This window comes from Triticum urartu, chromosome 2 (assembly GCF_003073215.2).
Source record: "Triticum urartu cultivar G1812 chromosome 2, Tu2.1, whole genome shotgun sequence".
NCBI classification, from domain to species: Eukaryota; Viridiplantae; Streptophyta; class Magnoliopsida; order Poales; family Poaceae; genus Triticum; species Triticum urartu.
This window is the reverse complement of record NC_053023.1, coordinates 680,062,582-680,206,760: the sequence shown is the minus strand read 5'-3', so window position 1 is coordinate 680,206,760 and position 144,179 is coordinate 680,062,582.

Sequence of the window (144,179 nt, the reverse complement as noted above, 5' to 3'; positions counted from 1 at the left end):
TCCGACTGGGGGTGCGCAGAGCCTGCACGTCTGGCCACAGGGCGGCGATCGCTTGGGCGCCGACACGTTGAAGCCGGCGCAGCATCTGGTGGGCCGGCCACAGGCGAGCCCCAATGCTCAGAATATGCCCGTCAAGGGTCCGAGAGGCATCAGTGGCGATCTCCGCGCCATCCGCCCTCCACTCCTCGTGATCGGCCTCGATAGCTTGAAAGGCAGCCTGCGAGTGGCCGGGGAAGAAGTCTGCCAAGACGGAAAGAATGAAGAACAAGTCAAAAAACCAGGAGTCGGCTCGACATATAGTCGGCGGCTCGAAGAAGGAAAGCAAAGAAGCTCACCATCGACGAGGTCCTTGATATCGTGGAAGCCGGAGACCAGCATTGCCTCCTTGTCGGTCCAGGAGGAGCGCTCGCACGCGAATTCGGCCAGGAGGGCGGCTTCTGCCTCTTCCGCCTCCTTCTGCGTCTTCGTAAGCAGGTCCTTCTGCTCTGCCAATTGTGCGGCCAGCAGATCGCGCTCTGCGGCGAGCTTGCTGCACTCCTCCCCCTTAGCACGCAATGCGGAGTTGGCTTCGCTCAGCTGCTGTTGAAGAGTGGCGCTGGCCTCTGAAGAGAAAGAAGAAAGAAGGCGTTAAGTCATCAACGAAGAAGGTCGCCGGGGAGATCCGGCCCGACTACTCAGCAGTCGGCCTGAATCTCGGGGACTACAGCCCGCGGGTGCACCAGCGCGCCCCCGCAAAGAAGAAAAAGGACTCACTCTGGCTCTCCGACAAGTCGGCAGTCCGCTTGCCCAGCTCTTCAACGTTGCGGTTGAAGGCGGTGACATGGAGGTTGTGATAGTCCTGCAACAAGTATTTCAGAACAAAGGTTAGTACCCGGAACTTACCAATTGGAGTTCCAGTCCGCCTGCTCAGCAGCCGGCCCAGAACTCGGGGACAACACCCAGTGAGTGCGCTGGCGCGCCCCCACAGAGAGGAACAAGAAAACAGGGACAAAAGGAGAAAGCATACCCAGATGGCTGCCCGCGACGCCAGGCGCACCTTGGTGTAGTTTTGGATGGCGTCGCTCTCGGCTCGCAGCTTCGTCTGGACATCCAGAAGCGCCTGGTTCAGCAGGCCCGTGCCGCCTCCTCGCACCCACCCAATGGGCGCGGCACTCGTCGCCTCGGCGTCTGGAATCATCGAGCTGGCGGTGCCGGTCTCCAAGGGGCGTGGCGCCGAAGTCGCCTTCTCAAGACGGCGGCACGTTGGCGAGCCGACTTGAAGGAGTAGCCTTGCCATGGCCTCGTCTTCAGTCGGCGGCAAGGGCGGATCCGCCGGCTGTTTGCCCTGCGCGCTTCTAGACGGCGGCGGGGGCGGCTGTGGCGGCGCGACCGCGTCCGGCATGGGGGCGTCGCCGCCGCCCCTCTCCACGATCGGGAACTCGCCGCCGGCTTCCCCTGACTGCCCCGTGAACTCCGGGGGCGGCGGCGCGGAGTTTAGAGGGGTGACGAACACCGCCGACCACCGGGGCGCGACTTCCTTGGCCGGCCGCTTTGCCGCAGCGGCGGCCTCGGCCGCCTCCAGCTTCTTCAGGGCGGAGGCCTCCGCCTTCTCGGCCTCTGCTTTCTCCCGGCGGGCGGCCTCGTCCTCCTCGCGCTTCTCCCGCGCGTTTCGCTCCGTCGCCTCCCGAAGGTCGGCGGCGGGGTCAATCCGCCGAGTGGTGGCAGACGTCTCCACCGACCCCATAATGGAGGCGGCGGCAACCCTCTCAAGAGTGAGGGGAGCCCTGAGGCGAGAAAAGCATATGAAAAACTCAGACAAGATCAACAAAGAGAAAATAAAGATAAGGGATGGAGGCGCTTACGCAGAGACCAGCGGCGGCTTCTTCACTTCCTTGCGGAAGCGGTTGGCTTTCGTGGCCGCCTCTTCCCGCTTGGTCGCGGCGGCCGCTCCCTTGAACTTCTTCGACCGGCCACCAAGCGTACTCGGCCCGGCCCGACGCTTCTTCGCACCGCCTTGAGCGTCCAAGCCGGCGGAGGAACTCGCGCTTGGCTGGCCAGCCTTTGGCTGGGTACGCGGGGCGACTTCTCCCTCGGCCTCGTCGTCAGGCCAGTCAGCGAAAGTGGCCGAGGGCCTAGAGCCGCCTGCTTCTCCTCCTCCTCCCTCGGCGTCGGCTTCCATGGCCGCCGCCCCCAAGTCAGGATCGTCGACGTCGCTCTCCGCCCGATCGGCGACAAACTGACGAGCCGGCCCCGCGGTGCCGGCCGAGGGAGGGACGAGAGGGTTCTGATTCAAAACAAAAAAGCGGTCAGACTTGACAAGTCGGACTCGGCAACAAAAGAAATAGAAGAAGAAGGAAGACGACTTACAATAGGCGGGGGTTGGCGCGCGAATACGGCTCCTTGCCGAACCGCCAGTCCACCGAGAGACCACAGTTCACGATGTAGTTCACCATGTTTGCCACCTCCGCATGAGGCATGTCCTTGGAGCACATCCGACTCGGGTCCCGATGACCACTCATCTGGCAGATCAGGTGAGGTCGGCCTTGGAGTGGGAGGACTCGGCGCGCCACGAAGGCGGCCAGCAAGTCGGCCTCGGTCAGGCCCTCCGACTGCGTCAGCACCCGGAGTCGCGCGACGGCGGCAGCACCAGCGGGAGATAGCATCTTGGCTCGGTGTGACCAGCTGGGGAGCCTTCCAGCTGGCGCGCCGGCTTCGTAAGCCGGTAGGTTGACCTAGTCGCCTTCTGGGGCGACGTTCTTCACATAAAAATATGACCGCTGCCACATCTTCACCGACTTAATCAGTGCGATGGTGGGAAACGGATTGTCGGCCACTGATCTCCACATCGCGATGAATGCACCACAATAGGCCGGCATGCCGGTGACGTGTGTGCCGAGCTTGTACTGGAAGAACTCACCCCAGAGCTCGATGGTGGGGGGGGAGGGAGAACGCCGAGAAAGCCTTCGCACAGGGTGGCGAAGGCAGCTAGCAGCACCACCGTGTTCGGAGTAAGGTGGTGCGGCTGGAGCCCGTGGAACTCCAAGAAGGAGCGGAAGAAGCCGCTCGCCGGCAGCCCCAGGCCGCGCATAAGGTGCGAGCGGAATATGACCCGCTCGCCCTCCACCGGCGCCGGCGATATTTCTCCCTTCGGCGCGAGGCGGACCCGCACTAAGTCCCTGCCGGGCAGCCGCCGTGTCTGGCGGAGGATCTCGATGTCGTCGTCGTCAACCTCGGAGCCATCCCACACTCCAGAGCGAACAGCAGGAGGCGCGGCTGCGGCGGAGGAGCTCATCACTGCGGGCGCGGTGTGGTTCGGAGCAGCAGCGGCGGGAGGAAGAAGAAGCGAGAAGGAGCGAAAGGAAGTGGGGAGAATGGGCGCACGTGCTTCGCCGCCCCCCTCCCCCCACCTACTTGTAGGCTCGTGGGCTGAGAAGTCGAGGGGGCGGTCATGGGATTAACTGTGCCCGGGACCCCACGACCCCCACGATTTACCACACGAAGTTACCACGTGCAATAACTGCGCGGGAACCCCAACCGTCTGCGCGGCCACAACGGATCCGTTCGCATGCCGAGGCGCGGTAGTGGCGGGCCCCGCCTGTAGGCCTGTCCTGTCACGCGCGTGGGTGAGCAGACTAGCTCCGCCATGTGGCGCCTCGAGACGGGTCAATCACGAGCGGCAACCCGGAACCTTATCAAGCACGCCGCCTGAACTCCACCGCAACGTTCAAACTTTTTTAGGGGCAAGTCGGCCTTGAGCAAGTCCGACTCCAACTAGTCGGCTTGACAGAAGACGGATAGCGAAGCCCAGATCCAACCGCCGGAGAGAAGAAACTGTTGAGGCTCCACGACATGTCGCCCTCGGAGCCTCACCAGCTTCGGGGACTACTGTCGGAGTAATGGGCCACGGGTAGGCTAACCCCGGCCCAGAACCTTTCAAGACATTGAGGCAGACTGTGCCCCTCGAGACTCCAGGATGAAGAGCCGCCTTCTAAGGAGTCGATGGAGAGGCGGACGAGTTCCAGGAGCGGCTTCAGGATAAAGCCGACTCCTGACTGGCGACTTCCAGAGAAGCCGGCCTTGGGGAGTCGGCCCGCGACGCCAACAACCCCCATGCCCTCATAAAGAGGGACGGGACGGGGAGTGGCCATAGTAAGGTCCACTCCCACCCCCTTTTCAAGGGCAGGCGTGGCTACAGTATGCCATACCCGCGGAGATCTCCGCGCGGTGCGGCACTATTGCCATGCCGGCCCTGACGTCATCCCCAGGGGGCGGAGCCCTATGCCCACGATGGTGCGCTGGTACGACCCAGGGATGATGGGTCCCACCACTCGGCGGGCGTATGAAAGACGGCGAAAGCACCACCAGTCGGCCCGGATGGGAGTCGGCCACCAGAAGTCGGCCGGCACCTCCCACGGGCCCCACGCGCCATTAATCAGACACGACAAGTAGTGGCCACAGTGATCGCCCGCCAGACGGCGGAGCTGTCGCCACGACCTCATGACCGAGCCTGCATCATTAGAGGCACGGCTACAGTAATCTGCAGCCGGCAAGACCCGCACGCGGCGGACCCGGCCAGTCGGCTCCGTACCGAGCCAGTCGGCGGGGCCCACCAGTCGGCGGGCCCCAGGAGTCGGCGGATAAGACGGCGGCCAGAGAGACTGGCGGCTGGGCCCGCGCCCAGCCGGATTACCATTGTACCCCAGGGGGTAGGCCTATATAAACCCCCAGGGCATCCATGCAAAGGGTTGGAATCCATTAGCACTAGACCAGATCATATAGGAAGGAGAGAGCTAGCCTTGCCTTCTCCTACCTCCAGGAAACAGCTCGAGGAGCAACCGTGTAAACGCTTTGCCATAGTGATCATGCGGAGACCCCGTAGAGCAGCAGTAGGGGTATTATCTCCCCGAAGAGCCCTGAAGCTGGGTAAGATTCGCCGGCGTGCATGTCTTCGCCTTATCCCGTTTCCAGGCACCGGCGACGTTCTACTCGCCCCCACCATGATAAGCCATCCTTTGGCATATGTCGCACCCAACCCCCGACAGTAAAGGAAGTGTGCGATGGTGATCTTATCAAACATGGAATCACTTCCAACACACATCGTCACCTTGCCCTCAACTAGTCTCTATTCATTTTGTAACTCTTGTTTCAAGTTACTAATCATAGCAACTGAACCAGTATCGAATACCCAGGGGCTACTATGAATACTAGTAAAGTAAACATCAATAACATGTATATCATATATACTTTTGTTCACTTTGCCATCCTTCTTATCCCCCAAGTATTCGGGGCAGTTCCGCTTCTAGTGACCATTTCCTTTGCGGTAGAAGCACTCAGTTTCAGGCTTGGGTCTAGCTTTGGGCTTCTTCATGGGCATGGCAACTTACTTGCCATTCTTCTTGAAGCTACCTTTATTTCCCTTGCCCTTTTACTTGAAACTAGTGGTCTTGTCCACCATCAACATTTGATGCTTTTCTTGATTTCTACCTTCGTTGATTTCAACATCACGAAGAGCTCATGAATCGTTTTCGTCATCCCTTGCATATTATAGTTCACCACGAAGTTCCAGTAACTTGGTGATAGTGACTAGAGAACTCTGTCAATCACTATTTTATCTGGAAGATTAACTCCCACTTGATTCAAGCAATTGTAGTACTCAGACAATCTAAGCACATGCTCATTGGTTGAGTTATTCTCCTCCATCTCGTAGGCAAAGTACTTGTCAGAGGTCTCATACCTCTCGACTCGGGAATGAGTCTGAAATACCAATTTCAGCTCTTGGAACATCTCATATGCTCCGTGACATTTCAAAACATTTTCAAAGTCCCAGTTCTAAGCCGTAAAGCATGGTGCACTAAACTAGCAAGTAGTCATCATACCGAGCTTGCTAAACATTCATAACGTCTATATCTTCTCCTGCAATAGGTCCGTCACCTAGCGGTGCATCAAGCACATAATTCTTCTATGCAACAATGAGGATAATCTCAGATCACGGACCTAGTCCGCATCATTACTACTATCATCTTTCAACATAGTTTTTCTCTAGGAACATGTCAAAAATAAATGGGGATCTACATCGTGAGCTATTGATCTACAACATAGTTATGCAAATACTATCAGGACTAAGTTCATGATAAATTAAAGTTTAATTACTCATATTACTTAAGAACTCCCACTCAGATAGACATCCCTCTAGTCATCTAAATGATCACGTGATCCATATCAACTAAACCATGTCCGATCATCACGTGAGATGGAGTAGCTTTCAATGGTGAACATCACTATGTTGATCATATCTACTATATGATTCACGTTCGATCTTTCGTTCTCAGTGTTCCGAGGCCACATCTGCATATGCTAGGCTCGTCAAGTTTAACCTGAGTATTCTGCATGTGCAAAACTGGCTTGCACCCGTTGTATGTGAACGTAGAGCTTATCACACCCGATCATCACGTGGTGTCTTAGCACGAAGAACTGTCACAACGGTGCATATTCAAGGAGAACACTTATACCTTGAAATTTTAGTAAGGGATCATCTCATAATTCTACCATCATACTAAGCAAAATAAGAAGCATAAAAGATAAATGTCACATGTAATCAAAATATGTGACATGATATGGACATCATCATCTTGTGCCTTTGATCTCCATCTCCAAAGTACCGTCATGATCGCCATCGTCACTGGCATGACACCATGATCTGCATCTTCTTGATCTTTATCAACGTGTCGTAACATGGTTGTCTCGCCAACTATTGGTTTTGCAACTATTGCTATCGCATAGCGATAAAGTAAAGCAATTATATGGCGCTTGCATCTTATGCAATAAAGAGACAACCATAAGGCTCCTGCTAGTTGTCGATAATTTTAACAAAACATGATCATCTCATACAACAATTTATATCTCATCACGTCTTGATCATACCACATCACAACATGCCCTGCAAAAACTAGTTAGATGTCCTCTACTTTGTTGTTGCAAGTTTTTTGTGGTTGCTACGGGCTTCTAGCAAGAATCGTTCTTACCTATGCATCAAAACCACAATGATTTTTCGTCAAGTGTGTTGTTTTAACCTTCAACAAGGACCAGGCGTAGTCAAACTTGATTCAACTAAAGTTGGAGAAACAGACACCCACTAGCCACCTGTGTGTGAAGCATGACAGTAGAACCAGTCTCATGAACGCGGTCATGTAATGTCGGTCTGGGCTGCTTCATCCAACAATACCGCCGAATCAAAGTATGACATGCTGGTAAGGAGTATGACTATTATCGCGCACAACTCTTTGTGTTCTACTCGTGCATATAACATCTACGCATAGATCTGGCTCGGATGCCACTGTTGGGGAACGCAGTATTTCAAAAAAAGTCCAACGATCATGCAAGATCTATCTAGGAGAATCATAGCAACGGGCGAGGAGAGTGTGTCCATGTACCCTCGTAGACCGAAAGCGGAAGCATTTAGTAACGCGGTTAGTCGAACGTCTTCGCGATCCAACCGATCAAGTACCGAACGCACGACACCTCCGCGATCTGCACACATTCAGCTCGGTGACGTCCCTCAAACTCTAGATCTAGCTGAGGCCGAGGGAGAGTTTCGTCAGCACGATGACATGGTGATTGTGATGATGAAGTTACCGCTCGCCTAAGCACTACGACAATATGACCGAGGTGGAAAACTATGGAGGGGGGCACCGCACACGGCTAAGAAATCAACTTGTGTGTCTATGGGGTGCCCCCTCCCCCGTATATAAAGGAGGGGAGGACGAGGAGGAGGGCCGGCCACAAGGGACGTGCCATAAGGGGGGATTCCTACTCCTAGTAGGAGTAGGCTTCCCCCTTTCCTAGTCCAAGTAGGAGAGAAAGGAAGGAGAGGAAGAAGAGAAAGAGAGGGGGGCCGACCCCCTAGTCCAATTCGGTTTGGGCTAGGGGGGGGGGCACGTGCACCACCTTGGCCTGCCTCCTCTCATCCACTACTAGGCCCATGAAGGCCCAATACTTCCCCCTACGAATTCCTGTAACTCTCTGGTACTCCAAAAAATACCCGAACCACTCAGAACCTTTCCGATGTCCAAATGTAGCCTTCCAATATATCGATCTTTACGTCTCGACCATTTCGAGACTCCTCGTCATGTCCATGAGCTCATCCGGGACTCCGAACAAACTTCGGTCATCAAATCACATAACTCATAATACAAATCGTCATCGAACGTTCAGCCTGCGGACCCTACGGGTTGAGAACTATGTAGACATGACCGAGACACATCACCGGTCAATAACCAATAGCGTAACCTGGATGCTCATATTGGCTCCTACATATTCTACGAAGATCTTTATCGGTCAATCCGCATAACAACATATGTTATTCCCTTTGTCATCGGTATGTTACTTGCCCGAGATTCGATCGTCGGTATCATCATACCTAGTTCAATCTCGTTACCGACAAGTCTCTTTATTCGTTCCGCAATGCATAATCCTGTGACTAACTCATTAGTCACATTTCTTGCAAGGCTTATAGTGATGTGCATTACCGAGAGGGCCCAGAGATACCTCTCCGACAATCAGAGTGACAAATCCTAATCACGATCTATGCCAACTCAACAAACACCATCGGAGACACCTGTAGAATGATATGTCTGCAACGTATCTATAATTTTTGATTGTTCCATGCTATTATATTATCTATTTTGGATGTTTAATGGGCATTGTTATACACTTTTATATTATTTTTGGGACTAACCTATTAACCCAAGGCTGAGTGCAAATTGCTGTTTCTTTTGCCTATTTTAGTGTTTCATAGAAAAGGAATATCAAACTAAATCCAAACGGAATGAAACCTTCAGGGGAGTTATTTTTGGAAGAAACATGACCCAGGGGACTTGGAGTAGACGTCAAGAAAGAAACAAGGTGGCCACGAGGCAGGGAGGCGCACCCCCACCCTCGTGGGCCCCTCGCAGCTCCACCGACCTACTTCTTCCTCATATATATATATATCCATATACCCTGAAAACATCCAGGAGAAACACGAAACCCTATTTCCACCGCCGCAACCTTTTGTACCAAAGAGATCCCATCTTGGAGCCTTTTCCGGAGCTCCGCCGGAGGGGGAATCGATCACGGAGGGATTCTACATCAACACCATAGCCTCTCCGATGATGTGTGGGTAGTTTACCACAGACCTTCGGGTCCATAGTTATTAGCTAGATGGCTTCTTCTCTCTCTTTGGATCTCAATGCAATGTTCTCCTCGATCTTCTTGGAGATCTATTCGATGTAACTCTTTTTGCGGTGTGTTTGTCGAGATCCGATGAATTATGGGTTTGTCATCAAGTTTATCTATGAACAATATTTGATTCTTCTCTGAAATCTTTTATGTATGATTGGTTATCTTTGCAAGTCTCTTAGAATTATCAGTTTGGTTTGGCCTACTAGATTGATCTTTCTTGCAATGGGAGAGGTGCTTAACTTTGGGTTCAATCTTGCGGTGTCCTTTCCCAGTGACAGCAGGGGAAGCAAGGCACATATTGTATTGTTGCCATCGAGGATAAAAAGATGGGGTTTATATCATATTGCTTGAGTTTATCCCTGTACATCATGTCATCTTGCCTAATGCATTACTCTGTTCTTATGAACTTAATACTCTAGATGCATGCTGGATAGCGGTCGATGTGTGGAGTAATAGTAGTAGATGTAGAATCATTTCGGTCTACTTGTCACAGAAGTGATGCCTATATACATGATCATTCCTAGATATTCTCATAATTATGTACTTTTCTATCAATTGTTCGACAGTAATTTGTTCACCCACCGTAATACTTATGCTATCCTGAGAGAAGCCACTAGTGAAACCTATGGTCCCCGGATCTATATTTTATCATATAGATTTCCAATCTATTTTATTTTGCAATCTTTATTTTCCTATCTATATCATAAAAATACCAAAAATATTTATCTTATTATCTCTATCAGATCTCACTCTCGTAAGTGACCGTGAAGGGATTGATAACCCCTTTATCGCGTTGGTTGTGAGGTTCTTATTTGTTTGTGTAGGTACGAGGGACTTGCGTGTAGTTTCCTACTGGATTGATACCTTGGTTCTCAAAAACTGAGGGAAATACTTACGCTACTTTGCTGCATCACCCTTTCCTCTTCAAGGGAAACCAACGCAGTGCTCAAGAGGTAGCAAGAAGGATTTATGGTGCCGTTGCCGGGGAGATCTACGAACAAGTCAAGACATACCAAGTACCCATCACAAACTCTTATCCCTCGCATTACATTATTTGCCATTTGCCTCTTGTTTTCCTCTCCCCCACTTCACCCTTGCCGTTTTATTCGCCCTCTTTTCCGCTTGCCTCTTTTCCGTTCGCCTCTTTTTCACCCGCATCTTGTGTGCTTGTGTGTTGGATTGTTTGTCACGATGGCTCAAGATAATACTAAATTGTGTGATTTTTCCAATACCAACAATAATGATTTTATTGGCACTCCGATTGCTCCTCTTACCGATGCTGAATCTTGTGAAATTAATACTGCTTTGCTGAATCTTGTCATGAAAGATCCGTTTTCTGGCCTTCCTAGTGAAGATGCCGCTACCCATCTAAACAGCTTTGTTGATTTGTGTGATATGCAAAAGAAGAAAGATGTGGATAATGATATTGTTAAATTGAAGCTATTTCCATTTTTGCTTAGAGATCGTGCTAAAACTTGGTTTTCGTCTTTGCCTAAAAATAGTATTGATTCTTGGAACAAGTGCAAAGATGCTTTTATCTCTAAGTATTTTCCTCCTGCTAAGATCATCTCTCTTAGAAACGATATTATGAACTTTAAGCAACTAGATCATGAGCATATTGCACAATCTTGGGAGAGGATGAAGCTAATGATACGTAATTTCCCTACACATGGTTTGAATTTGTGGACGATCATACAAAATTTTTATGCTAGATTGAATTTTGCTTCTAGAAATCTTTTAGATTTGGCCGCGGGAGGCACTTTTGTGGAAATCACTTTAGGATAAGCTACCAAAATCCTAAATAATATTATGGTTAATTATTCTCAATGGCACACCGAAAGATCTACTAGTAAAAAAGTTCATGATATAGAAGAAATTAATGTTTTGAGTGGAAAGATGGATGAACTTATGAAATTGTTTGCTAATAAGAGTGTTTCTTTTGATCCTAATGATATTCCTTTGTCTACCTTGATTGATAATAATAATGAATCTATGGATGTGAATTTTGTTGGTAGGAACAATTTTGGTAACAACGCGTATAGAGGAAACTTTAATCCTAGGCCGTATCCTAGTAATTCCTCTAATAATTGTAGTAATTCCTACAACAATTCTTATGGTAATAATAATAAGATGCCATCTGATTTTGAATTTAGTATTAAATAATTTATTAGTTCGCAAAAGAGTGTCAATGCTTTGATTGAAGAAAAATTGTCTAAGATTGATAAGTTGGCTAGGAACGTGGATAGAATTTCTCTTGATGTTGATTCTTTCAAACTTAGATATATTCCACCTAAGCATGATATCAATGAGTCTCTCAAAGCCATGAGAATTTCCATTGATGAGTGCAAAGAAAGAACCTCTAGGATGTGTGCTAAAAAGGATTTCTTTATAAAAGCGTGTTATTCCAGTTTTGATGATAATAAGGATGAAGATCTAAAAGTGATTGATGTGTCTCTCATTAAATCTTTGTTTTTCAGTATGAATCTTGATAATGATGGGACTGGAGATGAGTCAACTTTAGTTAAAAGGCGTCCCAATGATTCGGAGTTTTTAGATCTTGATGCAAAAATTGGTAAAAGTGGGATTGAAGAGGTCAAAACTTTACATAGCAATGAACCCACTATTTTGGATTTTAAGGGATTTAATTATGATAATTGCTCTTTGATAGATTGTATTTCCTTGTTGCAATCCGTGCTAAATTCTCCGCATGCTTATAGCCAAAATAAAGCTTTTACCAAACATATCGTTGATGCTTTAATGCAATCTTATGAAGAAAAACTTGAATTAGAAGTTTCTATCCCTATAAAACTTCATGATGAGTGGGAACCTACTATTAAAATTAAAGATCATGAATGCTATGCTTTATGTGATTTGGGTGCTAGCGTTTCCACAATTCCAAAAACTTTGTGTGATGTGTTAGGTTTCCGTGAATTTGATGATTGTTCTTTAAATTTACATCTTGCGGATTCCACTATTAAGAAACCTATGGGAAGGATTAATGATGTTCTTATTGTTGCAAATAGGAATTATGTGCCTATATATTTCATTGTTCTTGACATTGATTGCAATCCTACATGTCCCGTTATTCTTGGTAGACCTTTCCTTAGAACGATTGGTGCAATTATTGATATGAAAGAAGGGAATATTAGATTCCTATTTCCGTTAAGGAAAGGCATGTAACACTTTCCTAGAAATAAAATTAAATTACCTTATGATTCTATTATGAGAGCCACCTATGAATTGCATACCAAAGATGACAATACCTAGATCTATTCTTGCTTTTATGCCTAGCTAGGGGCGTTAAACGATAGCGCTTGTTGGGAGCAAACCCAATTTTATTTTTGTTTCTTGCTTTTTGGTTCTGTTTAGTAATAAATAATTCATCTAGCCTCTGTTTAGATGTTGTTTTATGCTTTTAATTAGTGTTTGTGCCAAGTAGAACCTTTGGGAAGACTTGGGGGAAGTTTTAGTGATCTTGCTGTAAAAAACGGAAACTTTTGCGCTCACGAGATTTGCTGCCATTTTTTTACTGGAGAGTACGATTAGGTTGATTATTTTTGCAGATAATTAATAGGCAAATTCCTCACGCCCACCATTTTATTTCAGAATTTTTGGGATTACAGAAGTATTCTAAACCTACAGATTACTACAGACTGTTCTGTTTTTGACATATTCTGTTTTTCGTGTGTTGTTTGCTTATTTTGATGAATTTATGGCTAGTATCGGAGTGTATGAACCATAGAGAAGTTGGAATACAGTAGGTTTAACACCAATATAAATAAATAATGAGTTCATTGCAGTACCTTAAGTGGTGGTTTGTTTTCTTATACTAACAGAGCTCATGCGATTTTCTGTTGAGTTTTGTGTTGTGAAGTTTTAAAGTTTTGGGTAAAGATTTGATGGATTATGGAATAAGGAGTGGCAAGAGCCTAAGCTTGGGGATGCCCAAGGCACCCCAAGGTAAATTCAAGGACAACCAAAAGCCTAAGCTTTGGATGCCCCGGAAGGCATCCCCTCTTTCGTCTTCTTCCATCGGTAACTTTACTTGAGGCTATATTTTTATTCACCACATGATATGTGTTTTGCTTGGAGCGTCTTGTATGATTTGAGTGTTTCATTTTTAGTTTACCACAATCATACTTGCTGTACACACCTTTTGGGATAGACACACATGAATTGGAATTTTTTAGAATACTCTATGTGCTTCACTTATATCTTTTGAGCTAGATAATTTTGCTCTAGTGCTTCACTTATATTTTTTAGAACACGGTGGTGGTTTTATTTTATAGAAATTATTGATCTCTCATGCTTCACTTATATTATTTTGAGAGTCCTTTAGAACAGCATGGTAATTTTCTTTGGTTATAAAATTAGTCCTAATTGATAGGCATCCAGGATGGGTATAATAAAAACTATCATAAAAAGTGCATTGAATACTATGAGAAGTTCGATACTTGATGATTGTTTTGAGATATGAAGATGGTGATATTAGAGTCATGCTAGTTGAGTAGTTGTGAATTTTATAAATACTTGTGTTAAAGTTTGTGATTCCCGTAGCATGCACGTACGGTGAATTGTTATGTGATGAAGTCGGAGCATGATTTATTTATTGACTGTCTTCGTTATGAGTGGCGGTCGGGGACAAGCGATGGTATTTTCCTACCAATCTATCCCCCTAGGAGCATGCGCATAGTACTTTCTTTCGATAACTAATATATTTTTGCAATAAGTATGTGAGTTCTTTATGACTAATGTCGAGTCCATGGATTATACGCACTCTCACCCTTCCACCATTGCTAGCCTCTCTAGTATCGCGCAACTTTCGCCGATACCATAAACCCACCATATACTTTGCTCAAAACAGCCACCATACCTACCTATTATGGCATTTCCATAGCCATTCCAAGATATATTGCCATGCAACTTACCACCATTCCGTTTATTATGACACGCTTCATCATTGTCATATTGCTTTGCATGATCATGTAGTTGACATCGTATTTGTGGCAAATCCACGTTCATAATTATTTCATACATGTCACTCTTGATTCATTGCACATCCCGGTACACCGCCGGAGGCATTCACAGAGTCATATTTTGTTTTAGTATCGAGTTATAATTTTTGAGTTGTAAATAAATAAAAGTGTGATGATCATCATTATTAGAGCATTGTCCCAAGTGAGGAAAGGATGATGGAGACTATGATTCCCCCACAAGTCGGGATGAGACTCCGGATGAAAAATAAAAAAATAAAAAAGAGGCAAAAAAAGAAGAGAGAAGGCCCAAATAAAAAAGGGAAAAAAGAAATGAGAGAAAAAGAGAGAAGGGACAATGCTACTATCCTTTCACCACACTTGTGCTTCAAAGTAGCACCATGACCTTCATGATAGAGAGTGTCGGTGTCAAAACCGGCGGATCTCGGGAAGGGGGTCCCGAACTGTGCGTCTAGGATCGATGGTAACAGGAGACAGGGGACACGAGGTTTACCCAGGTTTGGGCCCTCTCTATGGAGGTAATACCCTACTTCCTGCTTGATTGATCTTGATGAATATGAGTATTACAAGAGTTGATCTACCACGAGATCGTAATGGCTAAACCCTAGAAGTCTAGCCTATGAATATGGTAATGAGTATATGTGTTGTCCTTTCCGGACTATCCCCTTCGGTTTATATAGACACCGAGGGGATCTAGGGTTTACATGGAGTCGGTTACATAAGAAGGAATCTTCGGTCATCAAGCTTGCCTTCCATGCCAAGTAGAGTCCAGTCCGGACATAGTGCAGTCTTTGGTCTTCATGTCTTCACAGCCCATCAGTCTGACCCATAGATAACAGGCCGGACGTCCGAGGACCCCTTAGTCCAGGACTCCCTCAGTAGCTCCTGAACCTGGCTTCAATGACGAGGAGTCCGGCGCGCAGATTTGTCTTCGGCATTGCAAGGCGGGTTCCCTCCTTCCAAACTCCAAAATAGTCTTCGGACAAAATAAATGCATCCGGACCTGTTACGCACACCATACACAACCGCGGAGAGAATATAATATTTGCACGAATCCAATCTGTGGACAGCGTCTCTCCAACACGGCATCGTGTCTGTCCGGTTATAATTTCGAACCATTTTTCTTCTGCCAGCCCACGTTTCGAGATGCGGTTGGTATTGGCACGTCTTGTCGAAACAGAGATCATGTCCCCTTATCGCGGGATTCTCATCAATGCGGGCATGGGTAACTCAACCGTGCCGTTCATACAGCCCTAGGGAACAGGGGAATCCTAAGGCGAGTGAGGAGGCGTTTAATATCTGCTGCCTTTATAAGGGGATAAGGATTCCCCCTTCCACTCCTCACGCCTTCTCTCTATCTTCGCCCTTCCGATCTCAAGCTCCAGCACCCAAGTTCCCATCTCCTTTCCACTCAAGAAACCATGTCCGGGTCTGGCGGTCAGGGCAAGTGGATGGTCTCCTCCGTCAAGGAGGAGGACATTACTGAGCTCCGGGCAATCGGATATTTGGCAAAGGAGATCGCCCACCGTCTGCCAGCCGAGGGACAAGTCGTCCCCATGCCGGAGCCCACAGAGAGAGTAGTCTTCATCCCCCATTTCCTCCGCGGGCTAGGGCTTCCACTCCGCCCTTTCGTCCGTGGGCTGACGTACTATTACAGGATAGATTTCCATGATCTGTCCCTGAATTCCTTCCTCAACATCTCGCCGTTTATCATCGTGTGCGAGGCCTTCCTCCGCATCCATCCCCACTTTGGGCTGTGGCTCAAAGTCTTCAACGTGAAGCCGAAGGTGGTGGATGGTCAGCACGCGGAGTGCGGAGGGGCCATGCTGAGCAAGCTGTCCAATGTCTCCTGGCCCAAAGGCACCTTTATAGAGACTGTAAAGAGGCAAAAGAAGTGGTTCTATATCACAGAACCTCGCGGCACCACCTGGGCCACAGCTGCCGAATTCCGCTCTAGTGCTCCCACACGGCTCACCTCCTGGGTCGAGAAGAGTCCAGGCTAGTGTTCTCCTAATGAGTTGATAGCGCTGCAGACGCGCATTCAAAGCATGGTGACCAAGGACGTTAAGCTCGTCGACGTTATCAAGGTGATGCTGATCTGCCAGATTCTTCCATGCCAGCGCCGAAGCCGCCCTTTATGGGAGTTCAATTCAAAGAAGCAACAGACCCTGAGAAGGCTCTTTGACACCTCTCATGAAGGGGCCTGGAAGTTGCTCTTTAAGGGCAACGAGAATCCACCGGCCACGGACTCAGACCGTGGTCACAATTGTAAACACCCCACCAACGAGGTATGTTCCTTTTGACGTATTCCCAACTTGAATGTTTCGAGGATGATGTCTGAGATTTGGTATTGCTCCTTCAGGACTGGGTGGAGAAGGCGTAGTGGATCCAGTGTCTGGCGCTGCTGCCCGAGGAACCGGTCATCCCATGTCTGGTGAGGATGCTGGTGTCGGTGCCGTATACGACGCTGGAGAAGAAGGCCCAGGGGGCCAAGAGTGGCCCTCGTCGCAAGGGCGCTTCGGACGCGACGTCCGAAGATGACAAGGCCCATTCCTCGTCCCCGAGGACAATGACGAGGAAGAGGAGGAGGAGAAAAACAACCCTCCTCCCGAGGAGAAGAAGAAGAAGAGGGTGGCCCCAGCACATTCGGAGGCGAAAGCGCCCAAAAGGGGGAAGGGCGCCCCAGCGGTCAACACCGTGTCGCACGTTGACAGTAGTCTGGAACGACGCCCCCGCACTAGGCCTCAGGCCGCATCGTAAGCGACATGGCTCATTTACGCGCATACCCAACCCTTTCTTTTTATTATGCTAACATGGTTAATCCATACTTTTGTAATCCGGCCCGTGACCTTATCCAGTGTTCCTCATCTGGAGGTTCGCTGGCTCCGTCGGAGATGACGAGCATGTCGCCACCGGCTGCTTGCTCCCCCGGGGCCATGGACGACACCGAAGTGTTGTCCTAGAGGGCCGCTCCGAAGGGAGGAGCTCAGGACATTGTCCAGGGTCGCCACAAGGCGGGACCTCCGCTGCCGGTCAGATGGGGGAGCAGATCCCCAAGGAGACCGACGAAGAGGGCCGTATTCAGTTCGGCCCTTAGCCGGATACGATTCCGGAGATCCATATGGCTCCAGAATCAGGCGAGCACCCTCCTTGGAAGGAGGGGGGTGTGCCAATTCCACCAGTGACCCCTGTCCACCCAGGGGCGCTGGATGACCTGATGGAGGCGTTACGAGGCGCCTCCGTTGTGGACGAGCACCACGTCCTTATGGGTGCGGTGATCGAGAAGGTACAGTCCGCCAAGAGTGGACTAGACGAAGCCTGCAGCAATCTGTTGACGGTTTTCGAGGTAAGTGACATAGAAAGAGGAAAACCCCATGTATTCAGTAGCCCCTGAGACACTGTTCGGAGTTCGGCAAGAAGAACCGGACAGAGGATCAACCTCTTATTGTAGGAGACTAACAAAGTATGTATGAATAAGAAAGCGTCGCTGTTGGCCGCGACCTCGCATACTGTCGAGGTCTCCGAGCTGAAGCGGAAGCTGGAGTGGACCGAGAACAAGCTCGGCGAGATTAAGGTTCGGCTCCAAGAGAAGCAAGGTGAGGAACGACTTGCTGTATGTTCGGGAAAGGATAAGCGCTATGTAGTGACAGCGATATCATTATATGTGCAGATGCCGCGACCGAGGTCGGGCCCTGAAGAAGGCCCTGGGCGAGGCCGAGTAGAAGGCTATCCAACAGCAGGCCGCCCGTAAGAAGCTCAAGGCCTGGGTCAAAGAAGTCCAGCAGGAGCTCCAGGATGCGGTGAAGAAATGCGAGACCTTGGAGCATGATGCGTCGGTTCAAGGGACCGAACTTGCCAAGGCTCATCAAAGCACGGAGACTGCCCGAAATGAGGCCCAGGCCGCCGTCCAGGAGATCCAAGAGGCCAAGAAGATCACTGCAGGTAAGGCATTTAAGATGCAAAGCAAGTATGCGGAGAAGCAGTACCTTTTACTAACTCGAGTTCGGAGTTCCCCAGGGGCCTTCACGGATTTTCCATGGAGTGTATCCGATGTCACGGAGTTCTATCGAGCCGAGGGAGGAGGTTCCACGGAGAGGCTATTTTGGTCGGAGTATGCGGCGTCGGAGCATCCTGTGTCCTTCACCGATCAACTGAAACAGCTGGTGGAGCTGCATAGGGTGTCCGAACTAGCCATTAAGGATTTGATAATCCGGCTATGGCCAGTCGAAGCTATGCCCAGCAGCTACTTCGGACTAGTGAGGCGGGTGGTGAATGCCTGTCCTTGGCTGGACGTCGTGAAGTGCTCGGCCTGTATTGAAGGTGCGCGCATGGCCTTCGCCTGTTGCAAGATGTGGTGGGCGAAGATGGACGCTGTCGAGGTGACCAAGGGGCCATCGGAGGGCTAGGAGCACCGTACACCAGAACGGTATTTTGCGGATGTCCTGGAGGGGTCTCGCCTTGTGGCAACACAATGTTCACAGGACATTGTGTTTGAATAAATGTATTCATGTTTGCCTTTGCCTTGTATTATGAGAAACAAAGCCTGTTTTGTTAATGCAATTTTGTTATGCTTTGATTGTTTCCTCTTGTGCGGCCGTGTTATATGTAATCTGAAGGTTGGCCCGTCGTCGGCTTCTGCCCTCACGTAGATAGTACGGAGGTGTTCGGGATGGAATCTAAACAATCTTGATCCAATTACATGGTCCTTGAAGGAGTTGTTCAGCGCAACGAACAAGGCAAACGGACCATACAGCTTAAACGCCTCACTTAGCCATAGGAGTTTTATAATAAAGCATGGGTGCAGCCCATGGTTTGGGCCAGAGTGATGTCATCATCTGATCGGGAAGTGCCGATCTTTCGCATAATGCGGATAAAATCTCCAACGATTTGTAACCCTTGAGTAGCTGACCGGCTCTCGCAGTATCATGACAGTCAATTTTTGGATTTCTCTACTGAGGTGCTCGTCGAGTCCAAGCCAGGCCACAATCGCAGTAGTTCTCCCTTTACTACCCTAGCCGATGGAGCGGAACGTAGGGTAGCAAGCACAGGAGCCGGGCAACCCAACTATTGACCAAAGACATGATTCAGAGCCAATGCATATAATGCTAGATTCGGGGTGCCGAACTTATATATAAGAGATGTTCGGACTGTGCTGTCGTATTGTGGGCGATAGGTAGCCCCTGGCGAATATGAAACGTAAAATAGTGTCGATGCAGCAGATAGGCAGATCGAAATAAAACAAAGTAAGAAGCGAAAAACACAGAGACTGGGCCACTAACCATTTTTATTATAACTGGATGGATACGTCAAGGCGTATCTTGTACAGATGGTGCTGGAAGTATCCGGCCATTTAACATGCCGGAATCAGTATGGCGCAGCGTGCGGGTCCTGAGAAATAAGTGTGAATACCGTCAAGAAGAACGTGTAAAGGTTACCCTACACATCTGTGTTGCTTGCCTCCGTAGCGTTCCAGTCCTTCTAGACGACTTGATATCAGGCCTGCGAAAAAAGGTGCGTGTAATGAGAAAATAAGTAAAAGTGTGTGTGTCCGGGATCGGTTTTGCCGAATTGTAGCCCCCGGGTTGTCTCGTGCCTCCGTCGATGTCCATGGAATTTTGAGTGCGTAATTTTGTATCCGTGGTACGAATGCCACTACCTCATTGGGGCTGGGACGGAGGCCGAATTGCTAGTCGAGCTCTTGACGAGCCGCGCTGTCCTGTTGCAGTGTAGTCCGGACCCTCTTGATGGTGTCCAGGGGCTCGGCAGCTGGATTACAATGCTGCTTGAGAAGGCCGTTCTGTACTTCTGCTGCCAGGGCGGCGGTTTGCTCCTCTGTTCAGAGGGAGCGTTCCGTATTGCCATTCACTGTTATGACGCCGCGTGGACCGGGCATCTTGAGCTTGAGATAAGCATAGTGTGGGACTGCGTTAAATCTAGCAAACATGGTTCGTCCGAGCAGTGTGTGGTAGCCGCTGCAAAAGGGGACGATATCGAAGATTAACTCTTCGCTTCGAAAGTTGTCCGGAGAACCAAAGTCCACCTCCAGCGTGATTGAGCTCGTACAGCGGGCCTCTACACCTGGTATGACTCCTTTAAAGGTAGTCTTTGTTGGCTTGATTCGTGAGGGATTAATGCCCATGTTCCGTATTGTATCCTGGTACAGCAGATTGAGGCTGCTTCCACCATCCATCAGGACTCGTGTGAGGTGGAATCCGTCGATGATTGGGTCAAGGACCAGTGCGGTGGAACCGCCATGGCGGATACTAGTCGGATGATCTTGTCGATCAAAGGTGATCGGAAATGACGACCATGGATTGAACTTGGGGGGCAACTGGCTCTACTACGTAGACGTCCCTGAGTGCTCGTTTGCGCTCCTTTCTGGGGATGTGCGTGGCGTATATCATGTTCACTATTTTGACTTGGGGGGGGGGGATTTCTTCTGTCCCCCGGTGTTCGGCTGCCGGGGCTCTTCATCATCGTCCTCACTTTGTGATCCCTTTTCTTTGTTTTCGGCATTTAACTTGCCAGCCTGCTTAAAGACCCAACAATCCCTGTTGGTGTGATTGGCTTGCTTATCCGGGGTGCCGTGAATTTGGCACGGACGGTCGAGTATGCGGTCCAGGCTGGAAGGTCCTTCGTTATTTCTTTTGTAGGGCTTCTTCCGTTGGCCGGACTTGGAGCCACTGAATCCGGCGTTGACTGTGGTGTCCTCGGTGTTGTCGCCATTGCTTCGGCATTTGTGTCTATTGCGCCAGAGCTTGCCGGTGTTGTTCTTGGCCTCGGTGGGGCCTGCCTCGCTGGCTGTGTTTTTGCTACGAGCCAGCCAGCTGTCGTCGCCTGCGCAAAAGCGGGTCATGAGTGCCGTAAGGGCTGCCATTGACTTCGGTTTTCTTGTTTGAGGTGGCATGCTAGCCATTCGTCATGGATGCTGTGTTTGAAGGCTGCTAGGGCCTCGGCATCCAGACAATCAACGATCTGGTTCTTCTTGGTTAGGAACCTAGTCCAGAATTTTCTGGCTGATTCTCCAGGTTGTTGAACTATGTGGCTTAGGTCATCAGCGTCTCGTGGCCGGACATAAGTTCCTTGGAAGTTGTTGAGGAAAGCCTCTTCCAAGTCTTCCCAGCTGCCGATGGAGTTATCAGGCAGGCTATTTAACCAGTGCCGAGCTGGTCCTTTGAGCTTTAATGGGAGGTATTTGATAGCGTGGAGGTCGTTTCCTCGGGCCATGTGGATGTGGAGGATGAAATCCTCAATCCATACTGCAGGATCGGTTGTGCCATCGTATGATTCGATATTAACGGGCTTGAACCCCTCGGGGAATTCATGATCCAATACTTCATCTGTGAAGCAGAGCGGGTGTGCGGCGCCTCTGTATCGGGCTACATCATGGCGGACCTCCTAGGGAGTCCGTCTGCGGTATTCGGCCCGAGCGTGGTTAGGTTTGTCACGTACGAATAGGTGGCCATCATCGTGTCTCGAAGCACGTCCTCGCGATCCATAGATCAATCTTGTGTGTCCTGCTCTACTGTCCAGTGTCTATCGGAGGTCTTACATATGACTCCGGACTTTTTTGTCTTTATTATGGCGGGGTGGTGTGGTGGTCTGCTGTTCGGCCTAAGTTGCTGCTTTATCCCGACCTCGGGGTGGCCGTTCGGCCGCCCTGTCCTGACCACGTGGTGGTCGGTCCACATTACGCGAGGGAGATATGTGCTCCGGCACCTCCTCATCAAATTGAGGTATCAGTCTGCGTTTTGGGTAGCTCTTAGCTGGGCGGTAGAGGCTGTATTCCTCGGCTGTCAGGACATTAGTCCATCTGTCGACGAGCAGGTCTTGTTCGACTTGAAGTTGTTATTGTTTCTTTTTCAGGCTCCTTGCAGTGGCCATGAGCTAAAGCTTAAAGCGCTCCTGTTCGAGAGGATCCCCAAGCACGATGAAGTCTTCGTTGCCAAGGCTTGTCTCCTCCTCGGAGGGTGGACGGTAAGTATCATCCTCCGGGTCATCTTCTATGGCCTGTTCATCAGGGTTGTCTTGCCTGCTGTTGTGTTCCTGTTTGGATGTAGCACCGACAGGGTCTTCATTGTTATCGACGTCGCTTGGGGGTACTATTTTCTCCAGTGCCAGTGTTGTGTCCTTGGAGCGGCGGGGCTTGGGGCGGCGTTTGGGCCGCCGGCACTTGGACTGTGTCTCACAAGCTTTATTCACATCTGGCTCTTCTTTGCAGTCGCCAGATCCTTTAGGTGTATCAACCATGTACATGTCGTATGAAGAGGTAGCCGTCCAACGTCCAGTGAATGGCGGGTCTTGGCCCTGCTCCTTGTCAGCATCGTCGTCCATACCGTCGATGTCTTCGGAGCTATAGTCAAGCATGTCGGTTAAATCATCGACAGTGGCTATGAGGTGGGTGGCGGGTGGGGAGCAAAATTCCTCATCATCCGTCTCTAGCTCGAACCAGACATAGTTCGGCTGTGGGTCCTTCTCCAAGGACAAATTCTTAAAAGATTTTAGCACGTCACCCAAAGGCGAGTGCTGGAAGACGTCCGCAGCGCTGAACTCGAAGATCGATAACCGATCTAACTCGGTGTCCGTGGGCGTACACAATCCGGAACTTACAGCCAGAGTCGAGTCCGGAGTTCCATTAAAGTGAATGCTGCAGGGCGTCGAGTCCATGCGCGGCTCCAACTCCGTGGACTCTGAGGCCTTGGATGGCTCGATCTGCTTTGGCTCTAAGGTCATTGCAGCCGTAGGAACCATCTCCTGGGTGTGATCCGATGACAGATTTAGGTCACATTCATCGGGATGAGGGAAGCGATCTCCATAGGCTCAAATCCCTTGAAGATCAAGTCTCCACGGATATCCGCGACGTAGTTCAAGCTTCCGAATCCGACCTGATGGCCGGGGGCGTAGCTGCCGATCTGCTCTAGATGGACAAGCATGTTGGCCCACAGTACGAAGCCGCCGAATACGAAGATCTGTCCGGGGAGGAAGATTCCTTTTTGGATAGCTTCATTATTGACGATTGAAGGTGCCATCTAGCCTATTGTCGACTGCACAGTGGAACTCTCAATGAAAGCACCAATGTCGGTGTCAAAACTGGCCGATCTCGGGTAGGGGGTCCCGAACTGTGCGTCTAGGATCGATGGTAACAGGAGATAGGGGACACGATGTTTACCCAGGTTCGGGCCCTCTCTATTGAGGTAATACCCTACTTCATGCTTGATTGATCTTGATGAATATGAGTATTACAAGAGTTGATCTACCACGAGATCGTAATGGCTAAACCCTAGAAGTCTAGCCTGTGAATATGGTAATGAGTATATGTGTTGTCCTTTCCGGACTATCCACTTTAGTTTATATAAACACCGAGGGGATCTAGGGTTTACATGGAGTCAGTTACATAAGAAGGAATCTTCGGTCGTCAAGATTGCCTTCCACGCCAAGTAGAGTCCAATCCGGACACGGTGCAGTCTTCGGTCTTCATGTCTTCACAGCCCATCAGTCCGGCCCATAGATCACAGGCCGGACGTCCGAGGACCCCTTAGTCCAGGACTCCCTCAGAGAGTCTCCTATTTTGTCACCTTCACATACTAGTGGGAATTTTACATTATAGAACTTGGCTTGTATATTCCAATGATGGGCTTCCTCAAATTGCCCTAGGTCTTCGTGAGCAAGCAAGTTGGATGCACACCCACTTAGGGCCAGTTCTTTTGGGCGATTCTACCAGAATCGCCCCCCTCCCCAGCTTCTCCCAGAATCACCACTCCATATGTTTTTTACAATCCTAGCTAATTAGACCTTAACTAGATAGGATTGTAAAAAAAATATGGAGTGACGATTCTGGGAGAAGCTGGGGAGGGGGGCGATTCTGGAAGAATCGCCGAAAAGAACTGGCCCTTAGTTTCTTTTTGAGCTTTCATACACTTATAGCTCTAGTGCATCCGTTGCATGGCAATCCCTACTCACTCACATTGATATCTATTGATGGGCATCTCCATAGCCCGTTGATACGTGTAGTTTATGTGAGACTATCTTCTCCCTTTTATCTTCTCCACAACCACCATTCTATTCCACATATAGTGCTATGTCCATGGCTCATGCTCATATATTGCGTGAAGATTGAAAAAATTTGAGAACATCAAAAGTATGAAACAATTGCTTGGCTTGTCATCGGGGTTGTGATTGATTTAAATACTTTGTGTGGTCAAGATGGAGCATAGCCAGACTATATGATTTTGTAGGGATAACTTTCTTTGGCCATGTTATTTCGAGAAGACATGATTTCTTTGTTAGTATGCTTAAAGTATTATTATGTTTATGTCAATATTAAACTTTTTTGTTGAATCTTTCGGATCTGAACATTCATGCCACAATAAATAAAATTACATTGAGAATTATGCTAGGTAGCATTCCACATCAAAAATTCTGTTTTTATCATTTACCTACTTGAGGACGAGCAGGAATTAAGCTTGGGGATGCTTGATACGTCTCCAATGTATCTATAATTTTTGATTGTTCCATGCTATTATATTATCAGGTTTGGATGTTTAATGGGCTTTATTATACACTTTTACATTATTTTGGGGCAAACCTACTAACCCAAGGCCCAGTGCACATTGTTATTTTTTTGCCTATTTCATTGTTTCACAGAAAAGGAATATCAAACAGAATCCAAATGGAATGAAACCTTCGGGAGAGTTATTTTTGGAACAAACGTGATCCAGGGGACTTGGAGTAGATTTCAAGAAAGAAACAAGGTGGCCACGAGGCAGGGAGGCGTGTCTGCCCCCCTGGGCGCGCCCCCCACCCTCGTGGGCCCCTCGCAGCTCCACTGACCTAATTCTTCCTCCTATATATATATCCATATACCCCGAAAACATCCAGGAGCACCATGAAACCAAATTTCCACCGCTGCAACCTTATGTGCCCAGGAGATCCCATCATGGGGCCTTTTTCGGAGCTCCGCCGGAGGGGGAATCGATCACGGAGGGATTCTACATCAACACCATAGCCTCTCCGATGATGTGTGAGTTGTTTACCACAGACCTTCGGGTCCATAGTTATTAGCTAGATGGCTTCTTCTCTATCTTTGGATCTCAGTACAATGTTCTCCTCGATCTTCTTGGATATCTATTCGATGTAACTCTTTTTGCGGTGTGTTTGTCGAGATCCGATGAATTGTGGGTTTATGATCAAGTTTATCTATGAACAATATTTGATTCTTCTCTGAAATCTTTTATGTATGATTGGTTATCTTTGCAAGTCTCTTCGAATTATCAGTTTGGTTTGGCCTAGTAGATTGATCTTTCTTACAATGGGAGAAGTGCTTAGCTTTGGGTTCAATCTTGTGGTGTCCTTTCCCAGTGACAGCAGGGGCAGCAAGGCACGTATTGTATTGTTGCCATCGAGGATAAAAAGATGGGGTTTATATCATATTGCTTGAGTTTATCCCTCTACATCATGTCATCTTGCCAAATGCATTACACTGTTCTTATGAACTTAATACTCTAGATGCATGTTGGATAGCGGTCTATGTGTGGAGTAATAGTTGTAGATGCAGAATCATTTCGGTCTACTTGTCATGGACGTGATGCCTATATACATGATCATGCCTAGATATTCTCATAATTATGCACTTTTCTATCAATTGCTCGAGAGTAATTTGTTCACCACCGTAATACTTATGCTATCTTGAGAGAAGCCACTAGTGAAACCTATGGCCCTGGGGTCTATCTTTTATCATATAAATTTCCAATCTATTTTATTTTGCAATCTTCATTTTCCTATCTATATCATAAAAATACCAAAAATATTTATCTTATTATCTCTATCAGGTCTCACTCTCGTAAGTGACCGTGAAGGGATTGACGACCCCTTTATCGCGTCGGTTGCGAGGTTCTTATTTGTTTGTGTAGGTACGAGGGACTTGTGTGTAGTCTCCTACTAGTTTGATACCTTGGTTCTCAAAAACTGAGGGAAATACTTACACTACTTTGCTGCATCACCCTTTCCTCTTCAAGGGAAAACCAACATAGTGCTCAAGAGGTAGCATAGAGCATCTTTATAATCACCCAGTTGCGTTGTGACGTTTGATAGCACACTAGGTGTTCCTCCGGTATTCAGGAGTTGCATAATCTCATAGTCATAGGAACATGTATAAGTCATGAAGAAAGCAATAGCAATAAACTAAACGATCATAGTACTAAGCTAACGGATGGGTCTTGTCCATCACATCATTCTCTAATGATGTGATCCCGTTCATCAAATGACAACACATGTCTATGTCTAGGAAACTTAACCATCTTTGGTAAACGAGCTAGTCAAGTAGAGGCATACTAGGGACACTTTGTTTGTCTATGTATTCACACATGTACTAAGTTTCCGGTTCATACAATTCTAGCATGAATAATAAACATTTATCATGATATAAGGAAATATAAATAACAAATTTATTATTGCCTCTAGGGCATATTTCCTTCAATGTATTGTTGCTATTAAGGATAACAAGATGGGGTCTATTTCTACATAAATAGATCTTGTCTACATCATGTAATCGTTCTTATTGCATTACTCCGTTTCTCCATGAACTTAATACACTAGATGCATGCTGGATAGCGGTCGATGTGTGGAGTAATAGTAGTAGATGCAAGCAGGAGTCGGTCTACTAATCTTGGACGTGATGCCTGTATAATGATCATTGCCGGGATATCGTCATGATTATTTAAAGTTCTATCAATTACCCAACAGTAATGTGTTTACCCACCGTGTGCTAATTTCTCGAGAGAAGCCACTAGTGAAATCTATGGCCCCCGGTCTCTTCTCTATTATATTTGCCTTCACGATCTATTTTTATTTGCTTTTATTTTCAGATCTATTAATCCAAAAACCCAAAAATACCTTGCTGCAATTTTTATTTATTTATTTATTATATCTCGCATTCTCGTGAGATCTATTTATCCAATCTACTACAATTTTACCTATCTTTTTACCCGTGAGGGATTGACAACCCCTCTCTTACGTCAAGTTGCAAGTATTTGTTATTTGTGTGCGGGAGCTATTTACGTGGTGTTCCATGGTTCTCCTACTGGTTCGATAACCTTGGTCTCATCACTGAGGGAAATACCGACGTAGTTCAAGCCGCATCAAAAGGAATTTCTGGCGCCGTTGCCGGGGAGACATCATCAACACCTACCAGGTTCCTAATCACAAATCTCATCTCCTTGCAATTTACATTATTTGCCATTTGCCTCTCGTTTTCCTCTCCCCCACTTCACAAAAATTTGCCGTTTTATTTGCGCTCGTTTTCGTTCGCCGTTTTCTCGCCAGATCTGTTTTTTAGTGCAATCTTGTTGCGTAGTCACAATGACTCAAGAGAACACCAAGTTGTGTGTTTTCTCCAATACCAACAACAATGATATATTAGCACTCCAATTGCTCCTCCCACCACTAGTGCAGAGTCTTGTGATATTAATATCGCTTTGCTGAATCTTGTTATGAAAGATCAATTTTCTGGTACTCCTAATGAGGATGTTGCGTCCCATCTTAACACATTCGTGGAATTATGCGATATGCAAAAGAAATATATGTGGAAAATGATGTTGTGAAGTTGAAATTATTCCCTTTTTCCTTGTGAGATCGTGCAAAAATTTGGTTTTCTTCTTTGCCTCGCAATAGTATCGATTCTTGGGATAAGTGCAAAGATGCTTTTATTACTAAATATTTTATGCCTACAAAATTTATTTCCCTTAGAACCTAGATCATGAATTTCAAGCAAGTTGAACATGAGCATGTTGCGCAATCTTGGGAAAGGATAAATTAATGCTAAGGAATTGCCCAACTCATGGGTTAAATCTTTGGATGATCATACAAAAAATTTATGCGGGGTTGAATTTTGGTTCTCGTAAACTTTTGGACTCCGCCGCGGGTGGTACTTTTATGGAAATAACTTTGGGTGAAGCCACCAAATTGCTTGATAATATTATAGCAAATTACTCACAATGGCATACCAAAAGAGCTCCTACTAGTAAAAAGGTTAATTTGGTTGAAGAAATTTCTTCTTTGAGTGAAAAAGTTGATGCTCTTATGAAATTGGTTGCTAATAAAAGTGCTCTTATTGATTTTAATGATGTGCCTTTCTCTACTTTGATTGAGAAAAATAGTGATGTCATAGATGTGAATTTTATCTCGCAAAACAATTTTAATAACAATGCTTATAGAGGTAATTTTAATCCTAGGCCTTTTCGTAGTAATTCCTATAATAATTATGGTAATTCCTATGGTAATCCTTCTTATAATAATAATAATAGGAACACCTCTGATCTTGAGAATAATATTAAAGAATTTGTCAATACTCAAAAAGTTTTCAATGCTACAATAGAACAAAAGTTGAATAAGAGCGATGATATGTCTAGAAGTATTGATAGAATTTCTCATGATGTAGAAAATCTCAAGATGAAAACTTTTGTGCCTAAGGTTGAGGAATCAATTAAAGCTCTTTATGTTTCTATGGATGATAGTAAGACAAGAACCACTATACTTAGAGCTAGAAGAGTATTTTTAGAAAAAACGTTTTCTAGTGATTGCTTTCATAAAAGTGATGAAGATCTTAAAATGATTGGTGTTTCTTCTATTGATTCTTTGTTTAGTAAAATTAAGATTGGTAATAAAGGGACTAAAGAAGGGTCAACTTTATCTATAAGGCGTCCCGATAATTCAGAGGGTGAAAATCTTGTTGAGAAAATTGATAAAAGTGGGTTTGAAGAGTGTTGAGGCATATCTCTCTCGAGGTAGTTTTGGTGATTGATGACAACATGTTTGCGGACTAATCATGTGCTTTGAGTAGTTCACAGATTCATCCTTGGCACGAGACGTTTTCTTCGCTTCGGAGTGTCATTCAAGACGGTGTAGCTCTTTCGTTTCTCTTTTGGTGGACTAGTTGCGTAGAGGGCACCGTACTATCAAGAGGGGGTCCGCTGGGGTATTGCATGGGTGGTATCAACACGTACACGTCAGCTTCTCACCCTCCGAGCTCTTCCACTTCTTTGGAGAGATCTCTTCTCTTTTCTGTGGCCTGTCTGGGTTCCAGCGGTAGTACTGTGCAACCCAGCGGTAGTACCGTTGAGGAGTCACAAGCGGCAGTGCCGCTCCAAAGCGGTAGTACCGCCCGTGACTCCGCAGTAGTACTACCGCTGGCCTGCCTGGCACCACCGCCTCGTCCTTACCCTCGATGGAGAGATCTTCTCTCTCTCTTCTGTGTCCCAGCGGTAGTACCGCACTACCAGCGGTAGTACCGCCGAAGGGTCACAAGCGGCAGTACCGCTCCGCAGCGGTAGTACCGCCCGTGACCCCGCTGTTGTACTACCGCTGGGCTGTCTGGCTCCTGCCGCCTCGACTCGAGGGCTCTTTTTCTCGTGTCGGGTTTTGTGGCACTAGTTGCGGTAGTAGAGGCGGTAGTACCGTTTCGGAGCGGTAGTACCGCCCTTACCACCGCGGTAGTACCGCGCTGGGTCTAGATCCCTGCTGCTCTTCCCTGCGCGGCAGTACCGCTCGCTGGAGCGGCAGTACCACTGGCTCAGCGGTAGTACTGCCCCCTTTAGCGATACTACCGCCCTGTGCGGGGCTGGTTGGTGGGGCAACGGTTGGATTGTTGCCCCCACTATAAAAGGGGTTCGCCTTCTTCTCCTTTGACTTACCTCTTCCCCCTCAAGCTCCATTAAATGCTCCAAGCTCCATTTTCGCCCGATCTATCACTCTAGCCAATCAAACTTGTTGATTTGCTCGGGAGTGGCTGAGAAGGCCCTGATCTACACTTCCACCAAGGGATTTTTCGATTCCCCCACTCATCCCTAGCGGATCTTGTTACTCTTGGGTGTTTGAGCACCCTAGACGGTTGAGGTCACCATGGAGCCATAGTCCATTGTGGTGAAGCTTCGTGGTTTTGTTGGGAGCCTCCGATTAAGTTGTGGAGATTGCCCCAACCTTGTTTGTAGAGGTTCGGTTGCCGCCTTCAAGGGCACCAATAGTGGAATCACGGCATCTCGCATTTCTTGAGGGCGTGAGGAGAATACGGTGGCCCTAGTGGCTTCTTGGGGAGCATTGTGCCTCCACACCGCTCTAACGGACACGTACTTCCCCTCAAAAGGAAGGAACTTCGGTAACACATCCTCGTCTTCACCGGATCCACTCTTGGTTATCTCTTATCTTCACTTGTGCAAGCTCTTTGGTGTTACTTCTCTTGCTTGCTTGTATGCTTGTTGTTATTGCATCATATAGGTTGCTCACCTAGTTGCACATCTAGACAACCTACTTTGATGCAAAGTTTAATTTGGTATAGAAAAGTTAAAAATTGGTAGTTTCCTATTCCCCCCCCCCCTCTAGTCAACCATATCGATCCTTTCAATTGGTATCAGAGCCTCGTCTCTTTATTAAGGACTTTACCGTCCAAAGAGTATGGTTGATACCGTAGATGGTGTGGAGGAACACTCCGGTGTGAATCCGACCTCGTCTACGGGCGATGGGGGAACCTCGGTCTCTCGTGAGGAGTTCAATGTGGCCTTGGAGACATTGAAAACCTCCATGACGACCGAGGTTGAAAGCATGTTTACTAAATTTCTTGAGGGGCTTAAACTATCCACCGCACAGTTGAAAGTGGGTGACCCCACCGACAAGGTGACGGATGCTATCCCCGACAAGGGGGAAGCTAGTAGTGAAAAGGCTCCTTCTTCTGGTGGTAAAAAAGGCACCGACATCTTTGCTCATGTGGAACCACCGCTTGTTTATGGTGGACCGGTTCCTTCTACTCATTTGAATCATGCCGGTCCTCCCCTTAAGATTGTGTTGTCTCCCTCTACCGGGGAAGCGCAAGCATTCAACGCTCCAATTATGAAGTGGTCCAAGATGAGGCCGATGAGTTTGCAATGAAAGAAGATGAAGACCTCGTGAGCTTTATCGGAGGGTAACTAAACTCGCGGTCTCACTCCAAGATCACGGGAGCAAGGACACGGATGACAATTGGATCAAGCACAAATTCCTCAAGGCAATGATGCCCTACCACAAGGCCATGTCCTCCGTCATTCGTCAAAGACCGGACTTCCACACTTTGACCTCAAGCGAAGTGTTGGATGAGTTTGTGGCCATGAACATTTTGGACAAGACCGCCGACAATGCGGTGCTTCATTCTCAAAGGGCAAAGAAGCCCAACCTTGCATTGAAGGCCAAGCTCTCCGTTGAAGAAGAAGAAGAGGAAGAAGAGGAGAGCAACCCCGATGATACGAAGTATGCTTATCATGAACACATGGAACTCGCTTCAAGGCAATTTTGGAGCAAGAAAAACTCGAGGCCAAACTTTAACAAGAACAACTCAAGTGGCACGAAGAGCAAGCAACATGTAAGGACTTGCTACAATTTTGGCAACATGAGTCATTTTGTTGCGGAGTGCCCGTATGAGAAGAGGGAAGACAATGGTGGCAAGCTCATCCGGAAGGACAAGGCCAAGTCGTTCCCCAACAAAAGCAACTTCACCAAGAAGACTCCTCCCAAGGCATTGGTGGTACAAGAAGAGTACAATGAGGATGACGACGATGATGAAGGTGATGAGTCGGTTGCCATGGCCTCCATTGCCATTGCGACGACCCCACGGGTGTCCCTCTTTGACTCACCCAATGAGAGCATCACCGCCAAATGCCTCATGGCTAAAGCCACCAACAAGGTAACCCCCAACATCAAAACTACCATCATTAATCATCCTTCTCCGATGGATAGCATTAATGAACTTGAGGGAGCGAATGTGGAGACTAATGAGTTTGAGGCCTTTATGGGCAAACTTAAGGGAAAATCCAAGAAGCACTTTGTTGCTCTCTTGGAACAACTTGGTGAAGCCAATGACATGATCGAGGCTCACGAAGACACCATCACTAAGATGGAAGAGCATAGTCGTGACTATGCCGATGAGATTTTGGATCTTTCCAATGCTCTTGAGGAAGAGCGTGGTCTTTGTTTGGCTCTTGAGGAGTCACACAACGTTGATCATGCTAAGTTAAAGAAAGATTATGATCATGTCCTCATTGTTTCTCATGTGCTAAACTCCGAGAAGGCCGAACTTGAGGTTGATCTTGCTAGACTCAAAGAGGAGTTTGATCTACTTGACAAGGCTCACAAGGTCTTGAAGGGTGCTCATGCTAGCCTCAAAGAGTCTCATGATCAACTTCAAGTAAAGCTAACCAAGGAAAAAGCCACTTTTCCTCGTATGATGTTAATTGATAATGCAAATGCTACTAACCCGTGTTGTGAGCATGTGCATCTCGTTGAGGAGAACGCTAAACTAAAGGGGCAAATTGAGAGAGGTCTTGCGACTTGCATACAAGGTAAGAAGAACCTCAACGACCTCTTGATCAACCAAAAGGGAGTTGTGGCCAAGGAAGGGGTTGGGTACGTGCCCGACTCCAAGAACAAGAAGAAGAATGACAAGACCAAACGACCTCCTCATCTCATGCAAACCTTTCTGAAGGAGGGAGAGAGTGCCTCCGAGGAGAATAAGAAGAACAATGAGAAGGTTGGCATTGTCAAAAAGGGAAATTCCACTCCTCGCATCAAAGCCGGCGACTTTAATCCTTCATATGTGTTATGCCGTGCTAGTCATGGGCATGTCTATGCCAAATTCGTTGGCTCTCCTCATGAATACATTGAATGGTCTATTTGGGTTCCAAAGACCCTTGTTACTAACATCAAAGGACCCATTACAAAATGGGTACCTAAAACCAAGCATTAATCTCTTGTAGGTGTTTGCTTTCGGTGGGGGATCATGGTTGCTCGATAGCGGAGCTACAAATCATATGACCGGAAGCAAGGACTTGGTGGTGGATGTGCACAAGATTTCATCTATGCCCACCAATGTCGAGTGGGGTGACGCCTCATCCTCTAAGGTATTGGGACTTGGCAAGGTGGTCATCTCTCATGATCTCACGATCGAGAAGGTCGTGCTTGTTGAGTCCCTTGCATACAATTTACTTTCCGTTTGTCAACTTGCTATCATGGGCTTTGCCACTTTCTTTGATGTCGATACCGTGGCCCTCTTGTGGAGCAAGACTCTTAAAGTAGCCTTTGTTGGGCATGTCGAGAATGGTCTATATGTGATTAACTTTTCGGAGCGACCCACTAAGACCGCGACATGCCTAATGGCTAAAGTTGATGTGGGATGGCTTTGGCATCGCCGTCTAGCCCATGTCAATATGAGATCTTTGCAAAGTCTTCTCAAGGGGGACCATGTTTGTGGACTAACGAATGTTAGTTTTGCTAAAGATCGTGCTTGTAGTGCTTGTATCAAAGGAAAGCTACATGAGAAGGGTCACCCTCCCACGACTATCATTTATTCAAAGAGGCCTTTGGAGCTCCTTCACATGGATCTCTTTGGGCCTCCATCCTTCGATAGTCTTGGAGGTAGGAAGTATTGCTTGGTGATTGTGGATGACGACTCAAGATACACGTGGGTGTATTTCTTCAAGAGGAAGAGCGAGACCCAACAAACCGTCATTGACTTTGCAAATGATGCACAACGTCAACACAATGCAAAGATCTTGACAGTAAGAAGTGACAACGGCACTGAGTTCAAGAACTACACCTTGGATGAGTTTCTTAGTGATGAGAGGATCAAGCATCAATATTCTACACCTTACACCCCTCAACAAAACAGTGTTGCGGAGAGGAAGAATCAGACGTTGATGGATGCGGCAAGGACCATGATGGCGAAGTTCAAGTCTCCGTACAACTTTTGGGCCGAAGCCATCAACACCGCGTGTCAACTTGTGATGTAGGTGATGAAATACCTCCCAAAGCCATAAGAAGAATGGGTGTTGGCTTTATCCTACCCATTGAGGAACCCGTTGTGGCCGAAGGAGAAGGACAAAGCTCCACTCAAGTGGAGCCATCGCCAACCCAAGGCCCACATGCTTCCGAAGAACAACATGAAGGCCCTCATCCTCAAGAACATGACCAAGGGCAAGATCACGCTCAAGACAGTGTTGACACATCAAGTGATGCCCAAGGTCAAGTTCTCTCCTCCAAGCAAGTTCAAGAACAAGAACAAGCCCAAGACGACGCTCAAGATGATCAAGTGACCACTGTTGGAAATATGCCCTAGAGGCAATAATAAAAGGATTGTTATTATATTTCCTTGTTCATGATAATTGTCATTTATTCATGCTATAATTTTGTTATCCGGAAATCGTAATACATGTGTGAATACTTAGACACCAACATGTCCCTAGTAAGCCTCTAGTTGACTAGCTCGTTGATCAACAGATAGTCATGGTTTCCTGACTATGGACATTGGATGTCATTGATAACGAGATCACATCATTAGGAGAATGATGTGATGGACAAGACCCAATCCTAAACAAAGCATAAGATCGTATAGTTCATTTGCTAGAGTTTTCCAATGTCAAGTATCTTTTCCTTAGACCATGAGATCGTGTAACTCCCGGATACCGTAGGAGTGCTTTGGGTGTACCAAACGTCACAACATAACTGGGTGACTATAAAGGTATACTACGGGTATCTCCGAAAGTGTCTGTTGGGTTGACACGGATCAAGACTGGGATTTGTCACTCCGTATGACGGAGAGGTATCTCTTGGGCCCACTCGGTAATGCATCATCACAATGAGCTCAAAGTGACCAAGTGTCTGGTCACGAGATCATGCATTACGGTACAAGTAAAGTGACTTGCCGGTAACGAGATTGAACGAGGTATTGGGATACCGACGATCGAATCTCGGGCAAGTAACGTACCGATTGACAAAGGGAATTGTATACAGGGTTGCTTGAATCCTCGACATCGTGGTTCATCCGATGAGATCATCGAGGAGCATGTGGGAGCCAACATGGGTATCCAGACCCCGCTGTTGGTTATTGACCGGAGAGCCATCTCGGTCATGTCTACATGTCTCCCGAACCCATAGGGTCTACACACTTAAGGTTCGATGACGCTAGGGTTGTAGGGATATGTATATGCAGTAACCCAAAAGTTGTTCGGAGTCCCGGATGAGATCCTGGACGTCACGAGGAGTTCCAGAATGGTTCGGAGGTAAAGAATTATATATAGGAAGTGCTATTTCGGCCATCGGGACAAGTTTCGGGGTCACCGGTATTATACCGGGACCACCGGAAGGGTCCCGGGGGTCCACCGAGTGGGGCCACCTATCCCGGAGGGCCCCATGGGCTGAAGTGGGAAGGGATCCAGCCCAAAGTGGGCTGGGGCACCACTTTCCCCTAGGGCCCATGCGCCTAGGGTGGGGAAACCCTAAAAGGGGGCGCCCCCTTGCTTGGGGGGCAAGTCCCCCACCCCTTGGCCGCCGCCCCCCTAGGAGATTGCATCTCCTAGGGCCGCCCCCCCCTAGGCCCCCTATATATAGTGGGGGCGAGGGAGGGCCTCAGACCTACGCTTTTTGGTGCCTCCCTCTCCCTCTGCAACACCTCCTCCTCCTCCTCCTCCATAGAGCTTGGCGAAGCCCTGCCGGAGTACTTCAGCTCCACCATCACCACGCCGTCGTGCTGCTGCTGGAGCCATCTTCCTCAACCTCTCCTTTCCCCTTGCTGGATCAAGAAGGAGGAGACGTCACGCTGACCGTACGTGTGTTGAACGCGGAGGTGCCGTCCGTTCGGCGCTAGGATCTCCGGTGATTTGGATCACGTCGAGTACGACTTCCTCATCCCCGTTCTTTGAACGCTTCCGCACGTGATCTACAAAGGTATGTAGATGCAATCCGATCACTCGTTGCTAGATGAACTCCTAGATGGATCTTGGTGAAACCGTAGGAAATTTTTTATTTTCTGCAACTTTCTCCAACAGTGGCGTCATGAGCTAGGTCTTTGCGTAGTTCTCTATGCACGAGTAGAACACAATTTGTTGTGGGCGTTGATGTTGTCAACTTTCTTGCCGCTACTAGTCTTATCTTGCTTCAACGGTATTGTGGGATGAAGCGGCCCGGACCAACCTTACACGTATGCTTACGTGAGACCGGTTCCACCGACTGACATGCACTAGTTGCATAAGGTGGCTGGCGGGTGTCTGTCTCTCCCACTTTAGTTGGAGCGGATTCGATGAAAAGGGTCCTTATGAAGGGTAAACAGAAGTTGAAAAATCACGTTGTGGCTTTCACGTAGGTAAGAAAACGTTCTTGCTAGAACCCTTTTGCAGCCACGTAAAACTTGCAACAACAATTAGAGGACGTCTAACTTGTTTTTGCAGCAAGTGTTTTGTGATGTGATATGGCCAAAGTTGTGATGAATGATGAATGATATATATGTGATGTATGAGATGTTCATGCTATTGTAATAGGAATCACGACTTGCATGTCGATGAGTATGACAACCGGGAGGAGCCATAGGAGTTGTCTTTATTTTTTGCATGACCTGCGTGTCATTGAGAAACGCACAGTAAATTACTTTACTTTATTGCTAAACGTGTTAGCCATAGTAGTAGAAGTAATAGTTGGCGAGCAACTTCATGGAGACACGATGATGGAGATCATGATGATGGAGATCATGGTGTCAAGCCGGTGACAAGATGATCATGGAGCCCCAAGATGGAGATCAAAGGAGCTATGTGATATTGGCCATATCATGTCACTATTATTATTTGACTGCATGTGATGTTTATCATGTTTTTGCATCTTGTTTACTTAGAACGACGGTAGTAAATAAGATGATCCCTCATAATAATTTCAAGAAAGTGTTCCCCCTAACTGTGCGCCGTTGCGACAGTTCGTTGTTTCGAAGCACCACGTGATGATCGAGTGTGATAGATTCCAACGTTCACATACAACGGGTGTAAGACAGATTTACACATGCAAACACTTAGGTTGACTTAACGAGCCTAGCATGTACAGACATGGCCTCGGAACACAGAAGACCGAAAGGTCGAGCATGAGTCGTATAGAAGATACGATCAACATGAAGATGTTCACCGATGTTGACTAGTCCGTCTCACGTGATGATCGGACACGGCCTAGTTAACTCGGATCATGTTATACTTAGATGACTGGAGGGATGTCTATCTAAGTGGGAGTACATTGAATAATTTGATTAGATGAACTTAATTATCATGAACTTAGTCTAAAATATTTACAATATGTCTTGTAGATCAAATGGCCAACGTAGTCCTCAACTTCAACGCGTTCCTAGAGAAAGCCAAGCTGAAAGACGATGGCAGCAACTACACGGACTGGGTCCGGAACCTGAGGATCATCCTCATAGCTGCCAAGAAATATTATGTCCTAGAAGCACCGCTAGGTGACGCACCCGTCCCACAGAACCAAGACGTTATGAACGCTTGGCAGACACGTGCTGATGATTACTCCCTCGTTCAGTGCGGCATGCTTTACAGCTTAGAACCGGGGCTCCAAAAGCCTTTTGAGAGACACGAAATGCCGGGTGGTAGGTGCGACATATGCCAACGGGTGGCTTATCATTGTGGGAGCCAGTAAGACATCGCCGGTGCCTGGAAACGGGATAAGGCGAAGACATGCACGCCGGCGGATCTTACCCAGCTTCGGGGCTCTCTGTGGAGATAACACCCCTACTGCTGCTCTGCGGGGTCTCCGCATGATCACTAGATGAACAAGTAGCTACACAATGCTCCTTGAGCTGTTTGGTGGGAGGAGGAAGAAGGGCACGGCTAGCCTGCTTCCTCTCCCTGTGTGGTGTCTAAGACTAGCAGGGGGTCGAACCCTTTGCATGGGTGCCCCGGGGGGTTTATATAGGCCCACCCCCAGGGGTACAATGGTAATCCGACTGGGCGCGGGGCCCAGCCGTCTGTGACTGCGCTCGCCGGCTCCTGCGCCGGCTGCTGGGGCCCGCCGACTGGTGGGTCCCGCCGGCTGCCGGCCCCTTGGTCGACAGGCAGGCCCCACTGTCCAGGGCCTGGTCGGCGGCTGGTTACTGTGGCTCCATCTTGGTGACGTGGGCCTCGTCGTGGTAGGCACGGCTACAGTGCCGCCGCCCGTCGGGCGATCGCTGTAGCCTCACCGCGTCTTGTCTCCTTAATGGGGCGTCTCCTTCAAAGGAGGCGGCAAGCCGGCTGCGGGGAGCCGGCACTGTCTTGGGCCGACTGGTTGGAGGCGTGGCCGCCTTCGGGCATCTCTCTGCCCGAAGGGGCCCACCATCTGTGGGCCGCGCTGGCGGCCCGTCGTGGGTGACATCAGGGTCAACATGGCAACAGTGCCGCGCCGGACGGGTCATGGCTACTCCGTATGGCGCACTGTGCCAGGCGTGCTCCGGGATACGGGGGTGGCAGGCTTCACTGTAGCCACGCCCCGTCGCACTGCCGTTAGGTGGGTGCAAACTTTGAGGGTACGGTCTCGACCGCTTTATGGGAGCCGGCTTCTTGGAGTCGGCCTTCCCCTGGCCGGCTTCCCGAAGTCGGCCCTCCCGTGGCTTCCTTCATGAGGGCTAAAGTCGGACCGCCTTCCGAAAGCCGGCCTGGGTGGCAGCCAGCAAGGGGAAGGCGGCTCCATGTCTTGGATTCTTGAGAGCCGGACGGGCTCGTGATTTTTTCAGAAGGGCCAGGGGAAGCCGGCTAGGCTACCCATGGCTATTTACTCCGACAGTAGTCCCTGAAGCTGATCGAGCTTCGAGGCGGACAAAGGGACGAGAAGCTTGGTCAGCTTCCTATCCTGAAGAGCCGGCTTTGCTGACGTATGCCGATTTCGGGGAGCCCTGCGTCTTGCAGGCGGGAAAGTGGTCGACCCGCATGCTAACCGCGGGCCCTCCCGCGGGCCACGTGGCAGCGAGACCCTGCCGTCGCACGCGTGCGATGGGACGCCGCTGCAGGCCCGGGCCCGCCACTCCTAGGCCTCGGCCCGAACACTGATCTTCTGCGGCACAGGTGGACCGCTCGCCTTCCTGTGGCGATTTTATTTCGCCATTAGGGCACAACAAACGCACGACGTGGGGGAGTGGGCACGATCGATCCCCACGTTTCCCCACGCCGCGCCTCCTCGGCTCCGCCACGCGAGCCTATAAGTAGGGGGAGGAGGGGGAGCGACAGAGGTTCGCACGCTTCCTCTCGCTCCGCCCCCTCTCGTCCTCGTTTCTTCTTCTCGTTGCCGCCGCAGCCTCCCGTCTCAGCGCCGCCGCGCCTCCACATCGTCTCGCTCCGATGGCGTTGTCAAGCTCGTGGGACAGCTCCAACGTCCATGAGGACCACGTTGAATTCCTCCGCCAGACTCGGCGCCTGCCCGACGCCAACCTCGTGCGGGTCCGCCTGGTGCCGAAGACGGAGATTTCGCCGGCGCCGGAGGAGGGCGAGTGGGTCGTCTTCCGCTCGCACTTCCTGCGCGGCTTCGGCCTTCCGGCGAGTGGATTTCTGCGCTCCTTCCTCGAGTTTTACAACCTTCAGCCGCATCACCTCACGCCCAATGTGGTGATGCTGATGTCGGCCTTCGTCTCCCTCTGCGAAGGTTTCTTGGGGCTGGTCCCCACGCTGGAGCTCTGGGGGGAGTTCTTCCAGAGCAAGCTCGGCACCGTCGTCACAGGCGTGCCCGCCCCCTGCGGGGCCTTCATCGCCATGAGGAGGGCGAGCGAGAACAACCCATTCCCGCCCATCCCCCTGATCCAGTCGGTGAAGATCTGGCAGAAATCATATTTCTACGTGAAGAACGTCGCCGAGCAAGGAGACCACGTCAACCTACTGGCTTACGTAGCCGACCCACCGGCTGGGAGGCAGCCCTCATGGAGTTTCCGGTCCCGGTCACTGTCTCAGGCCGGGAACGCCGCCGTCTCCCGGCTTCGGGTGATGATCCAGTCGGAAAACCTGAACGGGGCCGACTTGGTGGCCGCCTTCGTGGAGCGCCGGATATCTCCTCTCCAAAGCCGGCCCCACATGATGTGCCAGATGAGCGGCCGCTTCGACCCAAGCCGGCTGAGCACCAGGGAGATGCCTCACGCTGAGGTATCGTATATGGTAAACTATATCTCCAACTGCAAGCTCACCGAGGACTGGCGATACGGCAAGGCGCCGTATTCTCGCGCCAACCCTCCGCCCGTGGTAAGCTTTCTTTTCTTCCTTCTTTTCGTTGGTAGCCGGCTTTATGATGGCCGGCTTCTGATCAGTCGGTTCTTCTTAGCAGAACCCCCTTCTCCCGCCGACGACCGGGTCAGCGGGGATAGAACACCAGTATGCCCCCGACCGCACGGCGGACAACGTCGACGATCCGGACTTGGGGGCGGCCGCCATGGAAGACGCCGTTGTGGGGGACGACGCCGAGCCCGGGGGCTCAAGGCTCACCACGAGCTTCGAGGACTGGCCGGACGATGCTGAAGCCGAAGTGGCCCCGCGTCGCCAGCCGGCGGCCGACCATCAGGGCGCGGGCTCGTCCATCGCGCCGGCTGCCGGTGGTGGCGCACAGAAGCGCCGGGCCGCTTCAGGCCTCTTCGGCAGTCGGCCGAAGAAGTCCAAAGCCTCCACCGCGGCGACCAAGCGAGACGAGGCGGTCGCGAAAGCGGCCCGCTTCCGCAAGGCAGTGAAGCAGCCTCAGGCGGTCTCAGCGTAAGTCGTCAATTGCCTTGTCGCATGCTCTTCATCATTCTCTTCTTGTTCGAGCATTCTTCTTAATTTCTTCCGCTTGCTGGACAGGGCGCCGCTTTCCCTTGAGCGTGGTCCGAGCGGCTCCGTAGTTGGGCCGGCTAGAGGTTCTTCAAGCTCCCGCCGCGTGGACCCCCGCGCCGACCTCAAGGAGGCCACAGAGCGGAATGCCCATGAAGCGCGGGAGGAGCGCGAGGCGGCGGAGAAAGCGGCCGCCCAGGCGGCGAGGGAGCAGGCCGACGCGGCAGCCAAGGCCCAGACGGAGGCGGCGACCGCGGAGCCGGAGGTGGAGGGTTCGCGCAACAAGCCTCCGCTGCTCGCCATTCCCCTCCGAGCTGTGGCCCCCGACACCCCATTGCCCTTGGCGGAGGAGATCGTCCTAGACCCGCTGCTGATGGAAAGGGGGGAGGACCCCGTGGCCTTTGCGAGGAAAATGCCGCCAGCAGCGCCAGCCGGAGCGGGCCAAGGCGGCCAATCGTCAGCGGCGCCAGAGGGGCCGTCCGGGGGTGAGCCGGAGGATAGAGCCGGCCTTGAGATGCAGCCGGTGACGGGCCGCCGCGCAGGGGGAGGCGCCGCTCTGCCGGAGTTGCGCCGAGTCGCGGGCGCAGGCCAGCCGGCGGAAGATCTGGAGGCGGCCAGCACTGCCACGTCCGAGTGGACTCCCAGCGGGGGGACTGGCGAGCTGAATGTGGCGGCTCAAGGGGTCCAGAGCCGGCTGCAAGCTCAGGCCGCCCTGCTGCAACAGTTCACCCAGGACTTCTTGTCGACGCGAGCCACCATCCGGGTGAGTCCTTCGTTCTTGGCTGCTTTGCTCTCTTAATTTCTTCCATGGGGACGCGTCAGCTCACCCACTGGGTGTAGTCCCCGAGATTCGGGCCGACTGCTACGCAGTCGGGTCGGATCTTTCTTGATGGATACCTTATTTTTGCCTCTTGTCTGAATTTCCAGGAATATCACAACCTCCGTGCCGCCGCCTTCAACTCCCAGGCTCGGGAGTTGAGTCGGAGGACCGACGACCTGGCCGACAACCGAAGTAAGTACTCGATCTTGTCTGTCTCCTGTGGGGGTGCGTCAGCGCACCCACTGGGTGTAGTCCCCAAGATTCGGGCCGACTGCTGAGCAGTCGGGTCGGATCTTTCTTGACGACTCTTTCCTTATTGGTTTTTCTTTTTCTTTGTCTTCAGGGGCCAACGCCGACTTAAGGAAGGAGCTCGGCGAAGCGAAGGCCGCCCTTCATACCAAGGACGCCGAGTACGCTGCCTTGGTCCAGGAGCGTGATCGCCTGGCCAAGAAGCTGGCCAACCAGGAGAAGAGCCACAGGGCGGCCCTGCAGGCGGCGCAGGATAGCGAAGCCGCCCTGAAGGCAGAGTATGAGACCGAGGCGGCGAGCTGGGCTGAGACCCGACGAGCCTTGGATGAAGGCTTCGGCCGGATCGAGGATTTGATCGACAGAAAGCCGCCTTCCTCGCCCCTCTCCTGCCCCTTTCCGCCTAGGTTTTTGGCTTAACTTGAGCTGCTGCTTGTTTTTTGGTGCAGACTACTTCCCCGGCTACTCCGCCTTCGCCGCCCAAAGCATTGAGGCCCATCGCGAGGCGCGCCGTCAGGCGGGGGCCAACATCGCGCCGGATGCGAACCGGACGCTTGAGGAGCAGCTCTTGACTATCCAGGCGCGGTTGCAGCCGGCTCATCGGATGCTTCGCCGGCTCCAACGTGCCGAGGCGCAAGTGTTGGCCGCCCTCTGGCCCGGCGAGACAATCCCCCGCACCCCAAGCCGAACTGCCGACTAGCTAGAGGTCGCAGTCGGTCGCTTTGAGGCTTGGAAGGTGTCGGCAGCCCGCCTCGGAGCCGGGCGGGCGTTGGAGTTCGTTCGGGCTTGGTACCCAGGGCTGAGCCTGGACCAGCTGCGCACTTGGCGGATGGAGGCCGACGCGGAGCTGGAGGAGGTGAGGCCGACTATCGCCCAGCGGGCTTCGACGATCGCCGAGTGCACCGACATCAGCGCTTTCGCACCCAAAATCGATGATGATGGTGTTGCTCAGCCGGAGGAGTGGTTCGGGCTGAACCCGGCGGTGGGCGAGGACTCGGCGGAGGAGATTGCCTCCAGCGACAAGGGCGAGGATGACGAAGAGGAGGATGGCGAAGACGTCGAGCCGGCTGGTGGAACAACCGGACGACCTCAGGCCGACTGTGCCTCCAGCAACAAGGCGCGTGCAAGCGCGCCCTCTACGGGAGGCGGTGACCAAGCCAAAGTTCGCCAGCCGGCCGCTCCTTCAGCCGGCACGACCGTCTCTGCCAACCAGTCCGGCTCGTCGGTCGCTCCGCCAGCTTGACCTGCCGTCTTTATCTTTCCTGCTTGTTGTCTTTTGAACAATCTTCATTAAGTTTTCGCAGTTCCACCCACTGGGGGTGTATCCAAACTATGTTGAATGCTGGCCTCTCGGAGGTCTTTTATGTAAATATTATTATGTGCATGTTTGGTTTCCATTCGCGTATGCTTTTTATCCTTAGGCTTTTTCCTTTGCCGCCTTCCCTCTTTGGGGGGGCAAGTACTTGAGCTTTCTTGGATTGAAGTGAAGTGAATGGAAACCGGCCGGCCGGCTACTATGGTAGCCATTCGGCGGTGGGAGAAAAACCGGCTTTTGTTATATTAGTCCGTTAGTCCCTAGCCGTTTTTCGTGTGGGCGCCCGTTCCTGCCTTTAACTCTTGCCGGCCGGACAGCCGGTTCTTCGAACTGTAACTTTTGGTGAGAGAAGGCTTGGGAGCCAGCACACTACTTGTCTGACTGTGGGTAGGACTTCTAATATAACTCCAGTCGGCGAGTCCCCGAGCCGACTAGTTGAACCCGGTGCCGGACGGAACAAGTAAATGAAATGACAAGGTCATAAGCATGATACTTTTCATTCATAAATAAGGGATGGCAGTCCCCGAGCCCTCCTCGGGGGGCCTATTGTTTCGAACTTAGTACAAAAGTTAGCGTGATACATACTGCTTTTCAACTGTAAAATCTTCGAAGGAGGTTGGCGTTCCATGGTCGTTCCGACTCCTTGCCGGAGTCGTCTCTCTTGCGTGCCTTCGGCTTCTGTGCATCGATCAGGTAGTAGGAGTCGTTGCCTAGAGCTCTGCTGATGACGAAGGGACCTTCCCAAGGGGCCGAGAGCTTGTGCTGGCCGGCTGTTCACTGGATCAGCCGGAGCACAAGATCGCCCTCTTGGAAAGATCTTGGCTTGACTTTCCGGCTGTGGTAGCGGCGCTGGCCCTGCTGATAGATGGCGGACCGGCTGAGGGCTAACAGCCGGCCCTCTTCCAGCAGGTCGACGCCGTCTTCTCGTGCCTCCTTGGCCTCCGCCTCTGTGTACATGGCTACTCGAGGTGAGTCGAACTCGATGTCGGTTGGGATGACCGCCTCGGCACCATACACGAGGAAGAAAGGAGTGAAGCCGGTTGACTTGTTTGGAGTAGTGCGCAGACTCCAGAGGACAGCCGGCAGCTCATCAAGCCAACAGCCGGCTGAACGCTCCAGTGCTACGACCAGTCGGGGCTTGATGCCGGAGAGGATGAGGCCGTTGGCTCACTCGACCTGGCCGTTTGACTGCGGGTGGGCGACGGATGCTAAGTCCAGTCGGATACCTTGGGCTGCGCAGAAACGTGCCAAGGCTCCTTTGGCAAAATTCGTGCCATTGTCGGTGATGATGCTGTGTGGCACGCCGTACCGAGTTGTTATGTCTGCAATGAACTTCACAGCAGTCGGCCCATTCAGCTTCTTGATCGGCTTTGCCTCAATCCACTTGGTGAATTTGTCCACGGCGACGCGCAAATGCGTCATGCCACCGCGCGCCGTCTTGAATGGGCCCACCATGTCCAGTCCCCAAACGGCGAAGGGCCAAGTGAGGGGAATGGTCTTGAGTGCCGAAGCCGGCATGTGTTGCTTGGAGCTGAAAAGTTGGCACCCCTTGCAATGTTTAACTAATTCTTTGGCGTCATCCAAAGCAGTCGGCCAGAAGAAACCATGGCGGAAGGCTTTGGCGACAAGTGATCTTGAGGCCGCATGGTGGCCGCATTCTCCTTGGTGAATGTCTCTGAGGATTGCAATGCCCTTCTCTTGCTCGACGCACCATTGGAGGATTCCAGTGACACTGCACTTGACTAGTTCTCTGTTGACGATTGCGTACGCTCCGGCTCGACGTTGGACTTGTCTTGCTTCCGTTTCGCCAGCCGGCAGATCTTGGTTTACTAGGAAATTGAGGATAGACTGAGCCCATGACGGAGCCGCGACTTCTTCTACCGCCAACGTGGCTACCACCACCAGGGTGGGCGGGCTGGGTGGTGAGATGCTGGAGTCGGTCGCCGGCTGTTGCGCTGGTGCAGTCCCCAGGCCGGCTACCGAAGTCCCCGAGCCGGGTGTGGCAGTCCCCGAGCCGGTTGCCGAAGTCCCCGGGCCGGCTGCGGGAGTCTCGGGGTCGCCTGCTAGGTTCTTCGAGCCGGACCCGGCCGCATCGGGGTCAGGCGGCACGAAGATGGAGTCGGACTCTGGAGACGGCTTGATGGATGGCTTGAGGAGGCGTTGTAGAGCGACGCCGGTTGGAATTGCTTGCCGAGTGGAGCCTATTCGAGCGAGGGCATCGGCTGGCTCGTTGTCGGCTCGCGGTACGTGGAGGAACTCGCATCCTTCAAAGTATCCGCTGAGTTGTTGAACCAGGAAGCGGTAGCTCGCCATGTTTGCGTCCCTGGCATCCCAGTCGCCGGATGATTGCTGGACCACCAAGTCCGAGTCGCCATAGCATAGGATCCGGCGAATGCCGAGTTCTTTGGCAAGCCGGAGCCCGTGTATGAGCGCCTCGTACTCGGCCACGTTGTTAGAGGCGGCAAAGTGAATCTGCAGCGTGTATCTGAGCTTGTCGCCTTTAGGAGAGGTAAGGACGATGCCAGCTCCCAAGCCGGTGCGCATCTTGGACCCGTCAAAGTGCATGCGCCAATGGGTGCAGTCGGGAGCCGGTGGCAGGTACTGGGTCTCGGCCCAGTCGACCAGGAAGTCGGCCAGTGCTTGGGACTTGATGGCGGTGCGGGGCTGGTAGAAGATCGTGTAGGGGGCCAGCTCGATGGCCCATTTCGCCACCCGGCCGGATGTGTCCCGGCTGCCTATGATCTCGGCCAGCGGGGCGGTGCATACGACCGTGATGGGATGCTCTTGAAAGTAGGGCTTCAGCTTCTTGGCGGTGAAGTACACGCCGTAACACATCTTCTGGTAGTGCGGGTAGTTCTGCTTTGAGGCGGACAGCACCTCGCTCAAATAATACACTGGCCTCTGGACCGGCTGGGCTCAGCCTTCTTCTGGGCGCTGGACTACGATGACGGTGCTGACCACCCGGCTGGTTGCGGCGATGTAGAGGAGCATGGGCTCTTTCTCAGTCGGCGCCGCTAGAACGGGCGGCGTGGCCAGCATCTTCTTCAGCTCGTGAAAAGCTTGGTCGGCCTGGTCGTTCCACTCGAAGTGAGTGCTCTTCTTCATGAGGCGGTAGAGGGGGAGAGCTTTCTCTCCGAGCCGGCTGATGAAGCGGTTCAAGGAGGCCAAGCACCCGGTGAACTTCTGAATGTCTCGAAGCTTGGTGGGGATCGCCATTCTCTCGATGGCCTTGATCTTCACCGGGTTGCATCCGATGCCGCGTTCGGAGACCAGGAAGCCTAGGAGCTGGCCGGCTGGCGCTCCGAACACGCATTTCTCGGGGTTGAGCTTGATTTGGAACCGGCGTAAGTTCTCAAACGTTTCCTTGAGGTCTCCCAGCAAGGTGCCGCGCTTCTCCGTCTTCACCACGATGTCATCCACGTAAACGTGAGCGTTTCGGCCGAGTTGCTTGAGGAGGCACTTCTGCATGCAACGCTGAAAAGTGGCACCGGCATTTCTCAAGCCGAATGTCATAGTGAGGTAGCAGAAGGCTCCAAATGGCGTGATGAAGGCGGTCTTCAGGCGGTCGTCCGGATCCAGCTTTATCTGGTGATACCCGGAGTAAGCATCCAAGAAACTCAACAGCTCGCATCCGGCTGTGGAGTCTATCACTTGGTCGATCCTTGGCAGGGCAAAGGGATCTTTGGGGCAAGCCTTGTTGAGGCTCGTGTAGTCTATACACATGCGCCACTTGTTATTCTTCTTTAGCACAAGGACCGGGTTAGCGAGCCACTCTGGAAAGAAAACTTCCATAATGAAGCCGGCCGCCAGAAGCCGGGCTATCTCCTCCCCTACGATCCTGCGTTTCTCCTCCGACAGTCGGCGAAGGGGTTGTTTGACTGGCTTTGCGTCTTCTCGGACGTGTAGTCTGTGCTCGGCGAATTTCCTCGGAACACCCGGCATGTCCTTGGGGGACCATGCAAAGATGTCCCGATTCTCACAGAGGAAATCAACGAGCTCGCCTTCCTATTTGCTGTTCAGACTTGCCCCGATGACGGCAAACCTCTCTGGATGCTCAGGGTCAAGAGGTATCTTCGTCTCCTTGGCCGGCTGGAAAGATCCTTGAGCATCGTGCTCCTTGGGGTCGGGGGACACGGCCGACTGCTTGCCGTCTATGGCCATGACTTGGTCCAACATCTTCTTTTCCTCGGCAATCACAAGGGACTCGGCCAGCTGGCTGCTGGCTGCCGCGCACTCAGAGGACTTCTTGTAATCGCCGGCTACGGTGATGACGCCTTTGGTGCTTGGTATCTTCATCTTGAGGTATGCATAGTGGGGAACTGCCATGAATTTGGCCAAGGCAGGTCGGCCAAGCAATGCATGGTAAGGGCTCTCCAGGTCCACCACTTCAAACCAGATCGCTTCCCGGCGGAAATGCTCCTTGTCCCCAAAAAGTACATCGATCTTGATCTTGCCAATGGGGGCGCAGGATAAGCCGGGTACGATGCCATGAAACACTGTCCGAGTAGGCATGAGCTGCTTCGTCTTGACGTTTAGCTTCTCTAGGGTGTCACGGTACAGGATGTTGATGCTGCTCACGCCGTCTATCAACACACGGGAGAAGCGGGCGTCGCGTCTGTCCGTTGCAAGGGTGGCTTCCAGGACCAAAGCATAAGAGCCGGGAGACGGCATTACCTCTGGATGGTCGGCCCGGCTCCAGCTGATGGGCTTTTCTGACCAATGCATGTGTCCAACGGGGTTGGCAGCGACCACGCTGACTTCCTGGTGCTCTCGGCGTTTGCTGCACCGGTCTTCGGGCTGGCTGGTAAAGACGATGTAGGTTGCTTGCTCGTTGGGGAATTCGTCGTGCACGGCTCCGACCGCGGGCCGAGCGGCCGGAGGCGGCGGGGCCGGAGGCGGCGGGCCGGCAGGAGGAGGCGGCACGAGCCCCTCGCCTTTAGAGATTCGGGTGAGCCAATGTCACTTCCGGGTTGTGTGGTTGGACGGCTTCGTGCCGCTGTGGAACTTGCACGGGGCGTCGAGAGTTTGCTTGTAGGAGAAAGCCGGCTGCCAAGTCGGCCGGCCGCCCTTGGGTTTCTTGGGCGCGGGCCGTCCTTCAGGCGGCACGTCTTCAACTGTGGCCACCTGCCGACTGGCGGGAGGCGGCGCGGGGCCCTTGCGCTTGTGGTCGTTCGAGTGTGGGCGTCGGCCGGAATCCCCAGCCGGCGTCTTGGGCGCCGGGTTGAGTACTTTTCCTGACGCGTCTACCCGAAGCTCGGTCTTCATCGAGGAGTTGGCGGTGGCGTACTTGTCCGCTATGTCCAGCAGCTTGTCGAGGGTAGCCGGCTCGTCGCAGAGGAGCTTGTGCTTGAGGAGGGTGCCTTCTCGGCATCCGGCTGTAAAGTACTCGATGGCTTGCACCTCGTGCACCCCCTCGCAAGAATTGCGGAGCTCGGCCCAATGCGTGAGGTAGTCGCGAGTGGACTCGGCGGGGCCTTGTACGCACAAGGAGAGCTGTCTGGGCTTGGGAGCCCGCTTGTAGGTGCTGGTGAAGTTGCGGATGAAAGCTTCGGTGAAATCTAGCCAGCTGTTGATGCTGAGAGGCTTGAGGCTATTGAGCCAGGTTCGCGCCATGCCTTGCAGCATGAGGGGCACGTACTTCACGGCAACGCGCTGGTTGCCGTTGGCTATGCTAACTGCCGTGGAGTAGTCGATCAGCCAATCTTCCGGCTTCACGGAGCCGTTGTACTTGGGCGTGTCTCTTGGGAGCGAGAACCCTTTGGGGAAAGGCTCGTCGCGGATGCGGGGGCCGAAACAAGGCGGGCCGACATCGTCTTCTTCTTCAAACGCCAGAGATCGCGCCAGGCGGTCGATCCGATGGCGGGCGTCGTTCTCGCTGACTCCTTTGCGGCGACCTAGTCGGCCGCTGAGAGTCGGGTGCGCCACTGGCGGCGGGGTGGGATATCTCTCTCCAGGGGTCGAGGCGGAGGCGGGTTGCCCCGCCATTCCATGGCTCGGGGATGGCCGTTCGCATCTCGCTCGATGGAGATTTGGGTCCGGCTGCGGCTGGCAGCCGGCTCTTTCTCGCGCCACGCGCGGGTGTTGCTCGTAACCGGCGTCCGGGACGTCGCGCCGTGATCTCGGCGCGGGGGAGGGCTTCCCGCGCGGGCGTCTGCTTCGTGCCACTGCGCGGCTGCATCGATCAGTTGCTGGATGCGCCGGGTCATGTGGGGGAGGTCTTCGGCCTCCAAGCCGTCCAACTCGTCTACGGCCGCCTGGGCGGCACGCAAGTTCTCGAGCGGAGTGGCATAGACCGGGCGGTCGACTCCCAGCGTGTCGGCGATGACGGCGCCGCGTTGCTTGACAAGGCCGGCCCGGCTTGGCCCGCCCGGGGCCGGCGTGCCGAAGGCGGCGCGGTCAGCTTCGCGCTGATAGGCCTCAGTGAGGCGTCTCACGGAGGCCAGCCTCCGGCCCTCTGCGAGGAGGGCGAGGCAGCGTGCCTCCAGTGCTTCGTCGTCAGCATTGGCCGGGAGGGGGGCGCACAAGTCGTGGGCGCTCTCGTCGGCCGGGCCGCCGTGGCCAACAACCATCACTTTGGTGGTGACAGCATCGCAGCCGTCGGCTCGAGGAAGCGGGTCTTTGTAGATCGTGACGTTGGTGGGGAAGGTGTCGTAGGAGGTCGTGTCGAAGTCGACAGGCATCGGGTCGATGGAGCCAACCGACTCCAGATCCGCAGCGGGCTCGCTGGAGACATGGAGCTGACCGAGAAGGTTGGCGAGGTGGTCGGTGCCCGCATCGGAGGCGAGCTCGTTGGAGATGAGGGTTTCGTCGAAGAGATCGGCGAGGCTGCTCGCCGCGCAGATGCTGGTGATGCCTTGTAGCGCGTCGTGGCAAGCGCCATCGGGCGTGCCGGGCTGGCTACGCTCGCGGGGGAGGAAGAAGGTTCCCGTCCAGAACAGGTCTCCGGACGACGGTGCACCTGGCCCCACGGTGGGCACCAAATGTCGGGTGGTAGGTGCGACATATGCCAACGGGTGGCTTATCATTGTGGGAGCCAGTAAGACATCGCCGGTGCCTGGAAACGGGATAAGGCGAAGACATGCACGCCGGCGGATCTTACCCAGCTTCGGGGCTCTCCGTGGAGATAACACCCCTACTGCTGCTCTGCGGGGTCTCCGCATGATCACTAGATGAACAAGTAGCTACACAATGCTCCTTGAGCTATTTGGTGGGAGGAGGAAGAAGGGCACGGCTAGCCTGCTTCCTCTCCCTGTGTGGTGTCTAAAACTAGCAGGGGGTCGAACCCTTTGCATGGGTGCCCCGGGGGGTTTATATAGGCCCACCCCCCGGGGGTACAATGGTAATCCGACTGGGCGCGGGGCCCAGCCGTCTGTGACTGCGCTCGCCGGCTCCTGCGCCGGCTGCTGGGGCCCGCCGACTGGTGGGTCCCGCCGGCTGCCGGCCCCTTGGTCGACAGGCAGGCCCCACTGTCCAGGGCCTGGTCGGCGGCTGGTTACTGTGGCTCCATCTTGGTGACATGGGCCTCGTCGTGGTAGGCGCGGCTACAGTGCCGCCGCCCGTCGGGCGATCGCTGTAGCCTCACCGCGTCTTGTCTCCTTAATGGGGTGTCTCCTTCGAGGGAGGCGGCAAGCCGGCTGCGGGGAGCCGGCACTGTCTTGGGCCGACTGGTTGGAGGCGTGGCCGCCTTCGGGCGTCTCTCTGCCCGAAGGGGCCCACCGTCTGTGGGCCGTGCTGGCGGCCCGTCGTGGGTGACATCAGGGTCAACATGGCAACAGTGCCGCGCCGGACGGGTCATAGCTACTCCGTACGGCGCACTGTGCCAGGCGTGCTCCGGGATACGGGGGTGGCAGGCTTCACTGTAGCCACGCCCCATCGCACTGCCGTTAGGTGGGTGCAAACTTTGAGGGTACAGTCTCGACCGCTTTATGGGAGCCGGCTTCTTGGAGTCGGCCTTCCCCTGGCCGGCTTCCCGAAGTCATCCCTCCCATGGCTTCCTTCATGAGGGCTAAAGTCGGACCGCCTTCCGAAAGCCGGCCTGGGTGGCAGCCAGCAAGGGGAAGGCGGCTCCATGTCTTGGATTCTTGAGAGCCGGACGAGCTCGTGATTTTTTCAGAAGGGCCAGGGGAAGCCGGCTAGGCTACCCATGGCTATTTACTCCAACACGGAGCATATGAGATGTTCGAAGAGCTGAAAATGGTTTTTCAAGATCATGCCCGGGTCGAGAGATATGTAGTCTCCGACAAGTTCTTCAGCTATAAGATGGAGGAAAATAGTTCTGTCAGTGAACACATACTCACTATGTCTGGATTACATAACCGATTGACAGAATCCTTCAGTCGCTTCCACCGAGCTACAAGAGCTTTGTGATGAACTTCAATATGCAGGGGATGGAAAAGACCATCCCTGAAGTATTTGCAATGCTGAAATCAGCAGAGGTAGAAGTCAAAATGGAACATCAAGTGTTGATGGTGAATAAAACCACTAAGTTCAAGAAAGGCAAGGGTAAGAAGAACTTCAAGAAGGACGGCAAGGGAGTTGCCGCGCCCGGCAAGCAAGCTGCCGGGAAGAAGCCAAAGAATGGCCCCAAGCCCGAGATTGAGTGCTTTTATTGCAAGGGAAATGGTCACTGGAAGCGGAACTGCCCCAAATACTTAGCGGACAAGAAGGCCGGCAAAACGAAAGGTATATGTGATATACATGTAATTGATGTGTACCTTACCAGTACTCGTAGTAGCTCCTGGGTATTTGATACCGATGCAGTTGCTCACATTTGTAACTCAAAGCAGGAGCTGCGGAATAAGCGGAGACTGGCGAAGGACGAGGTGACGATGCGCGTCGGGAATGGTTCCAAGGTCGATGTGATCGCCGTCGGCACGCTACCTCTACATTTACCTACGGGATTAGTTTTAAACCTCAATAATTGTTATTTAGTGCCAGCTTTGAGCATGAACATTCTATCAGGATCTCGTTTAATTCGAGATGGCTACTCATTTAAATCTGAGAATAATGGTTGTTCTATTTATATGAGAGATATGTTTTATGGTCATGCTCCGATGGTGAATGGTTTATTGTTAATGAATCTCGAGCATAATGCTACACATTTTCATAGTGTGAGTACCAAAAGATGTAAGGTTGATAATGATAGTCCCACATACTTGTGGCACTGCCGCCTTGGTCACATAGGTGTCAAACGCATGAAGAAGCTCCATGCAGATGGACTTTTAGAGTCTCTTGATTACGAATCATTTGACACGTGCGAACCATGCCTCATGGGTAAAATGACCAAGACTCTGTTCTCAGGAACAACGGAGCGAGCGACCAACTTATTGGAAATCATACATACTGATGTGTACGGTCAAATGAGTGTTGAGGCTCGCGGTGGCTATCGTTATGTTCTCACCCTCACTGATGACTTGAGTAGATATGGGTATATCTATTTAATGAAACACAAGTCTCAGACCTTTGAAAAGTTCAAGGAATTTCAGAGTGAGGTTGAAAATCAATGTGACAGGAAAATCAAGTTCCTATGATCAGATCGTGGAGGAGAATACTTGAGTCACGAATTTGGCACACACTTAAGAAAATGTGGAATAGTTTCACAACTCACGCCGCCTGGAACACCTCAGCATAATGGTGTGTCCGAACGTCGTAATCGCACTCTATTGGATATGGTGTGATCTATGATGTCTCTTACCGATTTACCGCTATCTTTTTGGGGCTATGCTTTAGAGACTGGCGCATTCACTTTAAATAGGGCTCCGTCAAAATCCGTTGAGACGACACTGTATGAATTATGGTTTGGGAAGAAACCTAAGCTGTCGTTTCTAAAAGTTTGGGGATGTGATGCTTATGTCAAGAAACTTCAACCTGAAAAGCTCGAACCCAAGTCGGAAAAATGCGTCTTCATAGGATACCCTAAAGAAACTATTGGGTACACCTTCTACCTCAGATCCGAAGGCAAGATCTTTGTTGCCAAGAATGGATCCTTTCTAGAGAAGGAGTTTCTCTCGAAAGAAGTAAGTGGGAGGAAAGTAGAACTTGATGAAGTATTACCTCTTGAACCGGAAAATGGCGCAACTCAAGAAAATGTTCCTGAGGTGCCTGCACCGACTAGAGAGGAGGTTAATAATGATGATCAAGATACTTCTGATCGAGCTCCTACTGAAATTCGTAGGTCCACAAGGACACGTTCCGCACCAGAGTGGTACGGCAACCCTGTCTTGGAAATCATGTTGTTAGACAATGGTGAACCTTCGAACTATGAAGAAGCGATGGCGGGCCCGGATTCTGACAAATGGCTGGAAGCCATGAAATCCGAGATAGGATCCATGTATGAAAACTAATTATGGACTTTGACTGACTTGCCCGTTGAGCGGCGAGCCATAGAAAATAAATGGATCTTTCAGAAGAAGACAGACGCGGATGGTAATGTTACCATCTATAAAGCTCAGCTTGTCACTAAGGGTTATCGACAAGTTCAAGGGGTTGACTACGGTAAGACTTTCTCACCGGTAGCGAAGCTGAAGTCCGTCCGAATCATGTTAGCAATTGCCGCATTCTATGATTATGAGATATGGCAAATGGACGTCAAAACGGCATTCCTTAATGGTTTCCTTAAGGAAGAATTGTATATGATGCAGCCGGAAGGTTTTGTCGATCCTAAGAATGCTGGCAAGGTGTGCAAGCTCCAACGCTCGATTTTTTATGGGTTGGTGCAAGCATCTCGGAGTTGGAACATTCGCTTTGATGAGATGATCAAAGCGTTTGGGTTTATGCAGACTTATGGAGAAGCCTGCGTTTACAAGAAAGTGAGTGGGAGCTCTGTAGCATTTCTCATATTATATGTAGATGACATACTTTTGATGGGAAATGATATAGAGCTTTTGGACAGAATTAAGGCCTACTTGAATAAGAGTTTTTCAATGAAGGACCTTGGAGAAGCTGCTTATATATTAGGCATCAAGATCTACAGAGATAGATCAAGACGCCTCATAGGTCTTTCACAAAGCACATACCTTGATAAGATATTGAAGAAGTTCAATATGGATCAGTCTAAGAAGGGGTTCTTGCCTGTGTTGCAAGGTGTGAAATTGAGCTCAGCTCAATGTCCGACCACGGCAGAAGATATAGAAGAGATGAGCGTCATCCCCTATGCCTCAGCCATAGGTTCTATTATGTATGCCATGCTGTGTACCAGACCTGATGTAAACCTTGCCGTAAGTTTGGTAGGAAGGTACCAAAGTAATCCCGGCAAGGAACACTGGACAGCGGTCAAGAATGTCCTGAAGTACCTGAAAAGGACTAAGGAAATGTTTCTCGTTTATGGAGGTGACGAAGAGCTCATCGTAAAAGGTTATGTCGACGCTAGCTTCGACACAGATCTGGATGGCTCTAAGTCACAAACTGGATACGTGTATATTTTGAATGGTGGGGCAGTAAGCTGGTGCAGTTGCAAGAAGAGCGTCGTGGAAGGATCTACATGTGAAGCAGAGTACATGGCAGCCTCGAAGGCAGCACATGAAGCAATTTGGGTGAAGGAGTTCATCACCGACCTAGGAGTCATACCCAATGCATCGGGGCCGATCAAGCTCTTCTGTGACAACACTAGAGCTATTGCACTTGCCAGGGAGCCCAGGTTTCACAAGAAGACAAGGCACATCAAGCGTCGCTTCAACTCCATCCATGAAAATGTTCAAGATGGAGACATAGAAATTTGTAAAGTACATACGGACCTGAATGTAGCAGATCCGTTGACTAAACCTCTCCCTAGAGCAAACCATGATCAACACCAGAATTCCATGGGTGTTCGATTCATCATAATGTAACTAGATTATTGACTCTAGTGCAAGTGGGAGACTGTTGGAAATATGCCCTAGAGGCAATAATAAAAGGATTATTATTATATTTCCTTGTTCATGATAATTGTCTTTTATTCATGCTATAATTGTGTTATCCAGAAATCATAATACATGTGTGAATACTTAGACACCAACATGTCCCTAGTAAGCCTCTAGTTGACTAGCTCGTTGATCAACAGATAGTCATGGTTTCCTGACTATGGACATTGGATGTCATTGATAACGAGATCACATCATTAGGAGAATGATGTGATGGACAAGACCCAATCCTAAACATAGCACAAGATCGTATAGTTCGTTTGTTAGAGTTTTCCAATGTCAAGTATCTTTTCCTTAGACCATGAGATCGTGTAACTCCCGGATACCGTAGGAGTGCTTTGGGTGTACCAAACGTCACAACATAACTGGGTGACTATAAAGGTATACTACAGGTATCTCCGAAAGTGTCTGTTGGGTTGACACGGATCAAGACTGGGATTTGTCACTCCGTATGACGGAGAGGTATCTCTTGGGCCCACTCGGTAATGCATCATCACAATGAGCTCAAAGTGACCAAGTGTCTGGTCACGGGATCATGCATTATGGTACGAGTAAAGTGACTTGCTGGTAACAAGATTGAACGAGGTATTGGGATACCGACGATCGAATCTCGAGCAAGTAACGTACCGATTGACAAAGGGAATTGTATACGGGGTTGCTTGAATCCTCGACATCGTGGTTCATCCGATGAGATCATCGAGGAGCATGTGGGAGCCAACATGGTTATCCAGACCCCGCTGCTGGTTATTGACCGGAGAGCCATCTCGGTCATGTCTACATGTCTCCCGAACCCGTAGGGTCTACACACTTAAGGTTCGGTGACGCTAGGGTTGTAGGGATATGTATATGCAGTAACCCGAAAGTTTTTCGGAGTCCCGGATGAGATCCCGGACGTCACGAGGAGTTCCGGAATGGTCCGGAGGTAAAGAATTATATATAGGAAGTGCTATTTCGGCCATCGGGACAAGTTTTGGGGTCACCGGTATTATACCGGGACCACCGGAAGGGTCCCGGGGGTCCACCGGGTGGGGCCATCTATCCCGGAGGGCCCCATGGGCTGAAGTGGGAAGGGATCCAGCCCAAAGTGGGCTAGGGCGCCACTTTCCCCTAGGGCCCATGCGCCTAGGGTGGGGAAACCCTAAAAGAGGTCGCCCCCTTGCTTGGGGGGCAAGCCCCCTACCCCTTGGCCGCCGCCCCCCTAGGAGATTGCATCTCCTAGGGCCGGCGCCCCCTAGGCCCCCTATATATAGTGGGGGGGAGGGAGGGCCTCAGACCTACGCTTTTTGGTGCCTCCCTCTCCCTCTCCAACACCTCCTCCTCCTCCATAGAGCTTGGCAAAGCCCTGCCGGAGTACTGCAGCTCCACCATCACCACGCCGTCGTGCTGCTGCTGGAGCCATCTTCCTCAACCTCTCCTTTCCCCTTGCTGGATCAAGAAGGAGGAGACGTCATGCTGACCGTACGTGTGTTGAACGCGGAGGTGCCGTCCGTTCGGCGCTAGGATCTCCGGTGATTTGGATCACGTCGAGTACGACTTCCTCATCCCCGTTCTTTGAACGCTTCCGCGCGTGATCTACAAAGGTATGTAGATGCAATCCGATCACTCGTTGCTAGATGAGCTCCTAGATGGATCTTGGTGAAACCGTAGGAAAATTTTTGTTTTCTGCAACGTTCCCCAACAACCACTCCTCGTCTCACCCCCGAGGAGGAATTAGAGTGTCGTGCCGCCAAGGTTGCTTCCAAGCTCTCCACCAAGGATCATCTCATGATGAATGTGCTTGGAAGCTTAAGAAATGGGGTAAGCACTCATAGAAAATTGGCAAATTATTGTGAGCATCACGCGTTTGTCTCTTGTGTGGAACCCCATGAGGTCTATGAGGCGCTAGAAGATCCGGATTGGCTCAATGCCATGCATGAAGAACTCAACAAATTCGAGCGCAACAAAGTGTGGAGATTGGTGCTAAGACCGACGGGGAATCACAATGTCATTGGAACCAAGTGGATATTTAAGAACAAGCAAGATTCCCATGGGATTATCATTCGCAACAAGGCTCGTTTGGTAGCTCAAGGCCACTCCCAAGTCGAGGGTATCGACTACGGTGAAACCTTTGCTCCCGTGGCTCGTCTTGAATCTATTCGCATGTTGATTGCTTATGCTTCTCATCATAACTTTAAGTTACAACAAATGGATGTGAAGAGTGCTTTTCTTAATGGTCCCATTAATGAATTGGTTTAATGTCAAGCAACCCCCCGGGTTCGAGGATCCCTACTTTGTATCAACTCGATAAAGCACTCTATGGCCTTAAACAAGCCCCACGTGCGTGATATAACCACCTTACCAAGTTGTTACAAGACCGTGGTTTTGAAGTTGGGCTAATCGACCCCACTCTTTTTACTAAGAAGGTCAAAGGGGAGTTGTTTGTGTGCCAATTATATGTTGATGATATCATCTTTGGTTCCCCTAACAAAGCTTTCAATGAGGAATTTGCCGCTCTCATGACCTCAAAGTTCGAGATGTCTTCCATGGGAGAGTTGAAGTTCTTTCTAGGGTTCGAAGTGAAGCAAAGAAGAGAAGGAACCTTCATCAATCAAGCCAAATACACTCAAGACATGCTCAAAAGATTCAAGCTAAGTGATGTCAAGCCGACTTCCACTCCAATGCCCACCAAGTGCCAACTTGACATAGATCCCAATGGTAAAGTGGTGAATCAAAAGGCATATCGCTCCATGATTGGATCCTTGCTTTACCTTTGTGCATCTAGACCGGATATCATGTTGAGTGTGGGAATTTGTGCACGGTTTCAAGCCACACCTAAGGAAAGTCACTATGTGGCGGTCAAACGAATCTTTTGATATTTGGCTCATACCCCAAACTTTGGCTTATGGTACCCAAGAGGATCAAACTTCAAGCTTGTAGGGTACTCGAATTCTGATTGGGCGGGAGACAAAGTGGATAGGAAGTCCACTTCTGGAGGGTGCCAATTCCTTGGTTGCTCTTTGGTAAGTTGGTCTTCCAAAAAGCAAAGTTGTGTGTCTCTCTCGTCCACCGAGGCGGAGTATGTAGCAGCCGGTAGTTGTTGTGCACAACTCCTATGGATGAGGTAAACTTTAAAGGATTACGGTGTCACTTGTGACAAAGTGCCTCTTTGGTGTGACAATGAAAGTGCCATCAAGATCTCTCTCAACCCGGTGCAACACTTCAAGACGAAGCATATTGAGATTCGGTATCACTCCATCCGGGATCACATTAGGCGAGGAGAGATCGAGCTCAACTATGTCAACACTCATGACAACCTTGCAGATATTTCACGAAGCCCTTGGATGAAGCAAGATTTCACGAGTTAAGGCATGAGCTAAATATCATTGATTTGAGCAATGTGGCTTGAACCCTTGCACACCCCACCACGCTCAATTTTTTGTCTAGTTTAGGTGTAGGCATGGACATAGGGGGAGTGTTGTTCTCTAAATGAACTCTTCCTCCCCCCATTATGCATAAATTGATCAAGTCTTTCACTTTAGCCATTGTTGATGGTACTTATTTTTCAAAGACGAGTTTTGGTCATGGGCCCAAGGTTAAAATCTTCGCGGCGCCATACCTCTTGACTCAAACATAGGTGGCCTCGGCCACCGCCCTCTCTTGAAGAGGTGTGTCTTGGCCGTTTGCTGGTGTGCTCTCTCTTCTTGCCTTTTTGTTTTCTTTTTTTTGAGCTAGGCCTTGTTGTTTGGTTGCCGTGGCGTGCTGGGTGGTACTACCGCCCCCCAGCGTGGTACTACCACTGAAGGACGGGACCAGGGGGTTATATCGGGGCAGGGGAGGTTTCTTCTCCCCCATACCCATTCTCTTTGCCCCCTCGTTCCTCTTCCTCTCTCTCCAGCCTCGCCACGCTGCGGGAGGGCTCCGGCGGATCTTCATCTCCGGAGTATCCCTCTCTGTTTCCTTCGGTGGAGTCGATCCCCACCTCGTTCTCTTGCCATGGATGCTGGTATTGCCCCCATTCCTTCTTTCCCTTTGTCTTGTTTTCAGATATTGCTTCTTAGGGGGAATGGTGGTTGCACCTCTAGATTTTTGGTTAAATCTAGGCTTGAGTAGGTTGGAGAAGGCAACTAGACTATCTGGATTAGAGTTTGGTAGGAATATTTTTGAATTTGGCAGGCCGGTAGTGCCGGATCTGACCACGGTAGTAGGAAACCGCTGTTTCTCTGCCTCGAGTAGTACTACCGCTCTCTTTGGAGTGGTACTACCGCTTGACCTCGAGCGGTACTACCGCTCTCTTTGGAGCGGTACTACTGCGGGCATGTCACGGTACTACCGCTGCCTGCCAAATTCCATCATATTCCTGCCTTACCTTGATCCTTTTTGTTGTGTTTGTTGGCTTATGCTCGTTCTTTCTGGTTGTTTGGCGTGTTCTTGTGTTTGGCTCCAGGTGATGAACATCCTGAGCATCAAGCTCGCCGTATCAACCCCGGGCGTGCAACATCAAAATGCTACCGCACCTCTGAGCCAGCCGGTGGTTCCTCTAGCACTCAACCGCCACCAGCAGGTGCATCCGCAAGTGTTCCTCCACCTCCTCAGCAGTCGAAGAGATCCGCCACCAAGCCAAAAGGGAAGACTATGACTGAGATGACTGCCAAGGAGTTTTGGGAAAGGCGTCGCCGCAATCCCTATGAGGTGGACCAAGAACCCACTTTCGTCAACCGCCCATTCTAGAACCGATTTCAGTTTTCCATCTATTTTGATGTGATCAAGGCCAAGAAGAATCTCTTTGTTGATGTTCACTCCATTGACACTGATGCTATGGAGAAGGACCCTGAGTACTTTGGCGAAGCCCTTCAGATGTGCACTCAGCTGAACATTCTCAGGATCATGCAGTTCAACAAGGATTTTGATGCAGATTTAGTGGCTCAATTCTTTGCTACCGTTCATCTTGGAGCGGATGCCGACAGGACTCTGACTTGGATGACCAATGGCAAGTTGCTTTCTGTCAAGTGTAAGGCCCTCATGGAGTTACTTGATGTGGAGGATCGTGGGCTTGAGACTTCAGTCGGTTTCCGCCCTCACCGCAATGCTACGTCCACTCACAAGCAAGCCCTTTGGCCCTACTGCACTATGAAAGTTCACCCAGTGACTAAGAAGAAAACCTATGAGCTGTCTTTGTATCTGGACATTCTTCGTCGTATCTTCCGTGAGACTCTCTTCCCTCACATCGGGAATCTGGATATGGTCCACTCTTATCTCGTGGACATGCTTCTTTTTTGTCAGCATGAGAAGGAAGCAAACACTGGAGAGAGCCTGGATATTTCTCATATCATGTGGTCTGAACTTCTCTCTGCCGTGTCTGAGTGCAAGTGCCCGATATATGGTCCATTCATCATGAGGCTCATTGAGAGGGCCTGGGCACAGATCTATCCCAGAGTGTTGCTGGAAACTGGAGACTTGGTTTCCCATGAGATCAAGTGTCTAAGGAAGAAGGACAATTGGGTCACCCCAGCGCCTCAAACCGGGGGTCCGTCTGCTGCTGCTGCTGCTGCCATGGAGACCAAGGGTGGGGCTGCCACTGATTATCACGAGGAGGACTTTGGGCCCTCTAGTGCAGAACCTTCGTGGGCGCAGAAGCTTAAACACAAGATGAAGAAGCTTTTCTACATGGAGTCTCATGGTCAGTACATGATTCATGTGGCGGAGAAGCATGCCAGGGTGTGCCACAAGGAGCTCAAGCGTCAGATGGGAGCGACAGTTGCCAGTGGTTCTGAGGGTCAGATCACTGAAGAGGAGGAATGGATTCATCAACATTGCCCTTGGACCGACTCCAACGCCGAGCAGTTTTCGACCAACGACGAAGATGCAGACGATCACGCTGAGATGTGATGTTCGAGATCCTTAGCTTGCCATCACCTGGAGTCGTAGCGTCGCTCTTTGCCCTTTTTGGTGTCTCGCTGCCAAAGGGGGAGAGAGTGTAGGGATTTGTGTTGTTGCCGTGCTTTGAGGGTGTCGTCTTGTGTTTTCTTGTGTGTTCTCTCGGTGTCTTTGTTTGGTTTGGTTTGGTGCATGTGAGACCTAAGTTCTAGACATATGGTGTGAGACATATGCTCCCTATTGCTACCTTATTACTTATGTCTATTCAGTACTGTAGTATATTATGAGTTGCATGCTTGTCCTGTTTTATACTCTTCTCTCATATCTTGTGCTTAGAATTGTTGGACTATAAAATATAGGGGGAGTGTTGATCCGGATGTGTGTGTCTTGCTTTCCTTTTGCTCCTCTAACTAGGTGCACACATTCAGGGGGAGCCCGTCTATATTTTGTAGTTCTTAGTTTTCCTACTGTTATATCTTTTCCTTGTGCAAATCCCTAGTTGTCATCAATCCACCAAAAAGGGGGAGATTGTTGAGGCATATCTCTCTCGAGGTAGTTTTGGTGATTGATGACAACATGTTTGCGGACTAATCATGTGCTTTGAGTAGTTCACATATTCATCCTTGGCATGAGACGTTTTCTTCCCTTCGGAGTGTCATTCAAGACGGTGTAGCTCTTTCGTTTCTCTTTTGGTGGACTAGTTGCGTAGAGGGCACCATACTATCAAGAGGGGGTCCGCTGGGGTATTGCATTGCTGGTATCAACACGTACACGTCAGCTTCTCACCCTCCCAGCTCTTCCACTTCTTTGGAGAGATCTCTTCTCTTTTCTGTGTCCTGTCTGGGTTCCAGTGGTAGTACCGCGCAACCCAGCGGTAGTACCATTGAGGAGTCACAAGCGGCAGTACCGCTCCAAAGCGGTAGTACCGCTCGTGACTCCACAGCAGTACTACCGCTGGCCTGCCTGGCACCACCGCCTCGTCCTCAGCCTCGATGGAGAGATCTTCTCTCTCTCTTCTGTGTCCCAGCGGTCGTACCGCACTACCAGCGGTAGTACCGCCGAAGGGTCACAAGCGGCAGTACCGCTCCGCAGCGGTAGTACCGCCCGTGACCCCGCTGTTGTACTACCGCTGGGCTGTCTGGCTCCTGCCGCCTCGACTCGAGGGCTCTTTTTCTCGTGTCGGGTTTTGTGGCACTAGTTGCGGTAGTAGAGGCGGTAGTACCGTTTCGGAGCGGTAGTACCGCCCTTACCACCGCGGTAGTACCGCGCTGGGTCTAGATCCCTGCTGCTCTTCCCTGCGCGGCAGTACCGCTCGCTGGAGCGGCAGTACCGCTGGCTCAGCGGTAGTACCGCCCCCTTTAGCGGTACTACCGCCCTGTGCGGGGCTGGTTGGTGGGGCAACGGTTGGATTGTTGCCCCCACTATAAAAGGGGGTCCCCTTCTTCTCCTTTGACTTACCTCTTCCCCCTCAAGCTCCATTAATGCTCAAGCTCCATTAAATGCTCCAGGCTCCATTTTCACCCGATCTATCACTCTAGCCAATCAAACTTGTTGATTTGCTCGGGAGTGGTTGAGAAGGCCCCGATCTACACTTCCACCAAGGGATTTTTCGATTCCCCCACTCATCCCTAGCGGATCTTATTACTCTTGGGTGTTTGCGCACCCTAGACGGTTGAGGTCGCCACGAAGCCATAGTCCATTGTGGTGAAGCTTCATGGTTTTGTTGGGAGCCTCCGATTAAGTTGTGGAGATTACCCCAACCTTGTTTGTAAAGGTTCAGTTGCCGCCTTCAAGGGCACCAATAGTGGAATCACGGCATCTCGCATTGTGTGAGGGCGTGAGGAGAATACGGTGGCCCTAGTGGCTTCTTGGGGAGCATTGTGCCTCCACACCGCTCTAACGGAGATGTACTTCCCCCCCAAAAGGAAGGAACTTTGGTAACACATCCTCGTCTTCCCCGGATCCACTCTTGGTTATCTCTTACCTTTACTTGTGCAAGCTCTTTAGTGTTACTTCTCTTGCTTGCTTGTATGCTTGTTGTTATTGCATCATATAGGTTGCTCACCTAGTTGCACATCTAGACAACCTACTTTGATGCAAAGTTTAATTTGGTAAAGAAAAGTTAAAAATTGGTAGTTGCCTATTCACCCCCTCTAGTCAACCATATCGATCCTTTCAAAGAGGTCAAAACTTTAACTAGTCATGTGCCCACTCTTTTGGATTACAAAGACTTTAATTATGATAGTTGCTCTTTGATTGATTGTATTTATTTGTTGCAATTCATGATAAATTCACCCCATGCTTATGAACAAAATAAAGCTTTTACTAAACATATTGTTGATGTTATGATGAAAGCTTTGGAAGAAAAGTTGGAATTAGAGATTTCAATTACTAGAAAATTACATGATGAATGGGAACCCACTATCAAAGTCAAGATTAAAAATTATGAGTGTTTTGCTTTATGTGACTTGGGTGCTAGTGTTTCTACAATTCCGAAATCTTTATGTGATGTGCTTGGTCTTACCGATAGTGAAGAGTGTTCTCTAAATTTGCACTTGGTGGATTCTACTATGAAAAATCCTATGGGAAGAATTAATGACGTTCTTATTATTGCAAATAGGAATTATGTGCCCATAGATTTTATTATGCTTGATATTTATTACAATCCGTCTTGTCCAATTATTCTTGGTGTACCGTTTTTACGTACTATTGCTGTCGTGATTGATATGAAAGAAGGCAATATTAAGTTTCAATTTCCACTAAGGAAGGGTATGGAACACTTCCCTAGAACTAGAATTAAGCCACCATATGAATCAATCATGATGGCATCATATGGATCTAGAAACAAAGATGATAATACTTAGATCCTTTGCATTATGCCTAGCTAGGGGCATAAAACGATAGTGCTTGTTGGGAGGCAACCTATTGAATAAAATTTATTTTTGTCTGTTTCTTTCTGTTCTTGAGTGTTTGCACAATTATTCTACTGTTATCATTGTGTTTTTGTGTTTTAATTAGTCTTTGTGCCAAGCAAAGCCTTTGGGATCATGTTGGGTGATAGTTGATTTGATCTTGCTGAAAAACAGAAACTTTTGTGCCCAGAAAAATAATTCTATTTTTTAACAGAAGCGCAATAAAATATTGATTATTTTTGCATAAGATTAATATAAAAATTTCTCATGTCGTCCTAATTTTTCAGAATTTCAGAAGTATTCGAAATATCCAGATTGCTACAGACTGTTCTGTTTTTGACAGATTCTATTTTCTTTGCGTTGTGTGCTTGTTTTGATGATTCTATGGTTTTCTTTGAAGAATTTTTTCCATAGAAAAGTTGGAATATGGTAGATATAATGTAAAAATAAAATATGAGTGGGTTTGCAACAGTACTTATAATAGTGATTTGCTTTCTTATACTAACGGATCTCACAAAGGTTTTGTTGAGTTTTGTGTGATTGAGTTTTCAAGTTTTGGGTGACTTTACGATGGATGAAGAAATAACGATTAGCAAAAGGCTAAGCTTGGGGATGCCCCCGAGTGGCACCCCCTCTTTCTTCTAACAACCATCGGTATTTTACTTGAAGCTATATTTTTATTCGTCACATATTATGAATTTTGCTTGGAGCGTCTTGTATGATATGAGTCTTTGTTTGTTTTGCTTGGTATTTTTAGTCATGAATCCTTGCTGGACACACCTATTTGAGAGAGCCAAAATTATGCCATGACTTGTTAGAATTGCTCTTTATGCTTCACTTAAATCTTTATGAGCTATGGAATTGCTCTAGTGCTTCACTTATATCTTTTTGAGCACGGTGTGCTTTAGTATATTTGTAGAAATGCTCTCATGTTTCACTTAGATTTATTTGAGAGTTAGTAATAAATTTAAGAAATTATCTCTTGCTTCACTTAAATTATTTTGAGAGAAGAAAATGTTTATGCTCATGTTCTTCACTTAGATTTGTTTGAGCTATCAAAAGCAACATATGAAATTAGTCCCAAAGTGATAGATATCCACATAGGATATAATAAAAACTTTCATGAAGATCATTGGACAAAATAAACTTGATTCCTTGTAATAGTTTTGAGATATGTTGATATAATATGTGAGTCATGTTGATGAGTAATTATGCTTTAGTAAGAATATTGGTATTAAGGTTTGTGATTCCCTATGCAAGAACGAAAGTCAATAGTTATGCAATGAAATTACATCCTACTTGTGGTGCATTATTCGGTGTTAGTTATGCTTAATGGTCGCTTATGAGATTTTTTGTTTCTTGGTTGGATGCTTCTCAATCTTTTGCTAGCCTTCATTTGCACTAAGTATGATCACTACTTGTGCATCCAAAATCCTTTAAACCAGTTTTCCATATGAGTCCAGTAAACCTACCTATATGCGGTATTATTTTGCCGTTCTAAGCAAATTTGTATGTGCCATCTCTAATTTTCAAAATAAACTTCTCTTTTGTGTGCTCGTACTGCTCATGAAACGGTAGGGGCTGGCTGATATTTTTCCATGCTAGATGTTGTAAGGGCATATTTATCCCTTAGTTGTTTTGGTGATTGATGACAATGCTTTTGCGGACTAATGTGCATTGAGTATTTCAGACACTTCATCACTAGGCCCAAGACGATATGGTGCCCCTCAAAGACTATTGAAGACGGCGTTTCACTATGTTTATTTTTGGTGGATTTGAGTCGTAGGAAAGCCGTACTATTAAGAGGGGTCCACTTTGGAAAGGTTTGGGTGGGATCATCACGTGCACGTCTTCTCCTTTGCACCGCCTTTCCTTTGGCACTTTGGAGCATCCTCCGTCCTTTCTTGTCTATAAAAACATGTCGTGTTTGCTGATCTGGGGCGTGCGGTAGTACTGCTCCTAGGAGCGGTAGTACCGCAGGCCCTTGCGGTAGTACCGGCCTATGGCGCGGTAGTACCGCAAGTGCCCACGGCAATACCGCTTCCTTGGAGCAGTAGTACTTTGGCCTCAGGCCAGGCGCTGCTGCTATTGCGATGGTAGGGGCGGATGTAATTTTTTACATCTGCGCCCTACGCGGTAGTACCGCGCCGGGTGCGTGGTAGTACCGTGTGCTCTAGCCCGGCTCAACAGCTGGCGCGACAGTAGGAGAGGATGTAATTTTTTACATCCGCACCCCGTGTGGTAGTACCGCTCCTGGCTTGCAGTACTACCGTGTCGGATTTTTGCATAGATCCTGTCTCAGCAGAAGTTGCCACAGATGTATTTTTATATGTCCATGCCTTCCCAATATCTGGACCATCCCTGCCTTGCGGTAGAACCGCAAGGGGGAGCGGTAGTACCGCGCCAGCGGTTCTACCATCCTCTGCCTCATAGCTCTAGGGTTGTTCTGGTTTCTGCTGCTCGGGCGGTAGTACCGCGGGGCAATGCGGAAGTACCGTGTGCCCTTGCAGTAGTACCGCGTCCCCGGCGCGGTAGTACCGTGCCACGCATGCTGAGTTGGTGGATAACGGTTGGATTTGTTCTTCCACTATATAAGGGGTGTCTTCTTCTCCGAGTTGACTATCTCTTCCATCCCCAAGCTCCACTATTGCTCCAAGATCCATTCTCGCCCGATCTCTCTCCCTAGCCAATCAAACTTGTTGATTCTCTAGGGATTGGTTGAGAAGGACTAGATCTACACTTCCACCAAGAGAAATTTGATTCCCCCACTCATCCCTTGCGGATCTTGTTACTCTTGGATGTTTGAGCACCCTAGACGGTTGAGGTCACCGCGAAGCCATATTCCATTGTGGTGAAGCTTTGTGGTATCGTTGGGAGCCTCTAATTAAGTTGTGGAGATAGCCCCAACCTTGTTTGTAAAGGACCGGTCGCTGCCTCCAAGGGCACCAATAGTGGAATCACGGCATCTCGCATTGTGTGAGGGTGTGAGGATAATGCGGTGGCCCTAGTGGCTTCTTTGGGAGCATTGTGCCTCCACACCGCTCCAACGGAGACGTACTTCCCCTCAAAAGGAAGGAACTTCGGTAACACATCCTCGTCTTCACCGGCTCCACTCTTGGTTATCTCGTGCCTTTACTTGTGCAAGCTTATCTGTGTTGTATCCCTTGCTTACTTGTGTACTTGTTCTTGGTGCATCATATAGGTTGCTCACCTAGTTGCATATCTAGACAACCTACTTTGATGCAAAATTTAAATTGGTAAAGAAAAGCTAAAAATTGTTAGTTGCCTATTCACCCCCCTATAGTGAACTATATCTATCCTTTCAATTGGTATCAGAGCCTCGTCTATTTATTAAGGACTTTGCCGTCCGAAGAGTATGGTTGACACCGTAGACGGTGTGGAGGAGCACTCCGATGTGAATCCGGTCTCGTCTACGGCTGATGTGGGAACCACGGTCTCTCGTGAGGAATTCAATTTGGCTTTGGACACATTGAAAACCTCCATGACGACCGAGGTTGAAAGCATGTTTAATAAATTCTTAGAAGTGCTTAAACTATCTACCACGCCATTGAAAGTGGGTGATCCCACTAACAAGGTGACGTATGCTAACTCCGACAAGGGGGAAGCTACTAGTGAAAAGGCTCCTTCTTCTAGTGGTCAAATTGGCAACAACATATTTGCCCATGTGGAACCTCCACTTACTTATGGTGGACCGATTCCTTCCACTCATTTGAATCATGCCGGTCCTCCCCATAAGATTGTGAAAAATGAGGACTTTGATTCTTGGGTTTATCGCTTTAAGTGTCATTTGTACCATGTTAATACTAACCTTTGGAGAATCATTGAAGAAGGTTTTTATCTGCATGACCGAAGCAACTTCACCCCTAGAGAAGCCGTGGATAATCAATTCAATGAGAATGCTCTCTTCATCATCCAAGATGCAATTCCACCCGAAGATCTTGCTCATCTCCGACCCTTCACCATGGCCAAGGATGCATGGCGCCATGTTGTGTCTCTCTACCGGGGAAGCGCAAGCATTCAATGCTCCAACTATGAAGTGGTGCAAGATGAAGCCGATGAGTTTTCCATGAAAGAAGATGAAGAACCTCGTGAGCTTTATCGGAGATTAACTACTCTCGCGGTCTCACTCCGAGATTATGGGAGCAAGGATACGGATGACAATTGGATCAAGCGCAAGTTCCTCAAGGCCATGATGCCTTACCACAAGGCCATGTCCTCCATCATTCGTCAAAGGACGGACTTCCACACCTTGTCCTCAAGTGAAGTGTTGGATGAGTTTGTGACAATGAGCATCTTGGACAAGACCGCCGACAATGCGGTGTCACGCTCTCAAAGAGCAAAGAAGCTCAACCTTGCCTTGAAGGCCAAAGTTAGTGTGGAAGAAGAGGAAGAATAGGAAGAAGAGGAGAGCAATCCCGAAGATACAAAGTATGATTATCATGAACACATGGCTCTTGCTTCAAGGCAATTTTGGAGCAAGAAGAACACAAGGCCCAACTTCAACAAGAACAACTCAAGTGACGCAAAGGTCAAGAAACGAGTGAGGACTTGCTATAATTGTGGGAATGTGAGCCACTTTGTTGCGGAATGTCCGTATGAGAAAAGGGAAGACAACGGAGGCAAGCTCATCCGAAAAGACAAGGCCAAGTCTTTCCCCAACAAGAGCAACTTCACCAAGACGACTCCTCCCAAGGGGTTGGTGGCACAAGAAGAGTACAATGAGGATGATGATGATGAAGACGGTGAGTCGGTTGCCGTGGCCTCCATTGCCATTGTGACAACTCCACGCATGTCTCTCTTCGACTCACCCAATGAGAATTTCACCGCCAAGTGCCTCATGGCTAAAGCCACCAACAAGGTAACCCCAACATCAAAACTACCATCATTAATAATCCTTCTTTGATGGACTACATTGATGAACGTGAGGGGTCCAATGTGGAGGAGAATGAATTTGAGTCTTTTATGAGTAAGCTCAAGGGTAAATCCAAGAAGCACTTTGTTGCTCTCTTGCAACAACTCGGTGAAGCCAATGACATGATCGAGGCTCACGAAGATACCATCTCTAAGATGGAGGGGCATAGTCGTGACTATGCCGATGAGATTTCAGATCTTTCAATGCTCTTAAGGAAGAGCGAGGTCTTCGTTTGGCTCTTGAGGAGTCATACAACGATGACCACGCTAAATTAAAGAAAGATCTTGATCATGCTCTTGTTGTATCTCGTGTGCTAAACTCCGAGAAGGCCAAGCTTGGGGTTGATCTTGCTAGACTCAAAGAGGAGTCTGATTTACTTGACAAGGCTCACAAGGTCTTGAAGGGTGCTCATGCTAGCCTCAAAGAGTCTCATGATCAACTCCAAGTAAAGCTAACCAAGGATAAAGCCACCTTTCCTCATATGGTCTTAAATGATAATGCAAATTCTACTAACCCATGTTGTGAGCATGTGCATCTTCTTGAGGAGAATGCAAAGTTGAAGAAGCAACTTGAGAATGGCCTTGTGTCGTGCATACAAGGTGAGAAGAACCTCAATGACCTTTTGAGCAATCAAAAGGAAGTTGTGCACAAGGAAGGAATTGGGTTCACACCCAAGTACAAGAACAAGAAGAAGGATGACAAGGCCAAACGACCTCCCCCTCTCAAGCAAACTTTTGTGAAGGCGGGAAAGGGTGCTTCTAAGAAGAAGAAGAAGAATGTGAATGGTAGTGATGCTAAGAAGGGCAATGCTACCCCTCCCAACAAAGCTGGCGACTTTAACCCTTCTTATGTCTTATGCCGTGCTAGTGATGGACATGTTTATGCCAAATTTGTTCGTTCTTCTTATGAGTACATAGAATGGTCTATTTGGGTTCCTAAGACCCTTGTTACTAACATCAAAGGACCCATTACAAAATGGGTACCTAAAACCAAGCATAGATTTCTTGTAGGTGTTTGCTTCCGGTGGGGGATCACGGTTGCTCGATAGTGGAGCCACTAATCATATGACCGGAAGCAATGACTTGGTGGTGGACGTTCACAAGATTCCATCTATGCCCACCAATGTCGAGTGGGGTGATGCCTCGTCCTCTAAGGTATTGGGACTTGGCAAGGTAGTCATTTCTCATGATCTCACGATCGAGAAGGTCATGCTTGTTGAGTCCCTTGTATACAATTTACTTTCTGTTCGTCAACTTGCACTCATGGGCTTTGCCACTTTCTTTGATGTTGATACCGTGGCCCTGTTGTGGAGCAAGAGTCTTAAAGTAGCCTTTGTTGGGCATGTCGAGAATGGTCTCTATGTGATTAACTTTTCGAAGCGACCCACTAAGACCGCGACATGCCTAATGGCTAAAGTTGACGTGGGATGGCTTTGGCATCGCCGTTTAGCCCATGTCAATATGAGATCTTTGCAAAGTCTTCTCAAGGGGGACCATGGTCGTGGACTAACAAATGTTAGTTTTGCTAAAGATCGTGCTTGCAGTGCTTGTATCAAAGGAAAGCTACATGAAAAGGCTCACCCTCCCACGACTATCATTTACTCGAAGAGGCCTTTGGAGCTCCTTCACATGGATCTCTTTGGGCCTCCATTCTTTGATAGTCTTGGGGGTAGAAAGTATTGCTTGGTGATTGTGGATGATTATTCAAGATACACTTGGGTATATTTCTTCAATAGAAAGAGCGAGACCCAACAAACCATCATTGACTTTGCAAATGAAGCTCAACGTCAACACAATGCAAAGATCTTGACAATAAGAAGTGACAATGGCACCGATTTCAAGAACAACACCTTGGATGAGTTTCTTAGTGATGAGGGGTGATACGTCTCCAAAGTATCTATAATTTTTGATTACTCCATGCTATTATATTATCTGTTTTGGATGTTAATGGGCTTTATTTTACACTATTATATAATTTTTTGGGACTAACCTATTAACCGGAGGCCCAGCCCAAATTGCTGTTTTTTGCCTATTTCAGTGTTTCGTAGAAAAGGAATATCAAACGAAGTCCAAACGGAATGAAACCTTCGGGAACCGGATTTTCTCAACAAACGTGATCCAGGAGACTTGAAGTGGGCGTCAAGAAACAATCGAGGAGGCCACAAGGCAGGGGGCGCACCTACACCCCCTGGGCGCGCCCTCCACCCTTGTGGGCCCCTCGTTGCTCCACCGACCTACTTCTTCCTCCTATATAAGTCCACGTACCCCGCAAACATCCAGGATCACCATGAAAACCTAATTCCACCGCCGCAACCTTCTGTACCCGAGAGATCCCATCTTGGGGCCTTTTCCGGAGCTCTGCCGGAGGGGGCATTGCTCACGGATGGCCTCTACATCAACTCCATGCCCTCTCCGGTGATGTGTGAGTAGTTTAGTTCAGACCTTCAGGTCCATAGCTAGTAGCTAGATGGATTCTTCTCTCTCTTTGTATCTCAATACAAAGTTCTCCTCGATTCTCTTGGAGATCTATTCGATGTAATCTTCTTTTGCGGTGTGTTTGTCGAGATCTGATGAATTGTGGATTTAAGATCCAGATTATCTATGAACAATATTTGATTCTTCTCTGAATTCTTTTATGTATGATTGTTTTATCTTTGCAAGTCTCTTTGAATTATCAGTTTGGTTTGGCCTACTAGATTGATCTTTCTTGCAATGGGAGAAATGCTTAGCTTTGGGTTCAATCTTACGGTGCTCGATCCCAGTGACAGTAGGGGAAACGACACATATTGTATTGTTGCCATCAAGGATAAAAAGATGGGGTTTATATCATATTGCATGAGTTTATCCCTCTACATCATGTCATCATGCTTAAGGCGTTACTCTGTTCTTACGAACTTAATACTCTAGATGCATGCTGGATAGCAGTCGATGTGTGGAGTAATAGTACTAGATTTAGAATCGTTTCGGTCTACTTGCCTCGGATGTGATGCCTATATACATGATCATGCCTAGATATTCTCATAATTATTCGCTTTTTTATCAATTGCTCGACAGTAATTTTCTCACCCACCGTAATACTTATGCTATCTTGAGAGAAGCCACTAGTGAAACCTATGGCCCCGGGGTCTATTTTCCATCATACAAGTTTCCAATCTATTTTATTTTGCAATCTTTACTTTCGATCTATATCATAAAAATACCAAAAATATTTATCTTATTATTATCATCTCTATCACATCTCACTCTTGCAAGTGGTCGTGAAGGGATAGACAACCCCTTTATCGCGTTGGTTGCGAGGTTCTTATTTGTTTGTGTAGGTACGAGGTGACTCGCGCGTGGTCTCCTACTGGATTGATACCTTGGTTGTCAAAAACTGAGGGAAATATTTACACTGTTTTACTGCATCACCCTTTCCTCTTCAAGGGAAAACCAACGCAATGCTCAAGAGGTATCAAGAAGGATTTCTGGTGCTGTTGCTGAGGAGATCTACACCAAGTCAAGACATACCAAGTACCCATCACAACTCTTATCCTCCGCATTACATTATTTGCCATTTGCCTCTCGTTTTCCTCTCCCCCACTTCACCCTTGCCGTTTTATTCGCCCTCTTTTTCCGTTCCCCTTCTCTTTCTCTATTTGCTTTTTTTGCCTATTTGTTGTTTGCTTGTGTGTTGGATTGCTTGCTTGTCACGATGGCTCAAGATAATACTAAATTGTGTGACTTTGCCAATACCAACAATAATGATTTTGTTAGCACTCTGATTGCTCCTCTTACCGATGCTGAATCTTGTGAAATTAATACTGCTTTGCTAAATTTTGTCATGAAAGATCCGTTTTCTGGCCTTCCTAGTGAAGATGCCGCTACCCATCTAAACAACTTTGCTGATTTGTGTGATATGCAAAAGAAGAAATATGTGGATAATGATATTGTTAAACTTAATCTATTTCCGTTTTCGCTTAGAGATCGTGCTAAAGCTTTGTTTTTGTCTTTGCCTAAAAATAGTATTGATTCATGGAATAAGTGCAAAGATGCTTTTATCTCTAAGTATTTTCCTCCCGCTAAGATCATCTCTCTTAGAAACGATATTATGAATTTTAAGAAACCTGATCATGAACATGTTGCACAATCTTGGGAGAGGATGAAATTAATGATACGTAATTGGCCTACACATGGTTTGAATTTATGGATGATTATGCAGAATTTTTTTGCCGGATTGAATTTTGCTTCTAGAAATCTTTTAGATTCAGCCGCGGGAGGCACTTTTATGGAAACCACTTTAGGAGAAGCTACCAAACTCCTAGATCATATTATGGTTAATTATTCTCAATGGCACACTGAAAGATCTACTAGTAAAAAGTGCATGCAATTGAAGAGATTAATATTTTGAGTGGAAAGATGGATGAACTTATGAAATTGTTTGCTCATAATAGTGCTCCTACTGATCCTAATGATATGCCTTTGTCTACTTTTATTGAGAATAATAATGAATCTACGGATGTGAATTTTGTTGGTAGGAACAATTTTGGTAACAACGCGTATAGAGGTAATTTTAATCCTGTGTCGTTTCCTAGTAATTCCTCTAATAATTATGATAATTCCTACAAAAATTATTATGGAAATTATAATAAGATGCCCTCTGATTTTGAATCTAGTATTAAAGAATTTATTACTTCACAAAAGAGTTTCAATGCTTTGATTGAAGAAAAATTGCTTAAGATTGATGAGTTGGCTAGGAACATGGATAGAATTTCTCTTGATGTTGATTCTTTCAAACTTAGATCTATTCCACCTAAGCATGATATCAACGAGTCTCTCAAAGCCATGAGAATTTCCATTGATGAGTGCAAAGAAAGAACCGCTAGGATGCGTGCTAAGAAAGATTGCTTTGTGAAAGCGTGTTCTTTTAGTTTTCATGATAATAAGGATGAAGATCTAAAAGTGATTGATGTGTCCCCTATTGAACCTTTGGTTTTCAATATGAATCTTGATAATGATGGGACTGGAGATGAGTCAACTTTAGTTAGAAGTCGTCCCAAAAATTCGTAGTTTTTAGATCTTGATGCAAAAATTGTTAAAAGTGGGATTGAAGAGGTTAAAACTTTAAATAGCAACGAACCCACTATCTTGGATTTCAAGGAATTTAATTATGATAATTTCTCTTTGATAGATTGTATTTCCTTGTTGCAATCCGTGCTAAATTCTCCTCATGCTTATAGTCAAAATAAAGCTTTTACTAAACGTATCGTTAATGCTTTGATGCAATCTTATGAAGAAAAACTTGAGTTGGAAGTTTCTATCCCTAGAAAACTTTATGATGAGTGGGAACCTACAATAAAAATTAAAATTAAAGATCATGAGTGTTATGCTTTGTTTGATTTGGGTGCTAGTGTTTCCACGATTCCAAAAACTTTGTGTGATTTGCTAGGTTTCCGTGATTTTGATGATTGTTCTTTAAACTTGCATCTTGCGGATTCCACCATTAAGAAACCTATGGGAAGAATTAATGATGTTCTTATTGTTGCAAATAGGAACTATGTGCCCGTAGATTTCATTGTTCTTGATATAGATTGCAATCCTTCATGTCCTATTATTCTTGGTAGACCTTTCCTTAGAACGATTGGTGCAAGTATTGATATGAAGGAAGGGAATATTAAATTCCAATTTCCATTAAGGAAAGGCATGGAAAACTTCCCTAGAAATAAAAGTTAAATTACCATATGAATCTATTATGAGATCCACTTATGGATTTCCTACCAAAGATGGCAATACCTAGATCTATCTTCGCTTTTATGCCTAGCTAGGGGCGTTAAACGATAGCGCTTGTTGGGAGGCAACCCAATTTTGTTTTTATTCCTTGCATTTTGCTCCTGTTTAGTGATAAATAATCTATCTAAACTCTGTTTTGGTTGTGTTTTTTGTGTTTAATTAGTGTTTCCGCCAAGTAGAACCGTTGGGAAGACTTGGGGAAAGTCTTTTTGATCTTGCTGTAAAAAACAGAAACTTTAGCACTCACGATAATTGCTGCCATATTTAATTGAAAAGTACTATTTATTTATTTATTTATTCATATGATTAATAGATAAATTCCTCACGTCCAGCAATTTATTTTAGAATTTTTGGGGTTCCTGAAGTTTGCGTTAGCTACAGATTACTACAGACTGTTCTGTTTTTGACAGATTCTGTCTTTCATGTGTTGTTTGCTTATTTTGATGAATCTATGGCTAGTAAAAGAGTTTATAAACCAAAACAAGTTGGAATACAGTAGGTTTAACACCAATATAAATCAGGAATGAGTTCATTACAGTACCTTGAAGTGGTGTTTTGTTTTCTTTCGCTAATGGAGCTCACGAGATCTTCTATTTTGAGTTTTGTGTTGTGAACTTTTCAAGTTTTGGGTAAATATTTGATGGATTGTGGAACAAGGAGTGGCTAGAGCCTAAGCTTTGGGATTCCCATGTCACCCCAAGGTAAAATTCAAGGACACCAAAAAGCCTAAGCTTGGGGATGCCCCAGAAGGCATCCCCTCTTTTGTCTTCGTCTATCGGTAACTTTACTTGGAGCTATATTTTTATTCACCACATGATATGTGTTTTGCTTGGAGCGTCTTGTATGATTTGAGTCTTTGATTTTTAGTTTACCACAGTCATCCTTTCTTTACACACATTTTGAGAGAGACTCACATGATTTGAAATTTATTAGAATACTCTATGTGCTTCACTTATATCTTTTGAGCTACATAGTTTTTGCTCTAGTTCTTCACTTAAATCTTTTAGAGCACGGCGGTGGTTTTATTTTAAATAAATAATTGATCTCTCATGCTTCACTTATATTATTTTGAGAGTCTAGAACAACATGGAAATTTGCTATTAGTAATAATATAAAAAATTTCATAGAAGTGCGTTGAATACTATGAGAAGTTTGATACTTGATAATTGTTTTGAGATATGGAGATGGTGATATTAGAGTCATGCTAGTTGAGTAGTTGTGAATTTGAGAAATACTTGTGTTGAAGTTTGTGATTCCCGTAGCATGCATGTTGTAACACCCACAATGCGGCTATATCTCCCACGTGTCGGGGCACGACTTAGAGTCATAGCCGCATGGTAGGCTTGTCGCAAGAGGGGTAATCTTCACACATCCCATGTACTGAATAAGAAAGGGATAAAGAGTTGGCTTACAATCGCCAATTCACACAAATACAAGTTAAACATACAAGGTCCGACTACGAAACCAAAATAAAAGAAGAAAACCTCAAAATCTAGATCCCCGATCATCCCAACTGGGCTCCACTACTTATCAACCGAAAAAGAAAACAAAGCAAAGATCAAGATCTTCATCGAGCTCCCACTTGAATTGGCTTGTGTCACCTGCACTGGTATCATCGGCACCTGCAACTGTTTGGAAGTATCTGTGAGTCACGAGGACTCAGCAATCTCACACCCGCGAGATCAAGACTATTTAAGCTTATGGGTAGGATAGGGTAAAGAGGTGGAGCTGCAGCAAGCACTAAGCATATATGGTAGCTAACACACGCAAATAAGAGCGAGAAGAGAAGCAACGCGGCGGTCGTGAACTAGAACTGATCATGAAACTACTTACATTCGAGCATAACACAAGAACCGTGTTCACTTCCTGGACTCCGCCGAGAAGAGACCATCACGGCTACACACGCGGTTGATGCATTTTAATTGAGTTAAGTGTCAAGTTCTCTACAACCGGACATTAACAAATTCCCATCTACAACATAACCACGGGCATGGCTTTCGAAAGTTCAAACCCTGCAGGGGTGTCCCAACTTAGCCCATCACAAGCTCTCACGGTCAACGAAGGATTTTCCTTCTCCCAGGAAGACCCGATCAGAATCAGAATCCCGGTTACAAGACATTTCGATAATGGTAAAACAAGACCAGCAAGACTGCCCGATGCACCGACATCCCAATAGGAGCTGCACATATCTTGTTCTCAGGGCAACACCGGATAAGATAAGCGTACAGGTACCAACATAACCCAAGTTGCCAAGGGACGGTCCCGCACGGTGCTCTAGTTCGGACCAATACTTAGAGAAGCACTGGCCCGAGGGGGTTAAAATAAGATGACCCTCGGGTTAATTACTCCCAAGGGAAAGGTATAGGTTGTTAGGCAAATGTAAAACCAAGGTTGGGCCTTGTTGGAGGAGTTTTATTCAAAGCGAACTGTCAAGGGGTTTCCATAACACCCAACCGCGTAAGGAACGCAAAATCAAGGAACATAACACCGGTATGACGGAAACTAGGGCGGCAAGAGTGGAACAAAACACTAGGCATAAGGTCGAGCCTTCCACCCTTTACCAAGTATATAGATGCACTAATTAAGTAAGGTATATTGTGATATCCCAACATATCCATGTTCCAACATGGAACAAACTTCAGCTTCACCTGCAACTAACAACGCTATATGAGGGGCTGAGCAAAGCGGTAACATAGCCAAACAATGGTTTGCTAGGAAAGGCGGGTTAGAGGCTTGACATGGCAATATGGGAGGCATGATATATCAAGTGGTAGGTATCACGACAAAGCAATAGAGCGAGAACCTAGCAAGCAAAGGTTGAAGTGATTTCGAGGGTATGGTCACCTTGCCTGAGATCCCGCAAGGAAGAAGAACGAGTCCATGACGAAGACAAACGGACGTAGTCGAACGGATCCTCACAACTCCGAAACAAAACCGAAGCTAACGAGAGTAGCAACCCGGAAAGAACCAAACAACATAGTAAGCAACCATCACATAAGCATGGCATGATGCACAACCAAGTGTGATGCATGTCCGGTTTAATGAGGCATGGCATGGCAAAGTGCACAAGCAAAACTACAAGTTAAGTGGAGCTCAATATGCAACGAGTTGCATATTGACGAAACACCACATTCAAGTTATTTAGTTCGATCTCGTTTATGTACCCAACAATATTAAATGTTGATTAACATGGCAAGAGGTGAAGCATAATTAAACTAACTATCTAGTCAAGTTTAAATGAGGCCAGAAATAACAAACAACTATTCCAAAAAATCCTCATGTGTATATTTTTGGATTAGGTACTGTTCTGTCCTAAACCATATTTTCGAGTTGTTTAACATGCAAAGCAAGTACACCATGTTAAACTAGGCATTTTTCTACCCCATTTACATATAAAGTTTGTTAAGTTTGGAGCTACGGTTATTTAGTTATGAAATAAGGCATTTTAACATGGCAATATGGCAAATTATAAGCAAACATCATTTTAAACATTTTTAACATGGTTGAAAGTTGCATAATATGAACCTACACAAAATTCTAAACATTGTACATATATAATGTTTTTACATGTGATGCATGGTTGGTGAGTTATGATATGCATGAAGTTAAGGGTCTAAACTGTAAAACTGTAATTCCCTGGAAAAATGACAAAATCGCCAGTGACAAGAAAAAAACATTGCTGGGCCAAAACTGATTCGTACTGGGCTGAGGGGAGTTGCTCGCATGGGCCTGCGAGGCCTAGCTGGGCCAAGCCGGGGAAAGGTAGGCCGGCTCCTGGCCCTTGCGCGAGGCGCTGGTCAGCGAGGCAGCGACCGAGTTGCTGCTGCTCGATGCATAGGCGAACCCCATGGTGGCGCCCATGCCTGACGGTGGAATACGGCAATGGAACTCGAGGGCGGACGACGGGGACCTGCAGATGAGCGGATCTGGTCCCTTGGAGGCGTGGGGTCACAGATCCGGCCGGCGGCGCCTGCTGCGCGGCTCCATTGCGCTCCTGGCTGCTACTGCCATGACGGGGAGTGAGGGAGTCCTGGATTAGGGGGTCTCCGGACAGCCAGACTATATCCTTCGGCCGGACAGTTGGACTATGAAGATACAAGATTGAAGACTTCGTCTCGTGTCCGGATGGGACTCTACTTGGCGTGGAAGGCAAGCTAGGCAATACGGATATGTATATCTCCTCTTTTGTAACCGACCTTGTGTAACCCTAGCCCCCTCCGGTGTCTATATAAACTGGAGGGTTTTAGTCCGTAGGACAACATACAATCATATCATAGGCTGGCTTCTAGGGTTTAGCCTCTTTGATCTTGGTAGATCAACTCTTGTAATACTCATATCATCAAGAACAATCAAGCAGGACGTAGGGTATTACCTCCATCAAGAGGGCCCGAACCTGGGTAAACATCGTGTCCCCTACCGCCTATTACCATCCACCTTATACGCATAGTATGGGACCCCCTACCCGAAATCCGCCGGTTTTGACACCGACATTGGTGCTTTCATTCAGAGTTCCACTGTGTCGTCACCATAAGGCTTGATGGCTCCTTCGATCATCGCTAGCGATGCGGTCCAGGGTGAGGCTTTCCTCCCCGGACAGATCTTCGTATTCGGTGGCTTCGCACTGCGGGCCAATTCGCTTGGCCATCTGGAGCAGATCGAGAGCTACGCCCCTGGCCATCAGGTCAGATTTGGAAACTTGAACTACATGGCCGACATCCGTGGAGACTTGATCTTCGACGGATTCGAGCCCATGCCGGACGTGCCGCACAGTCGCGACGAGCAAGACGTAACTTTGCCGTCGGACAGTGTTCGGGAGGACGCATCCGCAGCTACTCCGGCCGTTAATCCGGAGCAAATCACACCGTCCGAGAGCGGAGCGATAGACCCCACCATGGAGGCCGCACTCTCAGTCGTGATAGAGCCAGATACTGACTTCATCCCTTTCGAGAGCCACGTCGCCGAACCACTGGATTTATCCACGGCCACGGACTCCGAGCCGCCTACATCCGTGCCTGTCGAATCTGACTGGGCGCCGATCATGGAGTTCAGTTCTGCGGATATCTTTCAGCACTAACCTTTCGGAGGTGTGCTAAATTGATTAAGGTCTCTCTCCCTATCACGAGAACCTTGGCCAAACTATGACCGGCTAGAATGGGATGCGGACAACGAAGAAATTCGCTGCCCACCCACCACCCACTTAGTAGCCACTGTCGACGAATTAACCGACATGCTCGACTTCGACTCCGAAGACATCGACGGTATGGACGACGATGCAGGAGACGAACAGGAACCACCGCCCTCAGGGCGCTGGACCGCCACCTCATCATATGATATATACATGGTGGACACCCCCAAAGAAGGCAATGGCCACGAGACAGTAGAGGATGACCCCTCCAAGAAGCAACCCAAGCACTGACGTCAGCGGCGCCGCTCTAAGTCCCGCCACAGCAAGAGCAATGATACTGGCACAGGAGATAATAACACTCCGAATAGCGCCGAAGACAACAACAATCCCCTCCAGCACGATGTAGAGCTGGAAGACGAACAAGCTAGTCCTCCAGAGCAGGCAGCAGATGGAGAACCGGAGGAGGACAATTACATGCCTCTCTCCGAAGACGAGGCAAGCCTCGGCGACGACGAGTTTATCGTGCCTGAGGACCCCGTCGAGCAAGAGCGCTTCAAGCGTTGGCTTATGGCCACGGCAAATAGCCTGAAGAAAAAGCAGCAATAGCTTCAAGCTGATCAAGACTTGCTAGCAGAAAGGTGGACCGAAGTCCTTGCGGCCGAGGAGCATGAATTCGAGCGCCCGTCCAAGAGTTACCCAAAACGCAGGTTGCTACCTCACCTCGAGGAGGAAGCATTGAAACCTCATTCACCAGTGTATGATGCAGCTCGCCGACCACTACGCGGCCGAGCCAGAGAGGTGTTTCAGCCTGAAGTTCAGCCTGCACCCCATCGCCACTCAATCAAAAATACTAAGACCCGGGGTTACACAGAGGACCTGCGAGACATATTGGACAGTAAGGCAAAAATTGCAAGGTCAATATACAGGACACGGGCACACGCACCAACACGGGACGATGATCGTCGCGTCGGATACACCAAGAGTAAATAGGGCCAGGCCGAATACAGCAGACAAGACTCATACGAACTGCGTCGGGATATAGCCCGGCACAGAGGCGCTGCACACCCCCTATGCTTCACTGATGAAGTTATGAATCATGAATTGCCGGAGGGTTTCAAACCCATAAATATTGAATCATATGATGGCACAACAGATCCCGTTGTATCGATTGAGGACTTCCTCCTTCACATCCACATGGCTCGCGGTGATGATCTACACGCCATCAAGTACCTCCCACTAAGACTCAAAGGACCAGATCGGCATTGGCTGAACAGCTTGCCAGCAGATTCGGTCGGTAGTTGGGAGGATCTGGAAGATGCATTCCTTGACAACTTCCAGGGCAATTATGTGTGGCCACCGGATGCTGATGACTTGAGCCACATAACCCAGCAGCCAGGGGAATCGGCCAGACAATTCAGGACATGGTTCCTGACTAAGAAAACCAAATTGTAGACTGTCCGGATGCAAAGGCCCTAGCGGCATTCAAGCATAACATCCGCGACGAGTGGCTCGCCCGCCACCTCGGCCAGGAGAAGCCAAAGTCCATGACAGCCCTCACAACACTCATGATCCGCTTTTGCGCGGGCGAGGATAGCAGGCTGGCTCGCAGCAACAACACATTGAGGAATCCGGATACCTCGGATACCAAAGATGTTAATGGTAGGCAGCGTCGTAACAGACCAAAGCGCCGCAATAACGGTGATAACACCGAAGATATGGCAGCCAATGCCGGATTCAAAGGCTCTAGACCCGGTCAGCAGAAAAAGCCATTTAAAAGAAATACTCCGGCTCCGTCCAGTCTGGATCGCATACTGGATCGCTTGTGTCAAATCCACGGCACCCCCGACAAGCCAGCCAATCACACCAACAGAGAATGTTGGGTGTTCAAGCAGGTCAGCAAGTTAAATGCCGAGAACAAGGACAAGGGGCTGCATAGCGATGACGAGGAGGAGCCCCGGCCGCCGAACACAGGAGGACAGAAGGGGTTTCCCCCACAAGTGAAGACAGTGAACATGATATACGCAACCCACATTCCCAAGAGGGAGCGGAAGCATGCACTAAGGGATGTCTATGCGATGGAGCCCGTCGCCCCAAAGTTCAACCCATGGTCTGCTTGTCCGATCACCTTCGATCGCAGGGACCACCCCACTAGCATCCGTCATGGCGGATCCGCCGCACTAGTCCTAGACCCCATCATTGACGGATTTCACCTCACTCGAGTCCTTATGGACGGCGGCAGCAGCCTGAACATGCTTTATCAGGATACAGTGCGAAAAATGGGTATCGTCCCTCGAGGATCAAACCCAGCAAAACCACCTTTAAAGGCGTCATCCCAGGTGTAGAGGCCCATTGCACAGGCTCAATCACCCTGGAAGTGGTCTTCAGATCACCGGATAACTTCCGAAGCGAAGAGTTAATCTTCGACATCGTCCCGTTTCGCACTGGCTATCATGCACTGCTCAGACGGACAGCATTTGCAAAATTCAATGCAGTGCCGCATTACGCATACCTCAAGCTCAAGATGCCAGGACCTCGCGGGGTCATAACAGTAAATGGAAACACAGAACGCTCCCTCCGTACGGAAGAGCACACTGCGGCCCTTGCAGCAGAAGCACAAAGCAGCCTGTTTAGGCAGACCACTCATTCGGTGTCACGGCCCCCGAACATCTTCAAGAGAATCCGGAACAAGCTGCAACAGGATCGCCTAGGACGATCAGAGCTCGCCTAGCAATTCAGCCCCCCTCCCAGTCCCAGTGAAGCAACGAAATCCGTGCCGCGCGTACATAACTACGCATTGATAATACCATGGACATAGGCGGGGGCACGATCAGGACACACCCCGCATTGTGGCTTAACCACACTAGGGGCTGTATACCTATGACATTCCTTTTCTCTTTCAGGGCCTAACTCTCTGGAAGCCCTTTCCGGCAGTACGATTGCCGGACACATTCCGGAAGCAACAACCAAGGCGGCAAGAAGCTAAGATGAACACGGGAACCGCCAGGTGGTCTCTAGTAATAATTGATATACCCGCTTTTCACTATTTATGCGTAGCTTGCCCTGGGATAGGACATTTCGAATTGTCCTACTTTATGCTTATTGCACTACTTGTACCAAGTACGCTTCGACGTATCATTTAAATAACAATGCATATCATTAATCTGTCATTGCATTATTTAAGTTTTTCTCTTTCTCTTATATGTCCATTTACGACAATCCGCACCCACCCGTGTGGGTACGGTTAGTTCGCCAGGGGTCCTCGTTTACCCCATAATACGGCGCAAGAAGTCCGAACACTTTCGACAGTGCAACACCCCGAACTTATAGCATTATATGCATCAACTCTGAATCATGTCTTTGGTCAAATGCTGGGTTGCCCAGCTCCCATGCTTTGGTACCTTACGTTCCGCTATATCGGCTAAGGTAGCAGTGGGAGAACTACTGCGATTGTGTCCCGGTTCTTCCGGATGAGCACCTCAGTAGAGAAAGCCAAAAACTGACTGTCATGATAAGGCGAGAGACTGGTCGCTGTTCGATAGGTCTCAAGTCCTTAAAGACTTTTTCCGCTTCGGGCGAGGAGTTGGCCTTGTCCGGCCTAGGCGTGTATAGCGCCCCAAATTCAGCCCTCCGAATACCATGGGCTTCGCCAAAAATTTAAAATCATAGACTTCTATGGCTAAGTGAGAGTGATAAAGCATTATAGTCCGATTGCATGATTCGTTGCGCTGAACACCTCCCTTGAAGGACCCAAAATTGGGGTAAAGAGTGTTCAGGTTTATCCCGAATACCCCAGTACTAGTTACATGGGGATAGAAGACGACGACTGGCCAACTCTCAAATTTTATAAACGGCCACACAGAAGGTAATATTTTAAATTAAGAAAGTGTCGCATGGCGCAAACGAACTCGTTTCATATTACAGGATCACATGAGCATGTTCATTCAAAAATTACATCCTTGGCACACTCATCTGCCACTAAGAGGGAACCCTTCAGGACACTCTCATAGTAATTCTCGAGGCAGTGATGCTCCTTGCCCTCTGGCGGCCCCTCCTTCACCAGCTTCACGGCGTCCAGCTTCGCCCAGTGCACCTTCGCCCGGGCAAAAGCCCTGTGTGCACCCTCGATGCAGACGGACCGCTTGATGACTTCAAGCCGTGGGCAGGCTTCAACAAGTCGCCTCACCAGACCGAAGTAGCTACCAGACAGGGGCTCGCCAGGCCACATCCGGACTATAATGCCCCTCATGGCCTGTTCGGCCGCCTTGTGAAGTTCGACCAACTGCTTCCGCTGGTCGCTCAAGGGCACGGGGTGTTCGGTCCCAGTATACTGAGACCAGAACAACTTCTCCGTTGAGCTCCCCTCCTCAGCCCGGTAAAACTCCGCGGCATCCAGTACACTGCGGGGAAGATCTGCAAACGCTCCTGGAGAGCTCCGAACTCGGGTAAGAAAAAGGAAAGTCTCCTTCACGTGCTTGCTTTACATAATGAATGCCTTACCCAATGCTATCTTCTTCACCGCGTCAATCTCCTAGAGGGCCTTGTGGGCTTCGGCCTTGGCGCTCCGGACGCTTTCAAGCGCCTGCGCGAGCTCGGACTCTCGTGCCTTGGAGTCAAGCTCCAAGGACTCATGCTTTTTGGCGAGAGCATCGAGCTCTTGCTGCACCTCGCCTACTCGGGCTTCTTGTTTCTCCCGTTCAATGCGTTCTTTGGCCACTTTGTCTTCGGCCTCGGACAACACCTTCCTCAGGGTCGCCACCTCGGTCGTGGCCCCTGACAAATCCATGATGATCCTATTACTTTACTCCCGAACTTCTTTTTAACTATATAGACAGGGGTATTTCTTACCTTTGCTCTCTTCGAGCTGCCTCTTGGTAAGGCCGAGCTCGTCCTCAGACCGCTTCAGGTCTTGCTTTAGCGCAGAGACCTCCGCAGTACGTGCGGCAGCGGCCAGCAGTGAAGCCTGAACATACTATAATTAGACTCCTGAGTTATCATTTGATCCTTTATTCGGCTTTTCCTTGCGAACGCCGAACAGAGCATCAGGGGCTACTATCTATGTGGTAATATTTTCTTATATTTTGATTGCTTACCTCAAAGCCTGTTAGGAGGCTGGCGCAAGCTTCGGTCAGTCCGTTTTTGGCGGACTGAACCTTCTCGACCACCGCACTCATAATAGTGCGGTGCTCTTCATCGATGGAAGCGCTGCAAAGCACTTCCAGCAAGTTGTCTGGTGCCTCTGGTTGGACAGAGGACACCGGCACGGATGGTTGGCCCCCCTTAACGGGGGACCGCCTGCCGGAGTCCGGAACCATCGAAGGTTCCGGCGCAGTGTCTGGCTGGGGGCCGAACTCGAAGCCCGTAGGGACCTCGCTCCCTTGGTACCCAGGGTCCGGGAAGTCGCTTCGAGGCGCCCCCAGAACCACCTCCCCTTGGCTCGGTGCCTTTTGAGACAACACCTCGGTGTTGTACATAGGGCGAGGGGTGGTAGCGGTCGGGAGAGAACCGCTGTTAATATCCGACGAGTCTAGAGAGCTGCTCAACGAGGGTACGTCGAGATGAGCTCGGGACTGACTGGATAATCATGTTCGGCATGAGGAGAGGCAGTGTAATAAAACATACCACGAAGTGCTATGGTGCTCGGACACTTACGATTTCGCCAGGGGCTTGACCCTGGGCAGCCACTCGTTGCCGCAGTCGGCGGCCGTCGTGGCGCAGTCCCGAGGGAGGGTCCTTCCCTTCTTGGACCCTTCGGCCTCCCCGGTTGGGACGGCCTTCCTTTTATTGTCTCCCCCGGTTGGGGGGGGAGAATTTTCCTCTTCCTCCTCCTCCTCCTCTTCATGGGAGGAGTGTGCGTCGGAGTCATCGGACGATGAGTCCGATACAACCTTGCGCCGGAGACCCTTTCGGGTCCCCGCGGCTTTCTTCTTGGTCTTCTTCACCGGCACCTTGTAAGGTGTCGGAGTCAGCATCTCCGTTAGGAGAGCGCCTGCAGGATCTTCGGGCAGGGGGCTGGGCAATCAAGCTGCTCCGCTGTCTCTATCCAGTCCTGTTAATGGCATAGAAGCTTAGATCCTGCATATAACTAAACCAGGGAAAATAAATACCCTGAGAGATATAAAAACTTACCGGATTGGCGTGGCGTTTTGCGCTGAGTCTGCGGTCCTCGGTGAGGGAAGGAGGAATCTCGGCGCCCTTGAACAGAACCCTCCAGACGTCCTCGTGCGTCGTGTCATAGAGCTCCCGCAGCGTCTGGTGCTTGGCCGAGTCGAACTCCCACAAATCGAATGCCCGTCATTGACACAGGAGGATCCGGCGGAAGAGCATGACCTGGACCACGTTGACGAGCTTGATTTTCTTGCTCGTCATGTTCCGGATACAGGTCTGGAGTCCGGTCAACTCTACCGAAGAACCCCGGGATAGGCCCTTCTCTTTCCAGGAGATGAGCCGCGTGGGGATTCCAGATCGAAATTTGGGGGCCGCCGCCCAGTTGGAGTTGCGCGACTCAGTTATGTGGAACCACCCTGATTGCCACCCCTTTATGGTATCCACATAGGTGCCCTCGAGCCAGGTGACATTAGGCATCTTGCCCACCATGGAGTATCCGCACTCTGCTTGCTGGCCACCCACCACCTTTGGTTTAACATTGAAGGTTTTCAGCCATAGGCCGAAGTGGGGCTTGATGCGGAGGAAGGCCTCACACACGACGATAAACGCCGAGATGTTAAGGATGAAATTGGGGGCCAGATCATGAAAATCCAGCCCATAGTAGAACATGAGCTCGCGAACAAACGGGTGGAGGGGAAATCCCAGTCCGAGGACAAAATGGGTAAGAAAAACTACCCTCTCATGGGGTTCAGGCGTTGGGACGATCTGCCCCGCATTTGGCAGCCGGTGCGCGATATCCGCGGCCAGGTATCCGGCTTCCCGTAACTTTTTGATGTCCTCCTCTATGATGGAGGAGACCATCCACTTGCCTCCTGCTCCGGACATGCTTGGAGTGGTTTGAGAAGAAGAACGCGAGCTTGGGCGCTAGAGCTCGAGTGTGCGGGAATGGGTAAGCGAGGAGTAAGAAGGCGTGGGTGGAAAAAGTAAATCTTTGTCCCTTTATAAGGGCGGAAAAGGCGATGTGTCTCCCCACTTGCCTGGCAAAACTGCTTTTCCCCAGGCGCCGTAATTGATAGCCCGGTTGAGTTACCCACGTGCGTATTGATGAGAATCCCGTGATAAGGGGGACACGATCTCTGCTTTGACAAGACGTGTCAAGAAAACCGCCTCGCGTTATGTGCGGAGCTAATTGAGAAAACGGTTTGAATATTGACTGGGCCATGGCGTGATGTCATGCTGTCAAAACGTGTCAGCAGATTAGATTTGTGGAAATATTATTCTCTCTACGGTGGTACGTGGAAATTATTTTGCAGGGTCGGACACTGCCTTGTATTCAAACTCTTCCATGTGTATTCGGAGGAGGAACCCGCCTTGCAATGCCGAAGACAACACTGCCCGCTGGACTTATCGTCATTGAAGCCTGGTTCAGGGGCTACAGAGGGAGTCCTTGATTATGGGGTCTCCGGAGCGCCGGACTATATCCTTTGGCCGGACTATTGGACTATGAAGATACAAGATTGAAGACTTTGTCTCGTGTCCGGATGGGACTCTACTTGGCGTGGAAGGCAAGATAGGCAATACGAATATGTATATCTCCTCCTTTGTAACCGACCTTGTGTAACCCTAGCCCTCTCCAGTGTCTATATAAACCGGAGGGTTTTAGTCCATAGGACAACATACAATCATACAATAGGCTAGCTTCTAGGGTTTAGCCTCATCGATCTCGTGGTAGATCAACTCTTGTAATACTCATATCATCAAGAACAATCAAGCAGGACGTAGGGTATTACCTCCATCAAGAGGGCCCGAACCTGGGTAAACATCGTGTCCCCTGCCTCCTGTTACCATCCGCCTTAGACGCATAGTTTGGGACCCCTACCCGAGATCCGCCGGTTTTGACACCGACAGGGAGAGAGGAAGGTTAGAGAGAGAGAGAAGAAGAAGGGAGAAAGGGAAAGGATAGTGGGGCGACACGACCTGGGTCCAGCGGGGTTGCCGCGGTCGCCAGCGGCTGCTGGCTCCAGCGAGGCCGTCGATGGGTGGTGGCGCTCGGGGCCGAGGTGAGGAGGTGGTTGCCTCTACGGGAGGATGCGGGAGGCGAGGCGAGCGCTCCGGCACTGCGGGCGACGGCGCGGTTCCGGGCCCGAGCGGGCTCCAGATGGGCCTGGCGGGCCTGTGGTGAAGTGGGGCGCGAGGAGGATGCGTGGAGGCTTCCAATTGGCTGCGCACGATAGCTGGCGGCAGTGTGGCCTATGCTACAGCGCCAAGTGGCGGAGAGGAGGTGGCCGGTGCCGGATTACGAGGAGAAGGTGGGAGGTGGTGGCGGTTGATGATTTGGGGGCGCTAAATTCGATGAGCGGGGATTAGCTGCTGCCCAAAATGGCAAGGGGGAGGTTTAAATAGGAAGGGGGTTAGGATTAGGATTATGAGGGGTTTTCATCCATTTTCAGACCGTTCGATCGCCATCGGATGGTCCTAGAGCGGACAGGGATATGTAGATGGACTAGGTGGGCTGTGTAGGAGGGTTGGGCTGAGAGGAGAGAAGAGAAAGCGGCCCGACATGGGTTTTCGAAGACCGAAAACGTCCGACGTTCAACCGGCTATAATGCCGCTATATGTTTAACGGTTGGGCTATCAAACGAACTCCGCATGCGATGAAACTTGGCAGGCGACCTACTGACAACATAACAACACCGCATGCCAACTTTCAACCCATTCCAAGAACATTTTCTGGCCACTTATAAAATACTATTTCGGACGTGCTGCGGGCGCGTGCAAGTGTGTCTTGGCTCAGAACAAACAACGGACGGAACTAGGGAACCCAGACGAATGCCAGTTTTGAAAACATGATGATGCAATGCACATGATGACATGACAAGATGCAACACGCAAGCGAATGAGAAGGCAACAACAGAGAATAACTGGAAGACACCTGGCGCGTCGGTCTCGGGGCGTTACAACACTCCACCACTACAAGAGGATCTCATCCCGAGATCTAGGATGGCACCGGAGGGAAACGGGAGAGGAAGAGAAGAGGGAAAACTAAGTTGCTTCCTTGACAAATGAGTGAAACCAAAGAACCTTGCGAGGTTGAATAAATTGAAAGAAAGAATACAATGAAGATGAACAAAGTTGAAAACACTCCATTAGAAAAGAGGAACAAGGAACATTACGGGAACCTTGTAGGTTGAAAGACATGAGAAAAGGGTTGCAATGGACAAGAAGTACATGAAAGCACTCCGGTTGAAACAAGATGTACAAGGAACGATAAAGATCAATTACGACACACTCCGGTTGGAAATGGAAGGCATAGAATATGAACTTGACAAGATGAGAGTATACTTGATGAAATCAACAACACACTGCCTCCGGAACTATTGAAAGAATGGCACAAGGGGTAAGAAATATTTCAGACAGCACTCCGGTTGAGAAGGGAGGCAAAACTTGACAGAATGGGAAAAACTTGAAAATGATAACTTCTACCACCAATGAATTTGAAGGCATCCTTAGAAAGAAGGATTGAATGGATAAGCAAAGGAAAGAGGATGATCTTGGCAAAACGAGATGATGGAACAAAGAGAGCAACATCACAATGCCTCCGGAACAAATGAATGGAAAACTAGGTTGATGGAAGGAAAGAACGGAGAAGAAAATGATAACTCCTCCCACAAATGAATTTGAAAGAAACATCCTTACGAAGAAGTCTTACACGGAGTTGTTGAAAAATCAACCACGAAAACAATAAGCTGCTTGTGGGCTTATAAAAACATCTCAAAACTGTGAGGTGAAATTATGCCACTAACGGAAACAATAGATTGGATTGATATCAACAAGGAGACGAGAAACTTATTTCACCGGGAGGATAAATGAAGAACTTGGTTCATATATAAGCACCATAAACAGCGACAATCCTTAGGGAAAGCTTTAGGTGATATATAACCCAAGATAACTCCAACGAAGAGATTGATGGATTGAAAAGATGTCTTGAGCGAAGAGAAAATGATGGATTTAGATATCTCACTCTTGAAAACTTGTGAATCATGAAACACGAAGGGAAATTATCAACAATGACATAACACCACCTCAAAAGATGAGATATGAAAGAATTGCACTTCGGATGCAAGGTGAAGAATAATAGAACTCCTCAAAACAAGACATGTGTTGAACACCATGTTTATTTTTAGAGTATAGCTTGGCGGATCTTAACTTCAAGAGAAATTGTCAGGACCCCGATTCCATGTCACATCGATCTAGCCGGTAACACCTCATATCACATTGCGGCCTCACGCACGGTATCCCCACGGGTGTCGCCTTACCATGGCCCGGGACCGTTTGCGCCTTTTGACTCATGTATATGATAGTGTCGCTAGCATCCATATGACAGAGAACCCGGGCCTACATGGCTAGTCGTGAACCCAAAGCGGCACAGACCTATGGAGACAGGCATACATGAATCACATCGAGCATGTCCGTCATCAGCGAGTGAATCCGGGCTGTAGCACTGGGCTAACAGGACTCCGGGGAACCCGGGCTGTAGCAGGCTAGGCAGGACTCCGGATGTCACCGCGTGACATTTCCCCAAAGGGACAGACATAGGAACAAAGTGAAACACATGCCGGCCAGTCAAGTGTCCCGAGCAGTAGTGCTGGGCTAGCAGGACTCCGGTGAACCGGGCTGTAGCGGACTACTATGGCTCATGGAAGCACTAGACTACATTTCCCCATAAGCGAGGCTGCCAAGGATAAACAACTAGATTGTCGGATCCCACACATACCAAGCATTTCAATCATACACACAATATGCTCGATATGTGTAAATACAACATGGCATCACAACATAACTCTACGACTCAAGCATTTATTCATTAGGCTCTGAGGAGCGAGATATTACAAACATGGGTCTCATGACCCAACAATCATGGCATACAATTCAAGCACATGCGGAAGTTTAACATGTCTGAGTACAGACATCTACAAATGAAAAAGGCTAAGAAGCCTGACTATCTACCAGATCCTGCCGAGGGCACAAGATCGTAGCTGAGGTATCAAGCTAAACATCGAAGTCCATGTGGAACTACTAGCGAGACTGAAGTCTCTCTGCAAACATAAAATAAGCAAACATGAGTACAAATGTACCCAGCAAGACTTACATCAGAACTAGCTACATATGCATCAGTATCAACAAAGGGGGGTGGTGGAGTTTAACAGCAGCAAGCCAGCTTTGACTCAGTGGCTATCCTGAACTACGACTGCAAGTAACTCTTTGAGGTGGCGCACACGAGTCCACATGTTCACCATATCAATACACCACTATGGATCCGCTCCCGTCTTCCCACGAGAACGCCATCCATAGCACTCACGCTTATCTTGCGCATTTTAGAGTATCCACTTTCACTTGTCTATGAACTGTATAGGCAACCAAGCAGTCCTTTACCGTGGACATGGCTATTCGAATAGATGATGTTAACCCTGCAGGGTGTACTTCTTCACACACGCTCTCACCACTTACCGCCGTTTACACGACATGTACTCGGCAACCTTCAAGCGGAAGCCCAATGAGGGTGTCGGCCGCGGCCTACCTAAACACTCAAGTCTCTAGTCCAGGTTTATCGCCTATCCAGGTTCCATCCGCAGGGAGTCCGGCCGAGGTTTCCACATACGGCCCCGAATGATGTGTACAGGGTTCCGAGACACCAAACGGGCGCCCGGTATACCCGGCCATGGTGTATCTACCGCAACATAGCCCACCCCTGGGGTCAGCGCTACGCACGGCCGCCAACACATATCCTACACACACCAGAAACTAGTTGCAACTCCTGGACAGAGGACTAGGGTGATTAAGAAGCCGAGAGGGTCCATTGGTTTCGGGCCCAATGTATGGTAGTAACTGATTCTTAAATCACACATACAGATCTCAGTTCTTAGGGACGGCCTCAATGAAACAACCCACCATGTACTCCTACATGGCCTCTCATCGATACCTTTACCAAATCGTGTTCAACACACTTAGCTCACACACATTAGGACATGTTCACAACTTTCCAATTCATCCCCGATGAATCAGACCTGGCACAACTCTAAGCAATAGCAGGCATGACAAACAAGCATGAATGAGTAGGCACATTAGGGCTCAAACAACTTCTACTCATGCTAGTGGGTTTCATCTATTTACTATGGCAATGACAGGTCATGCAGAGGATACGGGGTTCAACTACCGCGGCAAGTAACAGTTGAATCGTTGTTGTCCTAATGCAGTAAAAGAGAGCAGGAGCGAGAGAGTGGGATTGTATCGGAATGAACAAGGGGCCTTTGCTTGCCTGGCACTTCTGAAGATAATATATCTCTTCATCGGTGTCATCGAACTCATCGTCGGAACATACATCTACCGAGGGGGAACAACCACCGGCAAAGAGAGAAATGACACAATCAATGCAATGCACAAGCGAATGAATGATATGACATATTAAGGTACTGAATTGACCTAATGCAATATCTAGCCAATTTAATTGAAGTGGAACTCAAACAAGATCAAATTCCAACTCCGAATGTTATTTCATAATTTGCCCTAATCATCATTTGTCCTATTCAGCGAGGTTAACTTGTTCAAACATGCATGATCATGGCGTAAACAGATTATTTTTCTGATCATTTTTCATATATAAATTATATCCATTGGAGTTATAGATTATTTTCTATGATTTTTTGAAGTTTTAGGCATTTTCTGGAATTTGCTGAATTAATAAAAACACTAGAAAAGCTTTATTGCGTCAGCATGACAGCAGCATGATGTCACCAGGTCAACCGGGGCTGTTCCAAGTCAAACCTACATGTGGGGTCCACACGTCAGTGACACAGGACTAAACCCGGTCAAACCCAATGTTGATTGGGTTTGAGCCTATGGTAGGGCCCGTTGTTAGTGGTTGTTAGGGTGGTTAACTAGTTGGGTTAGCGCCTAATGACGTCCAAGTCATCAGTCGTCGGAGTTTCGCCGGCGACGACCATTTCGCGCGGCGGAGATCGTCGGAACTCCGCTACAGCCCACGGTTTGAGGCGGGGTTTGCTCCTACGTGCTCCTGGGAGCGAGCTGCGTCGACCAGTGGTGGTGGCCAAAGCTGCGGTGGCTAGGATCGACGGCGGCGACCAAAACGGCGGCGGCCGGAGTTCGGACACGCACGGGTTCAGTGTTACGGTGCACGGTAGGACCAGCTGGTGGTCAGGGTCGTCTCCTAGGAGCAACCCGAGCATGATGACGCGCCCAGCGCAAGCTACGCCGTCTGTAGACACGACGGCGACATGGCCGGCGGGCGTGAGCTCTCGGCTCCGGCGAAAAGCACGGCTAGAGGAAGGGTTGGAGAGGGGAAACAAGGGGGAAACGACGGAGCCTCACAGAGGGGTCGAACGGAGTCGAGGTCGAGGCCGGGGAAGCCCTCGACGGCACGAATCGATGAATGGCGTCTGGCGGGTGCCGAGGTTGAAGACGACCCGATGGCGGCGATGCAGGGCCTCCGGCGAAGCGTGGCTTGGTGGGAAGGGCGAGGGCGTCACGGCGGAGCTTCGGGACACATCGGTAGGGCGAGGGGTGGTCGGTGGCTGCGGCGGCAGCGAACGACGGCGACGGCTCCGCTCGGCTTCGGGGGAGAGAGCGAGACAGAGGAGGGGGAAGAACGAGAGAGAGTGAGAGAGCGTCAAGGGGGTCGCGTGGCGTCCTCAGGGCGACGGGGAGACAGGCAGGGAGGCAGGAGGTGGCCGGCACGTGGCCGGCGCGCGGCGAGCACGCGCCCCTGCCTTCTGGCGCGAGGTAGGGGTGACTGGCGCTGGCCAGTCGGCTGGGCCGGCACAGTGCCAGGCCAGCAGTGGCCCAGGTAAGCTGAGGTAAGCTTTCTTCTGTTTTTTTACATTTCTGTTTTCTATTTTTCTGTAACTCTGTTTTGATTTGATTTTTAACCCAAATCATTTTTTTGAGCTTCTGTAAATTGTTGTATGGACTAGTGACATTAATATAAAGCCCCACAACAATTTCCAGAATTATTGGATCATATTTGAAATATATCAAATATAAATCCAATGCAAATAATTATTGAATTAATTCCAAATGCACAAAATAAATATTTATGAGCTCCTGAAAATATTGGTTTGAATTTTAGTTCTAGCCAATATTTTCAAAGAGAAACATGAACATTTTCTTGGACCTATTCGAAAATATTTTAATGTTGATTATTTCTGAAGTGACTTCTGAGAGTTTCAACTAACCTCAATTTAACTTTTAGAATTTAGACATGATGCACGATGCTCTCAAAGGCAACTAATTACAAACAAATTCTAGGGCTGTGACAACTCACCCCCACTAAAAAAGAATCTCGTCCCGAGATTCAAGACGTGAGGTAAGAAGATAGAGGGGGCACAAGCTAACACGGTTTTCATGATCCAGGTTGCACTTCATAAGAACGTTGACACGATCACCATCTTTGTCTCGATGCCTTGCTCTGAGAACTCCAATTAACATGACAATGAGAAGAAAGGAAAAACCCTGGAAGAATCGATCTTTCGAAAATCGAGCAACTGATGCTCAACTCACGGAATGAGACATTGAAACATCTCTTGAGCTGAGACATGAACATACATCCAGAGGAATGGAGTGTAACAGATGATGAAGGTTCAGTGCGTAGACAACAATTCCACACTTAAGAGGGTGGTGAACGGTTGTCAATGTAGCGAGGAGTTGAGTTGCCATGATACCACATCGAGACATCTTAAGGAAGGTGACTCGCGGAACTATTCCCTTAAGTGGCAAAAAGAATTACTTTGGATTCAGAGATCATTGAAACGCTTTATATCAGCCTAAGGCAAATCACAACAATTGCTTGGAGGAGTACGAAGGGATGGCATACCCGGACTAGAATGGATGATGTGGACTACCTTGTTGAAGACAACGCAATGGATGATTTTTGCTTATCATCGGAAATGGATGGGATCCATGGTAGGACCACTTTTGAAGATGATCCTGAAAAGCAACTGCTAAGAAGGGTAGTCCATAGTAGGATGACACAATGGCGGTGCAAGCTGGTAACAAAATGCAAATGTCGGGAATGTTCCAACCATCATATCTGTCTGAGATTCAAATCTGGTCAGTAACAGGAAACTTCAGACTCAACATGTCTGAAAAAGAAAAGTTGCAACACAAATCGACGAGATAACGTTGCGAGAATCTCGGGAATGAACTACGATAGCAAGCTCCAAAACATGAGTGGGTTCTGCTACACACATGCAAGAGGCTATGTAGCAGCATCGGAGATTCAGTCAACTTTGATGGATAGAATCACAGAAGCTCAGAAGACTGACAAGGAGATTGCCTCTATAAAGGAGAAAATGAGCGAAGGAAAGGCTAAAGGATTTCGTGAGGATGAGCACGACACCCTATGGTTTGAAGACCGAGTTTATGTGCCCAATGACCCGGAGATCAGGAAGTTGATTCTGCAAGAGGCACACGATTCACCATATTTGATTCACCCAGGAAATACCAAGATGTATTTGGATTTGAAGGATATTTTCTGGTGGACCGGAATGAAGAAAGATATTGCGGAGTATGTAGCAGTTTATGATGTATGTCAGAGAGTAAAGGCAGAGCATCAGAAGCCAGCAGGATTGCTACAACCATTGCCGATACCCGAATGGAAGTGGGATAAGTTAGGCATGGATTTTATCACAGGATTACCCAGGACTCGTTCAGGCTATGACTCGATTTGGCTTGTAGTTGATCGGTTGACGAAAGTAGCTCATTTCATCCCGGTAAAGACCACTTACACCAGTGCTAAGTTGGCAAAGATATACATGACTAGGATTGTATGCTTACATTGAGTTCCTAGGAGTATAGTATCAGATAGAGGAACCCAGTTTACCTCAAAGTTCTGGAATCAGTTGCACGAAACTTTGGGTACCAGGCTAGAGTTCAGCACAGCTTTTCATCCACAGACAGATGGACAGACCGAGAGAGTCAATCAGATTTTGGAGGACATGCTGAGAGCTTGTGCGCTAGATTATGGATCTAGTTGGGACAAGAATTTGCCGTATGCAGAGTTCTCTTACAACAACAGCTATCAATCCAGTTTAAAGATGGCCCCTTTCGAAGCCTTGTACGGAAGGAGGTGCAGGACACCGTTGACGTGGGATGAAGTTGGAGACCGCCAGTTGTTTGGACCTGACTTAATGAAGGAGTCTGAACAGAAGGTGAAATTGATTCGCGATAGGCTCAAGATAGCCCAGTCCAGACAGAAGAGTTATGCAGATTCTAAACGCAAGGAGACAGTTTACGAAGTTGGAGATAGAGCTTATCTTCGAGTATCCCCACTTTGGGGAACAAAGCACTTTGGTGTTAAAGGAAAGTTAGCGCCACGATTCGTAGGAACATACTGAGTATTGGAACGTATGGGAGAAGTGGCCTACAAGTTGGAATTGCCCGAAGGATTGTCAGGAGTTCATGATGTGTTCCATGTTTCTCAGTTGAAGAAGTGCCACGCGGAGATGGCTAACATACCCTTGAGAGACACAGTGCCATTGGAAGCAATTCAGTTGGATAATGATTTGACCTATGAGGAGAAACCAGTTAAGATTCTAGAGTATGTCAGTCGAGTCACCCGCAGCAAGGTTATCAAGTTCTGTAAGGTTAAGTGGAGCCACCACACGGAGGATGAAGCCACCTGGGAGCGAGAGGAAGATTTGCTCAAGGACCACCCTCACCTATTTTCTAGCCAACCCGAATCTCGAGGGCGAGATTCATCTTAAGTGGGGTAGGTTTGTAACATCCCAAATTTTCAATTTGGAATGTTATACATTAGACCATCATTGCATATCATAATTTATTTGCTTTTGGTCTTTATCCTAGAAATTCCACGCAACTCAAGGACCCACGGAGAGAGTTGGGGATTTCGTTATTTTCATATTTGAGTTTTCTCAAATTTTGAGAATAGGATCATTTGATTTTAATTATTTTATCATCAATTATTTCTATTACAAAAATATGAGAGAGGGAGTAAAATGACTTTCCCAAAATAAAAAAATATTGAGGATTTAATAATAAATCAAATAAGATTTTATTTCAGAGTTTTTCGGTATTTTATTTGAATTTAGGAAAAATGTGTGTTTTTCAAAATTGCATGTAGGCCCCAAATAAATGTTCACCTTGTGCGGCTTGATTTTAGAAGCCCGGGAAAATTTATTCCGGGATTTTTGGAGTCCGTTTAGTATTTCTTTTATTTGTTTTTTTTGTGCGGAATAATTTAAAAAAAATGCGAACCGACTTTGGACCGTACCCGAGCGGGACTCCGCCCGGGAGCAGCCTTTATAAGCCGCCCGACCCGAGCCGCCGAGCCCATCAGCCGCCGCGAGTCCACCACGCCCGAAACCCTAACCCTAGCCGCGTTCCGCCGCCGGAGCCGCCGCCGCCGGACCCGCCGCCCGAGGTCAACCTCGTTTTCGCCGCCCGTTTTTTAAAAAAAATCGCGGTTTTTATTTTTTTAGTTTCGGTTTTTTTAAATAGATCGGTTTTTCTGATTTATTTTTTTAGCGAGCGTTCGTCCGTTCGTTCATTCTAGCGAACGTTCGTCGTTTTTCTTTTTCTCGGATTAAATCCACGATTTTTCTGATCGCGATTCCTGATCCGATTTTCGTTTTAGTATAACTTTTCGCCTGTTTATCGGAATCAGGCGATTCAAGCGCCTGGAGTTTCGTCTCGAAACCCTCTATCCGTTTAACCAACTTAAATAAGTTTTTGCCACTGTAAAAATTGCCCTAGATCCAGAATAGTAAACGAAGCTTGTTTCTTTTGCCGTTTGACTTTCGTTGCTTCGTTTGATTTGATTCTTTTTGCAAACCGGAGTTCTTAAGTTGAACCTTCTAGTTAGATCTCTTATTTGAGTTTTACCCATGCATTAGATAAATACTTATTGTATGCTTGTTTGTTTGTGTGCGATAGAATACCCGGAGTGCGCCGCCTGTTACTTCGAATCTCTAGGTTTCACGGATCATCAGCAAGGCAAGTAACACTTTGATCATACCTCCTACTACCCAGTTTTATTGCATTAGATCAATCCTCAAACATTGCATGATTAGGATCTAATTAAATTGTGTGATGGGAAATAGTTGAGGTAGTACCTATTACCTGTTATATTATCAAACCTTTGGGAGTTACTTCTACGTTTGCCTATTATGCCATGCTATGCTAGTAGACGTGGATTGGGTGAGTGATATCCATGACAGATGTGAGTTTGTTAATTAATGGTTTATCTAAGGTGGCAACTTAAACACACATCTGGGTGGATTGAGGTACCTGGGTATTCCAGGATTGCCTGTTTTTCTTTATGGACCGCCACCCAGGCCCAAAGGGATCATGAGATTTTTCATACTAGAAACTTCCGTGTGCAGCCACAAGCTATTATGGGCTCTAGCATAGTTGATTAAGTCGTGCGAACTCTTACAGGGTAGACTAGCAGATGTAGGGGAAAGTAGGTGTAACAGTCTATCCATCGTAAGGTGCTAGCGCTTCTGAAAGACTGTGTCTTGGTCATCCACTTCTCAAACACTGTGTAGTGCGAGAAACCAAACGGAGGCAATCGAGTCTTGTGGGGAAAAGTGCGCAAACCTCTGCAGAGTGTATAAACTAATCATGATTAGCTGTGTCCCCGGTTATGGACATCTTGGGTATCTAGTACTTGGATTATCATGTGAATCTCAACATGTTACTCTAAAATTAAATTTTGATGGGTTTTGTTTAATGATGATGCTTAATTGGGACTGAGAATGCTGTCAACCATTCTCAATGTTTAACAAGTACCATGATAGTTAAATAAAATTTATTCCTTTGCAGTAGGGAAAAATTAGCTTTTTGCAAAACTGTAACCATAAAGCTTTCCACCAGCCAAATATGCATATAGTATAGCTGTTTCATTCCATTACTCTCTATGTGTTACTTTGCCAGCATATGTGCTGACCCATTTCGGGCTGCAATGTTAATGTTGCAGACTTTTCAGACGATGATTAAGGAGTTTTAGGTCGTGGTTCTATACTCAGTGATGCCGTTGGAGTTGATGGACTCACTTATCTTCCATGCCTTCCGCTGTTATAGTTATTAGATGGCCTTAAGCAATATCTATTGTAATAAGTTCTCTATTGAGACACTCGATGTAATAAGTGTGTGATTGCTACTCTGTTATAAATCCTCCAAGTACTGTGTGGTGTCAGCATTACTGATCCAGGGATGACACCTGAGCACAGAGATCCGACTGTTTGAGGTCTGGTCGCTACATTAACCGTGCAAGGGTGTACTTCTTCACACACGCTCTCACCACTTACTGCCGTTTACACGACATGTACTCGGCAACCTTCAAGCGGAAGCCCAACGAGGGTGTCGGCTGCGGCCTACCTAAACACTCAAGTCTCTAGTCCAGGTTTATCGCCTATCCAGATTCCATCCGCAGGGAGTCCGGCCGAGGTTTCCACATACGGCCCCGAACGATGTGTACAGGGTTCCGAGACACCAAACGGGCGCCCGGTATACCCGGCCACGGTGTATCTACCGCAACATAGCCCACCCCTGGGGTCAGCGCTACGCACGGCCGCCAACACATATCCTACAAACACCAGAAACTAGTTGCAACTCCTGGACAGAGGACTAGGGTGATTAAGAAGCCGAGAGGGTCCATTGGTTTCGGGCCCAATGTATGGTAGTAACTGATTCTTAAATCACACATACAGATCTCAGTTCTTAGGGACGGCCTCAATGAAACAACCCACCATGTACTCCTACATGGCCTCTCATCGATACCTTTACCAAATCATGTTCAACACACTTAGCTCACACACATTAGGACATGTTCACAACTTTCCAATTCATCCCCGATGAATCAGACCTAACACAACTCTAAGCAATAGCAGGCATGACAAACAAGCATGAATGAGTAGGCACATCAGGGCTCAAACAACTTCTACTCATGCTAGTGGGTTTCATCTATTTACTGTGGCAATGACAGGTCATGCAGAGGATAAGGGGTTCAACTACCGCAGCAAGTAACAGTTGAATCATTGTTGTCCTAATGTAGTAAAAGAGAGCAGGAGCGAGAGAGTGGGATTGTATCGGAATGAACAAGGGGGCTTTGCTTTCATGGCACTTCTGAAGATAGTATAGCTCTTCATAGGTGTCATCAAACTCATCGTCGGAACATACATCTACCGAGGGGGGACAACCACCGGCAAAGAGAGAAAGGACACAATCAATGCAATGCACAAGCGAATGAATGATATGACATATTAAGGTACTGGATTGACCTAATGCAATATCTAGCCAATTTAATTGAAGTGGAACTCAAACAAGATCAAATTCCAACTCCAAATGTTATTTCATAATTTGCCCTAATCATCATTTGTCCTATTCAGTGAGGTTAACTTGTTCAAACATGCATGATCATGGCATAAACAGATTCTTTGGATTTTTCTGATCATTTTTCATATATAATTTATTTCCATTGGAGTTATAGATTATTTTCTATGATTTTTTGAAGTTTTGGGCATTTTCTGGAATTTCCTGAATTAATAAAAACACCAGAAAAGCTTTATTGCGTCAGCATGACAGCAGCATGATGTCACCAGGTCAACCGGGGCTGTTCCAGGTCAAACCTGACATGTGGGGTCCACACGTCAGTGACACAGGACTAAACCCGGTCAAACCCAATGTTGACTGGGTTTGACCCTATGGTAGGGCCCGCTGTCAGTGGCTGTTAGGGTGGTTAACTGGTTGGGTTAGCGCCTAATGATGTCCACGTCATCAGTCGTCGGAGTTTCGCCGGCGACGACCATTTCGCGCGGCGGAGATCGTCGGAACTCCGCTACAGCGACATGGCCGGCGGGCGTGAGCTCTCGGCTCCGATGAAAAGCACGGCTAGAGGAAGGGTTGCAGAGGGGAAACAAGGGGGAAAACGACGGAGGCTCACAGAAGGGTCGAACGGAGTCAAGGTCGAGGCCGGGGAAGCCCTGGACGGTACGAATCGATGAACGGCGTCCGGCGGGTGCCGAGGTTGAAGACGACCCGATGGCGGCGATGCAAGGCCTCCGGCGAAGTGTGGCTCGGTGGGGAGGGTGAGGGCGTCGCGGCAGAGCTTCGAGACTCATCGATAGGGCGAGGGGTGGTCGGTGGCTGCGGCGGCAGCGAACGGCGGCGACGGCTCCGCTCGGCTTCGGGAGAGAGAGCGAGACAGAGGAGGGGGAAAGAACGAGAGAGAGTGAGAGAGCGTCAAGGGGGTCGCGTGGCGTTCTCAAGGCGACGGGGAGACAGGCAGGGAGGCAGGAGGTAGCCGGCGCGTGGCCGGCGCGCGGCTAGCATGCGCCTCTGCCTTCTGGCGCGAGGTAGGGGGTGACTGGCGCTGGCCAGTCGGTTGGGCCGGCACAGTGCCAGGCCAGCAGTGTCCCAAGTAAGCTGAGGTAAGCTTTCTTCTGTTTTTTTTATATTTCTGTTTTCTATTTTTCTGTAACTCTATTTTGATTTGATTTTTAACCCAAATCATTTTTTTGAGCTTCTGTAAATTGTTGTATGGACTAGTGACATTAATATAAAGCCCCACAACAATTTCCAGAATTATTGGATCATATTTGAAATATATCAAATATAAATCCAATGCAAATAATTATTGAATTAATTCCAAATGCCCAAAATAAATATTTATGAGCTCCTGAAAATATTGGTTTGAATTTTATTTCTAGCCAATATTTTCAAAGAGAAACATGAACATTTTCTTGGACCTATTCGAAAAGATTTTAATGTTGATTATTTCTGAAGTGACTTCTGAGGGTTTCAACTAACCTCAATTTAACTTTCAGAATTTAGACATGATGCACGATGCTCTCAAAGGCAACTAATTACAAAAAAATTCTAGGGTTGTGACAGAAATCTTGAAGAACAATTGCAGAATGAAAAGAATCCTTGACGAACCACCATGTAGAGCCTCCATGAAGAACTCCGGTAACAAAAGGATGATCAAACAAAAGGAAAGAGAAGTTGAAAACACAAGGTGAAGCCTTGTAATGATATAGATGGATCTTCGTGATGATATAATTGAGTGAGCTTGGGTCTCCGGGAAAAGAAAAGATGAAACAATTGAAAATGAGAATTTATTCATCATGAACAAACTCCGGAAGAAGGAATTAACACTACAACAAAAACCCTCCTATGGCAACACATATGTACCAACGATACCAAAACATTCGTTGTTTGTTCAACCTCCCGTCTCCTGTACTTACAGCTAACCTCCCAAGACCCACCTATGCATCAAAATATCACGGGCCAAACTATAGAAAAAATGTAAATTTTCTATCCACCATCTCCCTCTCGCCTGATTCCCCTCTCTATCTCTCACCCAACCTCCATGACCACGACGCTGCCTCCACCACCTCCAAAAATTTTGACGACCGCCTACCGGCGCCACCACCAGCCAATCCCAACGCGAGCCCCCAGCCTCCATGATGGCTGCTCAAGTCGCGATGGCTGCGCTGAGCAGCTGCCGCCGTCGCCCAACTGCCGCGACCAGATCTGGGTCCAAGCCGACGCGAGAGCAGCAGCTCCTGCACCACCGGCCACCGTCTCCACCTCTTCGCCGCAAGCAGGCACCACCGCCGGAGCCCCGGAGGAGCCACCCTAACGCCACAGGCCCACAGCCGCCATGAACCCCACCGCTGAGACCACCACCCGCCGCCACCAGGTCCCCCAACTCGTGAGCGCGAGACTTGACTCCGGGAGAAACGGATCCCGCTGCCGTCGGCTCTGGCGGGATGTCCTCCGGAGGCTGCTGGCGACGGTGAGAGGGAGGAGGAGATGGAGCCGGCAATATCGTAGCGCCGGTAATAACACGCATCACATGCACAATTCCTATGAATCCTTATATTATACGGTAATGAAAGATAGTTGTTCCAAGATAGCTACTCCAGCTTGCTCTTTAACTGTTTATTCTTTAAGAGCATGTTGTAGAAAAAATATTGATCTGCACAAGGTTTGGTTGTAGCACATGTTCACCTTCAGTTCAAACCAACAACAATGATAATGAAGTGTACCCTATTAACTGATTTGGAGCACACATAGATGAATCGTGGTGCACACCATTGCATGGTGTCGAAGTATGGATTGTAGCATAGTACCATAACTTCCTGTTATATATACACGTAATTTATTCTTAACCCTAGTGCCATGGGTGGCCGGTGCACTTCTCTCGCCTATGGTTTGTACGCCTACTACCTTGAGTCTACACACGCACTGTTGCACGCTCAGGCCTCACGGTGCTGTGCCTCCCCTGCTACCTTGTGTCGATGTTAATCTTGACTATAGGTGGATCTGAAACAAATTGCTTTATAAGCGTGTTGTTGATGCTTTCCCCCTTGTATTTTCAAGATAAAACATGCATTGAACCTATGATGAACTCTGTTGACATCAACATCTCTATTCTGGAGGATATGGAGGAGGTACAGGCAGCCTCGACATTGGCTTCTGGTTGTCATACCATGAAATCACCAAGCCCTGCAAATCACTCACGTGCTGGAGTTGTATTATTCCATGGCAGAGGTGAGTAGCACAACTTTCCGGACCACCAATAAGAAGCTTCTGTCCCTATATCTAATTATATTTTCCACCTATATATCATTATGTGTGTTTTTTCATGCATTTTTTATGCCTACTAGATGTCAGCTAACAGTTTGTCAGTCTCTAAACACTTGCAGTACCCTGATTTGTTTGGTATGAAATTGTCCTGCGGGTCTTATTTCAAAAGGTTGACAATAGGCGCACAAATAAATAAGATCCTGTTAAGATCTAAGCTTGCCTTGGCTAATTTGTAGGGGATTAACTTGCTTTAATGGGTGCAGCTTCAGGTCAGATGGATATGTACAGCTTACCACAGAAAGTGAGGCAACCAATTTGCTTCCTTGATTAGGTATTTTGTACGTTCCCATATTTTCCCCAGTCCCACATTTTGTACATTCCTATAGATACTGATGGTCAGCTATTCAATGACATGACAAATGATACATGATTAGGAAGCTAAAAGGTCACAAAGATAAAATTCTCTTGATATATGATAATGCCACATTGGCATTGATCGCTTATGGGTAGTGTTTCTTAAAACTGGGAAAATACTGACAAAAAACTATTCAATCCTGGTATGCTTTTATTCAGACTATTCAGCCATTACATAGGTCACCACTGATGCATTTTCATAAATTTGTATTCAACTTTTGTACTAGGTTGGTCTTGAAGAATTAAATAGTGGCACATCAATTTCTTTTGTTCTGTAAATATATTTGATACCACCTTCTCAATAAACAAAACTCCCCTACTTTTTCCTAGAGAAGCCCAAACCAATTCACGTCCCCATCTACGGCGGCCGAGATCAGGGTCATGCTCCATCTCTTCTAAATCTCCATTTGTGGCTCATTTCCTCATGGGTGGTGCTATGGATAGAGGGAAACCAGGCGTCTTATAGCGGCTCAGTCTGGTATGGTACCTCCGATTTATCTGTCCCAACTTTTAATTGATTATTCACTCATATCCTCTCTTCTATACTAATTAGGGCATGATCTTTTCTTTAATAATTAGATCATGCTTTCCTGCAAGGCTGGGTCAGGGCCTCAGGCCAAGCATGATGGCAAGCGGAAAGGATTAAAAAGATGACCCACAACTCCCCTTTTCCATTTCATAGTTCGTTATGCATGTCTTGGTCTTTTTTTGCATGAGTTGGCAACACCAACCGTCCCAAATATGATGATGCGTTTATTTTGTTGTTGTTGCTTCTACAGGTTCTGAGAATTTTAATCATGGATTGAAAAATTCAGACATGTGACATTCTAGTTCTCAGGTAACTACAAAGTTCCGTGTGATGGTTTTCGAGCTGCGGGCATTGATATTTTTTCTCCTAATACATCATAGGAAGCAAAACAAATTAATGCAGAATCGTTTGGATGATGGAAATATCCAATTCTTTATATTTGATATTATTGTTACCTACTTACCATTTAGTTGGTAGTTGAATTCATCTCATTATTAATATAATATAATATGTGCATAATTGTTAGTAGTACATACATGCTGATGGTTGTTCATAGTGAACATTCACATTTGATTTATCAATGATGCTTGGTGTTTTAATACGTACTCTTCTAAGTTATCTGCAAGACACACATAAGCTTATGTCTTTTCTCCCAACCTTTTTTTCTTGACAGGTAATTTTTAAGTGGATCCATTTCGGTACAATGCATAGCTATATTTTAAAACTTCAAATTTCCAATTTATGCCTAAATAGTATTATGGTTTTTTTCTTTGTAGGTCGAGGAGTTAAATACTAGATGATTACATGGATCCTTGGATGATTTATGTTGATGTTTGGCACTTGGAGGAGAACAAAGACAGTTCATAGAATTTTAGAATTTTATATCCTGTAAAATGTTTTATTTTCTAAGAAACTGATGTACTTCTAATTGATGGCACTTGCATTGCAATGTAACAGATTGTGCCATTGAACTAATATATTATTTTCATTTCTACTCTATCGACTCTTACTAAAGTTGTACCTTGTACTGTAAGTTAAAAAAAGTGTCTTGTACTGCTATTTGAACAACCGACTATTATAAATAATTATATATGGAGGTTATTCTATTTGTACAAATAGCAACGCATAGAAGCATTGGATGAATCTGTTGTTGGCTTGCAACACATTATTCTTCAGATTACCAACGGATCTATGTACGTTGTTGTAGACCCTTCCAACGCCACCAACGGCAACGCATAATAATCCGTTGGTGTAGCCCCTAGCAACATTTATATGGAGAAAAGACAATGCATCGATGCGTTGCTGAAGGGGGGTTCCTGTTGTAGTGTAATCACTTGGCTAAAAGAAGAATAAGAGTTATGTTATGCGTATCCTTCACCAATTTAAATTGATGACAAGCAGCGGATTGCATACAACTTATTCTCGTAGAAAGGATTAAGATAGATATAGCGCAAACTTAACAAGGTCTTCAACGAATCATCAGTTGGGATTGGAAAGAAGGAATTAATCTATATGATAACTAAGGAAGAGAACTCTTGGGCAAACCACCGTAAGAACTGAAAATGAAAAAAATAGCAAAGGCACCAATCGCCGGGAAGAATTGGAAAACGAATGAAGATACTTGCTGGGATTTAGATACATGAGAATGAAGAGATCACGAGCTTATTAGAGAATACTTGAATGATGCACCAGTAAGATTTGGAGAACGATAGCTGAAAGCTGGAATGCATGATTCTGAGATGATGGGCTCCGGAGAATCAAACTGAAAAGACTCCTGAATTGCTTCGGATGGGTGAAAAGAATTCTCACAATCACAAAAAATTATGAGAGGATGGCATCAAGCTTGCACTTCGCGTCCTTGGAATAATGGGTAAGATTTGGAGGAGAAACTCTTCTTCGGTCTTCAAATGCAGAGAATGACGATGAGAAACACCACCATGAATTGTTGAGGCACTCCGGAATGAAAAATAGAAAGCTTGAACCAATGATGAAAAGATTTTGAAAAAATCTTGGAGAAAGACATTTGACTGATGACAATTCATTCTTATGTCAAACTTTGAATTGAATTTTAGAATAGCTCCGGGAAAATTAGAAAGAGTCAAGTAAGATCCTGGGAAAAGACCTATGGGTTAGGGCCCACTCAAAAGAAACATCGTTGAACGATTTGAAAGAGAGATTGCACCGGTTGAATTAAATAGCTTGTATGAGATAACAAACTCGAAAGAGCTTGAACGAATACAGAGTGGAAACACGAATCTTCGAGATATCTTCAGCACTCCGGAACAATTTAATAGCAAGCGGGGAATGATTAAGAGGTGCACCGGCATGAGAAAGCATTTGCAACGAGGAAAATATATGATCGACAAAGCTTGAAATTGAACCAACCGGAGAAGAAAAGAATGAAGAATAATGAGCTTGAAGCTTCCTTAGCATCTTCATGAGAATCACCGGGTAAGAAAATTGAAGGAAAAGAATGAAGAAACTTCACATCAATAACATGGTAGTTGATTAAGAAATCCGAATCCTTGAAGGAAAAGGGTGGGAGGGCGGGAAAACAAAGGCAGCTTGGGACAGATGAAATGAGCACCATTGAGAAGAACTGATAATTGATCTTGCGAATGTTGAAATGATCGGATCCACTTGAAGAAAAACACGCCGGTTGAAAAAGGATTGACATGACAATCTCGATTATCAAGAAGGATTGGTATTCACATAGAAGTATGAGAACATAGCTTAGGAAAGGTATGGAATCAACACTTGACATTGAAGCAACTTGAATACCACAACTCAAAACAAAACAAAGGATTGGCTTGCAAAATAAGCCGGAAACAAACATATGATAGACCCCATATCGTATCATGTGTCTGTTGGAAAGATATCCTACAATATACTTGAATTCCCACTTATAAACTCCTGAAACTTTCTGGTTATGCAATCAGGTGTTGGGGATACATGGGAAGCATAATATCTCACCCAAAACTAACAAATCCTACATCCAGCTGTATCCATCCTTCAACACATAACCAATAAACCTTCGAAAATCATTTACATCAACCTTCGAAAAGCATCCGTTATATGAGTTATGGCAATACTCTTGAACTCTCGCCCCAGTACTGGGTGGCGTCGAGGTTATCTCACCAACAACTGCATAAAAGAGATTTTCGATGTCAGCGAACTCAGGTATTCCAGAACTGCAACGATAAAATTGTGATGATAACACCTCAGAGCTCAATTCCCCAGGACACTGCCACAACCCCTAAATGTCAGGAGGTGACGGTGTCCTGGACTAGGGGGTACTCAACACGTCATCTCCCGATCTGATAGATTGGGCCGAGGACCCCCGTGGCCGTATACTCATGGGCCAGTTCGGACAGCTGCCGCATACAAGGAATATTCCACGAGACTTGGCGATCAAGACAAGGACTTCTCCCCACCAGCGTATTCGGCTAGGACTCTTGTTATCCTAGGCCTCTGGTGCATTATATAAACCGAGGCCAGGCTAGTCGATAGATCATATACATACAATCATACCATAGGCTAGCTTCTAGGGTTTAGCCTCTCTGATCTCGTGGTAGATCTACTCTTGTACTACCCATATCATCAATATTAATCAAGCAGGACGTAGGGTTTTACCTCCATCAAGAGGGCCCGAACCTGGGTAAAACATCGTGTCCCCTGCCTCCTGTTATCATCCACCTTAGACGCACAGTTCGGGACCCCCTACCCGAGATCCGCCGGTTTTGACACCGACATTGGTGCTTTCATTGAGAGTTCCGCTGTGTGATCGACAAAAGGATCGATGTCTCGCCTGCAGATCAACTGCGACTTCGGCGTCTTCGTCACCAGTTCGACTGGTCACCTTGGTTCGACCAAGAATTGCGCCCCGTGTTCGGATCACCATGTTCGGACGAGGGCCTTCATCAAACATCAACTCCGATCTCTATCAAGATCACAGAGGAATTATCTATGGAGCTCGGGGGCTCAACGTCAACATTGCCCTCAAGCGACCGTGTTGTTTTTTTGGACAGCGAACTCGTATCTCCCTCCACCACCTCCTCGAGTATCGCTTTGACGATCTCTTTGGTGGAATTGTGCGTAATTGGGTCTATAACAACCCTGGAAAATTTTGTCGACTTCCGATGGAGGAATCTCTGTCGATACCGGAGCCCTGTCAAATCTGGATGGGAATTTGGACGAGTTTAGGGCGTGGTGTCCAGCTTCTAGCTCGGACGTCCTTTGGAAGATCCAACCGTTGATCGGCTGTGGAATTCCTATATCTACCACCTCTCAAAATTTCAGGTCGATCCGACCGTCCAAACTCCAGGAACCTTCCGATTAGTGCATCACTTTTCGGATCTATTTCCTGCGCGAAAATGAATCTGACCCGAGTTCATCTTTTTTATGAACGGGATTTCGGACATCCCTTTTGAAGGAAGTTTTGTATGGGGTATTGTGTTTTGTTCCCGAACACACCCCACTAACATTAAGATCTTTTGAACATGATCTTCAACATCATGCTGGTGTCAAACCAGTCCGGCAATATTGCTCCACGGCGGCCGACCTGCGCTAGACACGTCGTCACTTTATTGAGCCGAGCTCAACTTCTTCGGATCATCACCTCGGCAAGCTGAACAACAGTTCGGCATCGCAAAGAATAAATCATCACCAACATCGCCGCCCCACGGATTACACGGAGCGGGCATACCGGCAGCGCCGCACAGTCGCTTCATCAAGCCGGCATCGACCACGTCACGACCTGCATCGATAGGGCCGCACTATTGCTTCTTCAAGCTGGTGTCCATCACGCCGACCTACTTCGACTCATCGGCTGACATCGAGGCTTTGACATCTCGGCTGGACCGGGGGCTTCGTCATCTCTTCATCAACCTACTCCGGACACTTCGGCGTCACTAGCCGACCAGCTCCGTCACGTTAGCTGGGCCAAGGGCTTTGCCTCGGCGAGCCAACATTCACCAGCATTGCCATGCCATCGTTTTATCGCCCATCAGGCAATGGGTGTGCGGAGTGAGTCCCAATTTTGGGAATCACCTTCCTTCGGATTGCTACAACAAATAAACCAGGTGCCGTTAATCCCAGTATTTTTTGCTTGTTTGGGTTCATTTTTCCCAAGGAATTATTACTCTGGTTTGTCCATGATATGTACACAGGTCTATCAAATGGTGACCACATTAACGACGGTCGCGTGGTGGTTCGATCAGTTTCCGTACATAGTCCGGCGAACGCCGCATCCGGAGCTCGGACCGACCTGTGAATTCAGACTTTGCCACGCCTTTACTACATCACGCCGACGCCCTGCATCGACATTGACTTCGTCGCCAGGCCATATTTCTTCTATTCCTCACTTTGCATAAATTATTTATTATGCAACATTTTTTTTAATTATCATTATTACTATTATCTCCGGTTTGCACTATTTTTTGTGCACAGGAAAATGATCCGGGGACTTCGGCGTCACTCTGCCGGTCTGCATTGACCGTGCTATGTCACCACTTCGGCGTGTCGAGCTCTCTGCTCCGCCACCTCGGGGCCAGCTTGGGGGATGGAACCTTGCCCCGCATCAAGCTCGGACCGCGTCATCAATACCGAACACATTAACCAGCTAAGTCGCTTTCATGCTCAAAGCTTTAATTTCTAACTTGAGTTCGGTTCAACCAAGCATTATACTTTTTTGGAAAAAAATTGCTTGTGAAAAATTTCCTTGTCCAAACTTTGTTTGTGACGCATAAATTCAAATACCCAATTCATTTGGGGGCTTCCTTCATGAAGCTTTTCCTCTTGCATATCATTATACTTGTACAGCTTCGTTCCTTGTTCGTGTATTACGCCACAATATGCACCATATTGACTTAAACGATTTGCAAGCTGGGTTGCCTCGCTCCTGTGTTTACCCCTACGTTCCCGATTGTTCGGCTAGGTTGTAAAGGGAGCACCTCTGCGATTGTCACGATCGGGTCACCCGAGCCGGACCTCAGACTGGGTGAAGCCGAAAGCTAGCGCTCTTATAGTTTTCAATGATGGTCGGCACACAACGGAACTCATGAGTACAAAAAATCTATTGCACAAGTCTCATAATAACAATGAGCGCCGAAGAAAGGTATCGGTGGGGGTACTATTTTCTTCGAAGATGCTTCTTACACTTTGCAGTAATATAGCATAAGTTCCCTGAGCGCGCTTTGTCTGTTACAGCCTTATGGCCTGATTGTCTGGTTATTGGAAACACCGTCGATATTCTCGACAGATGGAGTACATAACACTTTTCGGTCCTTGACCGAAGAGGGAGAAGCCGACGGTCGGTTAAGATGTGTTTAAAGTTCGGTTGAACATAGATATGATATAAGTACTTCGGTACATGGAATCATTCTTTTACTCAAGTCACTTGGGGGCTCTTAAGTTTATTTGAGCCGTTTTATAATAAGTGTTCTTCTTCTTAGTCGTTGCAAAGTTTTATTATTATTTATCACTCCTTTTTTCGACACGAATGTGCGGTCACTAGCTGGGGAGCCTAATTTCTCTCTCAAAGCCGCTAGAGTTTAGTTTGCTAAACTGGCCTGATGAGAAGTACTCCGCCCTCGGAATAGGAGGTTGAAGCCGTAGGCTGACCCGCTCGAAGTCTTGAGATAGGATGTATCATGTTAAAGCACGACAGAAGCACTTCTTTTTTCTAAGACCAATTTTCGGATTGGCACCGAACACTTGATCTTGTTCGGACGTCATGTTTTTACTGACGTTTCTTGGTTTTCCAAGCTTTTTGGCACTTTTAAACTATTTGTGCTCTTCCAGCATTAGTCTCGCAGTGCAACGCCACACACCTTTAGGGATTCGGCAAAAACATTCTCAGATATTGCTATATATGCATCGGTTTCGAATTGTGTCTTCGGTCAATAGTTGGGTTGCCCGGCTCCTGCACTTTCTTCCTACATTCCGTTTTGTTCGACTAGGCGTGCAAAGGGAGAACCACTGCGATTGTGCTTCCAGCTCACATGGTTAAGCACCTCGGTGGAGAAAGCCGAAAACTGACTGTCACAATAAGTGTAAACTGGTCAGCGATCCGATGACTATGTTAAATGAAGGGCCGTTCATAACATTGGCCGAAGTGTTTACGGCTTGACCCCGACTGTCGCCGAACACTACCGGGGGCTATTAACTGGCCTCCCAAACTAAATCCTCGATATTTTGCTCTTACATTAGAGCTGAGGTTTAATGATCATGCTTAGCATGACAACCCAAAGAAAGGAACCGATAGCGGGACTATTTTCTTTGGAAGACGTTTCTTCTGTTAAACAATAATATAACATATCTCTCTGCATACCTTTGTTTATAAAAATGTATGGCCAGATTGCCTTGTATGTTGTAAATCTTTGCCCTCATAAAAGCTTTATAAAGTAGGACAAACACTCCTCGGCTACTGGCCGAGGAGGTGGAAGCCGATGGTCGGTCAACAAAGTTTTGTACAATGCGGATTCGAGCATTAATGACGTAAAGTACTTGGATACATAGAGTCATTACACATAATTTGTGATTTTACTATGGATATTGATCCTTAATTCGTCCACCTGTGCCCGCATTAAGGCTCGGGGGCTACTGGGCTTCGGGCTTATTATTTACAAATATTAAAGGGGCACATCGATCCCCTGATCTGGTGTTGCCACCCGACCAGTGTCTCGGGGGCTACTGCATTGCTTGTCCAATGCAGAAAATTTTATGTGCAATATAGTTTTCGAGGAGATTTTGATCCTCAGGTTGGTCGGCCGCACCCAACCTGAGTCTCGAGGACTGAGCATGCCGCTTTTAGTGTCCCGAAGTATTCTGTCGAGCTAGGACTTGATCCTCAGGCCGATTTTGCAAATCAACCTGAGTCTTAGCGGCTACTGGGATCAGCGGTCTTACGTCATCCTTCAAGTGCATCTCAGGTTTTAGACCAATACACACCTTGAGGGCTACTGGCTATATATCTCGACAGAGAATAAATTGCACCAATAAAAAATATTCACAAAAATCGGCCCACATTCGGGGTGGTGCACCACCTCGGAAGCAGCCCGGCATAAAGCTCGGGCACTAGTGGCTGGCTCCATAGAGGGCACTCCCGGCATTAAGCTCGGCTAAACTCCTTCAACTTTTTTGAACCAAGGTGATATGACACCTCAGATATAGTCCGGCATTGGAGCTCGGATATAGTCCGGCATTGGAGCTCGGATACAGTCCGGCGTTGGAGCTTGGACATAGTCCGGCGTTGGAGCTCGGATACTTTCCGGCATTGGAGCTGGGACACTGTCCGGCGTTGGAGCTCGAATATAGTCCGACATTGGAGCTCGGATACAGTGCGGCGTTGGAGCTTGGACATAGTCCGGCGTTGGAGCTCGGAAGCGGTACGGCATTGGTGCTCGGCCGCAAAAGATACCTCGAATGCAGTCCAGCGTTAGAGCTCGGACGCAAGAGGACACTGCCTCCCGGGAACAACTTCAAACCCAAGGTGTGGCATAAAAATATCAAGGCATTGATAAAGGCCGGAAACTTAAAGGGGCTCCTCGGATACCCGACGTGTAAACTCACCGAATGCATTTTGGCGATCCTCAAGATCGAAGATGAGAAGATTTGTTGAACCAGTTTTCAAGACCGACGACCGAAGATGAAGAACAGTTCGGAAGAATCGAGGAGCGTCCCTAACTTGAAGACCGGTTCAGGGGGCTACTGACGGTGTCCTGGACTAGGGGGTACTCAACACGTCATCTCCCGATCTGATAGATTGGGCCGAGGACCCCCGTGGCCGTATACTCATGGGCCAGTTCGGACAGCTGCCGCATACAAGGAATATTCCACGAGACTTGGCGATCAAGACAAGGACTTCTCCCCACCGGCGTATTCGGCTAGGACTCTTGTTATCCTAGGCCTCTGGTGCATTATATAAACCGAGGCCAGGCTAGTCGATAGATCATATACATACAATCATACCATAGGCTAGCTTCTAGGGTTTAGCCTCTCCGATCTCGTGGTAGATCTACTCTTGTACTACCCATATCATCAATATTAATCAAGCAGGACGTAGGGTTTTACCTCCATCAAGAGGGCCCGAACCTGGGTAAAACATCATGTCCCCTGCCTCCTGTTACCATCCACCTTAGACGCACAGTTCGGGACCCCCTACCTGAGATCCACCGGTTTTGACACCGACAGGAGGCACCAAGAACAATGTTCTCGCCACAAGACTATCGGAACGATTCCAAGATACCCGCGTGATCCTAAAGAAATTTCATGAAATTTGAGGAGAGAAGAGTCAAAACTTCTACGTCAGGAGGCCTCACCAGAACGACGAAGGGACTGAGGAGTAAAAAGAATCCTACTCTCCGATATATATAATCCTAAGACTCAAAACATTTTGTTCTAGACACAACAAAGTCAATGATTCGATCAAGCAGGGGGCTCCTAAGTCGGGGATGGCTCTGATTACCAACTTGTAACACCCACAATGCGGCTATATCTCCCACGTGTCGGGGCACGACTTAGAGGCATAGCCGCATGGTAGGCTTGTCGCAAGAGGGGTAATCTTCACACATCCCATGTACTGAATAAGAAAGGGATAAAGAGTTGGCTTACAATCGCCACTTCACACAAATACAAGTTAAACATACATCACCCAGAATACAATCAAAGGTCCAACTATGGAACCAAAATAAAAGAAGACAACCCCAAAAGCTAGATCCCCGATCGTCCCAACTAGGCTCCACTACTGATCAACCGAAAAAGAAAACAAAGCAACGATCAAGATCTTCATCGAGCTCCCACTTGAGTTGGGTTGCGTCACCTGCACTGGTATCATCGGCACCTGCAACTATTTGGAAGTATCTGTGAGTCACGAGGACTCAGCAATCTCACACCCACGAGATCAAGACTATTTAAGCTTATGGGTAGGATAGGGTAAAGAGGTGGAGCTGCAGCAAGCACTAAGCATATATGGTGGCTAACATACGCAAATAAGAGCGAGAAGAGAAGCAACGCAGCGGTCGTGAACTAGAAGTGATCAAGAAGTGATCCTGAAACTACTTACGTTCGAGCATAACACAAGAACCGTGTTCACTTCCCGGACTCCGCCGAGAAGAGACCATCACGGCTACACACGCGGTTGATGCATTTTAATTGAGTTAAGTGTCAAGTTCTCTACAACCGGACATTAACAAATTCCCATCTGGCACATAACCGCGGGCACGGCTTTCGAAAGTTCAAACCCTGCAGGGGTGTCCCAACTTAGCCCATCACAAGCTCTCACGGTCCACAAAGGATATTCCTTCTCCCAGGAAGACCCGATCAGACTCGGAATCCCAGTTACAAGACATTTCAACAATGGTAAAATAAGATCAGCAAGACCACCCAATGCACCGGCATCCCGATAGGAGCTGCACATATCTCATTCTCAGGGAAACACCGGATAAGATAAGCATACAAGTACCAACATAACCCAAGTTGCCAAGGGACGGTCCCGCAGGGTGCTCTAGTTCAGACCAACACTTAGAGAAGCATTGGCCCGGGGGGTTAAAATAAGATGACCCTTGGGTTAATTACTCCCAAGGGAAAGGTATAGGTTGTTAGGCAAATGTAAAACCAAGGTTGGGCCTTGCTGGAGGAGTTTTATTCAAAGCAAACTGTCAAGGGGTTCCCATAACACCCAACCGCGTAAGGAACACAAAATCAAGGAACATAACACCGGTATGACGGAAACTAGGACGGCAAGAGTGGAACAAAACACCAGGCATAAGGCCGAGCCTTCCACCCTTTACCAAGTATATAGATGCATTATTTAAGTAAGGTATATTGTGATATCCCAACATATCCATGTTCCAACATGGAACAAACTTCGGCTTCACCTGCAACTAACAACGCTATAAGAGGGGCTGAGCAAAGCGGTAACATAGCCAAACAATGGTTTGCTAGGAAAGGTGGGTTAGAGGCTTGACATGGCAATATGGGAGGCATGATATAGCAAGTGGTAGGTATCGCGACAAAGCAATAGAGCGAGCAACTAGCAAGCAAAGATAGAAGTGATTTGGAGGGTATGGTCATATTGCCTGAGATCCCGCAAGGAAGAAGAACGAGTCCATGACGAAGACAAACGGACGTAGTCGAACGGATCCTCACAACTCCGAAACGAAACTGAAGCTAACGAGAGAAGCAACTCGGAAAGAAGCAAACAACATAGTAAGCAACCATCACATAAGCATGGCATGATGCACAACCAATTATGATGCATGTCCGGTTTAATGAGTCATGGCATGGCAAAGTGCACAAGCAAAACTACAAGTTAAGTGGAGCTCAATATGCAATGAGTTGCATATTGACAAAACACCACATTCAAGTTATTTAGTTCGATCTCGTTTTTGTACCCAACAATATTAAATGTTGATTAACATGGCAAGAGGTGAAGCATAATTAAACTAACTACCTAGTCAAGTTTAAATGAGGCCGGAAATAACAAACAACTATTTCGAAAAATCCTCATGTGCATATTTTTGGATTAGGTATTGTTCTGTCCTAAACCATATTTTAGAGTTGTTTAACATGCAAAGCAAGTACACCATGTTAAACTAGGCATTTTTCTACCCCATTTACATATAAAGTTTGTTAAGTTTGGAGCTATGGTTATTTAGTTATGAAATAAGGCATTTTAACATGGCAATATGGCAAATTATAAGCAAACATCATTTTAAACATTTTTAACATGGATGAAAGTTGCATAATATGAACCTACACAAAATTCTAAACATTTTACATATATAATGTTTTTACATGTGATGCATGGTTGCTAAGTTATGATATGCATGAAGTTAAGGGTCTAAACTGTAAAACTGCAATTCCCTGGAAAAATGACAAAATCGCCAGTGACAAGAAAAAAACATTGCTGGGCCGAAACTGAGTCGTATTGGGCTGAGGGAAGTTTCTCGCATGGGCCTGCGAGGCCTAGTAGGGCCAAGCCGGGGAAAGGTAGGCCGGCTCCTGGCCCTTGCGCGAGGCGCTGGTCAGCGAGGCAGTGACCGAGCTGCTGCTCGATGCAGAGGCGAACCCCATGGTGGCGCCCATGCCTGACGGTGGAAGATGGCAATGGAACTCAAGGGCAGATGACAGGGACCTGTAGATGGGCGGATCTGGTCCCTTGGAGGCGGGGGGTCGTGGATCCGGCCGGCGGAGCCTGCTGCGCGGCTCCATGGCGCTCCTGGCTGCTACTACCATGATGGGGAGAGAGGAAGGTTAGAGAGAGAGAGAAGAATAAGAAGGGAGAAAAGGAAAGTATAGTGGGGCGACGCGACCTGGGTCCAGCGGGGTTGCCGCGGTCGCCGGCGGCGGCTGGCTCTGGTGAGGTCGTCGACGGGTGGTGGCGCTCGGGGCCGAGGTGAGGAGGTGGTTGCCTCTACAGGAGGATGCGGGAGGCGAGGCAAGCGCTCCTGCGCTGCGGGCGACGGCGCGGTTCCGGGCCCGGGCGGGCTCCAGATGGGCCTGGCGGGCCTGCGGTGAAGTGGGGCACGAGGAGGACGCGTGAGGCTTCCGATTGGCTGCGCACGACAGCTGGCCGCGGCGTGGCCTATGGGACGGCGCCAAGTGGCGGAGAGGAGGTGGCCGGCGCCGGATTACGAGGAGAAGGTGGGAGGTGGCGGCGGCTGATGATTTGGGGGCGCTGAATTCGATGAGGGGGGATTAGCTGCTGCCCAAAATGGCAAGGGGAGGTTTAAGTAGGAAAGGGGGGTTAGGATTAGGGTTAGGAGGGGTTTTCATCCGTTTTCAGACCGTTCGATCGCCATCGGATGGTCCTGGAGCGGACAGGGATAGGTAGATGGACTAGGTGGGCTGTGTAGGAGGGTTGGGCTGAGAGGAGAGGAGAGAAAGCGGCCCGACATGGGTTTTCGGAGACCGAAAACGCCCGATGTTCGACCGGCTATGATGCCGCTATATGTTTAACGGTTGGGCTATCAAACGAATAGCGAATGCGATGAATCTTGGCAGACAACCTACTGACAACATAAAAACACCGCATGCCAACTTTCAACCCATTCCGAGAACATTTTCCGGCCACTTATTAAATACTATTTCGGACGTGTCGCGGGCGCGTGCAAGTGTTTCTTGGCTCAGAACGGACAACGGACGTAACTGGGAAACCCGGATGAATGCCAGTTTTGGAAACACGATGATGCAATGCACATGATGACATGACAAGATGCAACACACAAGCGAATGACAAGGCAACAACATCGAATAACTGGAAGACACCTGGCGCGTCGGTCTTGGGGCGTTACACACGTATGGTGAACCATTATGTGATGAAGTCGGAGCTTGATTTATTTATTGATTGTCTTCCTTATGAGTGGTGGTCGGGGACGAGCGATGGTCTTTTCCTACCAATCTATCCCCCTAGGAGCAAGCGTGTCATACTTTGTTTCGATAACTAATAGATTTTTGCAATAAGTATGTGAATTCTTTATGACTAATGTTGAGTCCATGGATTATATGCACTCTCACCCTTCCACCATCACTAGCCTCTCGAGTATCGCGCAACTTTCGTCGGTACCATAAACCCACCATATACCTTCCTCAAAACAGCCACCATACCTACCTATTATGGCATTTCCATAGCCATTCCGAGATATATTGCCATGCAACTTTCCACTGTTCCGTTATTATGACACGCTTCTTAATTGTCATATTGCTTGCATGATCATGTAGTTGACATCGTATTTGTGGCAAAGCCACTGCTCATAATTCTTCATACATGTCACTCATGCATCATTGCACATCCCGGTACACCGCCGGAGGCATTCACATAGAGTCATATTTTGTTCTAAGTATTGAGTTGTAATTCTTGAGTTGTAAGTACATTAAAGTGTGATGATCATCATTATTAGAGCATTGTCCCAGTGAGGAAAGGATGATGGATACTATGATTCCCCCACAAGTCGGGATGAGACTCCAGACGAAAAAGAAAAAAAAGATAAAAGGAAAAGAGGCCAAAAAAAGAGAGAAGGCCCAAAAAAAGAGAGAGAGAAAAAGAGAGAAGGGACAATTCAAAGTAGCACCATGATCTTCATGATAGAGAGTCTCCTATGTTATCACTTTTATGTACTAGTGGGAATTTTATATGATAGAACTTGGCTTGTATATTCCAATGATGGGCTTCCTCAAAATTGCCCTAGGTCTTCATGAGAAAGCAAGTTGGATGCACACCCACTTAGTTCTTTTGTTGAGCTTTCATGCACTTATAGCTCTAGTGCATCCGTTACATGGCAATCCCTACTCACTCACATTGATATCTATTGATGGGCATCTCCATAGCCCGTTGATACGCCTAGTTGATGTGAGACTATCTTCTCCTTTTTGTCTTCTCCACAACCACCATTCTATTACACATATAGTGCTATATCCATGGCTCACGCTCATATATTGCATGAAGATTGAAAAGGTTTGAGAACATCAAAAGTGTGAAACAATTGCTTGGCTTGTCATCGGGGTTGTGCATGATTTAAATACTTTGTGTAGTGAAGACAAAGCATAGCCAGACTATATTATTTTGTAGGGATAACTTTCATTGGCCATGTTATTTTGAGAAGACATGATTTCTTTGTTAGTATGCTTGAAGTATTATTATGTTTATGTCAATATTAAACTTTTATCTTGAATCTTTCGGATCTGAACATTCATTCCACAATAAAGAAAAATTACATTGAGAAATATGTTAGAAAGCATTCCACATCAAAAATTCTTTTTTATCATTTACCTACTCGAGGACGAGCAGGAATTAAGCTTGGGGATGCTTGATATGTCTCCAACGTATCTATAATTTTTGATTGCTCCATGCTATTATATTGTCTGTTTTGGATGTTAATGGGCTTTATTTTACACTTTTATATCATTTTTGGGACTAACCTATTAACCGAAGGCCCAACCCAAATTGTTGTTTTTTGCCTATTTTAATTTTTCGCAGAAAAGGAATATCAAACAAAGTCCAAATAGAATGAAACCTTCGGGAACGTGATTTTCTCAACAAACGTGAACCAGGAGACTTGGAGTGGGCGTCAAGAAACACTCGAGGAGGCCACGAGGCAGGGGGGCATGCCTACCCCCTGGGCGCGCTCTCCACCCTCGTGGGCCCCTCGTTACTCCACTGACCTACTTCTTCCTCCTATATAAGTCCACGTACCCCACAAACATCCAGGAGCACCACGAAAACCTAATTCCACCGCCGCAACCTTCTGTACCCGAGAGATCCCATCTTGGGGCCTTTTCCGGAGCTCTGCCTGAGGGCGCATTGATCACGGAGGGCCTCTACATCAACTCCATGGCATGTCCGGTGATGTGTGAGTACTTTACTTCAGACCTTCGGGTCCATAGCTAGTAGCTAGATGGCTTCTTCTCTCTCTCTTTGGATCTCAATACAAAGTTCTCCTCGATTCTCTTGGAGATCTATTCGATGTAATCTTCTTTTGCGGTGTGTTTGTCGAGATCCGATGAATTGTGGGTTTATGATCCAGATTATCTATGAACAATATTTGCTTCGTCTCTGAATTCTTTTATGTATGATTGGTTTATCTTTGCAAGTCTCTTTGAATTATCAGTTTGGTTTGGCCTACTAGATTGATCTTTCTTGCAATGGGAGAAGTGCTTAGCTTTGGGTTCAATCTTATGGTGCTCGATCCCAGTGACAGTAGGGGAAACGAAACGTATTGTATTGTTGCCATCGAGGATAAAAAGATGGGGTTTATATCATATTGCATGAGTTTATCCCTCTACATCATGGCATCATGCTTAAGGCGTTACTCTTTTCTCATGAACTTAATACTCTAGATGCATGCTGGATAGCGGTTGATGTGTGGAGTAATAGTAGTAGATGCAGAATCGTTTCGGTCTACTTGTCTCGGACGTGATGCCTATATACATGATCATGACTAGATATTCTCATAATTATTCGCTTTTCTATCAATTGCTCGACAGTAATTTGTTCACCCACCGTAATACTTATGCTATCTTGAGAGAAGCCACTAGTGAAACCTATGGCCCCCGGGTCTATTTTCCATCATACAGGTTTCCAATCTATTTTATTTTGCAATCTTTACTTTCAATCTATATCATAAAAATACCAAAAATATTTATCTTATTATTAGCATCTCTATCGGATCTCACTCTTGCAAGTGGTCGTGAAGGGATTGACAACCCCTTTATCACGTTGGTTGCGAGGTTCTTATTTGTTTGTGTAGGTACGAGGTGACTCGCGCATGGTCTCCTACTGGATTGATACTTGGTTCTCAAAAACTAAGGGAAATACTTACGCTGCTTTACTACATCACCCTTTCCTCTTCAAGCGAAAACCAACGCGGTGCTCAAGAGGTAGCAAGGGGATCAAGCATCAATATTCCGCACCTTACACCCCTCAACAAAATGGTGTAGCGGAGAGGAAGAACCGGACGTTGATAGATGCGGCAAGGACCATGATGAGTTCAAGTCTCCATACAACTTTTGGGCCGAAGCCATCAACACCGCGTGTCATGCATCCAATCGGCATTACCTCCGCAAAGGCTTGAACAAGACCCCATATGTGATACTCACCGGAAACAAGCCCAATCTCAAGTACTTCCGGGTGTAAGGGTTTCACTCTCAAGAAAGGTGTCCGTTTGTCTAAATTCGAGGCTAGAGCTCATGAGGGCATATCTATTGGTTATGCTACAAACTCCCATGCTTGTTGTGTCCTCAATAAGTCATGTAACATGGAGTTTGAGGAGAATAACGGCTCCCAAGTGGAGCAAAGTGGCCATTGTGATGTAGGTGATGAAATTCCTCCCCAAGCCATAAGAAGAATGGGTGTTGGTTTTATCCTACCCATTGAGGATCCCCTTGTGGTCGAAGGAGAAGGACAATGTTCCACTCACGTGGAGCCATCACCAACCCAAGTCCCACATGCTTCCGAAGAACAAAGTGAAGGCCCTCAACCTCATGAACAAGACCAAGGGCAAGATCAACCTCAAGATGGTGTTGAATCACCAAGTGATGCCCAAGGTCAAGTTCTCTCATCCAAGCAAGTTCAAGAGCAAGAGCAAGCTCAAGATCAAGAACAAGCTCAAGACGACGCTCAAGATGGTCAAGTAACCGCTCCTCAACTCACTCCAGATGAGAAATTAGAGCATTGTGCCGCCAAGATCGCATCCAAGCTATCCACCAAAGATCATCTCATGACAAATGTGCTTGGAATCTTAAGAAAGGGGGTAAGCACTCATAGAAAATTAGCAAACTATTGTGAACATCACGCGTTTGTCTCTTGTGTTGAAACCCAAAAGGTCTATGAGGCGCTCGAAGATCCGGATTGGCTTAATGCCATGCATGAAGAACTCAACAACTTCGAGCACAACAAGGTGTGGAGATTGGTGCCAAGGCCAACGGGGAATGCTACCTCTTGAGCACTGCATTGGTTTTCCCTTGAAGAGGAAATGGTGATGCAGCAAAGTAGCGTAAGTATTTCCCTCAGTTTTTGAAAACCAAGGTAACAATCCAGTAGGAGGCCATGCTGAAGTCCCTTGCACCTACACAAACAAATAAGAACATTGCAACCAACGCGATAAAGGGGTTGTCAATCCCTTCACGGCCACTTGCAAAAGTGAGATCTGATAGAGAAGATAAGATAATATTTTTGGCATTTTTATGATAAAGACTAAAAGTAAAGAAAGCAAAATAAACGGCGCAAGAAATAGCTTGTTGACGGGAGATTAATATGATGGAAAATAGACCCGGGGGGCATAGGTTTCACTAGTGGCTTCTCTCAAGATAGCATAAGTATTACAGTGGGTAAACAAATTATTGTCGAGCAATTGATAGAATTGAGCATAGTTATGAGAATATTTGGGTATGATCATGTATATAGGCATCACATCCGTGACAAGTAGACCGACTCCTGCCTTCATCTACTATTATTACTCCACACATCGACCGTTATCCAGCATGCATCTAGAGTATTAAGTTCATAAGAATGGAGTAACGCTTTAAGCAAGATGACATGATGTAGAGGGATAAACTCATGCAATATGATATAAACCCCATCTTTTTATCCTCAATGGCAACAATACAATATGTGTCGTTTCCCCTACTGTCACTGGGATCGAGCACCGCAAGATTGAACCCAAAGCTAAGCAATCTCCCATTGCAAGAAAGATCAATCTAGTAGGCCAAACCAAACTGATAATTCGAAGAGACTTGCAAAGATAACCAATCATACATAAAAGAATTCAGGGAAGATCCAAATATTGTTGATAGATAATCTTGATCATAAACCCACAATTCATCGGATCTCGACAAACACACCGCAAAAGAAGATTACATCGAATAGATCTCCAAGAGAATCGAGGAGAACTTTGTATTGAGATCCAAAGAGAGAGAGAAGAAGCCATCTAGCTACTAGCTATGGACCCGAAGGTCTGAAGTAAAGTACTCACACATCACCGGACATGCCATGGAGTTGATGTAGAGGCCCTCCGTGATCAATGCGCCCTCAGGCAGAGCTCCGGAAAAGGCCCCAAGATGGGATCTCTCGGGTACAGAAGGTTGCGGCGGTGGAATTAGGTTTTCGTGGTGCTCCTGGATGTTTGTGGGGTACGTGGACTTATATAGGAGGAAGAAGTAGGTCAGTGGAGTAACGAGGGGCCCACGAGGGTGGAGAGCGCGCCCAGGGGGTAGGCATGCCCCCCTGCCTCGTGGCCTCCTCGAGTGTTTCTTGACGCCCACTCCAAGTCTCCTGGTTCACGTTTGTTGAGAAAATCACGTTCCCGAAGGTTTCATTCTATTTGGACTTTGTTTGATATTCCTTTTCTGCGAAAAATTAAAATAGGCAAAAAACAACAATTTGGGTTGGGCCTTCGGTTAATAGGTTAGTCCCAAAAATGATATAAAAGTGTAAAATAAAGCCCATTAACATCCAAAACAGAATATATAATAGCATGGAACAATCAAAAAGTATAGATATGTTGGAGACGTATCAAGCATCCCCAAGCTTAATTCCTGCTCGTCCTCGAGTAGGTAAATGATAAAACAGAATTTTTGATGTGGAATTCTTCTTAGCTTAACTTTCAATGTAATTCTTTTTATTGTGGCATGAATATTTAGATCCGAAATATTCAAGATAAAAGTTTAATGTTGACATAAAAACAATAATACTTCAAACATGCTAACCAAGCAATTATGTCTTATCAAAATAACATAGCCAAAGAAAGCTTATCCCTACAAAATCATATAGTTAGGCTATGTTTCAATTTCGTCACACAAAACGTTCTCATCATGCATAACCCCGATGACAAGCCGAGCAATTGGTTCATACTTTTTAATGTGCTTCAGCCTTTTCAACCCTTACGCAATACATGAGCGCAAGCCATGGATATAGCACTATGGGTGGAATAAAGTATAATGATGGGGGTTATGAGAAGACAAAAAGGTAGAAAGTCTCACATTGACGCGGCTAATCAATAGGCTATGGAGATGCCCATCAATTGATGTCAATGCGAGGAGTAGGTATTGCCATGCAACGGATGCACTAGAGCTATAAACGTATGAAAGCTCAACAAAAGAAACTAAGTGGGTGTGCATCCAACTTGCTTGCTCACGAAGACCTAGGGCATTTTGAGGAAGCCCATCATTGGAATATACAAGCCAAGTTCTATAATGAAAAATTACCGCTAGTATATGAAAGTGACAACATAGGAGACTCTCTATCATGAAGATCACGGTGCTACTTTGAAGCACAAGTGTGGAAAAAGGATAGTAACATTGTCCCTTCTCTCTTTTTCTCTCATTTTTTTCTTGGGCCTTCTCTTTTTTTTCTTTGGCCTCTTTTTTTAGTCCGGAATCTCATCCCGACTTGTGGGGGAATCATAGTCTCCATCATCCTTTCCTCACATGGGACAATGCTCTACTAATGATGATAATCACACTTTTATTACTTACAACTCAAGAATTACAACTCAATACTTAGAACAAATATGACTCTATGTGAATGCGTCCGGCGGTGTACCGGGATATGCAATGAATCGTGACATGTATGAAAAATTATGAATGGTGGCTTTGCCACAAATACGATGTCAACTACATGATTATGCAAAGCAATATGATAATGATGGAGCATATCATAATAAACGGAACGGTGGAAAGTTGCATGGCAATATATCTCATAATGGCTATGGAAATGCCATGATAGGTAGGTATGGTGGCTGTTTTGAGGAAGATATAAGGAGGTTTATGTATGATAGAGCGTATCATATCACGGGGTTTGGATGCACCGGCGAAGTTTGCACCAACTCTCAAGGCGAGAAAGGACAATGCACGGTACCATAGAGGCTAGAAAATTGTGGAAGGTTGAGAGTGCATATAATCCATGGGCTCACATTAGTCATAAAGAACTCATATACTTATTGCAAAAGTTTATTAGCCCTCGAAGCAAAGTACTACTACACATGCCCCTAGAGGGATAGATTGGTAGTAGAATACCATCGCTCGTCCCCGGCCGCCACTCATAAGGAAAGCAATAAAAGAACACCTTATGTGTCAAAAGTGTCACACAACTTTTACCATACGTGCATGCTACGGGACTTGCCAACCTTAACACAAGTATTTCTCAATTTCACAATTACTCAACTAGCATACTCTAATATTACCACCTTTATATCTCAAAACACTTATCAAGTATCAAACTTCTCATGATATTCAATGAACTCAATATGGAAGTTTTTATTATGCTCATATTAGATGCCTATCACCTTCGGATTAATTTCACAATTAAAGCAAATTACCATGCTGTTTAAGACTCCCAAAATAATATAAGTGAAGCATGAGAGATCAATAATTTCTATAAAATAAAACCAGCACCGTGCTCTAAAAGATATAAGTGAAGCACTAGAGCAAAAACTATATAGCTCAAAAGATATAAGTGAAGCACATAGAGTATTCTAACAAATTCCGAATCATGTGTCTCTCTATCAAAAGGTGTGTACATAAAGGATGATTGTGATAAACTAAAAAGAAAAGACTCAAATCATACAAGACGCTCCAAGCAAAACACATATCATGTGGTGAATAAAAATATAGCCCCAAGTAAAGTTACCGATAGACGAAGACGAAAGAGGGGATGCCTTCCGGGGCATCCCCAAGCTTAAGAGTTTGGTTGTCCTTGAATTTTACCTTGGGGTGCCTTGGGCATACCTAATCTTAGCCTATTGCCAATCCTTGTTCCATAATCCATCAAATCTTTACCCAAAACTTGAAAACTTCACAACACAAAACTTAAAAGAAAATCTCGTGAGCTCCGTTAGTAAAAGAAAACAAACCACCACTTCAAGGTACTGTAATAAACTCATTATTTATTTATATTGGTGTTAAACCTACTGTATTCCAACTTTTCTATGGTTCATAAACAATATTACTATCCATAGATTCATCAAAATAAGCAAACAACACACGAAAAACAGAATCTGTCAAAAACAGAACAGTCTGTTGTAATCTGAAGGTTTCGAATACTTATGAAACCCCAAAAATTCTAAAATAAATTTATGGACGTGAGAAATTTATCTATTAATCATATTAAAAAATAATTAACTAAATAGCACTCTCCAATAAAAAATGGCAGCAATTCTCGCGAGCGCTAAAGTTTCTGTTTTTTACAGCAAGATCGCAAAGACTTTCCCCAAGTCTTCCCAAAGGTTCTACTTGGCACAAACACTAATTAAAAGCATAAAACCACATCTAAACATAGGATATATGAAATATTTATTACTAAACAGAATCAAAAAGCAAGAAACAAAAATAAAATTGGGTTGCCTCCCAACAAGCGCTATCGTTTAACGCCCCTAGCTAGGCATAAAAGCGAGGATAAATCTAGGTATTGCCATATTTGGTATTTATCTTTTTAGTGGAGTTATGCTCGAATCTGGGAGGTTCCTTACGTTTACCTTCATACTCAGAGATTCTTATATATAGAGCATCCAACCGTTTATTGCAAAGGGTGATCAATGTATTAATACGATTGAGGTTTCCTCCAACATTTTTAAGAGGTTCAAGAGATTTTTGCAATTCGCCTAATTTTTCTAAGATTTGGGTTCCCTATTGGGTAAGAGTTAGTCCCTTTTGTGGGGGAAGTACTCCTACTATCCCCTCTATAATTTCATAAGCAAAACTAGGATCGGTTTCAATAAAATTCCCGTTGGCGGCAAAATCAAGGAGTTGTCTATGGGACAAGGTTAGCCCAACATAAAAATTACGAAGTAAAACCTTGAAATCTCCCTCTATAGTGCAACCATGATAGGATTCTATCATCCTATACCAAGCATATTTTAAATTTTCTCCTTGTTTTTATTTGAAGTGAAGGACTTCAAACTCGGGGGACAAAAGAGTGGATAAAGGACTAGCCATAATGACAAAGCAAGCGAAAAAGAGGCGAACGGGAAGAGAGGGCGAATAAAACGGCAAGGTGAAGTGGGGGAGAGGAAAGAGAGGCAAATGGCAAATAACGTAATGCGAGGGATAAGAGTTTGTGACGGGTACTTGTTATGTCTTGACTTGTGCGTAGACTCCCCGCCAACGGCGCCAGATATCCTTCTTGCTACCTCTTGAGCACTGTGTTGGTTTTCCCTTGAAGAGGAAAGGGTGATGCAGCAAAGTAGCGTAAGTATTTCCCTTAGTTTTTGAGAACTAAGGTATCAATCCAGTAGGAGGCCACGCTCAAGTCCCTTGCACCTACACAAACAAATAAGAACCTTGCAACCAACGCGATAAAGGGGTTGTCAATCCCTTCACGGCCACTTGCAAAAGTGAGATCTGATAGAGAAGATAAGATAATATTTTTAGTATTTTTTATGATAAAGACAAAAAGTAAAGAAAGCAAAATAAACGGCGCAATAAATAGCTTGTTGACGGGAGATTAATATGATGGAAAATAGACCCGGGGGCCAAAGGTTTCACTAGTGGCTTCTCTCAAGATAGCATAAGTATTACGGTGGGTAAACAAATTACTGTCGAGCAATTGATAGAATTGAGCATAGTTATGAGAATGTCTAGGTATGATCATGTATATAGGCATCGCGTCCGTGACAAGTAGACCGACTCCTGCCTGCATCTACTACTATTACTCCACACATCGACCGCTATCCAGCATGCATCTAGAGTATTAAGTTCATAAGAACAGAGTAATGCTTTAAGCAAGATGACATGATGTAGAGGGATAAACTCATGCAATATGATATAAACCCCATCTTTTTATCCTCGATGGCAACAATACAATACGTGTTGTTTCCCCTACTGTCACTGGGATCGAGCACCGCAATATTGAACCCAAAGCTAAGCACTTCTCCCATTGCAAGAAAGATCAATCTAGTAGGCCAAACCAAACTGATAATTCGAAGAGACTTGCAAAGATAACCAATCATACATAAAAGAATTGATAGAAGATTCAAATATTGTTCATAGATAATCTTGATCATAAACCCACAATTAATCGGATCTCAACAAACACACCGCAAAAGAAGATTACATTGAATAGATCTCCAAGAGAATCAAGGAGAACTTTGTATTGAGATCCAAAGAGAGAGAACAAGCCATCTAGCTAATAACTATGGACCCCAAGGTCTGAGGTAAACTACTCACACATCATCGGAGAGGCTATGGTGTTGATGTAGAAGCCCTCCGTGTTCAATGCCCCCTCCGGCGGAGCGCTGGAAAAGGCCCCGAGATGGGATCTCACGGGTACAAAAGGTTGCGGCGGCGGAATTAGGTTTTTGTGGTGCTCCTCGATGGTTTGGGGGTACATAGGTATATATAGGAGGAAGAAGTAGATTGGTGGAGCCACGAGGGGCCCACGAGGATGGTGGGCGTGCCCAGGGGGGTAGGCGTGCCCCCTGCCTCGTGGCCTCCTCGTTGATTGCTTGACGTCCACTCCAAGTCCTATGGATCACGTTTGTTCCAAAAATCACGCTCCCGAAGGTTTCATTCCGTTTGGACTCCGTTTGATATTCTTTTTCTATGAAACACTGATATAGGCAAAAAACAGCAATTTGGGCTGGGCCTCCAGTTAATAGGTTAGTCCCCAAAATAATATAAAAGTGTATAAATAAGCCCATTAAACATCCAAAATAGAATATATAATAGCATGGAACAATAAAAAATTATAGATACGTTGGAGACGTATCAGGGAACCATAATGTCATTGGAACCAAATGGATATTCAAGAACAAGCAAGATGCTCATGGGATTATCATTCGCAACAAGGCTCGTTTGGTAGCCCAAGGCTACTCCCAAGTTGAGGGTATCGACTACGGTGAAAACTTTGCTCCTGTTGCTCGCCTTGAATCCATTCACATGTTAATTGCATATGCTTCTCATCATAACTTTAAGTTACAACAAATGGATGTGAAAAGTGTTTTTCTTAATGGTCCTGTTAATGAGTTGGTATATGTCAAGCAACCCCCCGGGTTCGAGGATCCCTATTTTCCCGATCATGTGTACCAACTCGATAAGGCACTCTGTGGCCTTAAGCAAGCCCCACATGCGTGGTATGACCACCTTACCGAGTTGTTGCAAGATCGTGGTTTTGAAATTGGGAAAATTGACCTCGCTCTTTTTACTAAGAAGGTCAAAGGGGAGTTGTTTGTGTGTCAACTATATGTTGATGATATTATCTTTGGTTCCCCTAACAAAGCTTTCAATGAGGAATTTGCCGCACTCATGACCTCCAACTTCATGATGTCCATGATGGGAGAGTTTAAGTTCTTTCTCGGGTTCGATGTCAAACAACGAAGAGAAGGAACCTTCATCAACCAAGCCAAATACACTCAAGAGATTCAAGCTAAGTGATGTCAAGCCGGCTTCCACTCCAATGCCCGTCAAATGCCAACTTGACATAGATCCCAATGGTAAAGCGGTGGATCAAAAGGTATATCGCTCCATGATTGGCTCCTTGCTTTACCTTTGTGCATCTAGACCAGATATCATGTTGAGTGTGGGAATTTTTGCACAGTTTCAAGCCGCTCCTAAGGAAAGCCACTATGTGGCGGTCAAGCGAATCTTTCGATATTTGGCTCATACCCCAAACTTTGGCTTATGGTATCCAAGAGGATCTAGCTTCAATCTTGTGGGCTATTCGAACTCCGATTGGGCGGGAGACAAAGTGGATAGGAAGTCAACTTCCGGAGGGTGCCAATTTCTTGGTTGCTCTTTGGTGAGTTGGTCTTCCAAGAAGCAAAGTTGTGTGTCTCTCTCGTCCATGGAAGCGGAGTATGTGGCTGCTGGTAGTTGTTGTGCACAACTTCTATGGATGAGGCAAACTTTGAAGGATTACGGTGTCATTTGTGACAAAGTGCCCCTTTGGTGTGACAATGAAAGTGCCATCAAGATTTCTCTCAACCCAGTGCAACACTTCAAGACGAAGCATATTGAGATTCCGTATCACTTCAACCGGGATCATATTAGGCAAGGGGAGATCGAGCTCAACTATGTGAACACTCTTGATAACCTCGCAGATATCTTCATGAAGCCCTTGGATGAAGCAAGATTTGCGAGTTAAGGCATGAGCTAAATATCATTGATTCGAGCAATGTTGCTTGAACCCTTGCACACCCCACCATACTCAACTTGTTATCTTGTTTAGGTGTAGGCATGGACATAGGGGGAGTGTTGTTCTCTCAATGAACTCTTCCTCCCCCCATTATGCATAAATTGATCAACTCTTTCACATTAGCCATTGTTGATGGTACTTGTGCTTCAAACACAAGTTTTGGTCATGGGTCCAAGGATAATTCTTCGCGGTGCCATACCAATTGACTCAAACATAGGTGGCTCTGGCCACCGCCCTCTCGTTGGAGAGGTTGGGTTGCTTGTTTAGTCCTTGTTGTCTCTTGTCTCTCTTTCCTTGTGTCGTGCTTGTGTGTGTTGTCTCGTGTTTCTGCGTTTTGGTGCGTCCGTTCGCTTGAAGGCTTCTTTGCAACGGCCCTTTGGTCTTCTCTGTTTGAAACCTGCATTTTCTTGGGCACACGGTACTACCGCGGCATGCCATGGTACTACCGCAGGAGCTGCGCACTGTACTACCGCACCCAGAATGGCAGTAATTTTTTACTGTCGCCTAGGGGAACGGTACTACCGCCCTCGGTGCGGTACTTCCGCGCAGGCGGTACTACCGCAATGACACGCGGTACTACCGCACAGTTGAGAGCGCTTGGGGGTTAAGAGCGGGTAGGGGGAGTTCCAACTCCCCCATACCCATTCACTCCTTCTCCCCACGCCGTTTCTCTCTCTCCTGCGCAAGAACGGCGCCGGAGACCTTCCCCGGATCTCCGTCTCCAGCCGCTCTCCTCGCATTCCGTTCTGTGGGATCGTTCCCCACCACTTCCTCTTGCCATGGAACAAGGTTTCTCCCCAAATCCATCTCTCTTTGGTTTGTTCTTTCGTTTCTAGGTTTATGGGGAGATGCATGTTGTTCTTCAGATTTTAGGCTAAATCTATGCAAGAGTAGGATGTAGGAGAGTAGTAATGCATAGATATGGTACTTGTTGTGTTGTCCCGTGGTAGATTTGATCAACCGTAGTACCGCTTTGCTATCACGGTTGTGCTCGGATCCAGTTGAGGTTTCGGATCTGACACCGTACGGTACTACCGCATCTCCGGTGCGGTACTACCACTCGTATGGTACTACTGCTCCTCAGGAGCGGTACTACCGCGCGAGGCACGGTACTACTGCATTGATCATTCTTGCTTCTCGTGCGTGTTTTTGTGTTTTGTGTCTTAGGTGGTGGCTCCGGTGCTCCTGCTCGCCGTTCCAATCCCAGTCATGACACGAGCTCCAAGCGTTTGCACAACCAGGACGAAGCACTAGAGGGCTCCAATGCCCCCCAACGCAGGACCAAGACCACCGCCACCAAGCTCAAGGAGCCCACCAAGGGCATGGATGAGATACCTCTTGCCGAGTTTTCCTCTCGAAGGAAGATCAACCCCTATGTGAATCCTCATGTCAACTTCAGCGGGAATGATCTTTTCTAGACCAAGCAGCAGTATCTCACTTATGTGGATGTGATCAAGGCAAAGCATAACATCTTTGTGGACGTGCACTGGATTGACATGCATCACATGAGGGATGAGAGGCACCATGATTACTTTGGTGAGGCTCTGGATCTCGTGGAGCAGTTTGGCATTGAGCACATGATCTCATTCCATTTGGATTACGACCCTGAGATTGTGGCCCAGTTCTTTGCCTCGGTCCATACTGATGAGGAACGGAAGATGACCTGGATGACCAACGGACAGCGGCTGACTGCTACATGGAAGGACTTCATGGATTTGCCTCAGGTTTTTGATGAGGGGCTCAACACACCCGTGGGTGTACGCCCTCATGCCAATCCCGAGTCAGCCAACAAGAACAAGCATCTGTCCTACTATGTTCCGAAGTCGCTTCCCAGTGGCAAGAAGGTGTGGGTGTTGAACCCCTTCCTCGACATCATGTATTGCGTCTTCCGCAACTCTCTTTTTCCCCGCATTGGTGACAAGGACAAAGTGCATGCCTATCTTGTGGATATGATGCTCATCTGTGAGGAGGCGCGTCTCTCTTAGACTCAACCACTTGATGTCTCACATATCATGTGGTGCGTGCTTCGGTTTTGCGGTGTTCACCCGTAAGGTACCCATCTATGGACCTTACCTGTTTCTGTTGATCACGAGGACTTTTGGGAGAAGCTCTATCCCAATGACGAGTATCTTGCCCCTGACTGGATTCGTCATGAGCCCATCAGGCTCCGTATCAAGCCCCAGTGGGCCAACACCACTACCCGTGCCGAGGCAGCGGCTACTCAGATGGATGTGGATGCAGATGAGGTTGAGGAGGAGGACGCTGATGAGGACAGCTCTGCTGGCTACTCGTCTTCATCTTTTGAGCCCTCTTGGGCTAAGAAGTTGAAGAACAAGAGGAAGGCTTTGTTCTACATGCATGCCAAGGGGCAGTACCAGTCTCATGTTGCTTAGAAGGAGAGTCGCTGCCGCGACAAGCAGATCTTGAGGATGTTTGGCGAGCATATATCCAGCGGATCTGAGAGGGTCATCACGCCAGAGGCAGCCTAGATGACGAAGCAGGGCTACAGGTGGACTGATTCTGAGGAGGACAAGGAGGAGTCTGTCCCAGCTGCCGAGTCTGACGAGGAGCGTGCGAGTGATTACTCCGCTTGAGCCACCACTTGTGTTGTAGGTGTCCTCTCTGCCTTTTTGGTGTCTCGATGCCAAAGGGGGAGAGGGTCTAGGATTTGCGAGATGTGAGTCGTGTTTTCGTTTGCTTTGTTGTTGGACCTCGTTTGCTTTGGTTTGGTTTGCGCTTATGAGACCTTTCTATCATATGGTGTAAGACATGTGCACTCTATCGTACCTTATTGAGCTTATGCTATCTTGTGCTAGTTATATTATGCTCATATGTTTTATCTTTCTTAGTGTTAGCCTTATTGTTGCAAGATATGCCTTGTCTATAAAATATAGGGGGAGTGTTGATCCTAGTATGTGTGTCGTGCAGTCCAAAGCACTCATATAGATAGCACACATCTAGGGGGAGCCCGTCTATATTTTAGAGGTATGGGGTTTGCCCATGTTCTATGTTATCTCCTTTTATGCAAATCATGTATTGTCATCAATCCACCAAAAAGGGGGAGATTGTAAGGGCATATTTATCCCTTAGTTGTTTTGGTGATTGATGACAATGCTTTTACGGACTAATCGTGTGCATTGAGTATTTCAGACACTTCATCACTAGGCACAAGACGATATGGTGCCCCTCGAAGACTATTGAATACGGCGTTTCTCTACGTTTCTTTTCGGTGGATTTGAGTCGTAGGAAAGCCGTACAATTAAGAGGGGGTCCGCTTTGGAAAGGTTTGGGTGGGATCATCACGTACACGTCTTCTCCTTTGCACCGCCTTCCTTTGGCACTTTGGAGCTAAAGGAAATATGCCCTAGAGGCAATAATAAAGTTATTGTTTATTTCCTTATATCATGATAAATGTTTATTATTCATGCTAGAATTGTATTAATCGGAAACGTAATACATAGACAAACAGAGTGTCACTAGTATGCCTCTACTTGACTAGCTCGTTGAATCAATGATGGTTAAGTTTCCTAGCCATAGACATGAGTTGTCGTTTGATTAATGGGGTCACATCATTAGAGAATTATGTGATTGACTTGACCCATTCCGTTAGCATAGCACTTGATCGTTTAGTTTGTTGCTATTGCTTTCTTCATGACTTATACATGTTCCTATGACTATGAGATTATGCAACTCCCGTTTACCGGAGGAACACTTTGTGTGCTACCAAATGTCACAATGTAACTGGGTGATTATAAAGGTGCTCTACAGGTGTCTCCGAAGGTACTTGTTGGGTTGGCGTATTTCAAGATTAGGATTTGTCACTCCGATTGTTGGAGAGGTATCTCTGGGCCCTTTCGGTAATGCACATCACCTAAGCCTTGCAAGCATTGCAACTAATGAGTTAGTTGTGAGATGATGTATTACGGAACAAGTAAAGAGACTTGCCGGTAACGAGATTGAACTAGGTATTGAGATACCGACGATTGAATCTCGGGCAAGTAACATACCGATGACAAAGGGAACAACGTATGTTGTTATGCGGTTTGACCGATAAAGATCTTCGTAGAATATGTGGGAGCCAATATGAGCATCCAGGTTCCGCTATTGGTTATTGACCGGAGACGTGTCTCGGTCATGTCTACATTGTTCTTGAACACGTAGGATCCGCACACTTAAGGTTTTGATGACAGTTATATTATGAGTTTATGAGTTTTGATGTATCGAAGGAGTTCGGAGTCCCGGAATAGATCGGGTACATGACGAGGAGTCTCGAAATGGTCGAGACGTAAAAATCGATATATTGGACAAATATATTCGGACATCGGAAAGGTTCCGAGTGATTCGGGTATTTTCGGGGGTACCGGGGAGTTACGGGAATATGAGGAAGAAGTAATGGGCCTCATGGGCTAAGTGGTGGAAGAGAGGAGGCAGGGCGCGCGGCCCCCCTAGCCCAAACCGAATTGGACTAGGGGGCCGGCCCCCCTTTCCTCTTTTTCCTCCTTCTCCTTCCTTCTCCTTCTCCTTCTCCTCCTTCCTTTCCTCCTCCTAGTAGGAGTAGGAAAGGGGGGTCCTACTCCTACTAGGAGGAGGACTCCTCCTCCTGGCGCGCCCATAGAGGGCCGGCCGGCCTCCCCCTTGCTCCTTTATATACAGGGGCAGGGGGCACCTCTAGACACACAAGTTGATCATTTGATCTCTCCCAGCCGTGTGCGGTGCCCCCCTCCACCATATTCCACCTCGGTCATATCGTAGCGGTGCTTAGGCGAAGCCCTGCATCGGTAGCAACATCATCACTGTCACCACGCCGTCGTGTTGATGGAACTCTCCCTTGAACCTCTGCTGGATCGGAGTTCGTGGGACGTCATCGAGCTGAACGTGTGCTGAACTCGGAGGTGCCGTGTAGCGACCAGACCTCAAATGGCCCAATCTCTGTGCTCAGGTGTCATCCCTGGATCAGTAATGCTGACACCACACAGTACTTGAAGGATTTATAACAGAGTAGCAATCACACACTTATTACATCGAGTGTCTCAAAAGAGAACTTATTACAATAAATATGGCTTAAGGCCATCTAATAACGATAACAGCGGAAGGCTTGGAAGATAAGTGAGTCCATCAACTCCAACGGCATCACTGAGTATAGAACCACGACCTAAAAACACCTTAATCGTCGTCTGAAAAGTCTGCAACATTAACGTTGCAGCCCGAAACGGGTCAGCATATGGAATATGCTGGCAAAATAACACATAGAGAGTAACGGAATGAATAGGCTATTCTATATGCATATTTGGCTGGTGGAAAGCTCTATGGTTATAGTTTTGCGTAAAGCCAATTTTTCCCTACTTCAAAGGAATGAATTTTATTTAACTATCATGGTAGTTGTTAAACATTGAGAATGGTTGACAGCATTCTCAATCCCAATTAAGCATCATCATTAAACAAAACCCAACAAATTTATTTTAGAGTAACATGATGAGATTCACATGATAATCCAGGTACTAGATACTCAAGATGTCCATAACCGGGGACACGGCTAACCATGATTAGTTTATACACTCTGCAGAGGTTTGCGCACTTTTCCCCACAAGACTCAATCGCCTCCGTTTGGTTTCTCGCACTTCATGGTGTTTGAGAAGACGGATGACCGAGACATAGTCTTTCAGAAGTGCTAGCACCTTACGATCGGGTAGACCGTTACACCTACTTTCCCCTACATCTGCTAGTCTAGCACTGTAAGAGTTCGCACAACTTAATCAACTATGCTAGAGCCCATAATAGCTTGTGGCTGCACACGGAAGTTTCTAGCATGAATAATCTCATGATCCCTTTGAGCCTGGGTGGCGGTCCAAAAGAAAAACAGGCAATCGCTGGAATACCCAGGTGCCTCAATCCACCCAGATGTGTGTTTAAGTTGCCACCTTAATTAAACCATTAATTAAGAATCTCACATCTGTCATGCATACACTCACCCAATCCACATCTACTAGAATAGCATGGCATAATAAGCAAACATAGAAGTAACTCCCAAAGGTTTGATAATAACAGGTAATAGGTACTACCTCAACTACTTCCCAAACCCACAATTTAATTAGATCCTAATCATGCAATGTGTGAGGATTGATCTAATGCAATAAAACTGGGTAGAGGGAAAGCATGATCAAAGTGTTACTTGCCTTGCTGATGATCCGGGAAACCTAGCGATTCAAAGTAGCAAGCGGCGCACTCCGGGTACTCTATCGCAAACAAACAAGCATACAATAAGTACTCAACTAATGCATAGGTAAAACACAAATAAGAGATGTAACCAGAAAGTTCAACTTAAGAACTCTGGTTGGCAAAAAGAATCAAATCGAACGAAGCAACGAAAGACAAACGGCAAAAGAAACAAGCTTCGTTTACTATTTTGGATCTAGGGCAATTTTTACAGTGGCAAAAACTTGTTTGAGTTGGTTAAACGGAAAGAGGGTTTCGAGGTGAAACTCCAGGCGCTTGAATCGCCTGATTTTGATAAACGAGCGAGAAGTTAGACTAAAACGAAAATCGGATCAGAAATCGCGATCAGAAAAATCACGGATTTAATCCGAGAAAAAGAAAAACGATGAACGTTTGTTAAAACGAATGAACGGACGAACGCTCGCAAATTAAATAAACCGGAAAAACCGATATATTTAAAAAAACGAAACAAAAAATGAACAAAACCGTCGGAAAACCGAACGGTTTTTCGAGAAAAACCAGCGCCGGCGAGACAACCTCCGTCGGCGGATCCGGCGGCGGCGATGTCGGCGGCGGCGGCGCTCCGGCAGATGGCGCGGGCGGTGTGGCGGCGCGGGCGGCGGCGCGGCTCGGCGGCGGCGGGCGGCTAGGGTTAGGGTTTTCGGGTGGGGGCACGGCTGGGCTTTGGCGGGGGCCTCGGGGCGCTATAAAAAGGCCCGGCCAAGAGGAGTCCTGGCCGGTTACGGCCCAAGGTCGGTTCGGATTTTTTTTAAATAATTCCACTCAGAAAAAAAAGGAATACTAAACGGACTACAAAAATCCCGAAATAAATTTTCCCCGGCTTTAAAATCAAGCCGCACAGGACGAACATTTATTTGGGGCCTAAATGCAATTTTGAAAAACGCGCATTTTTCCTAAATTCAAATAAAATAGCAAATAAAACCAAAATAAAATCTTATTTGATTTTTTATTAAATCCTCAATATTTCTTTATTTTGGGAAAGTCATTTTATTCCCTCTCTCATAATTTTTATAATAGAAATAATTGAAGATAAAATAAATAAAATCGAATGATCATATTTTCAAAATTTGAGACAACTCAAATATGAAAATAATGAAATCCCCAACTCTCTCCGAGGGTCCTTGAGTTGCGTGAAATTTCTAGGATCAACCAAAATGCAATAAATATGATATGCAATGATGATCTAGTGTATAAGATTCCAAATTAAAAATTCGGGATGTTACAAACCTACCCCCCTTAAGATGAATCTCGCCCTCAAGATTCGGGTTGGCTAGAAAATAGGTGAGGGTGGTCCTTCAGCAAATCTTCCTATCGTTCCCAGGTGGCTTCATCCTCCGTGTGGTGGCACCACTAAACCTTGCAAAACTTGATAACCTTACTGCGGGTGACTTGACTGGCATACTCTAAAATCTTAACTAGTTTCTCCTCATAGGTCAAATCACTGTCCAACTGAATCGCTTCCAGTGGTACCGTATCTCTTAGCGGTATGTCAGCCATCTCTGCGTGGCACTTCTTCAACTGGGATACTTGGAACACGTCGTGAACTCCTGACAATCCTTCGGGCAATTCCAACTTATAGGCAACTTCTCCCTGAAGGAAATATGCCCTAGAGGCAATAATAAAGTTATTATTTATTTCCTTATTTCATGATAAATGTTTATTATTCATGCTAGAATTGTATTAACCAGAAATATAATACATGTGTGAATACATAGACAAACAGAGTGTCACTAGTATGCCTCTACTTGACTAGCTCGTTAATCAAAGATGGTTATGTTTCCTAACCATAGACAAAGAGTTGTTATTTGATTAACGGGATCACATCATTAGGAGAATGATGTGATTGACTTGACCCATTCCGTTAGCTTAGCACTCGATCATTTAGTATGTTGCTATTGCTTTCTTCATGACTTATACATGTTCCTATGACTATGAGATTATGCAACTCCCGTTTACCGAAGGAACACTTTGTGTGCTACCAAACGTCACAACGTAATTGGGTGATTATAAAGGAGCTCAACAGGTGTCCCAAAGGTACATGTTCGGTTGGCGTATTTCGAGATTAGGATTTGTCACTCCGATTGTCGGAGAGGTATCTCTGGGCCCTCTCGGTAATGCACATCACATAAGCCTTGCAAGCATTGCAACTAATGAGTTAGTTGCGAGATGATGTATTACGGAACGAGTAAAGAGACTTGTAGGTAACGAGATTGAACTAGGTATTGAGATACCGACGATCGAATCTCGGGCAAGTAACATACCGATGACAAAGGGAATAACGTATGTTGTTATGCGGTCTGACCAATAAAGATCTTCGTAGAATATGTAGGAGCCAATATGAGCATCCAGGTTCCTCTATTGGTTATTGACCGGAGACGTGTCTCGGTCATGTCTACATTGTTCTCGAACCCGTAGGGTCCGCACGCTTAAGGTTTCGATGACAGTTATATTATGAGTTTATGAGTTTTGATGTACCGAAGGAGTTCGGAGTCCCGGATGAGATCGGGGACATGACGAGGAGTCTCGAAATGGTCGAGACTTAAAGATCAATATATTGGATGACTATATTCGGACATCGTAAAGGTTCCGAGTGGTTCGGGTATTTTTCGGAGTACCGGGGAGTTACAGGAATACAGGGGAAGAAGTATATGGGCCTTATTGGGCTTTAGGGATAGGGAGAGGGAGAGGCAGGCCGCGCGCCCTCCCATTGACTAGTCCGAATTGGACTAAGAGGAGGGGCGGCGCCCCCTCCTTCCTTCTCTTCCCTCTTCCCCTTCCTTGTCTCCTACTCCTACTACATGGAAGGACTCCAAGTTGGACTAGGAAAGGGGGAATCCTACTCCCGGTGGGAGTAGGACTCCCCTAGGGCGCGCCATAGAGAGGGTCGGCCCTCCCATCCTCCACTCCTTTATATACGGGGGCAGGGGCACCCCATAGACACACAAGTTGATCTTCAAGATCGTTCTCTTAGCCGTGTGCGGTGCCCCCCTCCACCATACTCCTCAATAATATTGTAGCGGTGCTTAGGCGAAACCCTGCGACGGTAGAACATCAAGATCGTCACCACGCCGTTGTGCTGACGGAACTCTTCCCCGACACTTTGCTGGATCGGAGTCCGGGGATCATCATCGAGCTAAACGTGTGCTAGAACTCGGAGGTGCCGTAGTTTCGGTGCTTGACCGGTCGGGCCGTGAAGACGTACGACTACATCAACCGCGTTATTATAACACTTCCGCTTTCGGTATACGAGGGTACGTAGAAAACACTCTCCCCTCTCGTTGCTATGCATCACCATGATCTTGCGTGTGCGTAGGGAAATTTTGAAATTACTACGTTCCCCAACAGTGGCATCCGAGCCTAGGTTTTATGTGTTGATGTTATTTGCACGAGTAGAACACAAGTGAGTTGTGGGCGATATAAGTCATACTGCTTACCAGCATGTCATACTTTGGTTCGGCGGTATTGTTGGATGAAGCGGCCCGGACCGACATTACGCGTATGCTTACGCGAGACTGGTTCTACCGACGTGCTTTGCACACTGGTGGCTGGCGGGTGCCAGTTTCTCCAAACTTTAGTTGAACCAAGTGTGGCTACGCCCGGTCCTTGCGAAGGTTAAAACAGCACCAACTTGACAAACTATCATTGTGGTTTTGATGCGTAGGTAAGAACGGTTCTTGCTAAGCCCAGTAGCAGCCACGTAAAACTTGCAACAACAAAGTAGAGGACGTCTAACTTGTTTTTGTAGGGCATGTTGTGATGTGATATGGTCAAGACGTGATGAGATATAAGTTGTTGTATGAGATGATCATGTTTTGTTGAAGTTATCGGCAACTGGCAAAATCCTTATGGTTGTCTCTCTATTGCATAAGATGCAAGTGCCCAATAATTGCTTTACTTTATCGCTATGCGATAGCAATAGTTGCAAGAGCAATTGTTGGCGAGACGACCATGTGATGACACATTGATATAGATCAAGATGATGGAGATCATGGTGTCATGCCGGTGACGATATAGATCATGACAGTACTTTGGAGATGGAGATCAAAGGCGCAAGATGATGATGGCCATATCATGTCACATATTTTGATTGCATATGATGTTTATCTTTTATACATCTTATTTTTGCTTAGTTTGACGGTAGCATTTTAAGATGACCTCTTACTAATTATCAACAAGTGTTCTCCCTGAGTATGCACCGTTGCGAAAGTTCTTCGTGCTGAGACACCACGTGATGATCGGGTGTGATAGGCTCTACGTTCAAATACAACGGGTGCAAAACAGTTGCACACGCGGAATACTCAGGTTAAACTTGACGAGCCTAGCATATACAGATATGGCCTCGGAACACGGAGACCGAAAGGTCGAACGTGAATCATATAGTAGATATGATCAACATAGTGATGTTCACCATTGAAAACTACTCCATCTCACGTGATGATCGGACATGGTTTAGTTGATTTGGATCACGTGATCACTTAGATGACTAGAGAGATGTCTGTCTAAGTGGGAGTTCTTAAGTAATATGATTAATTGAACTTAAATTTATCATGAACTTAGTCCTGGTAGTATTTTGCAAATCATGTTGTAGATCAATAGCTCGCATTGTTGCTTCCCTGTGTTTATTTTGATATGTTCCTAGAGAAAATTGTGTTGAAAGATGTTAGTAGCAATGATGCGGATTGGATTCGTGATCTGAGGTTTATCCTCATTGCTGCATAGAAGAATTATGTCCTTAATGCACCGCTAGGTGACAGACCTATTGCAGGAGCAGATGCAGACGTTATGAACGTTTGGCTAGCTCAATATGATGACTACTTGATAGTTTAGTGCACCATGCTTAACGGCTTAGAATCGGGACTTCAAAGACGTTTTGAACGTCATGGACCATATGAGATGTTCCAGGAGTTGAAGTTAATATTTCAAGCAAATATCCGAGTTGAGAGATATGAAGTCTCCAACAAGTTCTATAGCTAAAAGATGGAGGAGAATCGCTCAACTAGTGAGCATGTGCTCAGATTGTCTGGGTACTACAATCACTTGAATCAAGTGGGAGTTAATCTTCTAGATAAAATAGTGATTGACAGAATTCTCTAGTCACCATCACCAAGTTAGTAGAACTTCGTGATGAACTATGATATGCAAGGGATAACGGAAACGATTCCCAAGCTCTTCGTAATGCTGAAATTGACGAAGGTAGAAATCAAGAAAAACATCAAGTGTTGATGGTTGAGGAGACCACTAGTTTCAAGAAAAGGGCAAAGGAAAAAAAAAGGGGGACTTCAAGAAGAACAGCAAGCAAGTTGTTGCTCAAGTGAAGAAGCCCAAGTCTGGTCCTAAGCCTGAGACTAAGTGCTTCTACTGCAAAGGGACTGGTCACTGGAAGCGGAACTACCCAAGTATTTGGCGGATAAGAAAGGATGGCAAAGTAAACAAAGGTATATTTGATATGCATGTTATTGATGTGTACTTTACTAGTGTTCATAGCAACCCCTCAGTATTTGGTACTAGTTTAGTTGGTAAGATTAGTAACTTGAATCGGGAGTTGCAGAATGAACAGAGACTAGTTAAGGGTAAGGTGACGATGTGTGTTTGAAGTAGTTCCAAGTTTGATATGATCATCATTGCACACTCCCTATACTTTCGGGATTAGTGTTGAACCTAAATAAGTGTTATTTGGTGTTTGCATTGAGCATAAATATGATTTGATCATGTTTATTGCAATACGGTTATTCATTTAAGTAAGAGAATAAATTGTTGTTCTGTTTACATGAATAAAACCTTATATGGTTACACACCCAATGAAAATGGTTCGTTGGATCTCGATCGTAGTGATACACATATTCATAATATGGAAGCCAAAAGATGCAAAGTTAATAATGATAGTGCAACTTATTTGTGGCACTGCCGTTTAGGTCATATTGGTGTAAAGCGCATGAAGAAAATCCATGCTGATGGGTTTTTGGAATCACTTGATTATGAATCAGTTGATGCTTGCGAACCATGCCTCATGGGCAAGATGACTAAGACTCCGTTCTCCGGAACAATGGAGCGAGCAATAGATTTGTTGGAAATCATACATACTGATGTATGTGGTCCGATGAATATTGAGGCTCATGGCAGGTATCATTATTTTCTGATCTTCACAGATGATTTGAGCAGATATGAGTATATCTACTTGATGAAACACAAGTCTGAAATATTTGAAAAGTTCAAAGAATTTCAGAGTGAAGTGGAGAATCATCGTAACAAAAATAAAAGTTTCTACGATATGATCGCAGAAGTAAAATATTTGAGTTACGAGTTTGGCCTTCAGTTAAAACAATGTGAAATAGTTTCACTACTCACGCCACCTGGAACACCACAGTGTAATGGTGTGTCCGAACGTCACAACCGTACTTTATTGGATATAGTGCAATCTATGATGTTTCTTACCGATTTACCACTATCATTTTGGGGTTATGCATTAGGGACAGCTGCATTCACGTTAAACAGGGCACCATCTAAATCCGTTGAGAAGACACTAAATGAACTGTGGTTTAACAAGAAACCAAAGTTGTCGTTTCTTAAAATTTGGGGTTGTGATGCTTATGTGAAAAAGTTTTATCCTGATAAGCTCAAACCCAAATCGGAGAAGTGCGTCTTCATAGGATACCCAAAAGAAAATGTTGGGTACACCTTCTATCACAGATCCGAAGGCAAGATATTCGTTGCTGAGAATGGATCCTTTCCGGAGAAGGAGTTTCTCTCAAAAGAAGTGAGCGGGAGGAAAGTAGAAAACTTGATAAGGTAATTGTACCTTCTCCCTTATTGGAAAGTAGTTCATCACAGAAATCTGTTCTTGTGACTACTACACCAATTAGTGAGGAAGCCAATGATGATGATCATGTAACTTCAGATCAAGTTACTACCAAATCTCGTAGGTAAACCAGAGTGAGATCCGCACCAGAGTGGTACGATAATCCTGTTCTGGAAGTCATGTTACTAGACCATGACGAACTTGCGAACTATGAGGAAGCGATGATGAGCCCAGATTCCGCAAAATGGTTTGAGGCCATGAAATCTGAGATATGATCCATGTATGAGAACAAAGTATGGACTTTGATGGATTTGCCCGATGATCGGCAAGCCATAGAAAATAAATGGATCTTCAAGAGGAAGACGGACGCTGATAGTAGTGTTACTATCTACAAAGCTAGAATTGTCACAAAAGGTTTTCGACAAGTTCAAGGTGTTGACTACGATGAGAGTTTCTCACTCATATCTATGCTTAAGTCTGTCCAAATCATGTTAGCAATTGCCGCATTTTATGAAATCTAGCAAATGGATAAACAAAACTGCATTCCTTAATGGATTTATTAAAGAAGAGTTGTATACGATGCAACTAGAAGGTTTTGTCGATCCTAAAGGTGTTAACTAAATATGCAAGCTCCAGCGATCCATCTATGGACTGGTGCAAGCATCTCGGAGTTAGAATATACGCTTTGATAAGTTGATCAAAGCATATAGTTTTATACAGACTTGCGGTGAAGCCTGTATTTACAAGAAAGTGAGTGGGAGCACTACAGCATTCCTGATAAGTATATGTGAATGACATATTGTTGATCGGAAATAATGTAGAATTATTCTGCAAAGCATAAAGGAGTGTTTCAAAGGATTTTTTCAAAGAAAACCTCGGTGAAGCTGCTTACATATTGAGCATCAAGATCTATAGAGATAGATCAAGACGCTTGATAAGTTTTTTCAATGAGTACATACCTTGACAAGATTTTGAAGTAGTTCAAAATGGGACAGACAAAGAAAGAGTTCTTGCCTGTGTTACAAGGTGTGAAATTGAGTAAGACTCAAAACCCGACCACGGCAGAAGATAGAAAGAGAATGAAAGTCATTCCCGATGCCTCAGCCATAGGTTCTATAAAGTATGCCATGCTATGTACCAGATCTATTGTATACCCTACACTGATGTTGGCAAGGGAGTACAATAGTGATCTAGGAGTAG